Source organism: Panthera leo, chromosome A1, assembly GCF_018350215.1.
Source record: "Panthera leo isolate Ple1 chromosome A1, P.leo_Ple1_pat1.1, whole genome shotgun sequence".
Classification (NCBI taxonomy): domain Eukaryota; kingdom Metazoa; phylum Chordata; class Mammalia; order Carnivora; family Felidae; genus Panthera; species Panthera leo.
Genome location: NC_056679.1, coordinates 146,683,942 through 146,805,837, shown reverse-complemented (window position 1 = coordinate 146,805,837; position 121,896 = coordinate 146,683,942). Strand labels below are relative to the sequence as shown.

At 38.2% G+C, this 121,896-nt stretch overlaps 2 protein-coding genes across 3 annotated transcripts in view; one reads left to right on the top strand and one right to left on the bottom strand.

Annotated features, from left to right (window-relative positions):
• Window positions 1–1,098: 1,098 nt before the first annotated feature.
• On the top strand, window positions 1,099–73,793 carry HAPLN1 (hyaluronan and proteoglycan link protein 1). Of its 2 annotated transcripts, XM_042942898.1 has the most exons (5): window positions 1,099–1,156; window positions 38,681–38,809; window positions 59,179–59,550; window positions 67,749–68,051; window positions 70,263–73,793. In XM_042942898.1, the coding sequence occupies exons 2-5, from the start codon at window positions 38,707–38,709 to the stop codon at window positions 70,550–70,552; spliced, it is 1,068 nt and encodes a 355-aa protein (XP_042798832.1). In that variant the 5' UTR covers window positions 1,099–1,156; window positions 38,681–38,706; the 3' UTR covers window positions 70,553–73,793. The 2 variants fall into 2 exon arrangements, with proteins under 2 accessions (XP_042798832.1, XP_042798839.1); XM_042942905.1 differs by lacking the exon at window positions 1,099–1,156 and having other exon boundaries at window positions 38,665–38,809.
• A 39,837-nt stretch (window positions 73,794–113,630) lies between these two features.
• Window positions 113,631–121,896, bottom strand: part of VCAN (versican) — a 119,840-nt gene continuing 111,574 nt past the window's right edge. The window contains exon 15 of the mRNA XM_042942886.1: window positions 113,631–115,117. Within this exon, the coding sequence (XP_042798820.1) occupies window positions 115,098–115,117 (20 nt within the window). The 3' untranslated portion in view covers window positions 113,631–115,097. The remainder of the gene's footprint in view (window positions 115,118–121,896) is intronic.

Sequence of the window (121,896 nt, the reverse complement as noted above, 5' to 3'; positions counted from 1 at the left end):
TTTCCTCTCCAAAACCCTTGGTTACTCAAGGCGGGAATCAATGGACCTATATACTCTCCCAGGAGTTATAAATAAACGTCTGTTTGTTCAGGAGGCGTTTTCCCGCGTGTCCCAGCATCTTCCCCAGTGGTTATTTTAGGGGTGTGTGTGTGTGTTGCGCGCGCGCGCGCGCACCCTGTGCCCATCTGGTTCTAATCCTGGGTATGGATCCATAAGCCAACCCCACCCATCTCGTCTGCCCCTCGCATTCCTCACTCCATAAATAAATCCAGGTTCTTTGAGCTCTGTCATCCAAGGATACAATAGCAGTTGTTTGTTAAGGGAGAGTCAAACCCAGATTGATAACTGAGTCCAGTTAACAAGAAAATACACTTCTTGCAATTTGGGTGGACGGGTACCTCCAGTTTATGAAATTTTGTCTCCTGTTGTCATGATTGCCTCTCTACCTATTCACCCTAGATCTACTTTGGGGAGAGGGAGGTGGAAAAGCCAGGACCTTTTCTACCTTTGGATTTTTCTTTTAACCAAGGCAAACACACACACACACACACACACACACACACACACACACACACGCTAGCGCGCGCGAAAATGCACTGTCCTGGAGTTTCTGTCTCACACTGCTGCCCCATAGACCATCCTCCAGACCCCTTACCCCAGCCCCTCTGTACAGACCTAGGAGTGGTGAGAGTTCAGGAGGTGTGGTGTGGGTGGGGGCTGCGCCTGTAGCTGCTGCTTTCCCTGAACCCCTGAGCGGGATACTCAGGGATCTGAGCAGAGTGGAAAGTCATCTAAGAAGCTGCTGTTTCACAAGATCTGGGCACAGAGCTGCCCCTCCCTTCCTCCCTGAAGTTTGCATGAAGTGCACGTTAGGCTGTAATTAGGGGATCTGGGAGGAGAACTTTCCTGGTGACGCTTTGCTTTTCTTCTGCTCTTGGTGAGAAAGTGCCTCCTTCTTCCCAGGACCAGGACCTCTGCCATCCAGCGCCACAAAGACACATTCTGCGCGCGCACACACACACACACACACACACACACACACACTTGCCCAGAGACAAACTTAAGGTGAGGAGAAAGAGCGCTAGCTTCACTTGATCTCCAGGCTCCAACCTCAGCAGGACTTGAGAGCATCTGAACTTCTGGATTTCAGGACAAGGTAAAACTTCCATAAATTTTTCACTCTTCCTCTCAAACCTTGTGCCTTTAAGATTTCAGAGAGCAATACATATTATGATGTATATATACATTAAAACAATTTTTCTTATTTTCTTTAATTTTCTTTTGGGTTTAACATGACATCTCCACTTTTTTTTTTTTTTTTTTTTTTTTTGAAGAGTCATATTGTCAGACAAAATGCTGAAGTGCAATAAAAAAAGTTCAGTCTACTTTGGGGTAAGGATTAACTCTAGTATCCTGGGTTTTGCTAGTGCTACTATAAATCTGGTAGGCATGTGGTTTCCAACTCTTGGCTTTTCCATCTGTGTTTCAACAAGCATTTTTATAGCACCTGAAATTATAAAAAAAAAAAAAAAAAGATAGTATAGATTGAAGGAAATGCTGAGGAATGGGAATGACCATTCCAGACTTATGAGTTTTATTTTAGGGAATATATAAGTTTGTGTGGAAAAGAAAGATACGGCAATCATGTAGGTAATACCTGTTAGATTGATAATCTTTGAGGTGTTACCAGTTTTGTTCCCAGTTTCTCCGATTAATTGTGAAATGAAGATTATAGAATTATGTGTGTCATACATAGAATGATGTTGCTAGATAATTTTAAGGCACTGCAAAATATTTTAAAGTCATAGTTATTAAGATTACTTTTAAAAGTTGGTTAAACGATTCATGTATTGAGACTGTTCACCACCCTAAGCAAATCTGAACACTTTGGGGCTTAAATGAAGTTGTTTTCTTCCATTGAATTTGACTGTTGTGTTCAAAATGAGATGGTTTATTACTTTGAAAATAAGTTATTTTATTTTCATTTATCACTGGAAAAATACACAAAGTGGCTAGTACATTTGGGAATTTTTAGGGTGGAAAGTGTTCCTGTACATGTTCCAGCGTGATGTCATAAAATCAAACATACTGGCTGGCTTCTTGGAAGCTAACGGTTCTTAAGAAATAAAGCCTGTGAATTAATTTCTAAGTGAAATGTAATATTTATTCATTACAAATGTAGTTTCTGGTAATCATTCTATTTGATTATTTCAGTGTACTAAATTTTGCAGTAATTTTATACATACTCCAGTGACTTCAATATTTTAATGGAATCATAAAATAGGAATATTGTTGTACCACAAATATATCATACAAGTTCTTTTTGGATAACTTTTAGTGTGATAGTTCTTGATTCTTACATTAGTTTTTATCCTCATTTGCATTTATTTCTACTAATAAAAAAGTTTTCAATTCCATTCAGTAAAATACAATGTATGCCAGAGGTCTATTGAACATTTATTAGTCTTAGTCATTTGGGGGCTATCTGTTCTTAATAATTTAATTGTTTAAGCTAAGAGCTGACGTTACATTTTTGGTAACCTCTTCACAAAATTGGAAACAGCTTAAAAATGGGAGAAAATAGATAAGTAGGAGTAATTTTCTTTAAGCTTAATTAAATGAGCAAGAGAAAACCAACAAACTTAAAAGATCACTGGCCCCCTGGGAGAACATGCCCAGAAGCCAGTATTCCAAACAGAAGTGTCCAGTGGGCCTGGGCTTTCCATGAGAAAAGAAGAAAGAGGAGCGCATCATGTTCTTATAAAGTGAGCCATTTATTTATTGTCAGCAGGCCCTGTCTTTCAGAGGAATGACGGACACTGTAATTTAGAAGTACTGAAGAGACTTTCACAGAGAAGAATCAATTCATTATATCCCTAGTAGTTTCACTTCCTCTTCCTTCCTTTGGGAGCAAGTAACACATCCAGGATAAATACATTTGGCGGAATATGCAGAAAGATACTTTATGTGTAGATGGTTTACGGAACGGTCCTGCCTTTTAACATCTTGGTTGTGGAATGCTGGTATTTTCTGAAGAGTTGAAGAAGTCTTTGAATCTTAAGGTAACACTGTACTTTGTTTCAGGAAAAATGAACGCGAATCATGTTCAGAAAATAACTCTCATTTCCAGAAAATGCTAGTGCCAGCTTTCTTTTCATCTCCTTTTGCGTGTTTCCCATGCATGTTTTATTTTCCAGATTACATTTTTAAGGTAATGGTATTCCACCAATTAAAATTCCAACAAAATGCAAAGCAAATTTGAAAATAACTTTTACATCAGAGTCTTCTGTTGCCTTTAGTTGATTTTCCAACATCCTGGATTCATTATTAGTAACCATGGTACTTGGTTTGTGCTATTTAAATGTACTTAGTTTGTTATTTAAAGGTAACAAAATATTGTTGGAGGAAAATGGGGAGGGATGGAACCCTGAATATGCTTAGGATTTTAATCAATAGTGTTTAAGGAGAATTAGAGGAAACAGCTGGTTAAGCAAATATTAGGTGTAGAGTGGCCGTGATAGCATAAATTAATAATGCAGCTCTTTATTTACACCATGAAAGGTAGACTCTGTGATGGTTGTGTGTGAAGTACGGTCCCTGTGTGCCACCTAGTGGATGAGTCAAAGAAGGGTTTTTTTTCACCAGCCTCTCTCCCTAAAAAAAATCTGAGACTTCCATTGGGTTGACACTGAACACTAACTGTATGCCAGATGTTGGGGTAGGAGCTCAGAGTAGAAAATACAGTAAGTGACTTTCATATAATTTAAAAATCAAGGCACCACTTAACAGTTGATTAAATTCCCAGTGGTTGCATTTAAAATCAGCTTAATCTTTACTGGGTAATTTACCATCAACTTTCTGCCTCCATGAGGATATAGTTTAATAACTGTAACTCACTTCCAACACAGGATGTGTTTTGTAGAAGGATGTCATGACCTACCTAGCTCAAGAGAGGACTGGAGAGTTGGAATCTTGAATCACTCTTTCTCAAATGAAAATATATTTCTGTCTGGAATCACTGTTTCTCACATGGAAATATATTTCTGTAAAGTTCAGTGTTACTGAGTTTAAATGGGTAAATAAATACTAGATTAAAAGACTAGCACACATATACTAGCATATATTATTACATATTCTCTAGACATTTTTTCATTAAATGTAAAAGGATAGTAGTAAAATTTGTTTGGGGGTCCTGGAGGAATATTGTACAGAATATTGCCCTCAAACACTAATAATTCATGTAGAACAACATCTTCGATACCTGTTGCTCATATGCAGTTTTGAAGTAGGAACATTGTTTTCATTAAATTGACATAATAGAAAAAATCCTAAAAAAAGAACTATTGCCAGGAAAGCCAGTGTTTGAAAGGAGCATCAGGAAGGCATAGATTAATCCATCAGAATACTACATTGAGAATTTGGAAAACCTTTTCTCCAGGAGATACATGAATTATTATTCCAATTGGCTTTTTGCAAGCTCTATGACTTAATGGCAACAGTGTTCAGCACACTGACATTAATCAAGACAAGTTCTGAAATTCACATTAGAAGGTAAAATGCCTCAGTAAGAAAAAAATGATTAATTTGTTACTTGCTGAGCTCTAGAGGTGTCATCCACATATCGAGTTAGGGCATGCTGGTGTGGAATGGAAGTTCCCTATTCAGGGGACTTCGGTTTTGTGTATGGCAGTGAGACCTACACGGTGAAAGAAGGACAGCCTCTCATTAAGTCCTTTTTCATTAATTCCACAAAATTATAGCCTGAGTTGATCAGAAGTGGTGGCTGAAAACACTATCAATCATGTAAAATAAGACATATTATCTTAATTCTTATTTCCAATAAGCTGTTATCCACCAGAAACAAACCATTCTGTTAACAATTTCCTCTGACCATCCTCGTGATTTAGAATGAATCCCATACTTGTAGTTTAAGCACCTAAAAGTCAGAGGCCGTGAAAGAAGCAATTCAAACATGGATTACAAAATTGTCATTAATGATTTCAGATGACTTAAGGATACTAGAGTTTATGAGAAAGACCCAGTCAAGCTCTCTGAAATGCTCTGTTGCTACTGCATTCTCAGCTATATCATAAGTAGTAGGTCCACAGAATGGCTTCTCCTGGTGATGGAGATGAGAAGGCTCCTGGGATTGAAGGCTTCCTAGTCATGTTCAGATAAAGCCAGGATTTGTTTAAAATATCAAATGGTGCTGGACTATTTTGAGCTTCTATTCTATTTTATAGTCTAACGGGGGGGGGGGGTGGGAGAGTGACACCTGATATAGGGGTGGCAGGGGTTGCTAGAAGGCCCGGAGGCCATTTGCAAAACAAGGCAAGACAAAAACAAACAAAACAAACTCACAAAATAAAAGTGACAGAAAACTGACTACAGTTCAGGGGTTGGTTCTCAGTCTTGGAAGCCATAGAAATTTCCCTACAGGGAACACAAATCACTTGATTTGTTACTAAATTCCAATTACTATACTCCAGTTACATTTACTGTATTGAATAAAATCCAATTAAGTTAAATAAAATTCAAATTATTTTTATGGTGAATCTGGATTTTCCTAAACTTTTAAAGTTTCATGGATATCTTGGATCAGTCTCCACCTACACTGTCTGATTTTTTCTTATTTTGACTCTCTTATTTTGAATTGGGGATCACTTCATTTGATCATTCTTGCATTCATTTTGTTCATTCAATGAAAAGTTATCAAATACTTGCTATTTGCCCGGTACTATGCTAGCAATATGTGCTGGGACCCTTCCATGAAAATTCATTCTAAAAAAATCAGAAAGTCAAAATTAATGATAATGAATCTAAAATGCACAGGATCCTAAGGTATACTGAGAAACAGAAACAACTAAAAAATTCTAGCCTCATAGTTTTTATATTAAGAGAATTTGGGGCATACATCTTCAAAATCATTTTCCTTATTTGCTATCTAGCTGAGTGGATAAGAGCTTTGTTTTATTCGGTTGTGTGGGCACAGATGGGCCTGGGAGGGCAGCTCTGACACTCCAGAACTCCAGGAGGGCTAGGGTTCCAATAATCCGTCTGCTTGGATGGACAGGAAAAGCAAAAACTCATTTGCACACAGTTGCTGTCTGCCAGTTTGCAGCTAAATTCAGATTGAGCACAGGATGATGTAGTGCTTACCATTTGCACCAGGCACCATACTAGGGGTTGCACAGTAATTGGCTCAAGGAGTTCACAAGCTAGTGGAGAAGACAGATGGACGCACATCATGAATCACTAGTAAAATTTGCCACGTAGGTGAAGTTTGGCTTCATAGTCTCCTGGGTCTCTTTTCTTTGCCTTTATCCAAACTTTCCACCTCGCCTCTACCTCATAAAGTGAGACTCCTGCTCTCTACCCCAACTCCGGAAGATCTGATACTTCTCTGGTTTATTGATTTCTTGACTGACTGATTACACTTCAGTGTGAATGAGTTTCACTCATGCATTTACATTTCAAGCCTTTTATGTCCCTAAAGCAAATGTTTTGTTTTCTGTAAAAAGAATTTCAAACATTTGGGGGCCTTCCTATCCTTACACCAAAGGGTGTAATTAAGCTGATTTAGTCCTCCATGGTCTTCAATCTCTCAGTTACCCCATTCCGTGTGTGAGGCTAGAGGGACTCCCTCAAGGCCCATTTCTAGAAACTTGAAGGATGTTGGATTCTGTTAATGATTGGCTCCTTTCAGCTGAGCCGGATCAATCTGTCCTTTCATCCTCTTCCCAGAGCTTTGCCCAGACCAAGTTTCCCCTCTCCTACCTGGAGGGGTTTCCAAAGCCCATCCCTTTACTTTGCCAAAACCTGCCCTCACGTCCTCTGCAGCACTTGGGTCGCTGCCCCTGGACAAAGAGGGCACCTAGAGCTTCTTATGTTCTACTCTTTGAGCCCTTAGGTCACCCTGAATGTCCAGGTATAGAGGGAAAGAGCAACAGGAATCCACATACTTGGTCCAAGGACTCCTCTAAGTGAAGGGGCTGAGGGAAGAAGATGAAATACGTGTAGGGCAAGCATAGGAATGAGCCCTCATGTTGAAAAGATGGGTCAAAGTCAATATCTTTTAAATTATGCTCAGGTACCTAACTATGATTAGCTACAGAGAAATTTTGACATTGATGCTGATTCTAGATTCTGGAAAACTAACTACAGGAAAAAAATTGAACATTTGCTTTGGCTTTATATAAGAAGCACTAATCATAGTCATTTGTGTAAATTCTTTCCCGTTTTATGTTTAATTAACATACAGTATAACAATAGTCATATTTTATTGGTTGTTTCAGATTTATGTTCTCATTGATTACATTCCTTGGATTATGCTACCATAGTTTGCTAGTCCTGTTAGATACTATCTGTTCTTATATAAAGATATGCTCACCACTTTTTAAATTGCCAGGTCAGATAACCCAGATTTAGAAAGTCCCGTTTCCTTCCCTTTCTTCCCGGCAGCCTAGAGGAAAAGGAACATTTATCTGCATTATTCACCCAGCTAGAAGATATAGATGCTCACATTCAGTAGGTGCCCTATAAATGCTTACTGTTGTTGTCAATGCACAGTACAGTGCAGAACACGGGGCTTTCTTCATCTCCTGGCCTTTTATCTCAAATGCCTATGTTCCAGATGTCTGAACACTTCCCAACCTCAGGCCATTCCCTGACTCTTTGTTTCCTTTTTAGTCTTCTTCCCATCTTTCAGTGTTGTTAAGTGCATAAAATCTTCTCAGATTTAAATAATAATAATCGGTATAAAATGAATAATGTAAGTAGAAATAATTGATAATTTCAAAAAATCTCTAAATTTAAGAAAAGCAAGACTAAAGCCTGGAAATGAGTTTAGAGAGGCTTTGGAACAGTGTAGGCATGGTCTAAAAAGGATGCATTTATTGGATGAAAGAAAGAAGTCAAGGATAGTGTGACTTTTTCAAGGGCAGACGATAACATGAAGAGAAATGCAATAGACTAAGATTGAGAATAAAGGAAGAATAAAGGTTTCTTGAAGAATATTGTGAATCTAATTTCGGAAAGACTGACAGGACAGTGGAGAACCCATGTGAGTTGAATGTATATATTTTAAGCACAGGAGAGAACTCATGGCTGAAAATAGATTTGGAAGTCTTTAGTATTAAAATGGTAGTTGAAAATCATACAGAAGAGGGAAGGACATCATCCCAGGGAAGAACAAAGGGGAAAACAGCTGACCATGAACTGAAACCCAGGAAAAAATTGGTAAGAATGAGTTTTGCCATCGTGTGTGATTTTAACTCTTACTTTATTAATTATAAATGTCCACTGAGTTGGATAACATCAGTGTGTTATTAATCCTTATGTCTCAGAGTCTTAGTCAGTCCTCTGCGTATAGAAGGTGCCAGACATGTTTTAAATTAAATGAAATTAAAATGGTATTTCCGAGCCTTGATACTCTAATGACAGATTTTCATAATGATAACTCTGAACATGGGTAAGACCCCAAAATGTCTGAATTGTAGTTATTTATTCAATTTTGTCTGATACTGAGCTAGCTTTAAATATATGTTGTTGCATTTTGTTGTTTAAAGATCAGTAATCAATGTGTGGTGTAGATGGTAATTCACCAGAGTACTTGATTAACCTTAGCCCATGTTGTTTAGCTTAACATACAAATGAGTTCGCCACAGAATGCAGCCTAGTTCAGGTCCATTTATAATTATTTTCCTAGTTCCTTGATCTTGAAGACTTCCAAATCTTAGATCAGATTTGGAGCCCAGAATCCTGGATTTCTCTGGTTTTTCCAGCAATTTGCTCCCCCCCCCCCCCACGCCCCAGTTCTTCTCCCTCCCATTGTCCTCCCCACTAGGGCTGCCATATAAAAACCAAAGGATAACTGAATAATGTTTAGTAGAAGTATGTCTCAAAGATCTCATGGTACATACTTATGCTAATGAGATTATTTGTTGTTTATCTGAAGTTCAAATTTATCTGGGTGTCCTGTATTTTTCATTGACTAAATTGGATAACCCTACCCTACACTTGAAGTTCTTACTACTAGAATATGGCAAACAAGAGTTTCTCCATGAGACTTCTGAACACTTTCCCTCTAAAAGTCACCAAATGAAGTTACTGAATTTATTTTCACTAGTTAAATGTATTAAAAAGATCATCGAAATAAAATTGTCTAACTACAATATACCAATTGATGCAAATTTATAAAACATTTATAACTATGGTGTTTCATATATATAGCCTATACACCAACAGTTATAAAAATGACATAATGTATATTAGTAATGTGTTTTGGTCTATGTAAAATGTTATAAAATAATGTACATGTTAAAAACAAACTTTTTAATTTTCACTTTTGCAAGTCAGCAATAATGATAAAACAAGCAATTATTTTTAAATGAAAAAGCATACGTTCATACAAGCATGTACAATGGGTATAAACTCCCAAATATTCTAACTGCAGAAATAGATGAAAGGGATCTTTTCTCTTCTTAACTATGTCATTTTGTAGTTGTGCTGCCACCTTGTGATGTTTTGAGGTATGATTCAACTTAACTCAGTCCATTTACAATTTGGTCAATGTTAAAATTATTCCTCAGGTGATTAATGTTTTTCATTTTACCAAAAAATGTCATTTATTTTTATACCTCGAAAGGGCTTTCAAATTTTTAATGCAAATATTTTCTAGAAGTTTATTGTCTGCAAATTAGTATATCATTCTTAAGATAATAAATTAGAAGTCATTTAGTACTTTTATGTTTTATGATAGAATTTTGGTTGTATGTGCATGTAAAGTTTACTTGACCTTTCACCCTGAATTTCCCTTAAACTAGTTGAACTCAACATGTCCATACTTGAACTCATTATCTTCCTTCTACCAAGCCTGGTCCATTCCAATTCTACATAGATACCAAGGCCATATAATTTATTAGCCAACCGGGAACACTTTGAAGGTGAAATTAGTAAGGTGACTTATTAATTATTCCAGCAAAGTAATATAAATCAAGACTGCCTCAAGCAAACTGGTTTTCTTATACATAAGTCAAAAATTGTCATCATCCCAGTCATCCTAACAAGAATGTCTGGACTTTTGGACAACCGGTCCATCAAACTGACCTGAAACTTCCATCCCAGACTTCCTGTCTTTCTTCTACCTGTTTGCTCCCTCACCCTTTGCTTTCTCTTCTGTTGTCCATCAGCTTGCCAACATTCTCAGTGTCTTTGACCTGTTGTCTACAGAGGGACCCACCAGCCAGAAATGCTTTTTCAGGAAAATCTAACAGCCTACCTCTTCTATACTTGCTCCAAATTGCTGGGGACTGCTAGGAAAACCTCCTAACACCTTGCATAATGGGTCATCATATCTGGACCACAGATCATCATATCTGACCTCAGATGGATCTTTAATGCTATGTGGCAGTTCTATCAGATTTCTTAAAGGTTTTCTGTTTCTTGAACGCCCTGTAGCAGATATCTAAGCCTCCCTAATTCATACTAAAAATAGAAGCCATCTGGAAAGAATTTTGTCACTGTTCTGCCACCAAAAGTTGTTTTTGACTACCAGCACCTCCATAGATTCTCTTTTCCTTTCTATTAGGGAAAGAAGAAAAAAAAAAAGCTATGCTTTACCTCTAAGAGTCTAAGGCAGACATTGCACCCTGAGCTCAAGATCCCATATCCTCTTCTCAGAAACAGTCCCGATTAATTAAGGTTTTTCTCTCTTGTATCTTCAACCTCTCCACTCTGGTTATTTCTTCCTATTTATTGGCATTTAACCATGGTCATAACTTTTTGTCTTAAAAATATATAACTCTCCATAATCTCACATACATTCTATCTACCAATCTCTCTTCTTCCCATCAGAGCCAAGCTTCATGAATTAATTACATGTGGTCACTCTCTACCCTTTCACCGCATCCACTTTTCAACTCACAACAATGTGCTTTTTCCCTCAACTACTCCAGTGGAACGCTCCTCATCAGAGTCACTAATGATTTCTTTTGATACATTTTCTTTCTCTGAAATTTGAACTGCTCCCAGTTTTATCTAGTGTAGTAAATTATACTGTTTTCTCTCCATTCTATTTACAAAAACAGAGTCACCATGTTGATTCTATCCCATAAATATCTCCTTTTCTATCTCAATTAGCATAAACCCTACCTTCCATGACCATCCCCTCTTGTCTAAATTCCTGCAAACCTTACCCATTGGTGTCTGCCTCTTCAGTCTTGTTACTTTCTAATGCACTCTCCCACACAGAAGCTAGTGTTTCTCAAGTGTGAATCTGAAAAAAGTTGCCCGCTTAACCCCTTCAACACCTTTCTATTACTGTGAACATTAAGTTCAAATTATTTAATATCATTTGCAAGGTTCTCAGGGACCAGTGCTAGCTTACCTTTCTAGCTTCACCTCTTCTCATCTACAGTTACGCAGCATACCAGATGGCAGGCCCAAAGGACCAAAACAAACAAGCAAAGGGGCACCTGGGTGGCTCAGTGGGTTGAACATAGGACTTTGGCTCAGGTTGTGATCTCGTGGTCTGTGGGTTCGACCCCACATTGGGGTCTGTGCTGACAGCTCAGAGCCTGGAGCCTGCTAGAGATTCTGTGTGTGTGTGTGTGTGTGTGTGTCTCTCTGCTCCTGCTCCACTCACACTGTTGCTGTCTCCTTCTCTCTCTCTCTCTCTCTCTCTCTCTCTCTCCCTCTCTCTCAAAAATAAAAACATTAAAAAAAAGAAACAATCAAAAAAATCCAGGTAATAAAACAGAAAATAGAAACAGATCAATAAGAGATCTAAATATTAAAATTATCAGATACAGATTTTATGTGAGTAATATGTTTAAGAAATTAGACTCTGAGAGAATTTTGCCAAAGAACTGGAAACTACAACAACAAAAAAAGAGCATTCAAATGGAAATTCTAAAACTGGGAGAACAATTAATAATTAAATACTAATAACTAAAATTAAAAACTCAATCCAGGAGTTTCTGAAAAGTTGAGACACATTGAAGAGATAATTAGTAAATGGAAAATAGTTCTGAAAAGCAACAATGACAATAAGAAGCAGACTGAAACCTAAGAGAAGAAGGGGAAAAAGTACTGGGGCTTGGGAAGCTAGGTGTGTGGGGAAAGGAGAGCAAAACATCTCTGGGCATTGGGGACATTGCCATCCATCCCAGAAGGAGAAACAGCAAGTGGGGCAGAGACAATGTTTTAGAAATAAATGCTTGTGAGGCGCCTGGGTGGCTCAGTCTATTAAGCTCAGGTCATGATCTCTCAGTTGGTGGGTTTGAGCCCCACATTGGGCTCTGTGCTGACAGCTCAGAGTCTGGAGTCTGCTTCGGATTCTGTGTCTCCCTCTTTCTCTGCCCCTCCCTCCCTCACACTCTGTCTGTCTCTCTCTCTCTCTTAAAAATAAAAAAGTAAACATTTGAAAAAATAGCTTGTGACTGTCCATGTCACAAATTCAAGAAATACTACAAAGCCACAACAGAATAAATACAAAAAACAAAACAAAACAAAAACAAAAAACCAACAACCCACACCCAGGCACAGGACATAAAAAACTGCTGACAACAACAAAGACTGTTAATATGTTCTGGCAATAAAAGGCTTCAGGTAGACTAACAAATAGCAAAATTAGCCAGCTGGAAATTTTGCCTTTTTTTTTTTTCCACATTAGAAAATGCCCAAAGTCAGCAGGTTGGCTTGACTGGGTGGCTCTTATCTGCTGAGCCTACTTTCTCTGAGAGAGCAAAGTCTTTGAGCCCAGAGGGCTTGAAGGGTATCAGAGAGATATCAGTTCCCTGAAGGAGCTAAACTGAGATACTGAGACTTAGTGGTGACTCAGTTCCTGCAGTCTGTTTTCAGATGTCGTCCAGTCGTATTGCTGTTTAGGAAAAATTATGGACACGTTTGGGAGGTTCATATCCATCTGTAATATGATCGAATGTTATTTATGTATTTATTTTGGTTATCTGGGATACTTTGTTGTCAAAAAAGTAGAAAGTGCAAACATCAGATGCTCAGAAAAACATTCTAAAGAGAACAATTAAAAGATGAAACTCAATAAATAGAGTATGGCTAAAAATAAACTGCCACATGAATTTTACAGCTATTTGACCCGAAATTGGGACCCGATGGATCTTGTAAGCAGATCAGACTAGGTCTATGATTTAAAACATTATTTACTTTTTTTTTTCCTTCTGAGGGAAGAAGCTTCCTAACTTTGTAACTTTATCACTCTCCAATGTTATTTTACATTACAAAGAGGAAATCAATAGAATGATCGTAAAGTTTATGATTTATATAGGATAGTTTACAATATTGTAACTATTTAAGGCACCAAGAGGCAGATCTTGGTAGCTAAAGTAAATGCAAACTTATCACAAAGATGATGACAATGACAGTCTCCAGACTTCATTCTCCAGATCTTTCTTCCCAAACATTCATGCAGTTCTTTCACCCTTTGCTCCTTCACTTCTCTCAGGCAGGAATTGCTTACCCTTGATCCCTCCCTCCTGAACTATGGCTCCCAATAGGATCATTAACAGAACACTTCCTCCAGGCAACCTTACATTGTACCGCCTGCCCGCTGAAATTAGTCACTTTTGTCTCAGTTCCCTCTTAGTATTTTATTTGCATCACCATTACTCTACGTAGCACAGTTTTCTATGTATTTATGCTGTAATTAATTATTGACATGTCTGTCACTCATTTATAGCCTCCTTGTTAATGGACTGTTTTATCCACCTGATATTCTTAAGACTTTTGACCTGAAAGGTTAGATCAGATTCAAACCTGAAAGGTTTGAATCAGAGTTCAAAGAACCTGATCTGTTCCAGTGTTCCACCCACCACAGGAATCCCTTGTGTGATATAATTTGTTGATCTACTTCAACACCTGCAGCCTCGGAAAGCACTATGTATTTTGCAGGGCAATTCGTTTCACTTTGAGAGGACTTACCAAAAAGTTCTTGCTGACATTGTGCGAAATCAACTTTCCTCACTGTCATCCATTTGTTCTAGTTTTGTCCTGTGAAGCTACCTTGAATAAATTTATTATCTTCCTAGTTCGTATTTGGGCAATTTATTTCTAAATGCAAAACAGTACGTTTTGTTCTATAAAAGTTTATTATTTGGGGCACATCATTCCAAACTCTGCAGATCCTTTTATTTCTTCTAGCTTCTAAGCCACATTGCAATCACTCTTAGTATTAGCTTTATAGCCCACGTACAGGCTTTGAGCCTTGGAAGTCTATGACTGAAAGGAAAAACCCAATTTGTATTACCATGACTTGAAAGCAAACCTCCTGATTGATAGTGCTCACAGAATTATAGAAATGAGTAAGATAATGTCCTTGTCACTGGAAAGGTCTCCTTTTATTAAACAAATAGCTGGTGCACCAGAAAAATGGAAAATAAATGTCAATGCAGAGTTGAAAACCTTTATTTTCAAAATGGAAGGCATTGATCTTCTGTACTCCTTTATTGTGACTATCTCATTATGTATTATTACTATTTCAAATTAATCTTCAGATGGCAGAATGAGAAGAACAGTGCATCATCATTTAAACATCTGCATCCCATAAAAGGTTAGGTTATGTCAAAAATTGAAACCTAGCTTGGTCTCATAGTGAAATCATTCATGGTAATGCATTAATTGCCCAAACATAAAACAAAATAGTTCGAAGAGTTTGAGGTCTAAACAGTGAAGGAAAATACCAATTTACTATAATTGATATAGAGCAGGGCCACCTGGGTAGCTCAGTTGATTAAGCATCCAACTCCTGACTTTGGCTCGGGTGACGACCTCACGGTTCCTTAGTTCAAGCCGAGTCCCGGTTAAGGGCTCTGCACTGACAGCATAGAACTTGCTTGGGATTCTTTTCCCTCTCTCTCTGCTCCTCCCACACTCACACTCACACTCTCTCTCAAATTAAAAAAAAAAAAAAAATCAGTATAGAGCAAAACACGATCTTAATGTGTGTTACTATGCATTCTGTGAAAAAAAATGCACTGCCTCCCCTCATCCCTCTTTGTCTGCACCAGCATGAAAATGTCCGTGCTAAGGATCAGAAGTAAACAATCTATGACTCCTGGATAATAATTATTCCATGGCTTTGCTATAGGCCAGTAGCTGCCACCTCAGAAGGGGAGAAAGCCATTCAGATATGACATACCTACAATACCTAGAATGCCAGGGTGCCCTCTTTTTAAAAATCCTGGTTTCTATGCAGCATAGGAGTAGATAAGTGTAATTTTAAATAAAGCATGTGTTTTAACCAACCAACAGAAGGGATTCCAGTTGTTCCATTCTCCTAATGTTAAAGTAGAAGTATAGAAATTATGCTCCTGTTATTATCAACATTTTAAATTGGTTGTTAATTAAGCCTATTATCCTAAATTATGGAACAGGACTGGTTTACTATGAAATTTATCAGGAATCAGTTCTTTCTTTGTTTATGTATTTCATTTATGTATCAGAATGTTCTCATGAATTGCAAATCCAAATTTTTGGTGCATGGGTGAGCACTACAGGAAATTCAAGTTTGAATGGACTATATAAAAACATTTCCCCTCATCTGTGCCCTGCTATACAATTGAAAATTATCTAAGCGTACACAAAATGTCTTGCAGTGTATTGACTGCCTGTGAAGTTGAGATTTTGATATAATTGCATTCGTGCTCTGTGTAATGCTTAGGATCCTTCGATTAAAGAAGATTGTTCCAGAGCAGAGCAACTTTCTATATAGCCCATGGGATTTCTCTTGAAGTAAAACAAAGGCATTCTGGGCCTTGATAATTTACAATTTGAACTATTTTGCTCCTTAAGGACAACCAAAGTAGTGTTATTCAGCATGAGTAGGCTCTATGTAAGTTACCCTGATAGTAATCATATGAAGTCACCAAAAATATTTTGGACACACCTGATGAAAAAAATAATAATCTCCTTTAAGATTCTCTGCTCTTGGAGGATTATTAACTGGTTAAAGAGCAAATTGAAAAGTGGTGAATGGAGATAAAAACAAACTGTATCTTTATTTATAAAGCCAGATCTTTACGTTTAGATGCTGGAAAGCACGCTTGTTGGCTGAGATACAAAGTGTAATAGGGATTGGAAGCTTACTTCAAGGGACAGTATGGAAGGAGAGAGAGGACAGAAAGAATAAGTTCTACCAAAAAACCCAAATCCCAAAAAGCAAACAAACAAAAATGTTCCTTCAGTAGTTTATTGAAGGTAAGCTCATCACACTGGATATTTTACATTTGTTTGATTACTTCAAGGTTCTCTCTACACAGCCCATAGCTGAAGTAACCAAACAGATATAAAATATTCAGTGTGATGTACCTTATCATCATTATGCACTGAAAACAAAAAGAGCAGTATCCCTAATATGCAAAAAGTTCTTAAAAATCAATAGCATAGTTTCAACAGGAGTGCCAAGACAATTCAATGGAGAAACTATACTCTTTTCAACAAATGATGCTGGAAAAAGTAAACAGCCACATACAGAAGAATCAGTCTGGACCTCTACCTCATACTATACATAATATTCATTGAACATAGATCAAAGGCCTAAACATAAGAGCTAAAACTATAAAATTCTTAGAAGAAAACAGAGGAGTATATATTCATGACCGCGAATTAGGCAGTGGTCTCTTAGAGATGACATTAAAAGCACAAGCAACCAAAGAACAAATGGATAAACTGGGCTTCATCAAAATTAAAAAGCTTTGTGCTCCAAATGTCAATATCAAGAAAATGAAAGAACAATACACAGATTGGGAGAAATATTTGCAAATCATACATCTATTAAGTGTCTCATATCTAGAATATATAAAGAACACTTACAACTCAATGACAAAAAAACAACTCAATTTAAAAATGGGCAAAGAATTTGAATAGACATTTCTCCCAAGAAGATATACAAATGAGCAACAGACACATGAAAAGTTGTTCAACATCATTAGTCACTGGGGAAACACAAAAACCAAAATGAGGGCTGCCCGGGTGGCTCAGCAGGTTAAGTATCCAACTCTTGATTTTGCCTCAGGTCTTGATATTACAGTTTGTGAGATCGAACCCCACATTGGGCTCTGCACTGATGTGGAACCTGCCTGGGATTCTCTCTCCCTCTCTCTCTGCTTCTCTCTCTCTCTCTCTCTCTCTCTCTCTCTTAAAGTAAATAAATAAGCATAAAAAAAATGAGATGCCACTTCACACCCACTAGGATGGCTATAATTAAAAAGACAGACAATAATTTGTTTAATTAAAACCTATCCTGGTAAGGACGTAGAGAAATTGGAACCTTCATGCATTGTTTGTAGGAATGTAAAATAGTGAAGTGCAATCCCATTACTAGTCCACACAAAAACTTGTACATGGATGTTCATAGCAGCATTGTTCATCAGAGGCAAAAAGTGAAAATGTAAGCCTAATAGCCATCAACTTCTAAATGGATAAGCAAAATGTGATATATTCATGCAAAGAATTATTAAAAAGAATGAAGTACTTATATATGCTACAGATTGAAAACATGATGCCAAATGAAAGAAGCCAGTCATAAAAAAAAAAAACACATAGTGTATCATTCCATTTATATGAAATGTCCAGAATATGATAAATTGAAACAGACAGAAAGTGGATTTGTGGTTGTCAGAGAATGGAGAGTGACTATCACAGGTATAAGGTTTCTTTTAGGAGTAATGAAGTGTTCCAGAATTAGATAATGGTAATGGTTGCACAATTTTGTGAATATGTATCTTTAACTTACTAATCTCACTTTGTAGAATTGAGCCTAAGAAAATAAATTTAGATTGCTAAAATTTACCTATAGCTATGTGATGACAATGTTTTATTAGAAAAACAATAAAAACATACTTAAATATACAAAATGCATGATTGTTTAAAATATTTTTGGCATGTATATTTTATACACACATAAACATCCATATCCATGTAAAAGAAGATTTGATGAAATGGAAAGATGCCGATCATATATTCAATTTTAAAAATCAGTTTTAAAGACACTGTATAATTTGGTTTTATTTCGGTGAAAATAAAAATAGCACTTGTTATTGGCTAAAATGTTCAGATATGTATGCAATAAATATCTTGCTATTATAAAAATAAGGCTGCAATAAACATAGTGGTACATATATCATTTTGAATTTGTATTTTTGTTTTCTTTGGGTAAATATCCACCGGTGGAATTACTGGATCGTACGGTGGTTCTATTTTTAGTTTTTCAAGGAGACTCCATATTGTTTCCCACAGTGGATGCATCAATTTACATTCCCACCAAAAGTGCACAAGAGTTCCCTTTTCTCTACATCTTCACCAAAACTTATTTCTGGTCTTTTTGATACTAGCCATTCTGACTATTTTGAAGTGATAGCTTATTGTTGTTTTGGTTTGCATTTCCTTGATGATTAGTGATGTTGAACATCTGTATGTCCTCTTTGGAAAAATGTCTATTCAGATCATCTGCCTATGTTTAATCAGATTATTTGTTGTTTTATGGTGTTGCATTGTAGAAGTTCTTTATATATTTTGGCTACTAACCCTTATCAGAGATATCATTTGCAAATATCTTCTCCCATTCAGTAGGTTACCTTTCATTTTGTTGATAGTTCCTTTTGCTGTGCAAAAGCTTTTATTTTTGATGTAGTCCCAATAGTTTATTTTTGCTAGTGTTTTCCTTGACTGAGGAGACATATCCATAAATATGTTACGAAGGGGAATGTCCAAGAGATTATTGTCTATATTTTCTTTTAGGAGATTTAGGTTTTCGGGTCTCAGATTTAGGTCTTTAATTCATTTTGAGTTTATATTTGTGTATGCTATAAGAAAGTGATCCAGTTTCTTTCTTTTCTTTTTTTGCATGTAGCTGTCCAGTTTTCCAAACACCCTTTATTAAAAAAGACTGTCGTCTCCCCATTATATATTCTTGCTTCATTTGCATAGCTTAATTAACCACAGAAGTTTGGGTTTATTTCTTGCATCTCTATCCTGTTCCACTGATCCATGTATCCACCTGTCTTTTTGCAATTGATTTCTAACATAATTCTACTATGGTCAGAGAGTATATTGTGCATGACTTGGATCCTTCTACATTTATAAGAATTATTTTATGGCCCAGAATGTAGTATCTTGTAGAATCCTGGTAGATGCCTGGTATACACATGAAAGGAATGTATATTCTACTGTTATTGAATAGAATGTTGTAAAAATATAAATGAGATCAGGCTGATTTATAGTGTCCAAGTCTTCTTTGTGTTTACTGTTTTTTTGACTAGTTATTCTATAAATTACTGATAAAGAGATATTCTCTCCTTACAGTTGTATCAGGTTAAAACCTTCATGTATTTTGAAACTCTGTTATTAGGGGCTTCCTTTTTTTTTTAAGATTCTAATGTTTTACTAATGATTTTATCAACTTATCATTATGAAATTATCCTCTTCTCCTTGCTGATATTTTTTGGTTCTGAAATCTACTTTCTGATTTTAATATAGTCTCCCCATCTTTTTTTTTTATTAGTATTAGCATGTTATATACTTCTCCATCCTCTTACTTTTAATATATTTTTGTCTTTTTCATTTAAAGTGACTATCTTTTAGGAAATATACAGTTAAGTCTTTCTTTTCAACTAAACCTGACAATCTCTGAATTTTAATTGTTTTATTTGGATCACTTTCATTTAACATAAATATTGATATTGTTGGTTTTGAATCTATCATCTTGGTAATTTTTCTACTCGCTTCTTCTATTCTTCATTCCCTGCCCCCCTCCTTTTTCTTTTTTGGATTAATTTAACATTAAAAATTTTTCAGGGCATCTGGCTGGCTCAGTCAGTAGAGCATGACTCTTGATCTCAGAGTTGTGAATTCCAACCCCACATTGGGTGTATAGATTGCTTAAGTTCTTTCTTTGAGCCACTCTCTCCTCCCCACACCCCTTCCCTCTCTTCCCCTATCCTCACACCTCTCCTCTCGTCTCCTCTCTTCTTCTCTTTTCTCTCCTCTCCAACATTCTGCCCTGCGATGTCTGACTTCATTGGATTTCCAGAACTCTGGGCTCTATCCCCTCAACTCAAGTTTTCCAGTGGCATCGATGTAGACTCCATCATCCTGCACTGTAGCATGGAAACTTTCTTTTGGCAATAACCTTGGACAATCACACACAAAGCACATTTTGAGTGCTGTTTTTTTCTATATTTTGTCCATTTTCCTTTTAGTTATTTTAGACAAGAGGTTATAGATCCTGCCCCTCTTACTCCATCTTTATCAGAAGCAGAAGTTCTACATGGTTTTATTTTCATCTTTTGCTTTTCTTTATTTTTGTAGTTTTTCTAAAGTAATACACATATGCATAAATAGAAACGTATGATAATAAAAATATATGACTTATTTTAATAAAGTAGACAGGACAGTACTAAAGGATTTACTTAATTATTAATCATACTAACATGCTTGAATATCTAACAAATAGTTACATAAATGGTTTTCAAATTATATCAGGTACTTTTCCCTGAGTGGAGAAAAGGCAAACAAATATCATAATTTGAGAGAGGAAAATGGGGCAAAATCTTTAAAAAATGGACTTGTGGCTCTTGTCACAATATCAAACTCATATTAATAACCCTAAAATGCTACAATTGTACTGATGAAAATACCATTAACTTGGCTCTAAATAGAAGTTGCCCAACATTTTTCTTATTCTAGGTTCCAATGTGTTCCCTCAATATTTTTTCATAAACCTTTTAGTCCCCATTTGCAGATGTTTCTCTCATGACCAAATAGTTAATGAGAATTCCAAGGCCTAAATGCTCTACTTTGAATTACATCTTTCACTTTTCCCAAACTCAGATTCATCACACTACTAAAAACCTGTTTCTACATCTGTGACTTTGGCTTTTATGATCTCCTTGGGTGGCTCGTTTATTACTGGCATTTCTAAACCTCAAATTATGAAGGAATTTTTCTGAAAAAAAAAAGTATCAGAGATTCTTAACTATGAATGTCTTGGGCTTTTAAGGGCAAAAAGAAAAGACCACGGTATTTTCAAAATGACTGTCCTTTGCATTATATCCAAGTAGATATGACCAAGGACTAGTGCCAGGAATGTGTTCCATGCAGTCTTTCTTCTCAAGTAAGCTGAAGATTGCTTCCTCAATTAGTTCAAACTTCTGGGTGGTCTCTTAACAAATAGTTCTTTGAAGAAAATAGTGAACAAATAAAACTGCAAATGTAAAATAATATTAGTTATTTAACTTTGAAACTAAGGAAGGATGACTTTTAATGTTTTGTGTTTATTAATATAGAATTTCCTATCTCCGACTTTTAAGAGGGAAAACTATGTAAATCCAGTGGAAGAAAAAAAGTTTGAAGATGCATATATATTTGGACTTAGAATTAACTGAGTGTAATTGTGTGTGTGTGTGTGTGTGTGTGTGTGTGTGTGTGTGTGTAAACTACTTGGTTTTATTATTTTTATGTGGAAATAGATGCCTACATGCATACTACATTCTATATTAAAATCAGCATACAATAAATTTAGAATATCTAAGGATATTTGGCAAATAAATAACTTCCTCCATTTCTGAGAAAAATTGTCCATTACTTGGCCTTAGTTTGCATATTTGATTCTACTTTCAAGTCTGAAGTCACCCCATGTGTTCTACAGATACCATCCACCCTCTGTCCCCCCGATTACAGCCTGCCCTATGCAAAACACTAAAGTAGTTCAAGTAGGTTTTTGTCAGCACTTCATTCTTCCAAAGTCTCCTTTTTCCTTTTTACACTTCTTGGCTGGTCAGTGAAAAAAAAAATTGTATTTCCGTTTTGAGGACGTTTATTGCCCACAAAATAACCATTTGGGCAGCTGTTCCCTCCAGAGAAACATAAGACAGGCTGACAATATTAGTAATCGTCACTACTCAAATACCCATAACTGTGGTTTTCATTACTACACTGGCTTTGTCTACCTAACAGTTTGACAATGAAAAGAGTCACCATTTAGGCTCAGAATATTCAGTTAGAGACTTGGCTAAATCCAGTGACTCCAAACCCTCCCCACCATCCACCCCAAACAGAAAAGATGGCCAAATTAATTTTGTCATGAAAAAAGAAAATCTTATATAAATGGGGGCCTAATAATTAGAATGATTGGTTAATGGACTGAGAAAACTCCAATAAAGTAGACTTTATCTGTACCTGTTGTAGAATTTGCAAGTCCTCCAGGCAAGCTCATATTAAATGGCATTTTTTTCTGTACCAACACAATGTCTGTACTAAGAATTGTACATAAGCGTGAATAAGTTCCCCCATGGTGCTGATAGGCTTCATCTTCTATTGGCCAAATGGGCACCAGTGAGCAAATGAATATTGTCTGGTCTTCAGCTTAGTTTTCTTAGTTTAAGGCTTTATTCGTAGAATTATTAGTAGCTATTTCTCATTGTACATAAGCAGAAAGTGATAGAAGTTTTCTGCCTCTGTCCACTATTGCCCTGAATGCATCATCTTACAGCGTTATTGTCTCCTCAGTCTATACTAATGTCTCCCATTTAAATAACATTTCCTCAAATATCCATTTTCCAAAGTAAAAAAAAAAAAAAAAAAAAAAAAAAAAAAAAAAGATTCAAACCTGCCCGCATTTGGCAAATACTATCCCAGGAAATTATCCACAATCGTGGGCGCCCACAAAAGAGGTCAACAACCATTTGCTTTTCATGTGCATTTAATTATTGGAGAGAATTTGATTTGCCAATTATGGTAGTATTTTAAAGCAACTTCATTTTACAATTAAGAATGAAGACTTCTTAAAGTGGGGACTATGCCAGTGATTTCATGCCAGATCCATTGTGGATATTGAAAAGTTTAACTGGTGAAGAGAACCAAATAAAGAATGGCAGGAACTATTCTGCTATATAGAGATAAACATAGCCTGTGCCTCAGAAAAGGCAGCCAAGGTGGATGGTGTGATTCAGTGGTCATTGGGATGACTTCCTGAGCAAAATATTTCTCCCACTGCCCAAAATGTTCACTATGGAAGATAAAAATCAAAGGCATTGTTCAAGAAGCAAGAGACCAACAGAAGACTAAAGGCAAAGGAAATACTGGATTTAAGGGTAGAGAGGGTCAGAAAATAGCTATCACTTGGGTCAGGGATGGCAGGTCTGAGGAGAGAGCCTTGAAATGTAAATCCATGAATAGGTAAAATGTCTCAGACATCAGGGTATTCTAGAAAGAGGAAGAAGAAAGAAAAGAAACAAAGGAAGGAATTGAGGGATATGAGAACACATTTTCTTCATCCCATTTGGCTTATTTTGTGACTAGAAATTCTTGTCTATCCAGTATTTGTTTCTTAATGAAACCAAGGGGGTAAAAACAGCCTTTTGATGTGTCAGTTGAAGAGCAGTAACGGGGAATATTCTTATAAATGCACTTCCATAATTTAGACATTGTAACACCAAAGAACAAAAATACAAAGTTAATCAATTCTCCTGATACTTTCTTTTTTTTTTTTTCATTATCCATATTAAAGAGTAGGATGTCCTAAATATTAAAATTGACAGATAACTTACACAATAGTCTGAAGACATTCTTCCAGCCTGCATGCTGGAGATTCAAGGGCTGATAATACAATAAGGGCAATGGAGTTACATTCTAGTTGGGGAAACTGAGCATCTAATCACATTAGTGTCACATCCAATGCAATCCAATGGGATTTCAAGAGGTCATTGCTGGTTTGGATTCCATAATGGTAAGACATTTGGGGCTATGGATTGCATTTTATATGCTTACTTCTAAAACATTGTTGAATAAATGCTTTGAATACTATGCCAGGGAGTAGATATTTATTCTGTCATTCTGCAGGAGACTAAACAGAAATTTATGCTTTTGCTGAACAGGGTATTTTGCAAAGATGTGCCTACAGTATCACTAAAAATGCAAATTTTGGGCAAGGGTTCCTTAAATGAGGGGCAAGCCCTTCCTCTCAATGGGAGAAACAGCAGATGTATCCTTAGGCCATTCACTACATACTGAGAGAATATTTGCTAATTGTGCAGTTTTTAAAAAATTGATTTTGACTGGACTAGATCATTGAGGTTAATGATTCAGTGAGATCATTGACTTTCCCTCTTTTCCTCTGTGTGTGTGTATGTGGGTGTGGGTGTGTTTTGCTTTTTAATAACTAGTTGCCCTTGTTATACCTGTTATGTTGAAGTCCTTTCAGTATTTTCAAGTACATTTCCTCTTTTGCATATATTTTAAAATACCTGTCACATTAACTATCTTAACTTACAAACAGCCAACTTAACCTATTAGCTTTTTTTTCTCTAATGGAATTTTTACAGAATGAAATTCTCCCCTTGAAAATCAGGAATGAAAAAACAAAAACAACAACACACCCTCCCAGATGTGGAGAAAATAAACCTTATCCTGCTTTGAACTTCCTGAAATTTAATTGACCTTCTTTTGTTTTGTGTCACTTTGCACCCCACCTGTTTTACTCTCCTCTCCCACCCTTTGGCTTGGCAGTGTAGATTCAAGGTCTTTCCTGAGTTCACATGCTGAGTCTCTGAAATGGCTGGGATGGCATGAGGCGTGGGGCCTGTGCCTGTGTTGACACTGGATTTGCTGCACTACATTTTTAGTCAGCATCAGCAGAATGAAGAGGTGACATGGTTGCTTCGGAATTCATTGCTAGAAATTACCACCTGAAGTCCAACCACACTGAGCCTTTTTATTTCTTTGCTGCTCTTGCTATTACCAACTCAGATGAGAATTAAAGTACGTGGCTTTCACTATCTTTGCCTCTCATATAAGCCAAGGGAAGGTTCTAGAAGCTGTGCAGGAAGAGACCAGCAGAGTTCAGAACCCCTCACTAAGGTGATTATATTGGACAGACTGGTCTTGTTCCCTATGCTACCTTTTCACCACTCATAACCGCTGCTTCTTTGTTTTCCTGGTCATGTCTTTCCCTTTTTAACACAGAGGTCAGATAATCATGCAAGGAGTTGGCCAGAGGGCATGATTCTTAAGTAAATTTAAATGAGCAGGTAGGAGAAAATGAGATAGAAAATTTGGCCTCAAGTCCTGTTCTTTCCTTTCCTGTTCTTCCCCCTATTTGACTGCATTTTACATCCCTAATTTTTGTCTGACTCTGCCTTCACTGGAGGTACAACTTCAGACAATCTCCAAAGTACCAGTGTGAAGAAATAAAATGGGAAATACTGACGAAATATTGGCTCACTCACACTAAGCTTTCAGAGGCTTATGCTATGTTTATTTTCCACCAGTGTGAGAATACTCTATCAAGAAGATGGCTGAGGGATTGGTGACAGAGGTAGAGGAGGTGGGCAGTTAGCAACGAGAGCCTGTGTAAATGCTTCAGTAACTTTTATGCTCTATGTTCTTCCACAAACGGACTACAAAAACTTGTGTGGACATACTTGAGAAAAGGCATGGGAAGACGTAGGCCCTGGGTCAAAAGTGGTCTTTTAGGTTAGATTATGTGCTTCAAATGAGCAGCAAACATGCAAGATATGCCCATGGCAGGTTGAGATTGAGGTAAGCGAGAAAGGATCGTAGCAATCCACACAAGCAATGGAGTAACTGAGTTACTCCGGTAACTAGTTAACTCTGGATCACCCTTACATCAGCTGTAAGTACTGAATAATTCATTCATTATTATTCATGTACACTCAGAGGAAACTCACACGATGCTAGGAGTATCTTTATAAAATATCATAAAGTTCTGAAATCCAGTTTTTGTCCTCAGTGGGGCTTAAACTTCTGTAACATTAACATGGAATCACTTTGAGGTGGTTCATTAATCATTTGAAAATTTTATGATTGTTTCATTTGTATAAAATGTGATGATTGTTTCAACAGGTTAGTTGTGTGTATGTGTGCGTGTGTGTTATGTCTCATACCAAGAAGGCTAAAACATATGGTTGTGTAGGTTGTGTACTGTACAACACTGGGGGTTGCCCTCCATTCTGCAGTGCACAGTGCAACACCAATGCCCCTGAACTCCCAGTGGGTCCCAGGGGATATCATGGTAGATAGTTTCTACCCTTCTGGAGCTTTCATTCCAGTAGTTACACACCCATGCAATGGCGTATATTCTGCTCTTGAATCCCACACAATATTCAGAGAACTACTTTCAAGTATGTGGCTTGACACTCTTTTGATATAACCCAGTATGAAAATGTATAAAATTTTTGGTGTGCTCTGTGACTACACTGATGTTGAACATACAGTAACATCTGTGTGAATCTGGCATTTCGGAACAGTAAGTGAAACCCAGTACTAAAAGTTAGCCTAATAGGCTTTGAAATGTTTACATCATACTTTTGTAAAACACTAGAAATCTTTGGAAAGTGTGTTACGGATGCATCTTCCTTAGTCAATAGAACACGACACGTGTAAGAAAATCCCTGTTTGTGATGTGCTCTAGCAGTTATATGTTTAGGGTATTAATTTGAGGTATGTAAAGATAAACTAAGCCACTTGCAGTGGTGGTGAAGATTTGGTTAGAAAACCGGCTGGCATCAAGAAAAATGCAAATTAGTGTGCCGTGCAAGGCCTTCTTGCCCGTGCCCTGGATGCCTGTCCAACCACGCTCCAGCTTATCCACATCGCTATTCTGATTATCCTACTCTGCAGTCACGCGGGGCCTCGTGCAACCGTTCAGCGCCCCAAGGCCTCTCCCAGCTCATTTCCTTTGTGCGTGCTATTCTGACAGACAGCAACATCCTCTGCCCCCTTCTCTATCTCCTTGTCTTGCAGATCCAGCTGTGCCATCATCCTCTTTGCGAAACCACCCCTGTCCCCTCCCAGGCTGGCTTAGGTGCCTGCCAAGGCTGCTGCGTCCTACAACTCTAGAGGGTGCCCATCCCATTGCATTCTGGGGAGCCCTTCCTCTTTCTCCAACAGCATCCCGAGTCGTCTCTATGCACTTAGCATTCTGCTCCGTGCTACTTCTTTGCAGCCTCCCTGAAGGGTGACTTTGGGATCTGAAGCCTTATTTCTACTTGCCTGGCATAAAGTGGTGCTTAGTGGATAATTACGTGAATTGTGGCTTCGTATGGCACAATACATAATTTAGGGGCCCTTAAGCTATGTAAAGCTGGGTTTTCCCTCTCTGGATCTGCTCAGATTGTTGACTTAGCCTATCTGGTGGGTTTTTCTTGGTTGTGATTTCTGTGCTTCAAGTCATTTCTCCCATTTCCAGGGGCTGTTGCTGCCGGCCGCCTTTTTCAGGTGTCCATTAGCACTAAGGAGCACTGCTCCTTCTCTTCCAGCGGCTGGGTTTTTCCTCTCCTTCTCCTCCTCCTCCCCCCTCCTCTTTCTCTTTCTCCGCTTCCCCTTCTTCTCTCTCTCATCTCCCCAGTTCCCCATTCCCCTCTTGCTTCTCTTCTCTTCTGTTCTCTTCTCTTCTCCTGTTCTTTTCGTAGGCTTCTCATTGATAGGGGCTTTGGCACTTTAAACGACTGCTTACAAAAGCACACTTTTCTAGAACCCAATCTCTGAATCAGCCATGGACATTTTATTGCCCATGACATTTGTAGCTTTAGTGGTCCTCTCGGTATTTGCTCTGTAGCATGCACTACAAATTATTTTCAGGTGTGCAGTTATTACCAACATCTGAGCACAGTGACTGAGAGCTGTGTATGTGAGGTGTGTATGTGCTATTTTTGGACAGCAGTTTCTTTTTTGAAGAGTTGTGCAAATGTTACCATTTCTCTTGCTTTCTAGGTACTGTGTATTCTCAGGATCACATTTCATCACCTAGGTATAAATACATCTGCATACCTGCTAAAGTTAACAAGGTAAAAGAGATTACTCATAGGTCCTTAGTACACAAATAATTCTCAACTGTCATTTGCTCAACATTGATGAGAATTTGGGACTTTTATGTTTGTGGAATGAATGCTGCTTTCTATGAAAATTATGGAAGAGTAAAAAACATAGTTTTTATAGTTGTTCCTTTCCTCTGAACTTTGGCAAAACCCACCCAGGAACAAAGGCACCTCTCCTAGGCTCTCACTTGCAGGGACTTGAGACCCTCTATTAACATTTACAAAGCCACGGTCACATTTGAAATGGAAAAGACCCTGAGAAACTTAGCATTGGTAACTCTAGTGGTGGGAATTTGGAGCCAGGTTGAAAGGAAGAGTCTGTGGAAGGGGTGGGGGTGGTAATTTTATGGTGTTCAAGGACACTGAAAACCTTTGAGATTCAAGTGTACATGTTTTCCTTACTTCTTGCGAGAATACAACTCACTTTTATGTTTTATACTCATAGATGATTATTTGGTTCTAAGTCAAAGGCAAGCCTAATACATACTACAAAAGTTTTAACTGATATTGTTATTTATAAAAGAAAGTTATAAATTATGTAGATATCTTTACAGTCTAGAGTAGTCAGTTCTAAGTGACTAAGTCAGTGCTTCAGTGCCTATAAAGAAGATTATTTAAATGATTTTAGCTGCTTTCAGAATGAACAAATTCCTCAGCTAAAGAAGATGTAAATGAGGATAATTTTGTTTTAAAAGCTTAAAAAATACTTTCAAAGATTACTATAACTTAAAAACCTATCAAGGTGAATTCTTGGGCTGTATCTTGCATCATAAAATCAATTTGGAAACTTAATTTAATGAGCTTAACTGTCGATATTTGCCAAGTTAATTCAAGAATATCGTATTCTCCCTTTTTGTGCAGTGTAGACACAGCCTTTTGGGCTGGAACAAGCTTTGTTACTCATAAGCCAATGAACTGAATTCTGATGAGAATTGTGCTTTGACGTAGGATGTGAACCAATACTAAACCTGCCTCAGGGTCTTGGAAGAGACCTTAAAAGTGGCAGCCAAAAGAGGTGGGGACTGCACCAAGCAAGAAGGAGACAGAAGTTTCTGCTGCAAACGATCATTAATGGATTTTTTTGTTTTTATCATGACTTAGTACAATCAGATACCTCAGTAAATCATCGATCATAAAGTTCTTCCTTGTATTTAGTAAAAAATCAGAATTGACATACATTTAAAATCTTTCTACACCTTCTCAGAGTCTGATCACCGTAAAAAATATATGTGAGTTGCCTCATTCTTGTTGTTTGTCAACTATTTTAGAATTAGATGTGGGATGCCGTGGTGAGTTAAGAGTTGGGTTTTGCATTGTGTAGAAAACTTGTGACTGTTACATCTGTGATGCCACCAAAGCTGTCTTGTAGATGATGTGCAGTTGTATTTTTAGATCCAGTGTTAATATAATGTTTAACTGAGAGATGTTGAAATTTTTGAGCTTTTAAAGAAATGCTAAGATTTTAAATGAAACGGAGTCCTAAAATATTGTTTTGCTAGCTCAATTAGACATAGTTTCAAAGATAGTTTAATTGAAAGTGATGTTATGATGAGTTTTTTACCCATATAAACTCTGCTTCTAAATATTTTATTTAAAAATTTTTCTTTCAAATTCTAAGGCCTGTGGACGTTTGCATCCAATTACTAGTATTCATATGAGCTAGATTCTAAACTCGTTTTTATGTAACCTACACTTAAAAGCAGTTCTAGCATTTCTCAATTTTATTCATATTTGCACATTAAAATATTAAAAAGGGAGTTACTTTCCATGGTTTTAAAATGATGTAAATGGGTAATAAAAAATGGAAGTGGTTTTATTTTATTTGCTATTGTCTGTTTTTGGATTTGTTATTTGTTAGGACAAAATGAGGTAGCAATCTAAATTCTTAATCTTATATATATATTGATTCTTTTATAATGTTTAATAGTGTTTATATGTCTACATTGTTGGTTAAAGGCTCGTTTCAATCTCTTTTAAATGCTGTGTTTAATTAAGTTCTATTTGAATTGCCGTTCACTAGGGAATATGTCTACCTTTGTAGAGTTCTTAATTTAGTGCCAAATTCCTAGTTCCATGTTCAAAAATCATTTACTGTTACTGATAATGACAATAAGTCATTTGATTTTACACATTAAGAAAAAAATATTTTTGAAGTCTAATTTTCTATTACTCAACGTAAGTTGTTGATGCTACTGAGATTTTTGATCATGGAATCAAAGAGGAATGAATTATAAAATGAAGTCTTTCTTGCACAAGTGTGCCTAGCAAGAATACTCTTTAGAGCATGCTTATTCACTCTACAGAGAAAGCTTTTTTTTTCCCCCCCCAGAACGATGCTAACATAGGTACATGCTTTATTGTTTGGTTTTTGAAGAAATTACTCTAGGCTAGAAATGAAGAAAATTTTAGTGAAATTTTTATTTTCGTCAAAATTTAGCATGTGGACTTACTATTTCTGTAATATAATCATTACTATAATGTCAATATAATGCAGCATTTAGCCTAGTAAAGAATAAAGAAACTATAAGATGGCCTGAGAAGTGGCAGCAACATTAATTTATATTCTAACAAATTGAATTATCTTTTAAGAATTCTTCATGATGTGATTTGATTTTTGACCATTTTCTTTATGTGTAATGATAGGAAATGAATATTTTCCTCTGTATTCCATGAAGGATGCACTTTTAAGAACAAGCAATATAATATTCATATCAAATATACTCTGATTTTTAATGTTCTATGGTAAAATTATGGTTTTCAGGGCAGCAAAAGTAGGATCCATTCGCCAAAGATAAATAGAAGGGAAGATAAGAGATTTTCTTTTAGCATCGCCATCATCAAAATGTATTTTTGTTAATATGTTAACAATGTACTTATTGACTTCCTCTACTAAGAACTGTCTGGTTAAGAAACAAACTATTAATTATAGAAGACATGTTCCTGCCTGAACCTGAAAACTTAGAAACCTCATGTAAAGGAAAGCTTTTGAGTAGACAGTGAGAACACCTGCAGATAGTATGTAGCCAGAGCTGGCAAAAATACACTAAAGCTACTGTGCAATTTCTTCTACACTCTAGGGCTTTGAAACCATAAGTCTTCTTGTCCACCTATTTTTCTCCAACAAACTGTGAATTATATGCTAACAGTAGAACCAGAATATTGGAATATATTGACGGCATGTCTGTGATTTCCTTTGAATGACCAGAAAGGAGGGTCTTACTGACTATCCATATAAATGTGCAGAGAAACACATTTTTAAGTATGTAATTTCAGAATGAATAGGTGTGTCTGTGTCCACATGCCATCCCACCCATATGATGTGGCTACACATGCAAAAGTCACTAAGAACATACGATCACGAGAAAGTCATCTTTTACTATAGTTACAATGTACATTCTTTCCTTCCTGTCACGTGAGTGAACTTTGACAACTACCTGTCCTGTGGTATTAACCCACTTGGAGAGATTCTTGGGTGAAGAGGACACACTACAACATTGGAGAGCCATAGTTTACTCTGCTTACTCTTTTCATAGAAGAAAAATGAGTCAAATAAGATGTAAAATAAATATAAAATACTATATTATATCTATAAATCCATCTCCAACCTCAATATGAGCTGGGATAGATAACACAATTCCAAAGGAAGGTATTGCATGCCAATAAACTTTGAATGACATGTTTGCAACTTTTAAGTATTACTTTCAGTTTAGGGTTTTACATAGTTTATGACCTAGACATATCAGAATCCTGCTACATGTGCTTCATTCATTTATTCATCCAGCAATGCCAGACTGTTACTCAGAAACAAGTTCTTAAACTTATTAATTTGTGTATGCACTGCTTCCTCCACACCCCCTAGATATTCAACAAAAGCATCCCTTCACTTAATCAAAGTGCATTTGCTTTGTTTGTCCCAAACTCCATCAATATTCTCTCAGAGAGAGCTGGCAAAGAATAACCAGCCAAAAGCAGTAAGTGAATTGAATTGGCTATTTAAACAAGTATTATTGATATCATCCCTTTAAAAATCCATGAATTTGTTTGCTGAGGAGGACAGTCCTAAAATGCAATATAAGTAGATTGGAGGAGGGCCTGATCTCTCCAGTAGGAAAAAAATTACATAAAAACAATAATAAAAATGTGCATAGAGCATTGACATTTGTCATCAGCTGTTCCAATTGATGGATAAAAAACTTGACCCCTTCAAAGCATGACTTCTCTCAGGGTCACATAACTAGATAGTGGCAAAGCAAGGAATGAAACTAAATTCTGCCTTCCCTTTTTTACCCTTCTACCCTATCTCCCCATCTGCCTAGAAGAGCTCCAATTTACACGCTACTGTTTTTCCATGTAATTATAGTTTTCCTGTACATTCTATGCCCTGGTTTGTATGATAAATCAGATGATTGTGTCAAATATTGAATAATATGATAAATATAATAAAATATAGGAAGAAGAGAAGAGTGGAGAGGTAGGGTAAGATTTATATTCAATGAATAGAGAAATAGAAGTAGAGAGGAAAAACAAGAAGAGATAAAACAATGATGGAAAATGTAGAGAAAAATTGGAAATAAAGTAGGTGATTTCAAACTACAGAGGAAGAAAAAGAAGTAACTAATACATTTTAAGACGCAAGTTATTCTGAGAGTCATGAGGATCCTAGGAAGCAACAGACCGACCACCACCAGATTAGAAAGTGACCATGGCTGGCCGTCTAATTCAGGGCATCATAAATGCTCTTTAGCTTCTCCAACAGCTTGTGCTTTCATATAACAATGCAAGATGACAGGCGAAAATGCCACATTCACTTGAAGTTTATATAGACTCACTCCCTGAGGGGAGTTGTATCATTGAACAAAGATTTCTTTTTTTTTTTTTCAATTATGGCTTTTCTCTTGAGCAATGGGTATATTCCAAGCAGTTCTGCATTCTACTACCCCCATGTGTGCAATGAATCTCAGGGCTTAGGTAAAAATCCAAGTGTCCCTCTGCACACTGAACAAATCGAACGCATCATTAGGGTCAATTCATTAGCCATCATCTGGGTCAAAGGTCTGACTACTGGATTGCACCTATGTGTAGAGTCAAAACAGAAAACAAGGGCGCCTGGGTGGCTCAGTCGGTTAGGCATCTGACTTCGGCTCAGGTCATGATCTCATGGTTTTGTGAGTTTGAGCCCTGTGTCAGGCTCTGTGCTGACAGCTCAGAGCCTGGGGCCTGTCTCACTCTCTCTCTCTCTCTCTCTCTCTCTCTACCCCTCTCCCACTCATACTCTGTGTCTCTCTGTCTGTCAAAAATAAATAAACATTAAAAAAAATTTTAAAAAGCAGAAAACAAGGCCAACCAACAACAGTAAAACAACAGAGAAACTGACATAAGGTTATTTAAAAAAAAAAAATTGCTCAACACACAAAAAATAAACAATTTGAGAAGTCTACAACTCTTAATTCCATGAAATAAAGGCCATTCTAATAGCAAAAGGGTAAAAGAAAAAAAAAGGTTACTTCAAAAAAGAACTAATTTTTTAATGGATTAACGTTACCTAATGAAAAATTACACTTTTGGAGTCCCTTCTCTTTTGTTTTTCTTTCTTTCTTTTTTTTTTTTTCATTGCCCAAGTTTTACCACTGACCAAGTTTGAAGAAACACTGATCATAAACCCTCTTCTGCCTGTAACTAGATCAGACTTAAAAGATACCAAAGAGGAAAAGATTCCATCTATTTCGAAGTAATTCTGTCAAAGGAGATTCTTAGTCAATCTTTAGCAACCTTTGTATTGATTCTTGTAATTTCTAAACTAAGTTTCAAGTACTAACCTGAAACCTGGTTTACTTCATTAAGTTCTCAGTGGAGAAGAAGTAACTTTTACCATTCTTCATATAATAATAAGTGTAACTCTTTACACAGTATTAAGCTCTCCTCAGTCTCAGCTGCTTTAGTCCTCATAGCTATTTCTCCCAGATTCAATTTTCCATTCATTCTTCCTCTTGGCACAGGGAGGTTCTGGGTGCTGGGTGTGCAGTGAGAAAAGCATTCATACTGTGCACTCAAACATGTCTTGTGCAAACAGGGCTGTGATTAAGTGCTACTCCTATAACCCAGTGAGAAAGGGATGAAAGACAGCATTCCAACCTGTGTGAACTGTAAGAGATCTGGGAGACCTGACTGGGAGAGTTGAAGGTCTTTCTCAAGGCACAAAGGACAGACGCCGTGAGTGGTGCTGGAGAGTGCAAGCCAGAGCTGGGGGGGGGGGGGGGGGGGTTGGGTCAGACTGCCCAGATCCCCAGTTTCTCGTTTTATGTGCTTGGGACTCCACCACTCCGACTCTGGTTCTGTAACTGTAAAATGTGTATAATAACACAATTCTTCAATTGCATTGTTTTGAGAAGTAATAATTAAATGGGTTCAGGAAATGTGTGGCATAGGCCTCTAGGCACAGAAAACAGCACCCACGCCTTCCATTGAGTTTTATTAACCTACTACCTCATACAGTAATTTTATTTTTTGTTATTTTCTTAAACTGAAGTAGAGTTGACACACAGTGTTACATTAGCTTCAGGTGTACCAGAGTGATTTGACAAGCCTATATGTTACCTTGTGTCACAGTGTAGCCACCATCGTAACACAAATTTTAGCAGTGTTTAAGAAATAGCAATTGGCGGGGCGCCTGGGTGGCTCAGTTGGTTGGGCATCCGACTTCGGCTCAGGTCATGATCTCACGCTCCGTGAGTTCAAGCCCTGCGTCAGGCTCTCTGCTGACAGCTCAGAGCCTGGAGCCTGCTTCAGATTCTGTGTCTCCCTCTCTCTCTGACCCTCCCCCGTTCATGCTCTGTCTCTCTCTGTCTCAAAAATAAAAAAATTAAAAAAAGAAATAGCAATTGGCCACTTCGCTATTAGACTACTGGTATTGGTATATCTATACTTGTATCAAACTACTAGACTTCTATGTTGACCACACTATCTTACTTCCGAATAGCGGTTTAATTATCACCAAAGCAGCACTGGAAAATTACAGCCCTATCCTATGTCTTTGACGAAGAACACAGGCATTTCTGTTTGAACACATCTTGAAGATGGCTGCAGCATCAGGCAGCCAGGCTTGGTCGGCTATAAAAAGAGACGTCAATGGTGTGCACTGCAGGTGAACTGAGTGCTAATTCAAGGTTGGTAAATAGGTGGTGGTATAAAGGTTCCCTAGATTTCCTAAATTTTACTCATATCAAAAACTGAAACTTTTTACCTAACACGCCTGGATATTCAGAGAAAATGTTGTTACAAAATGCAAATAAGCAGGATTCAATTCATTCCCTCACATGACTGCCTGCTACCTCCGAGGCATCCTTCTCCACTGAGCACCAGCACGCAGGCCTCTGGCACAGCCCTTGTGCTCTAGGACCGCACCCTAGGACCTCACGTCGCAGTGCAGTTGGCTTCGACACCTGAACACTGTGGCCCTAAAGTTTGTTCTAGGGGAGCTTAGCATGTCATAGTCCCACGCTATCCTGCCTGGAGTGCGTTAACGCCAGTGAGGGTGCTTGAAAGTGTGCACCGACCCACACTTCTATTTGAATCACAAATCACTGATGATGTGCCATATCCTTGTTAAAATGAAGATGGTGTGTGTGTCAGTGTGTGTGTGTGTGTGTGTGTGTGTGTGTGTGTGTGTGTGTATGTGTGTGTGTATGTACACACGTGAGCACCAAGGCAGTGTTTGTGGCCCTAGGTTGGTATCACAAGTGAGGCAGGGCACAGTCATATTACAAAAACTGCCATCTGACTTCTCATCTATAAGCTGTGAAAAAAAAGTTTATATTCACATATAACACAGATTAAGGTTTTAAGAGCTTGGTAGGTTCAAGTTAAAGAGGCTAAATAAAAAAGGCAATAAAACAAATAACAAGTTTCACTTTCAGAGCAACAAGCGTAGCTCAGGGTAGGGGTTGCTTTTGCTTGAAAGCAAATACAACTTACTAGATGTGTGACCTTCAGCAAGGTAACTGTCCGTGTCAGGAAAAATGGAAATTTTGGTCTCACAGTCTCAAGGCATTGTAGGTACCGTGCTTAGCATAGCACTTGGCAAATAGTAGACATTCAAGTAAAAGGAACTGCTGTTGTTATTATTATTATTGTTATTATTATTTATACCCCTCACCCCACCTGGGATGTTTGCATTTTAAAATTGAGCTGTTGGACAATGAATATGTTAATTCAATGGAAAGAACCTCCAGTGATACAATTTCTAATTCTCTGGTATGGAATTAAAGGAGATGCACAAATTTGTGTGGAATATGCTTTAAGAAGAAGTGAATAGAAATGAGGATGACTGTAGGTCTAGGATGCACAACTGTAAGAGTGTGCATGTGTATGTGTGTGTGTGTGTGTGTGTGTGTATAAATTCTGCTGTAAATGACCACGCAAATGTGGAAATTAACATAGCAAATTCTCTGCTTCTGCTCATCTGATCCCTCAGAATTTTTCTGCTCTTTAAGTGATGAAATTATACATGCTTTCCTCCCACTCCCTCTTCAACATTTTCCTCTCCTTTAAAAAAAAAAAAACTTTTTAAATGTTTGTTTATTTTTGAAGGAGAGAGACAGAGTGTGAGTGAGGGGGAGGGGCAGAGAGAGAGGGAGACACAGTATGTGAAGCAGGCTCCAGGCTCTGAGCTGTCAGCACGGAGCCTAACGCGGGGCTTGAACTCTCGAACCTTGAGATCATGACCTGAACCAAAGTTGATGCTTAACCACCTGAGCCACCCAGGTGGCCCCACATTTCCCTCTCCTTTGATTCCTGTAGCAGGCAGAGAGCCCATGATACCTCTTGTGTTGGTTTCCCCACTGTCTTATGCTTGAGTATGGAATTGTCCCCATTATATTCCAAATTCGAAAAGATCACTTTTATTATGTGTATTCACCCAAAGTACAGTGTGGGCTGAAAAGAGGTAATATTTATTAATAATATTCCTATGGACAAAAGTCAGTATCTTCAAAAACGTAATCATTTCTGGGGCATCTGGGTGGCTCAGTTGGTTAAGTGTCCGACTTTGGCTCAGGTCATGATCTCACAGTTAATGGGTTCGTGCCCCACATCGGGCTCTGTGCCGACAGCTCAGAGCCTGGAGCCTGCTTCAGATTCAGTCTCCCTCTGTCTCTACCCCTGCCCCACGCATGCTCTGTGTGTGTCTCGCTCTCTCAAAAATTAATATTTTTAAAATTAAAAAAAACAACAACAAGCATTTCCAAAAAACCCTCAGAGACACAGTCAAGTGAACTTCAGAAAATAAGATGAGCAAATCAAATAACATTTTAAAAGTGATACCCTCAGTGTCCTGGAAAAGTAAGTTTCTTCATTTGCTCATCCACTGTCTTCTTTCTGTGTCATAAGGAAGAGAAAGAAAAGGGTTCAAGCTAACATGAAAGACTGAAGCCACAGGCACCACAGCAATGCCCAGTGTTAGGAGAACGCAGAGGGATTTCTGTCCCAGGAGAGACGGGGACGCCTGTGTCTCGTGTGTCTTCAGGCTCTGGAGTCAAGGCAGGCCTGCAAGGACCTCCAGGAACAGACTCAGCGCTCTGTAATGAGTATTCCAGGGAATCAGGCTTTCCTGGAAGAAACAAATTAGTGTGAGAAGCCAGTGCTGTGCAATTTCAGTTTTAAAAATAGCCAAGTGTTGTTAAGGCTGCGATGTGCATGGGAAAAAAAAGGAAGCCCTTGTTAATATTTGCCTCGGCTTTCACATGGAAACAGAGGAGCTACACTCAAATTCTTCCCTGGCAGCTATTGCCAAGGTCATAAGGTTTGTATCACTTGGAGTCACTTTTTGGCCCTTCCAATGACAACGTTTGGGGGCATTGTGTCCCCTTTGATCAAATTGGTCTCGCAGTAAAGAACAGCCAAGTGAGGGCTCTGCCTCTTTCACTTAGGACCAGGGCTGTGCTTAGCTGTCGTCTCAGCCCTTCATTTGCATAATTGCCCTGGGAGGCTGGCAGGGACGCTCCCTGCAGCCGTGCCTCTGCTGACTGCAGAGACCCCACCTGGCACTCTAAGTTGGTGCGTCAGCATTTTAGGGAGGAATGAATGAAAAATCAATCAGGATGACTGCAGTGGTACCATGCACAACTCTAACCTAGTTTGTCCATAATCTTCAACTCTTGACCATCGACCCAAGCAGTGTTTAAGATGGTAAGTGAATCTGTAATAAATGTGCTGCTTTTACTTAATCAGGGATTTTTGTTTGTTTCTCCTTCTTCTTCTTCTTCTTCTTCTTCTTCTTCTTCTTCTTCTTCTTTAGAACAAGCAAATCCAACTTGCTTAGGAATCCACATGTAAAATGAATGACGATGTCAAGTTTCATGCAAATATTTTTCATTCGCTCCGGTTTAAGATTCAGTTTCTAATTAGACCCGGTGATACTCACGTGCAGGGCAGCTATGTCAGATGGTGGTTTTGTTAAGTAATACTTCAAATTCAGAGATCAAAATAATTTTTTAAGTCTTTTTATATCCTTGCCATATCTTTTTGTAACTAACTGTAACTCTCTATATCAAAACAATACTGATTTACATCTCTAGATTTACAATTCTGCAAAGATAGAGTTAAACACTATTTGGACTCTGGCTGCATAAGGGAAACTGGAATTGTTCAAAGCTGCAGTCTTCAGCTCCCAAAGACAGCTACAGTAACTTTCTGAACAGATTGGGTTAAATATTTTTACAGACCCATTCTATGATGATAAGGCGGTAATAAGTTGTGCAGTGCAACACTCCAAAGGGTTCCAAATCTCACAAGCCTCTTTGTATGTGATGCTCTCACAGTGAAGAAGATTCTTTGGGTTATAAAGATGATGAAGAGTCTACTTCTCCTGGTGCTGATTTCAATCTGCTGGGCTGATCATCATTCAGACAACTATACTCTAGATCATGACAGAGTTATTCACATGCAAGGTAAGAAAACGCAGGTTCTCATATGAAAGTCAAATTAATTTCAAGTTACTTGGAGTTGGGGTGCTTGGTTGGTGTTTCTTAATTTTAGCTCTGCTGCATTGGCTTTTTTCTTTTCCTTTCTGTTAACTGGTGAACATGCTTTTCTGGTTTTTGAATGCTATTGCATTATAGTAAAGAATTGAGGACAATTAAAGCAGAATGGCTTAGGAATGTCCAACCGCAAGGGGCTGATGCAATTTGTTCAGGGCTTTTTACTACAGTTGGTGTCTTCCAAGTAGAATGAAGGGCATAAAGTTTATTTAAATGTAAGCAAAAGGAGGGAGAAATAGGAAGTAAAACTCACGATGGAAGGTCATTCTGTTCGAGTAATCATTAAGAAAAACCGTGTGAAAATGAAAGTGGGACAAGCTAAGGTTCAGGAAAGAGTAACTCACTTTACGACAATCTCCTCTGGCAAAGCTTTAGTTCCCATAGACCAATGTGTTGCCCCTGCATATTTTGCAGCTCAGCTGAATCCTAAGCTTGAGAGCTGTAGCAGGATTTAAGGCTGCAGTAGAATGCAGCTGTTTCCTCAGTCCCAGCTTCAGACGAGGGACATCCTGCACTAAGAAAGCCGACAGACTTATGCAATAAGAAAAAGATAGTTTGCAGCTTCTCTCTTTGCCCTTGTAGGCTGAATAATTAAAATAAGAATTATAGACTTTAACAGTTCAAACACACCAAGATATTCATTTTAGATGAGCTCGGTTTGAGGACCAGAGGTATTGTAAGTTTGCTAAGAGACATAAAACATTAAGTTACATCTTCAAGGTCGAAAGCGTAGCCTCCAAAAACCGCATCCACTGTTGGAAAGTATGGTTGGCGAAGGTCAAATGCTAGTCTGGCTAGAAGTATTTTCCTGTATGTATATTATGACCACACAAATCGAATTCTGAATTTGATGACGTCTAGCTATTTTAGACATCTCTCTTTCAGTTCTCTTTGCTTCCCGCAGCTTTAAGTTTTCCAATGTTGGACCATGAAAAGGAATTATATAATCATAAATTTTACTATGCAAGCTGCTGACTCAGCTGTTTCCTTGAATGTGTATAGTAGAATCCAGGCTGTCTCCCAAAGACTATACGGTGTTTACACATAGAGATTTTCTAATGAGGGATAACATCCTTTAACATCTAATCACAGAATTAAATGCAGCCAAAATAGGAATACCTAGTCATTAACAATAGCAGTTTGAAGCGCTCTATAAAATAAATTCTAGCTGTGGTTTCAAGTAATTATTAAATTCCTGTGACATTATGAACTATGTACAAACCATTTAGTCTAAAGTGCACCCAGAGTATGCAAATATTGTTTTTAAAACGTGTTAACATGTTAAAAATTACTCTGGGGAGTCTCTAAGACTCAAGTTATCTCAGCAAGGAAAACTTGGTTGGCTCCTGCCTTTCCAACCCATATATTCTGCTGAAATTTAGTGCAAAGGAATTTCTTACACAGGGATCAGAATTATCCAGATCATTTGCATACACTACCCAACTTTTTTAAGTGACCTGGTAGTCCACCTCATTTTAATTGTAAATTCCTATTCTTAGAAAGTTACTCACAGCTTTCAAGTAATAACACTCATAGGCCTATACTTTGCTTATGGAAGTTGTTACTGAAAGGTGATTTGGGACAGTATTGGGATGCTAGGTCCATAAGTCAGAATTTATTTTAAAATTGCTCTAAATATTCATCATCGTTACTTTTGTTTAATAAAAAGTTTTCTTTTTCCTTTATGATTGTACTCAGATGGAACTTTCATATTCTTCAATCCTTCAGAGAAACACTTCCAGTGGTCTGCCACAATTTCCATTGTCTTTTACAATACAAAAGTAAAGCAGACAGCAAAGTAGATAATCACTGAAGTAGGCAACCTTCATTATTTGCTGAAATACTACATTATTTTTTCACATTTGGAACTGTTATTAATCAAACTTGGCCCAGAAAGGATTCAAGGGAGCTGAAATCCTTGTGAATTTTCTATGAATTTTGCAGTCAGATGATTAAATTAGGAATCTAAATCTCAGATTCCTGAACTGGACTGAAGAGCAGTATATGCTTCTCTCAAGGATAGAAAATTGCTCAAGATTCATGTTACTGCAAAAATACTTCTTCTATCTCCCATTTTTCATTATATATCGATTTTTGTATTCTAAGTTCTCCAGGCCTAAATAACACCCAGAGGAATAATGCTCATCACCCTCAAATTCTCCTTGGCTGCAATGGTAAAGATGTTCAACACTTTAATACATCCTTGAATCTCATGCATAAGAGTTACCTAATTAATTTTCTGAAGGCTTCCTGCCAATTTTGTTTTAGAAGGTTCTTTGGAGATATAGGCACAAAAAAACTTAATCTGGGTTTTTTTTTTAAAAAAAGTCAGATTACCAGGAAAAAAAAAAAACAGCAAGGGTAGGTCCCTGTCCAAAGTGTTTCTAGTGAAAAGAATTTTCTGGTGATGAAAAGTCTCCCAGATTCCCATGGGGGGAAACACAGCTTTAAATAAAATTGCACGCATACTAATTTATTCTTTTTTTTTTTTTCTTGAATCAATTTGGTTACACAAGAAAGCAAATGTCACTTGTCCATAAAGTCTGCTAAAAATGAGCAGTCAAGATATTACATTGGCTGTCATACACTGCTCTCAATATAGGAGAGGGCCATTTTCTCAAGTACTTGTACAGAAAGAGACAGTTCTCATTAATGCCTTCTCCATAACCCTCTCAACTAATGGATTATATTCCTCATTTCATAATGTGCCTAGTCAAACAACTTCCAAATCCTTTGAAACTTGAGATCTTTGGGAAGGATTTTGTATGGAAATCCAAAATACACAGAAGTAAAATTTTTTAAATATTTGGGTCAGGCCCAAAAACTCTTTGTGTAGGCTTTCAATTACTAGTAGAAGTTCAGAGATGATGAATATGCTTTTTAAAGTACAAGTCTTAAGACAGAAGAGAAATGTTGTGGTCCTTTTCCCATTGACCAATGTGAAAAGCAAAGCAGGTACAGTTATCCTGAACATGTAACTGTTTGACCTTATCCAGGTCAGAGAGCCAGCACTTCCTGCCTCTGGTGTTCAAGAGAAGGTCTGATGGCAAGTTCAAGAGTTTTACCCATTATGCCACTTACTGGCTTTAGCACTTGGACAATTGATCTCTTCAAGTCTCAGTTATCACATCTAGGAAACTGGGCATGATCACTGATTCCAAAAAGTTTTGTGAGAATTAAATTAGGTAATACATGGAAAAGTGCTTAGTACTAAACCTGGCACACAATAAGCTCCCGCTAGATAATAGTTGTTGTCGTTGTGGTTATTACTTCCTAACCATCATGGAAAACTGGTTTTTATGGGTGGAGGGGATGGGCTAAATGGGTGATGGGGATTAAGGAAGGCACTTGTGATGAACATAAGGTGTTGTATGGAAGTGTTGAATCATTAAATTCTATACCTGAAACTAATATTGCAATGTATGATAATTAGCTGGAATTTAAATAAAAAGTTGAGGGCCGCCTGGATGGCTCACTCAGTTAAGCGCCTGACTTCAGCTCATGCCATGATCTTGCAGTTCGTTGAGTGTGAGCCCCGCATCAGGCTCTGTGCTGACAGCTCAGAGCCTGGAGCCTGCTTTGAATTCTGTGTCTCCCTGTATCTGTCCTTCCCCAGCTTGTGCTTTGTCTCTCACTGTCTCTCAAAAATAAACAAACATTTAAAATAAATAAATAAATAGTTGTGAAAAAAATAATAAAAATAATAACAGCAGCAGCAACAACAACAACAAAACCCTGACTTTTAAATAGAAAAAGGAGGGGCGCCTGGGTGGCTCAGTTGGTTGAGCATCCGACTTCGGCTTGGGTCATGATCTCACGGTTCGTGAGTTGGAGCCCCACGTCAGGCTCTGTGCTGACGGCTTGGAGCCTGGAGACAGCTTCAGATTCTGTGTCTCCCTCTCTCTTCCCCGCTCATGCTCTGTCTCTCAAAAATGAATAAACATTAAAAAAAATTTAAATAGATAGATAGATAGAGAGATAGATAGATAGATAGATAGAAAAAGGAGCACAAATACCAGTGGAAAACCAGTGGTTATCTTTTCAAATTCATTTGTTAACAGAACCATATCATTACCTTAGCTCTAAGGGAGTAAACATTTTATAAGTTGCCTCTTTGTCCTCCTTAATTTCACAATTTAAGATTTGTTCAACATTGTTAAACATCATCTTATAATTTTTACTTTCCTATGGAAACTGAAGCTTTCCAAACATAAGTAGTATTTCCCTTAACATACTTACTAGGTAAACACAGATAAACTACTTTAAATTTTTTGAAAGAATATTAAAAGGAAAAGATAATGTGTACCAGGAACCCTTGACAGAAATGGACATTCCCACTCACTGCGGTTGGTCCTTCCATTCGCTGTGTGTCCCAAACGACTCCTCTGTTCCAGTTTAATGTGCGTTCCTTTTTGCTAACTAACGTGCCTCCCTTGCCTCATCAGACCGTGAGCTTTGTAATACCCCAACTGTATAGTAGTGCTTGGCACCTGGTAGGTGCTTAACATACGTTTGTTGAAAAATGAGCGAGTGTAATGAGATACTTCCAAATTATTGCTATCACAATGAACATTTAAGTCCTGTGTCATTCACAGCATTTAGCATATGTGACACTTTACACTAGAGGATTGCTTCCATTCTGTAATGTTGGCATAAGTTAAATCATAGTTTATAGAATTTGAGAATTCAAAAGAACTAGTGTAGATCATCTAGATCAATAGTCCATTGTACAAATGAAGAAATCAAGACTCACAGCCTTTAGTTGCTTGTCCCAGGTTGCATGGCTGATGAGGGAATTGACTCTCAGCTAATGCCCTCCCTTTCTTCAAATCTGGGCTCATTTCTCACTTTCTTAATGAAATTTCTCTCTCAGCAGCATTCTGCCCCTCCTCGGACACCCCGATCTCTCTCACACCTTCTCTTCCTTTTCTCTGTAGTGCTGATTATCTACCCTACTTATTGTTTTTAATGTTTATTCATTTAATTTTGATACACACAACATGAGCAGGGGAGGGGCAGAGTGAGAGAGAGAGACAGAGAATCTGAAGAAGGCTCCAGGCTCTGAGCTGTCAGCACAGAGCCCAGTGCGGAGCTCGAACCATGAAGCAGGACATGATGCCCTGAGTCGAAGTCAGGTGCTTAAATGACTGAGCCATGCAGGCACCCCTCTACTCTACTTATTTTTATGTAATTGTATCCATCTCTGCTTCATGTGTCCATCCACTCCACAAGGGTAGATAGGGATCTTCGTCTGATATATCCAGTCACCTAAACCACTACCTGGCACATAGTAGGTGATCAATACATGTTTGTTGAATAAATGCAAGACCAGCATCCAGGTACTTTTTCTAATCCAGCCCTATTCAGTGTTACCAAAGCCATGAGGTGTCTTTCTAGTTCGTGGAATGACAGGCAGTCGAGGAGGAGGAGGATTGGGAGTGTGGTAGCAAATTTTGTTTGCTTGTATGCATGGCTCCCATACTGCACACAGCATGTTACGCTCCATGAGAGTCCACCAGAGGCAGGAGGCAGCAATCTTCCTGATGTGTGTAGGCAGCTTTGAAGAGTGTTCGATTTATGTTTGGTCACTGCAGTGCTATCCTGTTCCTTATGTAATATCTGCAGAGTTGGGATCTGGTGGTACAGAGTGGATCACAGTGGGTGGAATGAATTTAATAATGTATGATCACAAACCGTCTGCAGAGCCAAAGTTTAATGTGAGAACGAGATAAGTGTTATTCCAGCTTAATTTTCTCTCTTCCACTTAAAACTCATTTGGACTCTGAGTCTGTCTTGAAAAGTTAAATTAATTCATTTTTGTAGTTTTGAGGCAGAATAATGCTATTTGGCACAAATTTAAAATCCACAAAGATTAAGTGTATTTTCCAAGTCGCACTTACAGAAATATATATACTATTGATAATTCTATCTAGAAACTACTAGCTATAAAATATCAACAAAGTTAACCATAAAATTATAAAACTTAGCAACATCATGAGTATTGAACGAACTTTCTAAAATCTATTAGTTTACGATAGGACATAAAGCCAAATACGATAATAAGAACCAACTACATTAAACACAGGCCTATCATTTGGTCAAACTAAGAATATGAATATAATAAATGGCCATCAAAAGAAGGAAAATAATCATGTACTGCACACAAACGTACATGCACTTAGTGGGGCTGCTATAAGGGAATACCATAAATCGGGTGGCTTATAAATAACAGAAACTTATTTCTCACAGTTCTGGAGGCTGAGAAGTCCAAAATCATAGCACTGGAATATTTGGTGTCTGATGAGAGCTAGCTTCAGGATTCATAGAACAAGGTAGAAAAGAACAAGGTAGCCCTCCTGGCTCTTTTCTATAAGGGCACTAATCCCATTCATGAGGACTCATACTCATGACCTAATCACATACTAAAGGTTCTACCTCTACAAATCATTACTTGGGGATCAGTGTTCAACATATGAAAAAAAAATTTTTAAGTTTATTTATTTTGAGAGAGAGAAAGTATGAGTGGGGAGGGGCAGAGAGAGGGGGAAAGAGAGAGAATCCCAAGCAGGCTCCACACTATCAGTGTGGAGCTCGATGCAGAGCTCGAACTCATAAACTGTGAGATCATGACCTGAGCCAAAATCAAGAGTCAGATGCTTACTGACTGAGGCACCCAGCTCTCCTTAACATAGGAATTTTGAGAGCATACAGACATTCCGTCTGTGGCAAGCACCTACTCTTACAGGCATTGGGGACACAATGATGAACAGAACACACAGTCTTTGTCTTCATGCAGCTTTTCATCCAGTAAGAGGATGAAACAGACATTACTATGAATATAGAACTAAGGACTATGATAACTGATCGAAAAATTATGGAATGCTACAGAGAGAACACCATTACCTACTATTTCTTTTATTTAAACAGAAGCATTCAAAAAAGCAGTTTCTTTAAATTAGAAATAAAAGTCAAACATGGCAACACCTTTCTTCAACTATATAGTCCTGGATACACACACATTGTATAATTATACGTATATACATACATACTTAATGGTCATGAATAGAAAAGGCAAGGGATTAAGTGATTATAGATTAATATATAATTTCTATAAATTCCTTAATCTTGATTCAGAAATATGTATATTTTCATACCAACTTTGCATCTGCTAGCCCATGCCCAAGCGTTCCCTGCATTTGTGTGTCCTTTTGAGAAAATCTGCAGTCAGGCACTTGATGAACATTGGCCTCTTTCAAGCAAAGCACTGGGTTATTCTCTGAGGAAGGACAGACCATGTCCTCAGTGAGATTACCAACAAAATTATGGCAACAAAAAGTAACAAAAAAAGAACAAAGTAAGTGTTAAACAGAGGTGGAAACATGGAGAAAAGAGTAAACAGCTACTAAACAAAAAACTCTTATTGTTTAGAACTTTGTATCCATACTCACTAAAGTTTTTATCACTTAGTAGATTTAAACTCATAAAATACATCTTAAGAATATTTCTAAACTTGTTACTGAGTAACCTAGAATGCTGATTCTATGTTATTCTATAAAGCACATTAAAGCAACACATTTTATAATATTTCCAGGTATAAAAACCTACATTTAAAAATCTCTTGGGCCCGCCTGGATGGCCCAGTCGGTTAAGTGCCTGACTTTGGCTCAGGATGTGATCTCACAGTTCGTGGGTTTGAGCCCCATGTCCAGGCTTTGGGCTGACAGCTCAGAGCCTGGAGCCTGCTTCAGATTCAGTGTCTCCCTCTCACTCTGCCCCTCCCCAGTTCTCTCTGTCTCAAAAATAAATAAACATAAAAAAATGTTTTTAAATCTCTTCAGGTAGCAACAAATTCACACCAACAGCCATTGCTTTCTCTGTTCCATTCTGGGTGCTGATATGCGCAAATCATGCAGGAAACCAATAATTATTTGGAAACTTTCCCAAATAGTGAGAAAATCCATTTAATACAGAAACCTTTCCCTCTGGTTGCAGTTTTGCAAGAACCAATGTTGACTCAGCTAAAGCACTGACCTATAGCTTAATGGCTTAATGTTAAAGTAATTTCAACATGCTATGTTTCTTTGACTTTACTAGATATCAAGAAAAAATAGATTTAGATTTCTTTGTTGATTTGGCGCTTTATTTTAAATGTGAAGTAGAAAATTACTGTTTTAGGAGAGTCTTTTGGAATAGAAAAATCTACCAAAATGGTAAAAAGTTAAAATATTCAATTAGGGGTTATCAAACTGATAATATCCAGTGGGGATAAATCTTCGTTATGGAAATATTTTTATTTCAAAATGAAGACAATGAAAGAACAAGAAATGTAAAATTTCTATAAATCTTCAGAAATATTTTGTGTATATTGTAGTAGCACTAAACATATGTGCCCTCAAAAATGTAGTCAATACAAAGAGTAGGTATTTTAATCTTATTTAAATTACATATGTTGGTTACTTGACTTTTATGCTTACTCAGTGACTAGTTACCACATGTATGAGCTCTGAGTAGTATGTTCTCACACACTTATGGATTATTCTGTGAAGTATATTGAACAACTGAAGTTAAACAAGAATTCTCCAGAACTACCTTTTCCAACCCTGCCCACTCAGAAGGGTCAGGGACATTAAAGATAAAAACACATAAAGTCTACAGTCCATCACATATGAAATTAACAAGGCATGTTAGAACAGGGAGCATTCACTATAGTCAAGTGGGTCAGTTAGGTGAAGAAGGAAAAAAAGGAGTATCCTACCTTGTTTCTAAAGAGGGATCATAAACTTTAAATAAGAACACCACTGAAAATCTATCCTTGAAGTATGGAGATTCCCACTTCTAGATGATTCTATTTGTAATCATGCTTGCTTTTGCCTTATTCCTGGAAAGCATTGGAAATGATGTCTGTGTATTTGGCTCAGAGTTACAGAGTTATTCACTGAATTATAGTGAAAGCACAGGTGAACAAGAGATGTGGAGGTTGAAGATAGGTAGGTTTCCTTATAAGTCACGATAGGCATTATGTAAATTTCTTATGTTCTTAGTTACAGGACTCTATTTTTTCACTATGGATTTTTGATTATCTGTGGCTAATTATGTTGGTAAGAAAAAATAATTAACATCTTCACACAAGTTTATTTTTCCTGTTTTGTTTTTTTAAGAATAGATGGGTAAATTTTAAAGTTTTCTTCCCTAGTGTAATGTGGGTTATGAATAATTATTACTTTCTTTTGAAAAGTATCATAAGTTATACTGATAGGTTTTAAATCTCCAAAATCTGCATATAATTATTTTTAATTCTCACTTTGCTTTTTCTTTTATCACACAATCATTAACAAGGAGTCTTGTAGCGTAAAATAATGAAAAGCTGATTAGATGCTTAATACTGTACTTCCCTGAAATGTTTTCAAGGAAACAGAATACCTTATTTTAAAAGATGAATAAAGTAATGGGTTTTTGTAAACTGCCTACAGTGTACTAAGATTGTGAGGGGGGCCTCCAGGCGGGCATGGGATGAATTGCTGTAGAGGAGAGTCAAGCAGGGTTCTGTGAGCTGAGATCTGAATAGTAAGCAGGAACCAGTCACATCAAAAGCCAGGGACAGAGCACTCCAGGTAGAAAGAGTGAGAAATCCTAAAATTCTCTGTGATAGGACTAACATGGTGTCTTTAGGCTGGAAAGAAGCTGGAGGCACTGCAGCCTCACAGTGAAGAGGGTGTGACTTAAGATGAGTTGGAAGAGTAGGCAGGAGTGAGACCACATTGCTTTGTATTTGGTCTAGAGTTCAGACTTTATTCTAAAAGCATTTGAAAGTGGTTACAAGGTTTTGAGCAAGAGAGTAATGTCATATGGTTTACAAATACAAAAGTCCACATTAATACTGAATTATGACGTACCAAGTGGAAAGGTAAGATATTTAAGAAGGTCTTGTACTTTAGATGAGAAACTATGGTGGTGGAGATGAACCAATTAGAAAACAAAAGGAGTAGAGATAGATATAGAGATGAAGGGAAAGAGGCACATCAAGCTCAACTTCGAGATTTTGCCTTGAACAAATGAACGGATGGTAGAGGCATAAATAAATGGAGGAAAATTGGGGGAAGAACAGGTTTGGGCAGGGGAAGAGGGACTCTTCCCTCTATTCCCCGAATAGTTGTCTATTCGGCATCCAGTACATGCCCAGCAGAGAGTTGGATTTATTCATTTGGTGCTCAGGGAAAATTACACTGCTAGAAAGTTTTGGAATCATCAGCACACAGTGCTATTTATAGCCATGGATCAGCTGAGAACACCTAGAGAAGGAGGAAATGCAGGTAGAGATAAGGAAACAGCTCCGGTCTGAGCTTCAGAGGTGCTCAATACCAACAGGTAGGGGGAAGGAGGATGCAGATACCACATATTTGCTTCCCAGAGTCTGAATCCTGCTCACTGAAATGCGGTATTTTTTTTTTCATGTAACTTTTTTAAAAATCTAAATTAATTGCAAACATTTTAAAATTGGAGATATTTGCATGAAAATCTTCATTTCTAGCATCTGCTGAAAATTCCAAAGACCTGCTGTTTTTCAACCTGCATTCCCGTTGGACAACATCAGCAGGAATCGGTATCCTGCTCCCCTGCAGAATGGAGCATGCGCTCACCGCAATGGCATGGTCCGTTCCACTCCCTGTTGTTCTCAGCACCTTGGTGTTCCCATCACTTCCCTCAGCCTTGCCCACCTGGGCATTTGTGTTCAACTTACCTTTCATTTGTTTCAGCACTCAACTTAATACTTGAAACATTCTAGACTATCAATTTATGATTGTTTATTAACTAAAGAAGCAAAAGATCCCTTGTGCCTCCAGGGCTGACTCTGTGACAGTATTATCTTGATGTCCTGCATACTAAGTGAAGACTTTAACCATACTAGTGTATAAAACCAACAATGTCTTTTCTTCAAATTACGGATAATTTGACCTTACATTTCACCACAAAGTGGAAGTGGTCTGAGCAGAGACAAGTAGATTTGATCTCTACCCCTTTACCACATAAAGCCACATTTCCACTAATTAAAGAGTGTGTGGTTAATTACAGCCTAATGAAGATAAATGACTCATGCTAATGTTCTGGTTTCCCCATACCCTTTGAAAGAAACCTGTAGGACATTTAAAACCCTGAAAAGTATATTTTTATTAGGAATGTCATTCACCCTATTAGTGAAATATTCAAATTTTATTTTTTATTTTATTTTCCTGTAATGTATTCCCTAATCTCTCTATCACTATGATTTGGTTTAAAATAACAGTAATTAAATACTAGTTCATTATGCATAAAAGTCTTTGATAACATAAATTTAAAATCTGAAAATTGTTAACCAGAGTAGATAACGCTGAGTTGACAACGGTAGTAAGGTTATCTCTAGTCCTGGGGCCAGTTATATTGGATGAAGCAATGGCAATAATATAAGCTAATATTAACATTGAAAACCACTAACTATGTGTGATCCGCAACAGAAAATGCACTACCGTAGTCATCTCGTTTAGGACTCACCACAGCACTGAATGAAGGTGGTTATCCTCACTGAAGGTGAGAAAGGTTCAAAGCTTGCCCCTGGTCATATGGTTATTAAGGGGGAAGCTGAGATTCAGACTCAGGCAGGTTAATCCTCATGTTCCTAACCCAAAGGGGAACCAACTCTTGAAGACTGTTGAGCGAATTAATAGGTGAGAATGGCTCTCATTTTATTGTATTCCGTCGATACAACGATGTTTCAGAAGAAATCAAAACACTACAAAAAAACATTTGGTCTTGGACCCTGAAGAAACTATTCTTATGAACTATTCCTATTTCTTGGAGAAATCCTGCTACCATAGTGATTCTTAAGAGGAGTTAGAGGAGCGGGGTGGAGCAGGGGACAGCTGTCAATGAATACATGCCATCCCTGTCCCCAAGTGAAGACTGTCTGGAACCCCCAGGGAAATTGAGGAGGAGGCAGGAAGAAGTTAGATTCTATAGATGTAGATAGATTTGGGTTTTTCTGAAAAGGCTTCAAGGTGGTGGTCCCGGATGTACTCCTGTCCTGCTAAGAACTACTAGATTAGAAGAATCAAAGAAAGTTGATGAAATGTCAATTTCTCAGGAAGCAATACTTTCTAGGAACTGTCTTCTGAAAGAGCACAGGAAAGAAGCCAATGTGGAAGAGAGAAGCTGGTTTGCATACCTGGCACAATTTGGATCTCAGCAAATGTTGGTTAGTAAGAGTCACTGGGCACTTACGGTGTGTGAGGCACAAGGCTAAGTTCTAAGCGAATGACCTCATCTCACTCACACAAGAATCTAGGAAGAAGGTGGCTTGACTCCATTTTACTCAGGAGGAAACAGAATCACGGAAAGGTTAAGTAACACAATACAAGAGCCCATATGTTTAATCAAAGAATTATAACTACCAAAAACATACATGAACAAATCATGAACATGGAAAAACAAAGCCCACAAAGAACTTAGCAGACAGAGCTAAACACTCTCATCACAACTTACTTCTTCCTGCTAGAAAAACAGAGAAGAGACAGAGTATTTTTCAGGATATTAACACAGTTTCAGGTTTACCTCTGAGAACAAAGATTTTTACACTGTGTTCAATGGATGGATCCCTTAGAGCTACTTGGAGGCTCCTAATACCTATTTCAAGCAAAGAAGCTCACCTTTTATCAGATATATGTGGCAAAGGTTTGTCTAATATATCCTATGGGAAGAAAAAGTTCCACTGTCCCAAGGGAAAAAAAAAGGTTGTTTTTTTTTTTAATCAAATATTGCCATAGATCAACCTCTAGGCTCTAAAACAATGGTAACATTTATCCTTATTTTTTACTATGAAACTTGGATAAGACAATAACACAGTGCACATTCACGATAAACATCACTCAAAACAATACTATATTTTGGTGTGGGCAGTTTCCCATTACAGAATCCATTTAGCTCTAAGGCAAGGAAGGAAGATGGATATGGTCAATATCTAAGAGAATGCTCCATAGCACATCACATCAGATAATGCAGGTCTTGACAGAAAGGACACGTGCCGTTTAAGGACATAGGGAAGCCACAGTTCTAGGTAATTTGGTTCAGCTGCAGATTGATAGGAGCTAGCAGGGCACCGACTATACAGTAGTTGGAAACAAAGTGGGCCCTGGCAGGAGGTCAGGGCCAATGTGGGGAGAAGTGTATTCTTATAGTGTGTGAGTCCAAATGGCAGGGTCACAGATGGTCACAAACAGCTATAGTCACTTTACAGCAAAGAGTAGACCTCACTTCCCAGATTTCTCGCATTGGACTTACCCTTTATAGTCAAAACTAGACAACAATCAGGACCTCTGTCAATGGCTTGGGAATAGGGAAAACGAAGTAAAACGTTCACGCTTTGAAGACATATTTAAAGATAACATTTTTATTAACAGACGCATAGGTCTACAAAAATATACTCCTGCAATCACACAATATACTGTAGTTGTGGCTACCATCTTCTTGGGCATCTCTCCAGAGATAATTTTGGCAAAGCTTGGCGTTTACTTGTCAGTTAAATTTCCCCGACTGTTTTGTTTATTTTTGTATCATTCTATTTAGTGTGGGCATGGGTTATATATTTGCACAGTTCCAAATTTTTGAAATATATATAAGTGTACACAATGAAAATCTCTCAAGGTTTCTCTCCCAAATATCCACCTTACCTTCCCACAGGCTACCAAAGTTATTAACTGCTTGTGTTTCTTATAAATCCTTTCAGATACAGTTTAAGCAAATAGAACTATTTCTTTTGAATTTAAGTAAATGGCAAGAAACACACATACCTTTATGTATCTTCAGGTCAGACTTTATTTTTTTTTTAATGCTTATTTATTTTTGAGAGAGAGAGAGAGAGCAGGGGAGGGACAGAGAAAGAGGGAGACACAGAATACAAAGCAGGCTCCAGGCCCTGAGCTGTGAGCACAGAACCCGTCGTGGGGCTCAAACCCACAAACCATGAGATCATGACCTGAGCTGAAGTCAGACACTTAACCAACTGAGCCAGCCAGGTGCCCCAGGTCAGACTTTAAACTCCAGATGAAAGCAAAGATGGGCTACAGACAAATCCAAGAAGGTCTCAAACCCAGATCGGCTGGATGAGGACAGGGCAAGAATGGATCATTAGAGCCTGTCCTCTGGCCTTTTCAGGTTGGCTTTTCCTGAAATGCTGAGTCCCGGAGGAGAGGCTCAGCACCCTTTGCATTTAGGAATAGCTGGTGAAGAAACTGAAGCTCTGTCTCTGACAAATTAAAAGCAACCATCCCTCGGAAAGGACACTGAAGGCTGTCTGGGGACCGAGGGGGGCAGCCAAGACAGCAGAAAGGGCCCTCATAAAAGTTTTTGATGCACAGCTGACTAGACACAACAGAATCATAGCCAAACAATGGGAGGCTCTGACTCCTGGTGAGCAACTTCAGGAAAAAACTAGAGTCATTCCAGTTTGAAGGAAACAAAATATTCTCAGCTAAATGAGTAAGATGCTCCTTACTTTTTTCCGAAATTATGCATCCTACTCAAATGTAATGTGTGAGGTACAGTGAGAAACCAAGATCTCAATTATATATTCTGCTTAAATATTGGGCTCTTAACAGGTATCTTTAATTGTGTCTATAAAATGTGTTTATCTTGGAGCTACATCAGGATATAAGGCAAACCCCGTCACACCCACGTCTCACTGCCATAGCTGGCTGAGGCGCTAGGCAGCACCAGCCCGTGGCAGTCCTAGACCCTTGTTGCCGCCAGGCCCTACCTGATTCTGGAGGAACAATGTTAACAAGGCATGGCCTAGAGAGACAGAGCGGTCATTTGCAGCAGATTATGCTAAGCACAGCCATGAAGACAGAAACCCATCTCAGGTGCTCATTCTCCAACAGGTTTGGCTTATATATGGTATTTTCACCATAAGCATCTTCACCACAAGCATTTGTGCTGCAGATATTTTCATGGCCTAACTAACTGGCAGTAAGACCACTGTGCCATAAAAAACTACAAAATTTTTTTTAAAAGGCACATTCATTTAAAAGGGCATAATGAGGTGTGCCTGGGTAGCTCAGGTGGTTAAGCATCCAACTCTTGATTTCAGGTCAGGTCATGATCTCATGGTTGGTGAGTTCGAGCCCCACATCATGTTCTGAGCTGCCAGTGTGGAGTCTGCTTGGGATTCTCTCTGTTCCTACCCTGCGTGTGCTCTCGCTCTCTCTCTCTCTCTCTCTCTCTCTCAAAATAAAAAAAAATAAACTTTAAAAAAGGGGCATAATTAAATATGAATTAGGAATAGCAAAATTAAAAAGACTTTATTACGAAATACAAAATACTTGAATACATTTAAAATGTGTGCACAGTCATGGCAATACAAGCAAAGAATTGATTTTGTTTTGTGGATGGTTCCTAAGCACTTGTCTTCAAAGTCTTCATTCCCTGTTGATTCAACTCGTTGTTCAGCTCGCTTCTCCTTTCTTCTCTACAATCTCTTCCTTCATTAAGAGACTTAACAGTTTCCAAATATGAGGATTCACATCTGTAACTGAGCTTTGTATCGCAATAGAAAAGCCTGTTATGTTGTTGTTTGTTCTTGGCATATTGTCACCTGTCCCTTTGAGACATTCCAAAGTTCTATGGGAAACATGGGTTCAAACTCTGTGTCACTGTACGAAGGCTAAAATTTATGTAACATAAAATGGGAGTACTGCATCAACGAAGAAATAAAACCAAACTGTCAACCAGTTGATGAAACCAACAAACTACCAAACCAAAAGTGCAACCAGTTGTGTTTTTTTTAATCTTTTATGGCAAAATTGCCTTTACCATTTATTCATGCAGCTGAATATTTGTAGCAAAAATACTTGCAGCAAGGATGCTTATGGTGAAACTACCTAGAACCAGTCTGTGTGCCCTAAGGAAACTAACACCTTCCACAGTGTTAGTCTCACAGATCTAAACCAGCCAAGTGGTAACAAATGTCACAAAAATAAGGAACCATTTTTAAAACCTGTGCAATTTTCTCAAATGACTCAGCGTGGAGCTGACAATTGAATTTTTGCCTCCCAGTTTGGAATGCCAGGGAGGAATTAGCTTTTTCTTTGAAGTGATAAAAATTTTTAGGAATACTGGTGGTGGTGGTGGTTACACAACACTGTGAAAGTAATTGATGCCAATGAAATGTATACTTAAAAATGATTGAAGTGGCAAATTTCATGTACATTTTACCACAATAAAAAGAATTCAAATGATGCTGGTGGAGTTTTTTCTTGGGAGAAGAGTATTTTTAATGTCCTTGTTTAGCCATCTTAAATATGTTCCCCAGTTTTATTGTTTTATTTTATTTTTTTACATTTTATTAATCTAAGAAATCCTCAAGTCTTGAGGCTACTTCATCTGTGTACCCTATTGAGAAAGTGACCAATACTAACATTGGTTATTTGGCAGAATCTGCAATTCACTTTTAAAAGACAGACTTTAAGGGGTGCCTGGGCTCAGTAGGTTAAGCAGGCAACTTGGGCCTAGGTCATGATCTCAGGGTGAGTTCGAGCCCCACGTCGGGTTTTGTGCTGACAGCTCAGAGCCTGGAACCTGCTTCGGATTCTGTGTCTCCCTCTCTCTCTGCCCCTCCCCAGCTCACGCTGTGTTCTCTCTGTCTCTGAAAAATGAATCAACATGAAAAAAAATTTTTTACAAGGCAAACTTCGATTTGTAACACCTTCTCTTTTTTTCTGTTACATACATTTCTTTGGCAATGAACTGCTAAGTAATAATAATAATAGTAATGACACTTTTAAAGGAATGAAAAACAATGGGTAATAGTCCAATACCATATTTCTAAATTGTTTCTCTGCAACTAATTGCTTTTGTCCTATTGTTTAAAAGACTTCATATAAATTACACAGCAATGCAAAGATCTGTTGTTTGGTCATGCCGATGCTTTAATAATTTGGTGAAACTGAATGATGTCCTCTAGATTTCACAGCAGAATCTGTAAAATAATAATGAGGGCCTGCTGTTTCCCCTGGAGACAACTGTGGTCTTTGAAGGGCATCAAATCTGTCAAGTCACTGTCTTGGACACTAATAGAAATAGGAAATTTCTGTTACTTACAAATTAAACTTTAAAAAAAAAATCCAGTCCTTCCTAATGAGCATATGTATGTTGCCTAGTTTTATTCTTTCATACTTTTTATTAAAAAAAAAAAAAGGAAACCAAGCAATTCTCATTCTGATGATCAAAGTTGATTTTTATCCCTTGTTTTTTATTTGCTTTGCAACTGCCTACTTATCAAACAGGCTGATTTAAACATTAATTTCAAGGCACTTAGGTGTTTGCATCCAATGATGAGATTCAAGACTTACCCTAGACAAGATGGGTGCAAAATTTGTCATGCGCACACTTGATTCCCTTTTCTGTTCTTTGTATCTGCCTTCTCCCCTCTCTAGCTGATGTTTCCTGGCTGACCCCTAACATGATTGCCTGTCATGAGGAGCCTGGCAAGAATCTTAAACTGAATGTTCTCATGAGGCAGACCAGTCAGTCAAACACCCCGAGCTCCTGACTCACTGGCCAGTGCTCCTTCCTACATTTCACTTGTTCTGCAACAGATCACTCTCACCAACGATCCTCAGTGCTGTATCATGTGCAGTGTCAATCTTCTAAAAACAAGCAAACAAACAAAAAACCATTGTTCTCAATGCCAGGCTGGGGGTGTAGGCTAATGAACATTGATGGCCCTCAGTCACCCAATGTGTTACATATTGCACATCTTTCTTAGAGTTCTTTGAATTTCAGCCACAGACTTGTGGCATTGATTACCACAACACCCCAACCTCCCTTCCCAAAAAACAAGAATGGTAGAATTTTATACATTCTGACAGCCTTGTTAGAAAAATTATTTTGTGGGAAATCAGTGGATTTTTGGTGTCTGTTCAATTCTCAATATTTTACCACATAAATCATCACCTACTCACAATGTTGGATTATAAGCAAATAGTACCTAAAAAAAAAAATCAGAAACCTGTAATTCTAAAATACTACGAGATGATGTGCAGGTAACCACAGGAAAAAAAAATTAGAAGTCTCAGTCCCTTGTACAAGGGTTTTGATCTTTGCTTGAACTCTTTAATTTATGAAACACTCAGACCTTGTATTCATTCTGGAACACCTTATGATTATGTAAAACCACACAATAATTTCTACATCTCCTTTATGACACAAGTGGCATTTTATGTATTTGTCACCCCACATGGTTCATAACTTTATAAGTAGAACTGTGGAAGGTTAATATATGCCAAAATTAGGCTCAATATCAGGCAATACCATATTTGAGAAATACTGTGCAAAATCTATGCAGTAGGAAGAGTCAGCAGTGAGTGCACGCTTACTTTTGGTCAGACATAATTCTAAGTATAAGAATACTTAATAATATCCCCTATCCCTGTGTATTTGGACATTGGTTTTAACTTCAAAGTGAAAGCCTTCAAAGAATCATGAGACTGCAACCTCCTGGAGCAGGTGTCCTTCCAGGAACCAGGTAGGAGATGTTCCCTACACCCTTCAGGCTCTACTGAGCAGTCGACAGCACTTTCCTCCTCCCAGAAAGAAGATACTTGGATGCACTCATTAGGGATGTTGTAGGGGAAAAAAATTATACGTAGGGTAGAGTTGGGTAGATTTACCATTCATCCCTTATGATTCTATGATCCTAAATAAAAAGATAAAGAATAAAATCTAAAGGAAATGCTTAATGAGCTGGATTTATGATTCATTTTAATTAAGCCATTATCCTTATTTTATTATCTATTCCAAGTGGAGGCATTAATGGCTTAAACTTTTCCGTTTCTGAGCATTGGGCTGACTTCTAAATGAAATATATTCATTTTAAAATACTCATTGCTATATGATAAAAATAAAAGTACCATCTCTATTCCTCATGCTTTTTATTTTAAAATCTGAATCCTATGTATGCCATTAAATAAGTAAGGCATGGATCTGTCCAGAGGTGAGTGGGTACTCTTCCTGACCTGTATATGTTAAATGACTGATGGCCAAGGTTTATTCACTACATGCCTGCCGCAGGCAGGAAGAGTTGCAGAACTTCGTGAAAGGTAGCTTTTGGCAAGCTTCGAAAGCTGTGTGGAGATGAGAAGGCGTGTGTGTCCTAGAGGTTTTCAATTGCTTTCTCATTTTCAAATGTTGCACGTCCTCAAGAGACCTTGTCAAGGTCAAAAGCACAATGAGCTAACCAGGGGAAACCCCAGAGAAAGCCAAGATGTGAAAATAACAGCTGGCTCCCTAGAGAACAGGAGCCTTGCTGGTTTGGCAGGCTTGGACTCTTGCGGTGCTCTCTGGAAGGCTCTCTTGTTCTTGGGGGAGGGAGGAGGGAAACCAAAGGGCAAGAAGAAGAAAGGTGGGAGCAATAAGATAAACTATAAAACAAAATGTAGCAGAAAGCAAAGACAAGAAGTAGAAGGAGATTTTAAGGGTACAAAAGAACCAGTAATTTTTTGGTTAATCAGAAAATAACATGTAACTTTGGATATACTTTTAACATTCAAGTTTTAAGGGATATATTTCAAAACCTGAATCTCTTTAAAGCATTGGCTGAAAGTACCTTTCCGATGTCTAGTCTTCATATGAAAATAAAATATATACATACTGCTTGAAATGCTCCAGAATGTCATATTACAAGTGTATATTTGAATAAAAGCCACATATGTGAGGATATTCTAAGTTCTTTGCCCAGAACAGTGCAATGAAAACTGATCATGTAGTTTTATATTCTTCCCATAAATAAAATAGAGATTTATTATATTAGAAATCTTAGGTGTTGTGTTTGAAATCTTGAGATGTTTTGGTTTATATTGATGAAATTAGTCATGGAACTATGCCATTTCTCTTGGTCTTGTTTCTACATTTTCGATATTGAAATGTAGAAAAAAGTAAATGGAATTTGCTATTAAATTATCAAATTTTGATGACTGTGGAGTTTTCTACTCAATACTTCTCAATTAATATAATTAACACCCTTCTTTTTTTCAGTGGTTTCAAATGCATGACTCCCTTATAGATGCCCTCTAGGTATTAGAGGTAACTTTCTATGTGCTTCAAAAAAGATTGTGTTCAAGAATGCAGAGAAGCTTTGTCAGATACCCTGTATAGATATATAGATAGCATATTTCATTTTATTTTTTTAAAAAAGTCTACAAGCATCTTAATGGTTCTTTTCTTTTCTTTTCTTTCTTTCTTTTTTTTTTTAATAGCAGAAAATGGCCCCCGTCTACTCGTAGAAGCAGAACAAACCAAGGTGTTCTCACATAGAGGTGGCAATGTTACACTGCCATGTAAATTTTATCGAGACCCTACAGCATTTGGCTCAGGAACCCACAAAATCCGAATCAAGTGGACCAAGCTAACTTCAGATTACCTCAAGGAAGTGGACGTTTTTGTTTCCATGGGATATCACAAGAAAGCCTATGCAGGCTACCAGGGCAGAGTGTTTCTGAAGGGAGGCAGTGATAATGATGCTTCTCTGGTGATCGCAGACCTCACCCTGGAGGATTATGGGAGATATAAGTGTGAGGTGATTGAAGGATTAGAAGATGATACTGCTGTGGTAGCATTAGATTTGCAAGGTAGGTACCTATAAATCATGTTAAGCTTGGAAATGATAATTAATCATTTTTCATGATGAGTAATGTCTAGTGGTTACCACAGTGATAATGTGAGAACTCAAAAGTCCATGAATGGAATGCTTCTGCTCTTTTGTGTTTTGCAGTCTGTCACTGATTCCAGCTTTCATATTTGAAATGTACACACAATGGTTATACGTAAAAGTGAAGCTATTTGCAAGTAGGAGAAACGTGCAGTGGAACTGAATTAACAATACTTGGAAACTGCCTTATGCTATTCAAAATTTAAATCTCATTACATAGTTATTGAGAAATTCAGATTGAATGCATTTTTATTATGCTTCTAAAATTATCTCAGTTTCAAATAATGCCAACTTTTGTGAAGGACATCTGCTAGCTAAAATACATGTAATCGTATTCTATCAACTAACTGAAAACTTAATTTAACAAAAAAGTGCCCTCCAGATTTACTTAAATAAATAAGTAAAGAAGTAAACATTTTTAATGGTCCAGACTCTTTTAGACACTGAATACCACGTATTCAAGGCATTCTGGAGGAATTTTATTTCTTAAATAGGCAATCTTTTCAGTAGTTTTAAAAACCAAAGTGTGAAGAATGCTAAACAATAAAAAGTGCCCTCGCCATCCCACCTCCCCTCTGCCCAAAGCCCATCGTCTATATGCCCCACTAACAGGGAAACTCCTCTCTGTTTCTCATATCTCAAAATATCTCATATTCACGAATTTCAGTGTTTCTTTACACTGAAGGATGACTAATGGCTATATTGTTGGAATACTTTCCGTCCTTAGGCACATAAACTATAGGTATATGTTTGTTAGAAGCTCCTTTCACATCTAGGACAGACTTGTGCCTTTTCCACACGTGTGTTGGTTCATTAACACATCACTGAAGATGTGACCTTCTGAATCCTATAGAATCCCATCACACGTATGGAGATTTATTAGCTTTATGTATCTAATAAATTGCACAGTATCATAAAGTACATCTTTGTGACCTTCTCTTGTGTTTTAGTTGTACTTCTTGGCTCCTGATTATATGTCACCTTGTACTTTCAGTTTTTATTGATTTACATTAATATCCATAAACATTAGCATTATTCAAGATAAAAGAAGTGATTGGCTTAGAGAAGACTGTTAACCATCAAATATGAATTGACAGCCAATTTCCTTTATCAAAGGGGCATCAGACAGTGGACGGAGCCTTGAGCTAGTAGTCCCAAGACTCTTAGGTTAGTCCCAGCTCTGCCAGTATGAGTTTTATAACTGGGGAAAGTTATTTATACTTACTGTACCTGGCTTCCTTTTCTACGAATAATAGGTTGAACTGTTACTACCCATCGAGTTACTTTTTCTTCTAAAATTCTATTTCTATACCATGTATTTCCTAAACCCAAGTAATTCACATACCATATTTACTGTCTCTCCACATTTATTTTAAAATGAAATTTTAAGTGAATAGAAACCCATATAACTCACCAGAAATAGAAGGACACCATAAAAATAAATACAACTAATATAAGATACTTCTATCTTCCACCTGGATACCTGCGTGCTAATAGCTTTGAGCATGAAACCTGCTCTACCTTTGTTTGAAAAGGAGATTCATGTGTTAGAGGATGAGGCACTCTAAGGTCAAGCTGAGACTGTACTCAAGACATAATTAGAGGTGCTGAAAAGGAACTATAAGAAGAATAATTTTTTCCTGCCTAGGCCCTGCACCATCCCAAATCATCATGCTTTCCGCCCTACTGGAACACTTCCATACCATATAACCCATAAGCATACGAGCCAAGCAAATGTGTCCAAGAAACCAATTTAACTGATAAATATTTTTCCAAGGACTGTTTTGGTGCCAGGAGATATAAAGATTTCCAAGCCTTGGTTCTTTTAATTCAAAAGTCTTACAGGCCATTAAAGATCCTAATATACTTTACAAAGTAAGTATTTTAAAATAAGGCAGAAGTTATAATTTCGTAGGTCAACTACACTTCAATTAAAATAAATAAATGAAATCAGGTAGAATTTGGTAAAGTAAGTGGGTACAAACCAGTTGCTATAATCGTGCTCACTATGTATTTTGCCCACTTGCAGTAATCCCACTTGACAGATGAGACTTAGGGAAAACTCCTTTTCTAAGGTAACATGGCCAGTGGTAAGAGCTAGAATTAGAATTTGATACCAAGGCATTGGAAGAAGCCTATGCCTTTATCCACTATGATCCAGGGATTCACGGGAAGGAGAAATTCTCTGTTGGAGAGAAGACCAGAGGCTTCAAAAAGACAGCAGTCTTTGGCAGCTCCCCGCTTGAGAGGATTCCTAAAGGTCCCAGAGTTATTTGGGGGATAACCGACAAACTATCTTTCGGTCATACTGCATTAATTGGTGTACTCATGGTAGCTGTTAAAATTCCCCTCACTGCAGGTAGTGTTTTTCCATCTTTCTTGTGTGCTACAGAAAGGGTAGAAGCCATCAGTAACCAGTGGACCTGCCTTGAAAAAGCTAACATTTTAACATTTAACCTCATATACATGAATCCATTTCTAAACAAGTGAAGAAAATACAAATCTTCAGAGAATAAGATCAGAGTTCTATCTCGTACCTTCTGCCTCCTCTCCTAAGCTGTGATGTTTTCACAGCACCTTACACAGCTTTCCATTTAGCTCTCATCACATTTTGTCTTGTAAATATTTGTAAACTTGCTTGTCTCCACTTGCTAACTACAATCTACTTGAGGGCAGTCAAGTGCCAAGAATAAAATTAGTGCTCAGTAAATAGTTTACAAGTGATTGAATGTTAGATAAAAGGGGTTTAAACTTTTAAATACAGAAAACAAAATATGCCTGCCATGCAGGGGCCATGAAAAGTAGGAAGCAACACTTGATTTGGACCATGAAAGATGAAAGAGTCCTTCCAAAGGGTAGAGAGTGTGAAAAAGCAAGGGAGAGGGCATTGTGGGCATGAGAGAGAAACTCCTGAAAGGTAAACATGTGAACACCAGATGCCATAGACAGTCAGCATCCACCTGGACTGGGTTAGGGCTCTAAGCTCAGCAATAGGGTGGGATACAAATTTTTATTATAGCCAATTTCAAATATTTGGAAAAGTAGAAACACTGACCCCCCATATACTATTGTCCAGCTTCAGAAATTATGATGATGGCATCTCATTTTATCTTGCTTTATATAACCCTATTTCTACTGAATATTTTTCAAGAAAAACTCAGAAAGCATATTATTTTATCTACACCCGCTGCAAGAAGAGATAAGGACACATATTTTAAAATGCAATTGCACACAAAAAATTTAAGCTAACCCTTGGAGGATAAAATTTCAGGAGCTTGCTTGCTGCCTGAAAGTGACTTGATAGTTTCCACATAGTCTGGGATAGAGGAGCAAGGTGTGTTTTAAAGGCTCAAATAAACTGCATGTGCAAAAGCAAGCTTGCAGTTACCACTTACTAGCTCCACCCCAGTTTTTGACTTTTTTTCATCATTTACATTCTTAATGTCACCATCTACCAATCAGGCAGCTTTCACTCAAGCTCCTTGTCAATGTTCTCATGTGCATAAATAAGAGCACGAAAAACTAATATCATTTTAAATGTCATGACTATGCTGCCTTTTCAACTGTAATTGTAACAATGTCTTAAATTATATTGGGCCTTTATTAGAGACTAAATGCTATGTTCTCCAAAGAATTTTTCTAATTAGGAAAAAATCATTCTTCTTCAAGATGTCCAAATTATATGCTTTGTATTTATGTTCCAAGATTTTATTCTGTCTTGGATTCAAACTGCATATCAAATCATGAGCTGTCTTCAGTAACAGGCACACCCCAAACCTGTATCCTAGAGAACCGAGTACAGTGCCTTGCTCTTAGTTGTGACTTAGGAACTTTTTGAATCACACTGACAAAAAAAAATTATACATTTTTTTGAGAGACTGAACTACATGTAAATTGGAGTTAGCCGTGCAAACAATTTCTTCATATAGAATCTTGGGTAGGGTAACACCCTCTGATTACTCCCGATTACCCACTGTGCCCAAAACAGCACCCAACAAGAGAATAGCCTCATGTCAATATAATGAAGAAATTCATGTCACCAGAAATTAATGAATAACTGGGTCTGCAGAAATCATCTCAGCAATCAACACATATATAAATAAAGATACGAAAAAGACATTGATGTTTGTGCTTCCGACATTCCACCGTATTGGTTTTCCACTGGTGACAACAGCTCCAAATATACAAAAATATAGTATGAGAACTTTTACAAATAGAAAAATAATTTCAGATATATATGTGTACAGGATGTGTACAGAACTGATAGGCACTGAAGACAGTAAAATTATACTCCATGATTTCTGTCTTTTTGCTATTGAATATATTTACTTTATAAAGTTACTGAAATTTACATTAGCTTTCATATGGGCCATGGTATGAACATCTTATGTGTCTAACAAATTGTTATTTGCCAACAACTAGGGTGAATTGGACTGCGAAATTATAAATATTAAGGAATGTGTTTTCAAAACATACTTCAACTAACTGAACTTCTCACATCATTTGATATTATTCTTTTCCATACAATGTATCATTCTTATTAATCTCCTTTGTCGTGATACATACCAGCCCTTCATGGGAAAAGATATGGTTTTTGATAACATTTTGACATATAACTATAAAATAATCATACGTGGAAAATAATCACACACCCTTGGTGTCACCTGTGTAAGTGTAACCTTTCTTATTTTTGTAATGCTGGATGAAAGCAATAACCATTTGCTCCATAATTCAGCTGTAGGAATTACACATTTTTCCACAGAGCCAAGGTTTCTGCAATTATAGTCTTAGATATTAAAATATTAACTCGATGGAAGCAAAACAAGTAAATAAATAAAATGCTAACAAACATGTAGTTTCAGAAATGCCCCTGCTTGTAAGAATCAAGATTATTGAAATGTGTCCACCCAATGTGCTCAATACAGTGAAACTTCTACAACTTTGGCTAAGACATAGAAAATGACCCTGATTTGCCTGGAATGTATTATTTCCATAATCATCAAACATTAAAATTCAAGTAAATCTTTTGAGTTGGTATAACAATAAGTTGACCATTTATTCCTACAATTAAAAAATAATAAAGTTGTCATATAGGGTTTCACTTTGATTTTAAGAAGGGGTTGCATGAAGTTATGTTAAATTTGGAAAGAACTTAAATAAAAATACAGTACACTAAATTTGGAACTGAATCAATCGTGTTTCAGTAACATTCAATTGTTCATCAAGAATAACCACTAAAGAAAATTTTTTCCTAATGTCCATGATAGTCCACCAAATATACCACAGTGAGTTTAAACCAGAAAGGTTGTCTAGGTCTTTAAAATTATTACAAATTAAAATATCCTACATTCTCCACTATTTCCATCTTGAGACATCTGGGAAACAAAATCCAACCCAAATGGTTTCTTTCTCCAGATTGAAACACTTTGAGATTTTCCTTTCACTTGGGGTCTAGCTGCCAAGGAAATCTCTACTGGATAAATTAATTGTTTCTCTTTTCATTGGCATTGCTGGAGTTCTGAGCAAAGAGGACGAAAGGCATGAGGGGACAGGCAGGGCTACAGCAGATCCTTCCAGCACTAACTGGGGTTCTTAGCTGGATGCCTGGAAATAGGTCTTCTTAGATAGAACCATCTCAGGCTCCCCTCCACCCCCATCACTGCAGGGGGCAGTGGTAACTGACAGAGTCTTTTCCTCCTTCCTTTTGGCTCTGATTCAGCTTACAGATCCCTCAGCCAAGAACCTGAGAAGGCAGGATGAGATCAGGAAGCCTTCCTGGATCTCTGCCTCCAGTGAAGAGTGCCAGCTGGACTGCCCTAGAGGGACAAACGTGTCCTGCAGAGGCCCTGGGTGGACAGGACTTGATTTAGGCTATTGAAATTTCTTCTTGTAGAGTCTTCCAGGACAACTTATAAAAGAAAACATTTCCTGTGTCCTGGTTACACTATTAGTCAATTGTACATTCATCTTGAATAGGGTCTGCGGTCTCATAAAATAGCACTTGTGATATAACCTACCAATTACTGTGTCAGTGGGACAATTTTTCATATTCCACATGCTCAAGTATTAATCATTTCTAATTATAGTAAAAAATCCAAGGCAAGGCCTTGAATAACCACTCTAAATTAATAGTCTTTTATTTATTTATTTATTTATTTATTTATTTATTTATTTATTTATAATGTTTATTTTTGAAAGAGAGAGAGAATGAGTGGGGAAGGGGCAGAGAGAGGGGGACAGAGGGCTCTGTGCTTACAGCAATGAGCTTGATGTGGGGCTTGAACTCATGAACCATGAGATCATGACCTGAGCCAAAGTCCAATGCTCGACTGACTGAGCCACCCAGGTGTACCCCCTTTTTTTAATGTTTGTAAATTAACAGTCTTTTATGGGGAGACATTTTGATGCAGTGGTCTTTCTTAAAGTCCGGCAAATGATACAACTTTGCTTCCTTGTGATGTAATTATTATCCTTTAAGGAAATTGTACAGAAAGTTATGAGAGGGTTCAATGACCGCTAGTGATGATCTGACCAAAAAGAATGCTTTTGGAAAGTAATTGCATCTTCCCAGGCAAAGTCAAGTGCCGAAGTCACACTGTTCACATTTGTTAAGTGCTTTTGCATTCTCAAATATTTTACTTAATTCTTTGGCATTAACTCAAAAGATGTTTATTCTGTATCTACCTTGTATAGGACAAGTTTTGGGAAGGTTTTTCTATTTTTCAATTTGCAATAAAGAATGTTTTTAAAAGCTAGTTTCAAATTTCAATATACGAATATGAAAGCTGAAAAATAGTAATAGAAATATTTTTAAATGAAACCTTTCATTTTAGCTGCACCATTCAAGGACAGAAAAATTAAAATAAGATTAAGGGCTACACTAAAAGTTGAAATGGATAAGAGTCACAGGAAGCCTGGGTGGCTCAGATAGTTGAGCGTCTGACTTCAGCTCAGGTCCTGATTTCGCCGTTCAAGAGTTCGAGCCCCAGTTCGGGCTCTGTGCTGACAACTCACAATCTGAAGCCTGCTTCAGATTCTGCCTCTCTCTCTATCTCTGCCCCTCCCCCACGCGCGCTCTCTCTCTCTCTCTCTCTCTCAAAAATAAATAAGGGGCGCCTGGGTGGCTCAGTCAGTTAAGCGGCCGACTTCGGCTCAGGTCATGATCTCGCAGTCCGTGAGTTCGAGCCCCGCATCGGGCTCTGTGCTGACAGCACAGAGCCTGGAGCCTGTTTCAGATTCTGTGTCTCCTTCTCTCTGACCCTCCCCCATTCATGCTCTGACTCTCTCTGTCTCAAAAATAAATAAATAAATAAATAAAATTTTTTTTTTTTTTAAATAAATAAATAAATAAATAAATAAACAGAAAAAAAAGGATAAAGTCAGGATACTCTCTATGGAGGTTGTGCTACACTGGAAAGAATTATCTTATTAATATGAAGTATGGGTGCTTAATTAGGTTTTTGCTAGACATGTAAACTCACTTTAGAGTTTCTCCAAATAAGAAACCTCCTAAATGAAAATTTCTTCTCTGTAAGTTTTAGAAACATATGTAAAAGCAAGTATATACCTACATTTGAATCATTTGTTACCGTGTTTGTTCATACATTTAAAAGGCTATATTAAACAAATTACTAATTATATAAGAAAGATTACTAAGAAAAACATGGAAAAAACAAAATACCTTCTCTCTGAGCACTGTTTCTATACCCTCTACCACTATTAGTATTCAATATTGACTTTTTCCCAGCTGAAAAGGACTCAGTAGAAATCCCTTTTAAGATTAGTGACTAGTAGCAGAAGGTAAATTCTCAAGGGAGGCTATTTGAAAAACATAACCTGTGGATGAATCATTCCAGCAAAGAGAATTTTAAGGCTTGGATTGAGCTCTTAGCAAAAGGGTAAAATCACCGAAGTTATGAAAAAGCATAGCTGACTATGACATGCTCAGAGCTGAGACACTGTTGATGAGGAAAAGGGACCGTGAGAAACCATTTCAAGTTGACCAAAAACTGCAACTTCATTGGATGGAGATTCTGTTAGGTTTTCACCAATCAAGTGGCATTTGCTCAGAGTTGTTCCTTTTTGTACCACTAATCCCTTGGCCTCTCCTTTGGACAGGTGTGGTGTTCCCTTACTTCCCACGACTGGGGCGCTACAATCTCAATTTTCACGAGGCACAGCAGGCTTGTCTGGACCAGGATGCTGTGATTGCCTCCTTTGACCAGCTGTACGACGCCTGGCGGGGCGGGCTGGATTGGTGCAACGCCGGCTGGCTCAGTGACGGGTCTGTGCAATATCCCATCACAAAGCCCAGGGAACCCTGTGGAGGCCAGAACACGGTGCCCGGTGTCAGGAACTACGGGTTTTGGGACAAAGATAAAAGCAGATACGATGTTTTCTGTTTTACATCTAACTTCAATGGTAAGCTATTAACTGTACTGCCTTCTTTCCTATCCTGGGGACCAATGCATACTCTAATGCCACGCTCAACTTTTAATCTTACCAATTAGAAAAGAACATGGTTTTGATACACTGTTCCCGTTTGAACATGTAAAGTTCTTCACTGTCATAATTTTTTAAAATATCCACCCAGGGCAAGCAAAAATGCTTATTGCCACTATTCTTAGGTTTTATTGTATCAGATTATCATAAAATAGTTTAAACTGTAAGGGTTCTCTTTCTTATTGACAAAGATGCTGCTGCCCCTGTGCGCAATACAGATGCGTGCCCTGGGATACAGAGCTCTTAATGAAGTGAAGGTAGCTTCCGAGTCATACTCTCCTTCTCTAAATTACAAAGCCAGTTATGTTCAGGGTTGGTCAGCAAAGCGCACCATCAGGAGAGAGCTCAGAGTAAAGAGAACTTGGCAAGAAAAATTAAGTAGCAGTAACACTGGATGTGAAAGCAGAAGAAGAGAGATCAGGTTGCCTTGGTGTTGCTGATTGCCTTCCATGTAACCCCCAGCCCTGTCTTGCTCCATCCAGAGCCAGCTACGTAATTTGTGGGGCCCAGTGCAAAATGAAAATGAGGGCTCCTCATACAAAAATTAAGAATTTGGGGCACCTGGGTGGCTCAGTCGGTTAAGCGTCCGACTTCAGCTCAGGTCACGATCTCGCGGTCCATGAGTTCGAGCCCCACGTTGGGCTCTGGGCTGATGGCTCAGAGCCTGGAGCCTGCTTCCGGTTCTGTGTCCCCCTCTCTCTCTGACCCTCCTCCATTCATGCTCTGTCTCTCTCTGTCTCAAAAATAAACGTTAAAAAAAAATTTAAGAATTTTAAGATGGTGACAGCAGTAGGTTAAAGCAAGCATGAGGCCCTGTGTAACTGTACAGGTCACACATCCATAAAGCCAACACTGGCCCCATCATTTTATATTTTTGTTCCCTGATGACATGGTTTAGGAAAAATAGCAAGGGATCAGGGATCAACAAACTTTCTGTGAAGAGCCAGATAATAAATATTTTTGGTTTTGTGGGCCACAGGGTCTCTGTTGCAACCAGTCAATGTGGTTTTGTACACTGTAACACAAAACAGCCATAGACAATTCTACACGGATGGGTGTGGCTGTGTTCTAACAAAACTCCAGTGGACTCTTGTGCTCCAGTTTGGGGACCTCTGGTGTGGATGACAGAACGAACCTTGTAGCTAATGTTGCGGTGGCCTCTACCTTCCCTCCAAATCGCATTGTTTTAGTCACGGAAGAATTGGCAAGCATTAATTTATTCTTCAATAATCTGTAGGTAATGGAGGGCAAGAAGACATCACATTGCAAAGGGTAATCAGATAAAAGAGTGTGACTGTATGCTACCTGAAACTAAAAGTCTAAGATAATCTTCATTGTTTCACCACAGTCGGTGTCATACTTCACACATTGTATGCATATTTAATACACATTGAAGGCATCTCAGTAATGAACTTTACTCAGTAAGTGGTGGAGACTAACTTGCTCTTTCTTGTGAAATCAAGATATGGTTAGGTGTCAGGGCTCCCACGGAGAGAAGTTGAAAAAAAAAATTCATTCTCTTTGCTAGTAGGTGAACAGACTGGATTCGCATTCTGAGTCCGTATTATTTATGGCAAGTGACTTCCTGTATTTTTTGCATTTTCATACTGTAGTCTCTGAATAAGAATAATGTCTTATTGATACCTGTAATGAAAAGGACTTGAGGGCTTTTGAGTTTTTTTAAATGGACTTTTATGTCAGGAATGTGTTTTGATCTTTTCACATTCAAATTTTGCCTCTCCAGAAACTTGTGCTGGGGCTCAGTCTTGCTACAGCTAGAATTTAAATAGCTCTTGCTTTTAACATGGAATTCTCGCTCTAGTGCTACAGAAGGGCCCTTTGAGTCACTAATTAGCTAACAGAAACTGCAACTGTCATTTCCCTTTTCTGTTTTCAAGCTATAAAAGGGCATGTCTGAACACATACTAAGGGGCAAGGAATAAGTTAATTTAACAGCAAATGACTGAGGGGCACTACATTAAAGTGACAATCCTATGTTCCCAGAGCTTTATAGACATTGCTCTCTATCCCCCTCCCTCGAGAAACGCTTCCGTTTGGGCTCCTTCGGTCTCTGTACGGCGCAGTCGCAGACAGGCCTTTGACGCGCGCTCTCTCTCTCCTCCTCCACAGGCCGTTTTTACTACCTGATCCACCCCACCAAGCTGACCTATGATGAAGCGGTGCAGGCTTGTCTCAACGATGGTGCTCAGATTGCCAAAGTGGGCCAGATCTTCGCTGCCTGGAAACTTCTGGGATACGACCGCTGTGATGCGGGCTGGTTGGCGGATGGCAGTGTCCGCTACCCCATCTCTAGGCCAAGAAGGCGCTGCAGTCCTACTGAGGCTGCCGTGCGCTTTGTGGGTTTCCCAGACAAAAAGCATAAGCTGTATGGCGTCTACTGCTTCAGAGCATACAACTGAGGGTGCCCCTAGAGCACGCCAGTGTCAAGGTCATTGAGAACATGTGAAAGGTGTTTTTTTTTTTTTCAATACGAACTCATGCAAGTTTTACCAAAACTGTGATAACCCTTTTTTACTTACTGTAAAGAGTCATTTTCATAAAGACCAATTCATCAATTTGGTTTTTTTGTAAAGCTATCACTCAGTATATATTATAAATTAATACAATTTTAAGGGAAGCGCTACACAAGGAGGCTTTAGAGCCAAACTGTTTCGGCTACATCATCCCAGCGAAGTATCCTTTCATGAATGGGGCACACGATAGCTTGAGAATTGCTAGGATTAAATTAAGGGAAGCACGGCTACTCAGAGCAGCAGCTCCCACAAGCACAAATTTTACACATTTGTACAATTTTGAAATGTACTACAATCAGCAAATTAGAGCAACAGATTTGAAATACAGGCTTCTTTACATAAACTGAGATTCTGAGAGATTGCACAAAACTCAGTTACACATGGGACAATCTACACTTTTCTAAAAGATATTATTTCAAGTCTGCAATAGACACAATGTTTTACTCTTAAAAATCCTGCCTTTTGACCAATAAAAATTTAAAAAAATTCATATGGACTCCAATGCATATTAACAAGCACAGTTAAAACTCCTTAATAACCCCATTTATATGAAGTACGAAACGTAAATAAGCAGATAATATTTAACCAGTGAAAGACTCCTATCTTCTTTTAATTAAAATTACACATGCCTGAGAAGAATGGTTCTATCTTTTGAGTAGCTTTACTGAATTATATTTAAATTCTAAGGGCCGTTTGCTAAGCAGCATTAGCATCTACTCAGGGCAGTTATATAGATAAACTGCTGGACAGAAAAATTGTAAAATTTAGCAGCTTGATTTTATGTTAGCCTATGAAATATTATTGTCCTATAAAAATAACTTTAAACTATTTAATATTTCCTTATTTACCTTACATGAATAAAATTTAAATCACCAAAATAATGTATAACTATACACTTGCCTAAACAAATACGGACCCGACATTCAAAATTCTTACTATTCTTATTTGTATGTTTACTAGAAAGCCCAACTGGTGCCTGTGTGGGAGGAAAAAAGTGAACAAGTGGTTCTAAACCTTCCTCCATATAGAAAATGTGGTCAATGATATCACTTTCCTTGCTGGTCGTCATTAGGCTCAAATGAAATGTGGAAGCTCTCAGCAAAGAAAGAGTTTACACTAAAATCTTCAAGGCTGTAAATGAAAGGGTAAGACCAGCTTCAGAAAAACAACTTTAGACATTAGCAGCTCCAATATTAAATAAAGCTCTGTTTTCCTATATTTTTATGACTGTTGAGACCCCGCAGGGACCAATATTTGTATTCAAATTACATTTCATGGTTTCCCATTGTTTCGCAATGAGTTCTAATAAATGGGATTTAGTATAATAATCCAAGTATGACATAGCTGGTATGCTTTCATGAATGTTTTTATGTAGATTTTCCTCCCGTGAACATGAGTAAATAAATCTGTTTCCTGAATTGATTGTGGTTGCATTTAAAGCTCTGTAATAATTCTAATAAATTCACTCTATATAAATGTAGAGTTACATATGTGGAAGGTATAGAACAATCGGAAGTCCATGAAACCATAATTATATCCATACATTATTTAGACAAAATATTGTAAATAAAAGTAGGCCATTTCTTTTGTCGAAGTAGATCTGGGAAATTCCCGATGCTTTAATATTTAAAGAGGACAATGTATGCATGCACTTTTTACATTAGGTTGGATATGCAAATTGTACAAAAATATAAATCCAAAGAGATTGTGAAGTTCAACTCAAACACACTGCTGATATAACTAGAACTCAAACTTCAAAATTAAAAATACCTGAACGGTCTAGGAAAAGATGAATATATTATTTAAAGAGGGGTATCTCCAAAATAACAACTTTAACACCTCCAATACGGGGGTTAGCTTATTGGAGGAAGCCCATACTTGAATGATTATGACCCACATTACAAGAATTTTATTGGAAATCCAAGTGGGAACAAATTTCTGTTGAGGCAGATATATTATTTTCAGTTATTGCTGCAGAACTCTACCTTTATAATATTAAGCATAGTAGTGTTTCTTAACTTTTGAATACTTACTAGTATTGGAATTGGTGCTGATCAAAATCTCTGGAGTGACTGTTAGCTAAATAAAATCTATACTGATTGCACACCATTTTTCCATGCTTGTAAAAAAAGAAAAAAAAGAAAGAAAAAAAAACCTTAACAGAATGAATACTGCTGGGCAGAATTTTTATCTTCTGACTTCCCTCCAAGGATCAGAATCCTCTTATCCCTTTGGACTTCTACCTGAGTAAGGGTTTTTTTAATGTTCTTATTTTGCTGTTTTCCACCAATGTCTATTTTCCTACTTCATTCTCCAAGATATCTCATCAAGAATTTCTAAAAAAGAAAAGTTATCCAAATACAATTCCTAACAGAAAGTCAGCATAGCACTGACAAATTCAGAAATTACTCCTCAGACTAGGGTTCCAAGAGTATCAGAGGGATGAGATGGGAGTCTGGGTTAGGAAATCCTGTTTTGATCATTTTGTCCATAATTAACACTTGTGGCCCATATAAAGAACAAAGTTGATTTGAAAATTCCACTGAGTTACCTACATTTGAAAACACAAAAAGAAATGATTCATATGAAAAGAAGGAATGGAAATGAAAATAAGTCACATTAACACTGGAAACCATCTTTAAATGACTGCTGCCATATTTTATCACAGTAATTTTTAGTCAAATATGGTATTTGTAAATTCAAACTTTCTGTCATAGAAAGGGGGCCGGTACCTGTTAAAGCTTTATTGTATGCAATAATATAGTTGCTTATTATTTTGGCAATTAGAAGTAGACTCAAAAGAGATTCTGATTTGGTTGCTGGCAGCCATACTGGGTTTCTTGATTTCAGTGCTCCAAAGAATATGGTGGTCTCATGGAGTAGCTGACCACTAAGGAGGGGAGGATTAAAAGGGAATGACCTGTCAGTTTTCAGCATAGAATGCATCAAGAACAATCAATGGATAACTGACATAATTTTGTTGATAAGTGAACTGTATCATAGCTCACTACTGCCAGAGCAGCAACGATGTACAACAAAAGAAATGCAAAATTCAAAAGTCATTAAACCACCTGATTAAAAGAACAATCAGTACTTAAAGGCATTTAATACCTACTGAGTACAAATCTGAGGAGAAAAACCAATCTGTATTACCAAAAAAAAAAAAAAAAATGTTTTCATTTTCTGTAAGATACAATGAACTGGTAAACAAACATTAAAAGTCAATTTTGTGTTACTGCAGTATCTTTTGATTCTTCTGAGTTGTAGAATCTTAGCTATTATTCTTCGGTGAAACTCTGTAAGTTACATCATTTCAAGAAAAGACATTTAACCCATTCTTGTTTTCATGCATTTCAGTTCAAATTGTAAACACATAACATTTTCCATTTCCTATTATTTTTGCAAAGCTAAGGGGGGGGAAGGTACATATCTATAATAATGATAAATCAGCAATAGTATGTCCCAAATCTATTGGCTTTTTAAAAATATTTTTATATAACTCAAATATTTTAATTTATTTTCTTCACCAGGTTAGCAATTGCAGAAATCTGTGGTATTGATTAAATTAATGTACTTGAGACACTTTATGACTTCAATTATTAGTACTGAATTAAAAGAAACACCTTTATTTTCATAGTAAAGTTTCTATACTCTAGCAACAAGGAATGTACTTTTCAATGTTTCCATCCCTTCCCTGAATTTTCAACATGGAAAATAGTTTCTGGAGAGTGCTAGTATATAGAAATAGATTCTTGGATACAGAGGCTGTTGCTGGTACAATGAATGACTTGAATTCAAACACACCCAAAATAGTTTGAGGCATTGACATTCAAATAGAAAAGAGCCCTTTAAAATTTTACCCCTATTTATGTGGAATACAATGAACAACCTTGGAAAAGAAAGTTCAAGGGTAAATATCAAATTACATAATCTTTAAGTGTTTAACTTCTGGCAGAGATGAAGGATATCATCTTCAACTTTGCCAGCAAATTTCATGTATGACTACTGCCTGGTCAAACACAAAGCCTGGTTGGTACTAGCATCGAAGGGTCCCATGGAATTCCATCGTACTTACATTAAAAACAAGTTAAACTGTTCACATGTGATGTCCTTAGTCCCCTACCAAGTGTTAACACCTCATACTGAGACTATTCTGAAGTAAAAGGGACCCTGTCTACTATGGTCAGATATGTAAGGAGACTAAAAATAGTAAAAGATTATGGGGTAGTATGAGGGAGCTACGGATGCACTAAGAAGAAACTGATACCAAAAGTGTAAGAAAAGGATATTTCCTTTCCTGTCTCAATTTCTTGGGCTTTCTATTTAGAATTGCTTAGAGACACAGCTTAAGATGGCTCCGGAGTCTTTGCTTCTCTGTAAGGTGATATATTTGGGAAACTGACATCAGGCTATGCACACCAATCTTAGGGAGGAAATTCACTGCACACAGTTTTTTTCACTAAAGAAGCTAACAAAGCTTATTTATTTTCTCTATATTTCTTTCAGGCCAATAAATTTTGTCACCTCCATAGCCACTCATCATCTTAAACAACTTGGGTCAGCCCAGAAGGTGATTCCATGTCTTTCTTGAAATCAACCAATTTTCCTTCTCCGTTTATCTCTGTCCACTGGGGCTGTTCAGTATCACATGCTTCAGCTATTAAAAGATGGCTCTTTATTTAGTTGTTATCTGACTACAGGCTGAGCTCTATTTATCTAGGGGAGTATTCCCAAGGTGTAGGAAAAAGCTCAGATTCCTCATTTACCTAACAATGAAAAGCTAGTGGCTTTAACAACAAATGCAAGATTCTTGGATGGCAAGGAATTCTAAGAATGTTTTCGTCTCATATTTTTCTTTCTAAGGAAAGGGCCCCATTGCCAGTTCTTCGCCCTGCTTGAAATATCTGGCTTTTTTAAATTTGTTTGTTTTAAAATTTTTCTCCTTTTGATTTTGGTCAATGAAAATTCTACCTACCAAAACATATATATATATATATATATATATATATATATATATATATATATATATATATAGACAGAGAGCACAAGCGAGAGAGCAAGAGCGCAGAAAAAGATAAAAATCAAGTGAGTTTGAGGTTTTAGAGTCTTTGAATGGCTCTTCTTTGAAGATGCTGAGAATCTTGCATGTGAATCTAAAATGGAGCTTGCAGAATGAGTCTTTTACTGTTTTGATAAATAAGCACATTTGTGTATAATGATTGCTGTGAGCCCAGAGAAAAGATGAATTAAGTCCTTACTCCATTGGAAGGTACTTATTCCTGTGAGGAGAGTCAAATTTCAAGTGGCTGAGAAGCAAATTCTGTTGTTTTAATAGGAATAATGTTTTTAAAAGCCAACCTTTAAGTTCAATGTACATGAAAACTTAGTAATCTGTTAAAGTAGTTGTATTCAGCATATTGCAATTACCTAGGGAACTTTTGAAAAACACTAAGATCTGCATCTCTCCCCAACAGATTATGGTGAAGGGTGCGGTCTGGACTTTGGGAATTTTTATTTTTAAGATTTTAATGTTTTATTTTTATTTATTTTTTAGAGACAGAGAGAAAGCGTGTGAGTTGGGGAGGGGCAAAGAGAGAGGGAGACATAGAATCCCAAGTAGGCTCCTTACTGTCAGAGTAGAGCCAGATGTGGGGCTCAAACTCAAGAACCATGAGATCATGATCTGGGCAGAAATCAGATAATCTACTGAGCCACCTCGGTGTTCCTGGACTTTGGGAATTTTTAAACCACCCCCCCACCAAACCACAGTCAATTCTAATATGCAACCATGGTTGAGAACTACCAGTCTTAACCGATTAAGAAACTAAGCCATTCAAGTGATACATGGTTCAATTGATATTTATAACTCACAATTAAAAATTTTTAAACTAGTATAATTCAGTTCAATTTATTGAACTTAGAATATTCTTCAAATATAAATATTTTATTCATTAGATTTGCTCTTTGTCTTCCAGTGTTAATTCCAATTATATCAGCAAATGTGTATCTAGTAAGCTATTTATCTGTCTGCCTGCCTGCCCTATTATTGTCACTCCTTCTATAAAAACTAATTGAAGCCATTTATATGTCATCCTGAAATCAAACTCTATCCTATTTAAAGTACTGGGCTATAACAATAACTGTGTAGAATATTTTGGGGACAAGAATTCAAACTCTACCCTGAAATTGACAGCCTCTGAGATTTCAGTTGTATCTCAGGAAGAAAAAAAAAAAAAAAGATCTAAGCCCACTGTGAGCTTTACTTTACAAACATGGACACTTAGACAAAAAAAGAAAGAAAACAAAACAAAACAAAAGGAAAGAAAAAAGACAACACAATGCCAGTAAGAGAAAGAAGAGAATTGAGGGTACAGGGATGGAGGGGGCAGAGAATAAGTAAGATATAGGAAAGTAAGAAGATAAAGAATTCTACCCCTGCCCTAAGTAAGGACATAAGGTTCAATTACTTGATAGTTCAGTTATTTGATAAAGTACCAGAGATAACTGTCTACTTTTTTAAACTCTAAGGGTGCACATGGCATGCATTCCTTATCACATTACCACTAATTCACTTATCAAATGAAACATATTGGGCTACTTATAATTTGAAGACAGAGTTCAATACAGTGGTTAAAAGCACAGACACTAGAGCCAGGGTCCCTCAGTTAAATCTAGCTCTGCCACTACTGTTTCTCGGAAAATCATCTTGGCGTTGATTTCCCCCATCTAAAAGTACAGATATTAATGTTAATATTAATGATCTCATAAATGCCTGCCTCATAGGGTTATAGAATTTGATTGAGGGAATATATTTTGGTAATGGCTAACAAAATATACCACACTACATTGAAAGTATTTTACCTATACAATCTGTTTAATTCACTTAACCCTATAATGATACATGTATTATTACAACATTTTTACAAAGAGAAAATGGAGGTCCAGAGAGGTTAAATGACTTGCACAAAGTCACAGAGTTTCTTAGAACTAGCAAAAAAAGATTTAAATCAAGCAGATGGTCCAAAGAGTCACCCTCTTAACCACTGTATCATACGTAACCTCATGGAAAATGATGGAACAGCTCCTGGCACATTGTAAGCACTCTAAGTATTACGTATTATATTAGAATTCATACACAGACTCACAAATCAAATAGAAAAACAGGTCTCAGTTTCCTCATCTCAGAAAAAAGGTCACAATACCAGCATTACAACTTCTTTTTTCTCATAATTAAATGAGATTATCTAAAGGCATAAAGTTATTTATCACTCATCATTACATACTACCATGAAATATCTTTATTGTTCATTTTGTTACTATGGAAATTTTTAATATAAAATTATTTAAATTTTTATTTGCATAACTCTTGGACAATATGCTACATTATAAGCTTCCAAAAGCAAGGACAATATAATGCTGTTTTAATAATAGTTCACCTCAAAGGCTAGTATTAGGTGTAAATTGATAATTAATGTCTTTATCATAAACTAATATGTACTGATGGTAAAAATTCCAGAAAATACAGATAAGCATCCAAACAATGAAGATCACTCATCCAAATACCCAGAGGGAAAAAACAAAATCACTGTTAAATTTTGCCTTACAGTATCGTATTTTCCATTGTATATGTCAATAGGTCATAATTTTTAATAAAATTAAATTATAGATTTTATTCAAACACTTAATTGATTAATCAATTCTACAAATTATAAAACATATAAACTATGTCATTAATAAATCTATTAAGTGATTTCCTAATTTGCCTATGGCTCTGGTACAGCTACTTGAATCTGCTACAACATACTCCAAGGCAAATGTAAAACACGAACAATGCATAGCTTGAAATTCCGTTAGCCACCCTTCAGCCTCCTTAATTCTATGGCTTCTGCAGAGCACAGAGGCCAACCATCTGACCCTGGCAGAGTGGATAAAGGCCTGCCCCTTCATCCCTAGCTTTAGACAAAACAAAGGAAAGATTAATGGCTAAAGACATGAAGACTTCCTATCAGAATACTTCCTATATGAAAAAGAAAGAATAAACTTCTATTTTGTATCCTCTCCACTGGGAAGAATAACTAAATTTCCAAGAAAAGAATGATAACCAATTACTTGGATGGATTACAAATAACAAACGTTAATTAGAAAGTTGCACTAACCATATGACAACAGTTAGTTGCCACCAAAAAGATACAGGAAACCACCAAAGTATGACATTCATTGAGAGGTGACTCCGTATTAAAGGCTCGGTGGAGGAAATCCCAGGCATCGGTGTTTGGAGGGTTTGGCGGAACAACACTGTTCAGGATGGACTTTGGAAACAGAAACATTGAGCCAGCATATAGCTTCACAGCATCTATATGCTGTGTTTATATAAAACATATGTTTTATATGTTTTAAGAGTCCATGGAGGAAAGCTATCAGGTAACAATTGTTCTGCAGAAATACCCTCATCTCACAAGGTAAAGCTTTACTGCACAAGTCAGTTTTGATGTGTAATGTAAATAAACTCCCTCCTATCTATTTGAAATAACACAGAGATAAATAAAACAATGAAAATATAATTAAAGCTTACCTCTATCTATCTCTTCACATATAGAAACCTTCAAAAAACTCCAAAATTTACAAGCATACAGTATTGATCTGAGGCTATGAGAGTTCTTCACTTCTATGCAAGTAACAAAAATGTCGATTTAATAAAGTCTGTTGTCTTTATGATCTCAACTAGCTGCAATCAGTCAGTTCACATGCCTAGTAAAACTACTTCTAAAGTTTCCACAGCAAAGATATATTATTCAAAAATTATTTAACAAAGTGACGTGCCACAATTTTAGTGCATTGTCATTGGAGCCTAACAATTTCCCAAAAACCTGGAAAAACATTCAACATTTAATTCTACAAACCCCCCCCCACCGCATCATCCTCTATGCCAGTTTTGCCACTGTAAAGCCACAATAACCTGAATTACCTCCAGTATTTCTCAAGAAGGGCCATGGGCATTTTAGATAAAGTAATTCTTTACTGTATGGGATTATCTCACCTCTCAGGACACTTAACACCTCCCACTCTTTGAGGCACTCATTGCCAGGGATTACCCCCTTCCAATCATTGCAACAACTCAAAGCACACCACACATTTCCCTACATCCCCAAGGTAGGCTGTAGTTCCTTTTTAAAGAAATGCCTGCCTTTTTTATTGCAAGGTGGATGATCTGAGTAGAAGGGGGATTAAAGGAACTGTAATGCTCCCCAGTGGAGCTGTTCCATCTGCTAAACGACCACAACGAATATCCTGCCTTGATGTCCACCAGAGCTGGATGGGAGTGCTCCTCCCTCAACCAGCCACCTCTCTGTGGCTCCGTCAAGGTTGACTGTCTCCAGGAAGCCCCTGGATATTTTACCCAACCCTCATCTTTTATCTGGGCAATCCTTTTAGGAGTATCTTCCATTATGAAAGAAATGAACTCATCTCAGCATTTATCCCATCGGTTAAGATTATTTGTTAATTAAATGAGTTAATGTGTAAGCGCCTCTAAAAATGCCTGACACTACCAACTGTTCAATTCATGCTATTTTCATCGTCAATATCATCACCACCATTATCATCATTTGTGATTTCCTTTGCAGGCACAGTACATCAAGTAGCAATTTTTTCCCAAGGTCCAAGCCTTAAAGCTTAAAATGATTACCCTTCAGTCTACTATATGCCAAGCTGTGTACAAAGCAAGTTATTCCTTCTCCAATCTGGCAATGATCAGCTTAAGACCTAAACAGTTTTTGCTCAAAGGTCAAAATGTGAAACTTGCAAGTCGTACTCATATTTCTAATAGACCCAATGAATCTGGCTTTGGCAATATATTTTTCAAAAAAAGATTACCAAAATTCTTAATAAATACGTGTTTTTACCAACATGTATTGAATTGTGAAGCCAAATACAATGTCAAATTTGTATCAACCACGTGCTCTGAAAAATTTTCTCATGGTCTGACCTGGCTGAAGTTTCTTAAAATAAGAAACAAGTGACATTTGAACTGAAAGTATTTTTTTCCTGCTTTAGCAAATCCTCCTGTAGCAAATGAAGTTTTTTTTCATTGACTAAAGATCCTCTCTCTGGGGCTTAAAATTAGAATCAATGGTCTCAAAATTGTTTACTGTCAAAGACATTGCATGAAAAGTTTGAGATATCATTAAGTGATAATCCTGAGACATCTCTTGTCTCAGCCTGTGTTGGTCAAGACCTTAGAGGAGGTAAATGCAGTATAGGTAGTTAGTAGATTGATTTACAATGTATTTTACAGGTATGGTTTAATTTCAGGGAAAGAATTTTTCATCCAATTATTCACAAATGTTTGCATCCTTCTAGTTATCTCTGAAGAAAAGACAACATCACGGAGCATCGTGCTCACAACAGATTTATTCATTAGTCCTTGCTAAGTATCTGTGCATAGTCTGGGTTGCCACATTTTACGTCCCAATTTAAAAGTCATTCAAGTTCAAATTCTTTTCAGTGGCAAATATGGTCAGGATCCCTGGGGTGTTTGTGACTGAACCAGATGGCTGGCAAATATGCAGAGTTCCACCTAACCTAACTTTTTATCTTGAAATAATTGAGTTTCTCCTCTTGATGTAGCCTTTAATGAAAATGAAATTGTGTAAGGGGGAAAATGTTATTGATGCTTGTTCAAGTTTTGTTGGGTGATTTAATGTGAGTTAGTCTTGGTAAATAGGAGAAGAAATTAGGGTCATAAGATAAATTTCCAAGTCTGCAAGTGTTCCTCAGCTTGGTAAATACATGAGTGGAAGTGTATGTAACTTGTCCCAGCGGAACTTACAAAAGTCCACAAATTTTAAGAGCAGACCAATTTTTCCAACTTGACTGAAATGTTTCCTGAATGGTCCAGTCTGACAATGTTATGTATTTCAGCAGTTCTCAAACTATTTTCTGTTACCTCGCATACCACAAACAATCAAGAGTTTCGTGAAATGGTGCAATAAGATTTTGAAGTATCAGTTTGCATCTTTCTGCTGAAATACTCAATTTGTTCACTTACATCCCCCTAGTGCTTTCTCACCTGAGTGCTCGGAGGCAGACACGAGTCACCAATGCAGAGCCTGAAAAGAAAGCTAAGATACTCAACTCTCCAACAACACTCTGGCCAAATAGGAGCTGAGAGCTTCAGATGGATGCTTGCAGAGAGGTTGCTCCCCAGCATTAGAAAAATGATGGAAGACAACGGATGAAGAAAAACAGGAAGGCTCTGGTCTGGGCAGAACTGATGCCACCAATCTGCATCATTCAGCCCACTGCCTAGCCATCAACCATCCACTATGGTTTGCACCCCAAGACTTCCCAGCCCCCTAACCATCCCATCCAGAACAGAGGAGACGTGTTACACCTTGTGAAAGAGGGAAAGCCCCTTCCCAGAGCAAAGAGGGCTATCCAGAATGGGCTCTGAGGTGGAACACACAGCCCCCAACATACTCTCTTTCTCAGGACACACATGGTGAACAACAAGCCACCACCAACAAAAACAGCCTGTGAACCATATGCTAATAGGGACAACCCAGAATGTAATGCATAATTATGGACTGCCAATGACCTCTACCCTGGAATTCAAAGAATACAGCACAAGTTTGTTTTGCTTTTCTTCACAAATTCAACTAAGCCAGTGTTTTCTGCTCTTACGTGATATATCCACAGAGCACACTCACCTCTAGCTTGTATCTCGTCTTTTTCCACTATTGGTCTCAGCCGTTCTCACAGTTCTCCTTCACTCAGTGTGGGCCATTACTTCTTCCAAGCTTTTAAGAGCTGTCTTCAGAACGTGTTGGCACCATCCCCCAGGTCCGTGTCAGGGTGTTACTTCCTCTGTCACATACTGAAAAACTCTGCTTGTGCAACTTCACATTCTATTCCTGTGCTCCAGCACCCTCAGAATCTGGTCCAATCCATGGTCTCCCGACTTCTGGTGGTATGTGTTGGCTAAGTCCTATAGCTTCTTCAAAGTACAGTGTCTTTCCTGCCTTCTTTGGCCTGGCACTTGCTGGCCAGGTTATGTTGTGACTCAACTCTAGCAATTGATCTGGTTTTCACTAGCAGAGGTGGGGTTATATCCTAAATGAGGTGCTTGTTATCTTCCGAGGCAGACCCCTGTGTGTCATCTCCAAAACAAGGTCAGAGCACTAGCCTCTTACGGGGAGGGGTTGGTCACTTCCACAGGCTCAGAGGGTTCAGAGATTTAAGGTACTTCAGTGAACCAAATACAAGTCTCAGGGTCCGGTACTTTCCCTCTGGCAGCCCAGACCTTGACATACAGACTTGCTAGGGGTGGGATTTCCACATTCCTTCTCTGCAGCTTTGCTACTCTTCTAATTAAGTCCTGAGCCCAATCCTTCATGCTTCCAAAAACACCTTCTGACTCACACTTTGCCAATAAGTGGTGATTAATCACCCTCAGCTTTTCTTTGTCTTTCTCTAATGTATCAGTGGCCAGTAGCAACAGTGATCCCATTCCACAGCCCTTATAATTATCATTTCTCCCCAAATCTCTGGAACTTTCAAGATATTGCACCCACAAGTGCATTTCCTTCACCAAAGTCCATAATTCAACACCAGTGAAAGTCTTCCCAATTGCAACACCATAATAAGCCAAGGGCTCTACAAATTCTACCTGTAAGTGGAGGTTGGGTTTTAACTGCCAGCCAGCAGCCCAGGAAGGATTCAAGTCAAGCAATTCATTTTACAGTCCACTTCTGTGGATTAGTCCTGGCAGCAGCTGTCTCAGGTCTATTTCTCCTGGAACCATCCAGATTCTAAGATGCAAATTTGCACAGGAAATGGACAGAGCAGTGGTCTCAGAAATAACATTTATGAGGGAGCCACAGCAAGCAGAGCTGGACAGAAGGAGAAGCTGAACTGCCGGGTACTTGCAGCAGAGGCCTAGGCCAACCCCACAGACATTTAAGAGCTGGGATAGACCTTCCTGAATTAATGGCTTTCCCAAATTAAGAAAGGGGCAAGGTCAGGGGAGCCTAGGTGGCTCAGTTAGTTAAGCTTCCAACTTGGGTCAGGTCATAATTTTATGGTTTGTGAGCCTGCTCAGGATTTTCTCTCCCTCTCTCTCTGCCCCTCCCCTGAGTGCAAGTGCACACGCGTTCTCTCTCTCTCTCTCAAAAATAAATAAACATTAAAAAAAAAAAAAAAAAGGGGGCAAGGTCTTTGTGTCCTTGAGCTGACCAGTTTTTGGATGCAGGCTGCTCCAAGGAGAAGTCCCTTCAGGAGAGATCAACTCCAAGGGAGGAGCTCAGATGTGAGTCTTCTGCAGTCAACGTGCCCAGTAGCTGAGAGAATGAGTGCCTCCCCAAACCAGGTTCTTTCCTCCCTGTCTGCAGACCATTAGTATCAATCCCCTTGGCTTTCTGATTACAAGAATTGTGAAAGTCTTGCAAATCTTATGATGTCAGCTCTTTCCTCTCAAGTCACACTTTGGATCTGACCCTTAGGGTGTTCTGGGACCTGACGGTAATTACAGGTTTGGAAAAACAAGAAATGGAAAGTGTCCATGAGGGAGGCAGCTTCACCTTTGCAGGTTTCCAGGCAAGGCAGCACCAACTTCCCCAACAAGGAAGAAGGGGCTACTCTGCTGGCAGAGGAGACCCTGAGGGGACCAGGACGCTCAGCATCATTGAAACTGATACAGATGCTCCCTTTCCAGTCCCCTTGGTCTTCCTCCTTCCCAACCACAGACAAGAGATCCAGGGAGGCTGTAAATTCAACTTCTTCCATCATCGGCAAGTCTCAGGTCTTATTTTAGCTACGACAACCCTGTGGTAATGAAAGAAACATCAGTCTAAAATAATCCTGATCCTCTGACCGTGCCCCGAGCCAACAATTTAAAATTCTAGTTGATAATTTTTTTTCCTTGTGGCCTTGCCGAGCACTTAGAAGCAGCCGACCTGTATCCCCATTTCTGCCAGAAGGAATTCTGTGCAGTGTCATCAAGGGGCCGCATCTGCACCATCACTGTTCACCAGAAACAAGCTGGAGAAAAAAGGGTTTTTTGACCTCCAGAGTTAATTTACCTTCATATTTCATCTGATGGATCAAATGACTGATTTTCAAGATTCTGATACACTTTAGCCATGGTGATAAAATACGTTTTTAACAGCTCTTTTTTACATATTCTGTTTCAACAAAAAACTCAAGTTAAGGAATTGTGTCAATAGCATCAAAGAATGGTAATTACTTTAAAGAAATAAGCAGTTTAAGTAAACAACTTCCCTATAAGCATTGAAAAGGAACTTAATTTTTTTTCCACCTATATACATTTTTTAAGTGTTGAGAAGAGGGAAGCTTTGTGAATTCAGAATAAATTCTATATTAGCTTTGGTGACAACCTCATGATAATATAGGACTAGTGCTGATCAGAATGCTGGAGAAATGGGGTTAAGATTGGCAGAGATACAAAACAAACATGTTCAAGTAATTCAAGATTAGGCTAAGGAAGAAGAGAAAATTATACACACACACCAAGATGCATTGATTTATTTGCCTTTAAAAACATAACTCTTTGGGGGTGCCTGGGTGTCTCATTTGGTTCAGTGTCCAACTTCGCTCAGGTCATGATCTCATGGTTCATGAGTTCGACCCCAGCGTTGGGCTCTGTGCTGACAACTCAGAGCCTGGAGCCTGCTCCGGATCTTATGACCCGCACTCTCTGCTCCTCCTCCTTTCACACTCCATCTCTCTCTGTCTCTCTCAAAATTAAACATTAAAAAAATTTTTAAAACGACTATTTGGATTATTTTTATTTGTTAGACTCATGTCGTGTTTACGTAAAAAACATTTAAACATTGGAGCACCTGGGTGGCTCAGTCAGTTAAGCGTCTGACTTCAGCTCAGGTTATGATCTCATGGTTCATGGATTCAAACCCCACATTGGGCTCTGTGCTGACAGCTCAGAGCCTGGAGCCGGCTTCAGATTCTGTGTCTCCCTCTCTCTCTGCCCCTGCCCCACTCACACTCTGTCTCTCTTTCCTCAAAAATAAATAAACATTAATAAATAAATAAGTAAATAAATAAATAAAATAATTGTGTTTTTAGATAAATAGTCCCTAGAGAAAAGCGTAAGTTGTGATTTCACATTTAAACAAGAGAAACCTTCAGAAAGAATTAAATTGCTAACTGGTAACATTTCTGGACAATATGTTTTAGCTTACAATGTATACGCAAAAGATATGTAAAGCTTTAGAAGTCACCATAGATTTCCAGCACCCAAAGTTAACCGGTTATGACAATTTGTCAACTTAGAAAAATAAATTGCTTTTTAAATAATAACAATCATAACTTGCCATAAAAGAGGTAGGATAAAGATACTTTAAGCCCCCAGATAAAATTACTTTTTAAATAGTTCAGACAGAATTTCAAGCGGGTTACCAAAAAATGGAAATAAATATAAAAGCACAGTGGGAAACCACTTCTAACTATTGTTTAATTCTATAAAGGCCCTAGACATGCTGCATATATTAACATTCTGATTAACATTTTAACATTTTACAACTGTACTTAAAGGGGTGAAGACAGATGTCGGACATTGCACATATTTTTATTTTTACATTATTTGCATATGGCTCTGATGGCCAAAAAAAGAACTATCTTAGCAACTGCATAAAGCCTTGGAGTACCCAGCTGACTCCATTGACTGTCGTTATGAGCAAGGAAGAGACGTGTTGTGTGCAACATAAAATTTTAAATTGAATATTAGGAGAGCCTGTTCTTATATGTTATTTGTCATGTGTACCATACAACCATATCTCTGTTTCTCTTCCACTTATGTCTTCCTTCTCTCCAAATCCTAATGCACAGCCACTCCCCATCTCTTCATTCACCTCCACGCTCTCATCTTTCACCTGATCTATTACACAAATGATTTCCCTTTTCGAGGTACTTTTTCTTTAACAGAAATTCCACTATGGGTGATTAAAATCTTCTCTTCAAACCACTACCCAAGCAAAAATCTAGAACCCATAGACAGATCTACCTAAGTGAGGTTCAAACAAGTACACGTGCAAGAGATTACCGGTCTTCAAGGAGACAGGTTGGAGGAACGTTCTTCCCAGGGCTTCCTCTGTCCTGACTTTGTGATCTATCTTGTCTGCTTCTCCTCTTCTGTGTTCCAAATTGGCCAGCAATGAACGTATCACATCTTTGGGTTAGGGATAATATACCAACTATGGAGAAATATTTTTCGGCCATTATTAACACGGTTCAGTTTCTCTGGAAAGTGTCCGTATGCAATATGTCCAGAGTCCTGCAGAGCTGGACTCTGAGAGGTTCACTGTCTGCTAATTCCCATTTGCAAATGCACCCTGTAGGGAAGACTCAGGCAAGGATGCTTCTCTCCCTGTGGCTCTATTGGTCATGATTTCCATACACTGCTATAGACTTTGGTAAGAGGAGAGAAATTTTCAGGTGGATCCTTCTTCAGAAACCTCCCTTCACTTCCAGCAAATACTACACTCTGTACTATACCTGTAAAACATTATCATGCACCCTCCTGCTTGCAAACCCCTGGGGTTTCTTGATTTAAACCCATATCTTAGCAACATGCTTAGACAAGATCATCAAGGGTAACATTGGAAGAAACAGGCTTGTGTCATCAAGAAAGATAGCTAGTAGATACTCCTTGGTGAGAAAACAAAACAAAACAAAACAACAGCCTATAAATTTTCTATTTTTTTTCCCATGGAAAAGGGCCTAAGCCCTTTTGTCTAAATAAAAACCATTTTCAGAGCAAAAAGATCTTTCCAAGTTACTCTGCCCACTATATTTAATTCAAATATATTATCTCAGCACCTCCTCAAATATACTTAAATTCTGCAAACTAAAACAATGAATCAAATATGGCCCCTTTAATAGTGATAACAGCCAAATTTAGCTTCTTCCACAAGCCAATTCTCAGATACTTGCAACATTATCCTCAGGTTCTGATATATACAGTAAATTAAAAGCCCATTTAGTAACTTTATTTGACAGCTCAACTGTCTCTAAGCAGCCTTAGGCAAAGGATACAAATGTCTGGTTCTCTCACAGAGAGCCATAACTTACAAACAACCTTACAATGTTTAGTCTTACATTCTTTGGTCTATAGGCTCTGCCATTAGTAATGTGTTTATCAGTGAAAATATTATGTAGGCTTGGTTGCTAAGGCACTAAAGACATGTTCAGAATAAAATGTCCACGAACATGTTATTAAAATGCAAAAGAATTATGTGAAAGTCACCTTTTCAAAAATAGTCGTTTTACTTGTGACCTTTATAAGTGAATAATAGAGTTTCATTTGGAACATAATTGTGTGATCTAAACCATGTGCACTCTGTACAATGCTCTCCACAAAAAACCAAGATACTTCTTGATAAAGTAAGCTGTAAGTTCCTAGTTTAAATAGGCAAAATGAGAAGTGTTTAAGGATCTATAGTCATTGGTGCCTTTTAAGTGCTCTTAGAATTAAAATTTTTTTTAATGTTTATTTCTGAGAGAGAGAGACAGAGCATGAGCGGGGAAGGGGCAGAGAGAGAGGGAGACACAGAATCTGAAGCAGCCTCCAGGCTCCATCCGAACTGTCAGCACAGAGCCCGTCGCGGGGCTCAAACCCACAGACCGAGAGATCATGTTCTGAGCCAAAGTTGGACGCTCAACCGACTGAACCACCCAGGCGCCCCTAAAGTGCTCCTAGAATTAAATAGTGTTTATAGCAGCTTTGTCTTCTTTCCCTTGTGACAGATTTGAGTCCTTTATTCATGACTCAGGGAACTGTCTCCCTATCTCCACCTCAAACCTGAGCCTTTCTAGGGCTCAGATGCTGGACGACTCTGTTTCCAAATGGTCTCTGTCTGCTCACCCTCTACTTCCTTATCTCCCACACCCTGGAAGTTCTGGACAACTGAGCTGAAGTACATTTTCTCTAGATAGGCATGTATGTAAGGACATGCATACATGCACGTGGGCATACACACACATCTGTGATTTGACCTGAAATCCCATGTTGTTCACTTGAGATGGTTCACCTAACTCCAATGTCCCCTACCCACCAGTCACAGATCCTGCCATGCCTATTCACTCACCTCAGGCCCCAAGTATACCCAAACGAATCACTGTTCCCATTCCTGCAAAAATGCCCATGCCCACTTGTCCCTATAAAAACCCCCCAAAGACTTTCAAGATTCTTTTTTTTTTTTTTTTTTTAGATTTTATTTCTAAGTAATCTCTACACCTAGTGTAAGACTTGAATTTACAACCCCAAGAAGGAGAGTCACATTTTCTACTGAGCCAACCAGGCACCCCTCAAGATACATTTAAACATCACCTATTTCTACAGGTCTATCCTAACTCTCCCAGAAAGATTTTAAAACGTACTAGTTATTCTTCCCACAATTCCCCATAAGTAAGACTCCGTACTGCTGTGATTGGTGGTGCTTTTTTTCCCCAATATATCTGCCTTCCTGTTATATCATAAGCTCCTGGACAGCAAGAGCCAAACTGAATTATGTTTTGTGTCACCATGCATCCACATTGTTTGAAACCATCATTTTAATTGAAGTATCTATTATATAGGCCCAAACTGGGAGCCAATCCTCTGAAATAATAGTGGATAAGGGAGAAATATTTCTGCTTTGAGATCTGCAATGCCTAGAAAGAGTTATTAGTGTATAAAGAAAACATAAGTGCAATGAGAGAAGTGGAAACAAAACAGAAATAAATGGAAATAAGCATTTGAGGGGGCACCTGGGTGGCTCCATTGGTTAAGTGTCTGACTCTTGGTTTCGGCTCAGGTCATGGTCTCATGGTTTGTGAGATCGAGCCCTGCATTGGGCATCACACTGACAGCGTGGGGCCTCCTTGAGATTTCTCTCTCCCTCTCTCTCTCTGCCCCTCCCCTGCTTGCACTTTCTCTCTCAAAAACTAAAAAACATTTTTTAAAAATGGAATTAAGTTTTTAAATAAACCATTAAAGTCCTACAAATTTTGACTAATTTTGGATGGGTCTTTGGGATTTTACTAATAGATATGATCTTTGTCCCAGAAAATGCAACTGCTTGTGCACATGAACATATAAACACATACACACAGACAAACAGACAGGCAGATACACACACACACACACACACACACACACCTCTTGAAAATAGTTTAAAGGGTCTTTATACTTATAGGGTCATTTCCCCTTGAAATTATCCGTGGATTCCAGTGGTAAGCTTTTGTGCTAGAATCCTCAGCCCACAGATTAAGAACACTGAGCCTTTGAAAATGATGTGATTTGGCTCAGGTCATGATCCCGCGGTCTGTGAGTTGGAGCCCCACATCGGGCTCTGTGCTGACAGCTCAGGGCCTGGAATCTACTTCAGATTCTGTGTCTCCCTCTCTCTCTGCCCTTCCCCTGCTCATGCTCTGTCTCTCTCTGTGTCACTCAAAAATAAATAAACATTAAAAAAATTTTTTTAGAAGGAAAGAAAATGACATGAGAGGGCAGAGCCTTATAAGACAAGAAGGAAAGAGTGAGCTTTAGGAGAAAGTGGAAGAAAACCACAAGAGAGACAGGCAGTGTCCCTTTGGACCACTCTGGCTTAGAAAGCTTTTGTCTCAGTGTTTGTCTGAATTTTAAGTTGTATCCGCCTTATAATTGCAACTAGCTGTTGAAGGAGTGTAGTTCTTTTTTTTTTTTTTTTTTTTTTAATTTTTTTTTTTCAACATTTTTATTTATTTTGGGGACAGAGAGAGACAGAGCATGAACGGGGGAGGGGCAGAGAGAGAGGGAGACACAGAATCGGAAACAGGCTCCAGGCTCCGAGCCATCAGCCCAGAGCCCGACGCGGAGCTCGAACTCACGGACCGCGAGATCGTGACCTGGCTGAAGTCGGACGCTTAACCGACTGCGCCACCCAGGCGCCCCTGAAGGAGTGTAGTTCTGATGTTATTGTTGTTTCCTTATGAAACAAAAAGATACCACTGATTAAAGGCCTCTACCCTTTTCACCTATGGAGGTGAAAGCTGAGATCTTGAGGAGCAAGTCACTCTTGGGAGAAATGCCAAAGGCAAGGGTTAGGCTGCTGGAAGGAAGGAGGGCGATGGCTTGGAGAGAAGAGGGGTGGGTTGGTAAGCTTATTTTTGTCATTTGAATTCAAGTTTGGAGGAGTTTTGCAGTCCTCAAATCTTCTTTTTTTTCAACGTTTATTTTATTTTTGGGACAGAGAGAGACAGAGCATGAACGGGGGAGGGACAGAGAGAGAGGGAGACACAGAATCGGAAACAGGCTCCAGGCTCCGAGCCATCAGCCCAGAGCCCGACGCGGGGCTCGAACTCACGGACCGTGAGATCGTGGGCTGAAGTCGGACGCTTAACCGACTGCGCCACCCAGGCGCCCCAAGTCCTCAAATCTTCTTAATAGAAATAGGATTGAGTGGGAGCAAGCAAACAAGATGGAATATGGAAGAAAAAAGAAAAACAAAAAGGGGCGTCTGGGTGGCTCAGTGGGTTAAACATCTGACTTCGGCTCAGGTCATGATCTTGCGGTTTGTGAGTTCGAGCCCTGCGTGGGGCTCTGGGCTGACAGCTCGGAGCCTGGAGCCTGCTTCGGATTCTGTGTCTCCCTCTCTCTCTGCCCCTCCTCTGCTCATACTCTGTCTCTCAAAAATAAACAAATACTTTTTTTAATTAAAAAAAAAAGAAAAACAAACTTAAGCAAATAAGATGTAGAAAAATGTTAAAATTATATGAAAGGTTTACCGTATGAAACTACTACTTAGGGGAAGTATGACATGTTCGCAGTTAGCAATCAAAATATGTTGTGTCTACAGACTACAGGAATCACTGCAGAAGTAGAATGATTTGATTCTTGGCGCTGTACTTTCAGCAAGCCCCATGGTCTCTTCTTGGTCCCATCTAGCTTGCCAGGAAACCTAATTTCTTGCTGGAGACTTCCGAGGATTCTGTTTTATTTTCTCCATCTAGCAACATAATAACAGGATGTGATCATTTAGTCAGCACTCGCGCTAGGCCAAATACTGAGCAGAGAGCTTTCTATAAACATGATTTCACTTAATCCTTGCAACCGTTCCGTGAGGCAGGTGCTACTACGACCCTAGTTTGCAGATGAAAAATAAAAATGTAAGCTAAGAAAAGTGTTAACTCTCTCAAGGTCAAACAGCTAATAAATGCAAGGACAAAATTTCTTCTTCCAATACTCATTTTCCTGCAAGGCAGTTGCAGACCTTAATTAACTGGTCAGCTAGTTAGAACGAGACATGAAGTCTGGAGCATAAAATGACTTTTCTAACACTATGGCAGACAAAGCATAGTCCAACACCCAAAAGAAATTTCACAGTAACTCAGATTCTTTATTTGAACACTGCTTCTTAAAATCTCATTTCTTCCCTGTCTCTTTCCTTACCCACCCACAGCTTCTCTGGTCCTTTCTCCCACTAACCACCATACAAACCTCTTTTCCCAGTAGTAGACATTCTCTCTCTACCCCCTTTCCTTCTCTTTTTAATTTTTTTTTAACGTTTATTTATTTTTGATACAGAGAGAGACAGACCATGAACAGGGGAAGGGTCAGAGAGAGGGAGACACAGAATCCGAAACGGGCTCCAGTCTGAGCTGTCAGCACAGAGCCCGACGCAGGGCTTGAACTCACGGACCGCAAGATCATGACCTGACCTGAAGTCGGCCGCTTAACCGACTGAGCCACCCAGGCGCCCCTTTCCTTCTCTTGTCTTGCCCAGACGTCTTCTGTCCTCCCAACCGTAAATCACAAAACCCAACTCTGCAGGGCTTCTGCGCGTGTCAAACATGGCGCCAATGGCAAGCACATCTTGGGCGGCTGATTACGCGCTAAAGCTCAGGCCTGTCTCCACTGCCCCTGGTACCTTTGGGCAGCCGTCCAACTATGCCACCAGCTAGTGGCTGTGCACAGGACACTGGAAGAACTCTCCTCAAAAGGAAAAGGAAAAGGAAAAGAAAACTCTGAGCAGGGCAGAGCCAGACCACTCTTCAGTTGGCAGAGAGAAGAAAAGAAAATTTGAGAGTTCCCATATGTTAGTCATTTTGGTTCTGTGACATTTATTTGTATGTTTTTTTTCCCTTCAACTAACCTTAAATGTCATGAGATTTGGGTTTACTTTATAGTAATAGGAAACCACTGATGAGATTTGATGAAGCAAGTGGTTTAAACTTATCCATATATATACAAGATAGTCTGGCTAAAAGGTAAAGGATAGATTAAAGAAAAGAAGGGTGACATATGGCAAAAGAGAATTTTCTTTCCTTTTTGTCCTCTTCTCCTAATCCCCTGGAAGGAGTCTTTGCAAAGACTCATATAAATCAGAGACTTGTTATGAAACAATGCATAAAGTTGCATTGGGTGGGGAAGTCACTATTAGCAAGAGAAATGTGTGTGTTCGTTCTGCTCTGTTTGCAGTCATGGCTAAGACACTCTCTTGGAACTGTCAGACATACTTGGATGAGATTTCAGAGGTGCTAGCCCAGAGCCTGGCACATAGTAGTTAATATTTATTCATTGCATAAACAATTATTTATTACAGGATTGCATGCAGAAATACATGGGTGTGGCAGTCCTGAGTAGGCAAGTGGAGACATGGACTAGAGACATTTAAATTATTACTGTTACATGACTTGATCTATCCCAATAGGTTGGTGGTTCCAGGAAAAGTAAAGTTTTGAATTAATACTTGTGAAAAATTCGAAGAAAATCAAGTTTGAGGGAGATGATAATGACACTGATTTAGGATGTTGGTTGAGCTTTAGGGCTAGAAGACTATTATCTCTGTAATAACCTGCTGCTCCCACATGTAAATGAAGAACAGAATTACTGTCTTTTATTTGTTCAACTAAATATTATTGGTGACTACTTTGGCCAAGAATTATAATAGGGATCATACAGAGATGACAAAGAGGGAGCAAAAATCAGCCACACTTAAATTAGACATAGAGAACCCATGGTCTGGGGTAAACAGTATAATATGAGGTGATAGGTGCTATAATGAAGGTATATACTGAGTCAGATTAGGCCAAGGTGGAAAGGAGTGTATGAGATATAGAGAAGCACTCCTCATGGAAGGAAGGAAGGAATATTTTGTCAAACTGATGTTGTTTAGAGTTGCCAATGCATGGTGATAATAAAAAGCAGCTGACCTCTAGTCAGTTTTATTATTGTTTTTCAATTGTCCACAGACCGTGTATCCCCTCTATGCTTGCTCTCAGGGAAGATTTCTCTCCCTTCTCCCCCACCTACCATCCTTGGTATGACACTGATTCTAACTGCTGTGCCACCCAAGTGAAAGAAGAGACTGACTTTTTTATGAAGGACTTACAGAAAGAATAACAAGGCCAGTGACATTTTAACTGGACTTTGAAAAGGACGAAGAGTTCACCTAGTTATCTAGAATTAAATACCATAAAATACCAATTCCCTGCAGGATTTTTGAACCCACTGCTCTGTGTGGGGTACCGCTATTCATTTACAGTTGTAACCAGTATTATCTTCAGCTGTAATCAGCTGAGAAGTACCACTGCTATTCTTCAATAGAACAAGTCAATTACTTTGCTCACTCTCCCATCTCACTCTTGGGAGTACCTAGTTTTGCTCCAGGATGGGAAAGAAACCCTATTTCCCATGCACATTGATACAGGTTAGGTTCTCCAAGAAGCTGACTCTGAGGCAGAGGTTCATGTGTAGTATGTTTATTAGGAAGTGCCTGTAGAAAGAGGGAGAAAGAAGCAGGATTAGTTGAGGGAGAAGACAAGCTGAGATGCAGGCCTAATAAAAGCAGCTTCAGCTGATCCTATGGGAAATCCTGGAGTTAAAAGGGTCTTTCAGAGTTGTCCTACACTGCACTGAAATGACTGAGCCTTTCTATACTAGATGATCCTTGGATGTGAACCATCCCAGGAAAGTATGCCCTTGGGCAAGGTGGCCACACCTACCTGTAACCAGTACCAGCCCTGAAATGCTTAGTCATTTCCCACCTTCTCCATCATTCTAGAGAAAAGGACCATTTGACCTCATTGAACCACATTCTCGGCTCCTTAAACATTTGTTCCCAGTAAGAACCACACTAGATAAAGAGCCAGCCCACCTACCCCCACTCCCTCTGACTCCTTTGGTTTAGATATCTGACCATTGGACTGCTTGGTTTTTTTTCCCCCTCTTCCTGTGCTTTAAATTCTTTCTCTAATGTTTTGAAATTCATAAATACAAAGTGAGCTCTCAAAACCGTAGGCTTCAATCCTCTACCCCCAAAAAGCAGAAACAGAGGCCCATACTCATTCTCTCCATCCACAAACTCGTGGTGTACCAACCTTTTATAAAAAAAACTTCCTGATGGTTATTGCTGAAAGTATCTTGCAATCGTAATGAGAACCACAAGCGTGGGTCCAGCCACAACATTGGTTATTGATAGGCTGAGACTGGCACTGGTCAGTTCTTCCCAACTTGACCCAGAGTTTCAGAGCAATCCCAGTCAAAATCCCAACAAGTTATGATATGGACATTAACAAAATGAGTCTAAAGTTTTTATGGAGGGCAAAAGATCCAGAACAGCCAACACAGTATTGCAGGAGAAGAACAAAGTTAGACCAATGTCACCCAACTTCAAGACTTACTACGCAGCTAAAGTAATCAAGACAGTGTGGTGTTGGCAAAAGAATGGAAGTAAAGACCAATGAAACTGACTAGAGAGCCCAGAAATAGACATCTATAAAAATAGTCAACTGATCTTTGATAAAGGAGTAAGACAGTACAACAGTCCCCCCTTATCTATTAGGGATATATTCCAAGACCCTGGTGGATGCCTGAAACCACAGATAATACAAAACTCTATATATACTATGTTTTTTCCTGTATACACATACCTGTGACAAAGTTTAATTTATAAGTTAGGTAACAGTAAGAAATTAACAACAATAACAAATAATAAAATAGAAGAGTTATAACCATATACTGTAATAAAACTTATGTGAATGTAGTTTCTCTCTCTTTCTCAAAATACCATACCACACTTACTCATCTTCTTTTGGTGATAATGTGAGATAATAAAGAAACTTCATGATGAGATGAAGTGAGCTGAATGACATAGGCATTCTGACATGGAGTTAGGCTTCTAGGAAGTTAGACTTCAGAAGGAAGGTCATCTGTTTCTGGACTGTTTGATCACAGGATGACTAAAACCATACACTGTGAAACCAGATAAGGGGAAGGGAGGACTGCTGTACAGTATAGCAAAAGTAGTTTCTTCAACAAATGGTGCTGGAACCATTGGCCATCAATATGCAAAAAGTGAATTAGACACAGACATTACAGCCCTTCACAAAATGGATCACAGACCTAATGTAACATGCAAAACTGTAATACTTTTAGTAGATAATATAGGAGAAAATCTAGATGACCTTTGGGATGGTGATGCCTTTTTAGATACAAAACCAAAGACATGATCTATGAAAAAAATAATTGCTAAGCTGGACTTCATTACAACTTAAAACATAGATTCTGTGAAAGACAAATGTCAAGAGAATGAGAAGACAAGCCACAGACTGGAAAAATATTTACAAAAGATACATCTGATAAAAGACTTTTATTCAGAATATACAAAGAACACTTAAACTCAATAATGGGAAATCAGGGGCACCTGGGTGGCTCAGTTGGTTAAGGGTACAACTTCGGCTCATGTCATGATCTCACGGTTTGCGAATTTGAGCCCTGCATTGGGCTCTATGCTGACAGCTCAGAGCCTGGAGCCTGCTTCAGATTCTGTGTCTCCTTCTCTCTCTGCCCTTCCCTTGCTCATGCTCTGTCCCTCTCTCAAAAATAAATGGACATTAAAAAAAAAAAATAACCTGACTTAAAGTGGACCAAATTCCTTAACAGACTCCTTACCACAGAAGATATACAGATGGCAAATAAGCATAATGATGAATATACGTCACTATATATGTGTTCAAATCCATAGAATATACAACAACAGGAGTAAACCCTAATATAAACAATGGACCTTTGGTGATAATTATGTGTCGATGTGGGTTCATCCTTGGTAAAAAAAAAAAAATGTACCACTCTGGTAAGTGATGTTGATATTGGGAGAGCCTATGTATGTGTGGGCAAGAGGTATTTGGGAAACTCTGTACCTTTCTCTCAATTTTTCTATAAACTTAAAATTACTCTAAAAAAATAAATCTGTTCAAAATATTTTGTTTGGTTTTTACAGAAGGATAATAGTGAATCACCATCTCTCCTTGCAGGAGAAATCACAGAGCAGAGCAGAACACTTCCCCATGTGTGACATCTAGTGGCTCTGCATCTGAATGACAACCTCTTAGAGAAGGAAAATCTAGCCAAGTCAATAGTGGCTGTGCCTGGGTTTCGCCAGTTCCTAAAAAAACACTAAAGCATCCTAATTTCCCAGAAGAGCTCAGCAGTGTTCCAGTTTAATAGCCAAGTAGATTAAAATATAAGGCATTTGTCTGTCTGCTGACTATTTGGATTTAGGAAAGCACAAAAGACAAAATGCACCAGATCTAGAAAATAATATAGATAGGGAAGAATTGAAAACCTAGTTCCCATCCTCAAGCTATTCCGTAGCACAAGAAAAACGGGTAAGGAGCCAGCTACCCTCCGTAGCAGCAACTTACATAGCAGTGGGAGCCAATATGCAGAATGGATCTTCAGGCTGGATAGCTGGTGTCTTCACTGATGCTGGCTCCTTAGGAAAGAACTGGGAAATCAACCCGGACTTCAATTGTCTCTGTGACCACGTTGACTTGGCTAGTTGGTATCGTCTTTGTGTTTTACATACGTTATCTCATTAAATTTAGACCCCACAACAACTCTAGAAAGTAGGTACTTTGCTTCCTTATTTTGGTGACAATACAAAGTCTCAGAGAGACTACAACTGGCCCTAGTTACAGTTAGGAAGGAGCATTGTTGATATCCAATTCCATGTCTCTTTGGCTTCAGGAGTATGTTCTTCTATATCACATTCATCCAGATGGCAGTTTTCATAAACTAATATTCTTTGCTTTTCCACCAGTATTTTCCACTTTTCTTGTCCCCCCCTCCCCCCCGCCCCACGCATAACAAGTATTCTGGGTTTATTGACTCAGGGAAGGGACATGGCCAATGGCTGCAAAATATTTGGGTTTTGTATTCCATAAGTCTAAGTTAGGAAGTTGGAGGATTTGGGGCATAGAGAAAGAGTGTAGGAAGAGTGTCAATAATCAAGGTGGAGGGAACTGGATCTACTTCTTTTTCCACCACAGAGGTGGGATAAATTTGCAAGAAAATAGGTGTGTTTTGGGAAGAGAGGCCCGCAGAGCCCTCATGACAAAGAAGAACTCACTGTGGAATTGTCCTTAACACCGCAACTAGGTGTACATGCGTGTAAATTGCCTGTCTGGGAATCTCATCCCCTGTGGTAGGTTGGAAGCTGCTGGAGCCATCCGATCTCTAGAGGCCATGGGCACAGAAACAAGGCATCACCAGACAACTGGGTTGCACCGACATGCATACATCGTAGCTTAGACACAGCCCTGGGAGGTAGGGGAAGCTTAAATGGATTGGGCTTTACGTGCTTACCCCCTGGAAGTACTGAAGGACAAAATAAACCTCATGTTGAATTACACAAAAATAAAATTATATTTAATAACCACATTGTATTAGCTTCCAAGGACTGCTGCAATGGATTACCACGAAGTGGGTGGCTCAAAACAACAGAAATGTATTCTCTCAGTTCTGGAGGCTAGAAGCACAAAATGATGGTGGCAGCAGGGCTGTGCTCCCCCCTGAAAACTGTAGGGGAAACTCTCTTTTTGCTTCTTCCTAGCTTCTGGTGGTTGCCAGTATACAGGAGGAAAATAATTTTCCCTTTATCCTTCTAGGTTCTTTGCTAAGGTCCACCTATGATAGAAGACAGATTGATAGGAGAGAATCAAACAGAAGTCTAATAACACGTGTACATGGGAGATCCCCAGGAAAACTAACTTCCCGAAACGGTCCAAGTCACCACTTTAAATACCATCTTCAGAAAAAGACAAAAGATGATGCTGAGGGAGGGTAGTGATGGGATGTTACCAGGCAAAGCTCAACAAATGATGAGATCATGGCTGTGCAGGTTGAAGTCCTTGCTGCCTCCACTGGTCAGAGTTTCTAGAGATTTAGTCCTCTTCCTCTCCCTGGGAGAGAGGAAGACACCCTCAAATTGGAGATTTTCTTTATAAATGTAAATGTCTCTTACAAAAGGGTAACTTCTACTCAGTCTTCAAAGCATTCCTGTGCCTGCTACTTCTTAAACTTAATCGGCCTAAAATAATCCTTATGCCAAAGAGGTATATTTTGGGATGGTGTATTCTGCTCCCCTTCACCAACAATGCCTGAGGTCCTGCAACACTTCCGTCTCTGCCTCCATGTTCACACAGCCTTCTGCCCTGTGTGCATGTCCCTTTACGTCTTCTCTTCTTCTCATAAGGATACCAGTCATTGGATTTAGGGCCCACCCTAATCCAATATGACTTTATTTTGATTACATCTGAAAAGACCTGATTTTCATATTCACAGATTCTAAGAGTTAGGACTTGAATATATCTTTTTGGGGGGCACACTTCAGTACAGTGCACACCTGAATCTGTGGTCTGGGATTCATACCTGCTACACACATGAGTTTGGTGTGAAATAGGTGTGTCAGGAAGGCTGGTCCTGGTCAAGTGTCGAGGTAACATAGGATCCTGAGCAAAGCAGTTAGCCTCTACTGGCCTTGATTTCTTCATCTCCATGGTGGAGACTCTTTCTAGTGCTGACCACTAACACAGTGTGGTTTAAGAGGTACCGCAAGACTCTATTGGTCTGAAAACACTACCCTGCCACCATATGACCCTTCCTTCCTGCCCTGCTTTTCTCACCATTAGAGTGACAAGGGTATTAAATGACAAATAAACAAATACATTGTCACTTGGGGACCTCTGCAAGGATAATCTAGATTCTGGAAAACCAACAATTCTATTCACAGCAGGATTCAGTTTTGAAATGCTGAAGCTACAGGGAGACCTGCTTGGTGGGGGGTCAAGCTACATGGTTGCCAAGGGAAACGAGGACATAATTCAAAGAAAACACTGGGCTTAGGGGCTGCATGATTTCTTTGTTATAAATGCAAATGCATTCTAAAAAGAAAGCAATGACAGAAGAGAGCCAAAAGCCAAGGAACGAAGGCCAGCCCAGGCTGCACTACTCATCTCCAGGAGAGCTAGAGAGCTGTTCAAGTGGGCTGGAATCCAGCCTGCACCAGGAGGCAGTGGCGACGTCTCACTCTGTTATGAGACAATCTCAGGGATTTGCACAGCCAAGCTGCAGACGTTTTCAGAGGCAGAGGCCTGGCTGAAATCTGGGCTGCTTTTCAATGCGTAAAAGCTCTGTAAGTAAAATAATAAGCAGCCCTGAGAAAGAATGAGGTGTCTGAGAGCTTTGAATTCTGGAACCAGAGATGCTGCCTGGATGCCACGTTTACTAGCTGTGTAACTTCAGGCAAGTTATTCTCTTCTCTAAACCTCAGATAAAATAAAGATTATTGTCCCACAACCTATCTAGACACATCGTTGTGCAATGATGTAGGTCAAGTGCTTCGCAGAAGCACAAGGGAAGTATCCCGTTAGTGTTACCTATTATGTTACAGATACAGAACCAAAGCTAAGGGATACTAAAAATTAAGTGGTGCTAAGGCCACAAGGCTAGACAAACACCTCTGAGGTGAGAATCCAGGGTTGCTGACACCTTAGTTCTTCCACAAAATAATACAGAAATTAAAAAGGAAAAGCCAGGCATACTTTATTTAATTTATTTAACAGTTATCATCATGTTTACACTGTGCCAAGTGCCATTCTAGGCACTTTATAAATACAAAATCACTTGAACCTCATAACGACCAATGAGGCAGGCACTATTATCAATTTATAAATGAGGAAAGTAAAGACAGAGAAGGTAACTGACTTGCCTAAGGTCACCCAGGGTCAGTGGGTACTGTGCCATGTCTTGGGGTTCTGAAGCAAATTTTACAAAAATAAAGAGTATCAGTACGTTTAGACCATCTCATTAACTAAAGCATACTATTCTTTTTAAGAAGTATTTTAACTTTCTAAGACATTTAGTAGACTAGATGGCAGGCATAACTCTAAAACTGCCAATCATATATGAATAAAATGAGCCTAAAATTTCAACCTGTGGAACACAAATTCATAGTCCAACCAGCAAGTAGCTGCTATGAGATGATAACTATCTTCCTTGAGACAAGCCTTATAGAATTTACCTTATAATCCCTATCATTAGCTTCCAAATTTCTAAAGTCTCTCAGAAATTATTTAAACATTAATCACAAATGTTCTAAACATCTAAAACCGAGCATAGCAAACATAAATTAATCTGTATTCGATGGCTTTGGCCTTGCCTATGACCTTAGGTACCTGTCCTCTGCTGTGATTTCAAAGTTCACAGCCCCTATACTCTCAAATACCCTAACAAAAAAGACTCTGATGGGAACTGTGTACTTGACCCAGAGCAAAGAAAGTAAAGTCCTCAGCCAGCAACGAGATGAACTCTCACAAACTTGAAAAACTAAGGAAAAGATGAGCTACTGAAACCTGGTGTGTTGAAATGTGAGGGAAGAATCCAGGTTATTCCCAAGTGTCTGGCAAGGGTAACAGGCAGGGCAGGGAGGGTGTGGAGGATGATGATGTCCTTTACTGAGTAAAGAACTCGGGAAGAGGGGGAGGTCAGCATACAGCACAAAAGTAGTTCAGCTTTGGCACACTAAATTTGGAAATCCTTGTGAGTCATCCGAGTCGAGATCTCTGGTAGGCTATTAGATCCAAGTTGTGAAGCTTAGAAAAGGGCCCTGGTCTGGGAATATAAATCTGACAGTTTCCACCATAGTGTGGCAGTCATCAGATTTGAATGAGATCATCTATAAAGGGCTGTGGAGGCAGACGCAAAGAGCACCTATCAGAGAGCCTGTGAGGGGCCCCAACATTAAATGTTGGACAAAGGAGAGTTAAGTCTACAAAGAAGACTGAGGAAAAATGGTCACAGAGGTAGAAGGAATTCCAAGAGTGTGTGACATGAAAGCCAAAGACAGAAAGGGGTCAACTGTGTCAAATGCTACTAAGAGAGAGAGTAGAATAAGGCTTGAGAAGAATGCCCTGGAGCAGCACCATGGAAGTTAGTGGTGACCCCAGCAAGAGCAGTTTCACAGGAGGAGTGGGATGGAAATTACCTTCCAGTGAGTTGAAGAGTAAAGGGGAGCTAGTTCCAGCCATGGAGGAGCATCTTGTATTGGATTCATGCTATGACTGGAACTGCAGTAAGAACTGGATAAGACATGCAAAACAAATCCATGAGCCAGCCAGCAATACGGGTGCTGTAAGCCTTCAGAGGAGAAAGCACAGAAAGTGAGCCCCCATGTCCTCTGGCTTTTTCTCTAAGATGTTTTTCCACATTCAAGCATGAGGAAATAGGGCCCACATAGCAAGTGGCTGTCTTGCAGGGGTGAGGCACTCCAGAAGCAAATTTGTGGATAGTGAAAGAAATTCAGAAAAGGAGCCCAGAAACCCATGTACATATTCCCCACAAGCTGTTGGACAGTGTCTAAGCTGTGCATGAGTCGAGTGAGATTCTGCCAAATCAGATGAAAATAGCAGCTGGAGATCTAAAAATCTGATCACAGATTTCAGCAGCATGCCGTACTGAGAAAACAGAAGTTAGAATTTAAGCCTTACCAAAGAGGAGATGTATCAGTAAACACTATAAAATTTTAGTCAAGACTTCAGAAGGGGAATGCCTTAGTAGCAAGAGAAACCAACCAGAAATAAGGTCAAATAAGGTAAAAATTTAACAGTCTGGCCTTAAGAAAGCCTAAAATCACACCTCAGCAGGGTCTGTCTGCCTGCCAAAAACAGACAAACAAACAAACAAACAAACAAAAAACTAGCTCTTTTTGAAAGAAATCACAGAGCCTCTACCGTTTTTTTTTAACCCATAATATCCAAATTTATGAAGCATGATAATACATAGGACACACGAAGTTTGCTAACGACCAAGGGGAAAAAGAGATCCACAGATGATCCACATATTAGAAGAAGAAGTTGGTTGAATAGCAGAAAATATTGAGAATTAAGCAAAAAATAAAAGGAATAAATAAAAAATCAAAAGGACATTTTAGAATGGAAAAACACAATACTTGAAATTAAGAAATCATCGGGTAGGTTTTACAGCAGACTGAACACAATATAAGCCAGGGCTGAGGAATGGAAGACAGGTAAATAAAAATAGGCAAAACAGAGGCATAAAAACCAAATAGAGGAAACAAAACAGAAAGTAAGAGACATGTAAGGCATAATCAAAAGGTGTAAATCCGTGTAACTGGAGTACTGGGAGGACAGGACTGAGGGAAGGGGACAGAGGCAATATATAGAGAGAATAGTGAATCCAACAACATTTTCTCCCTTATTTCTGAAGTCATCATTGTATCCTGAAGTGACAATTTTTGCTGAAAGTCTGATAACTGGTAAACATTCTCTTGTATTTTTGAATGCCTGCTGTCTTAGTCAGCTTGGGCTGCTATAAAAAAATATCATGATTGAGTGGCTTACACAACACACATTTATTTCTCACAGTTGTGGAGGCTAGAAAATCCAAAATCATGGTGCCTGCAAATTCAGTTCCCACTAATGATCCTTTTCCTGGCTTGTAGATGTCTGTCTTCTTGCTGTGTCCTCCTATGGTAGAGAGAAAAAGAGAAAGCTCTGGTCTCTCTTTCTCTTCTCATAAGGACACTAATCCCATCATGGGGCCCCACCACCATGACCTCATCTAAACCTAATTACCTCCAAAAGGCCCCCACTTTCATAAACCATTGCATTGAGAGTTAGGACTTCAACATATGAATTTGAGCAGGGGGTAGGAGGAGGGCACAAACATTCAGCCCATAACACCTGCTATGTGCATAGTGCAAAGAGAAGAATTGAGCTTGAAGGACAGGTCTGTCCGATACCAGAGTTTTATGATTGCTCTTTGCAGGCACTGTGCTGCACCTCTCCTCACCCACTGGTCCCTACTCCAAAGCTAATATACCCTCTATATTCTATCGTAAAGGTAAGCAAACTACAGCCTGTGGCCCAAATTTAGCCTGGCACTCAGTTTTGTAAATAAATTTTTACTGGAACCAAGCTGTGTATCTTTGTTTACACTGTTATCTATTGCTGCTTTCACACCCCCATGGCAGTGCTGAGTATTTGCAACAGACACCATATATCAGAGAGGCTAAAAGTATTTACTCTCTGCCCCTTTACAGAAAAAAGAAAAACGCTTGTTGACTCATGTCCTAGCTCATGGTAAAAAGGAATTTGACTATGGTAATTTACAAAGCTATTACTGCTATTAATTTCTTTATTAACTGGCTAAGTACCATAAACTTATCACTCCTTAATATAAAGTAAGTGATGATGTTGATGCTCTGGGAGACAAGGTAGAGGTCAGTGCTCGGGATGGGAAGAAGTACAGCTTCAGCCATAATGACCAAAGTAGATAATTAATTTTAGACATATAGAGCAAAAAATGTCTCCTCTTTTAAGAATGGGGAGGTGATTCGAGTGACGCAGTGGATCCCCATATCTCTCAGAGTAAAACCCAAAAATCTAGCTCTGTATTACCTATGATCTTTTTCCCAATACCCTACCCCCATCCCCATCCCCAACCCCACCCCTGGCTTGTTCATTCTACTCTGTGCATGCTAGCCTTCTTGCTGTTACCCACTGTCTTTCAAGGAATCTCCCATCTTAGAGCCTTTGCACTGACCACTCCCTCAGCTTGGAACACTATTTCTTCTGATATTATTTAGCTAAGTACCTCATCTCCTTCAAGTTTTTAATCAAAACATACTTTTTGTATGAGATATACCCAGACATCATTGACACCGCAGCCAGCTTGCCTGCCCCTACTTCACTTTCTATTATTTTCTCCAAAGTTATCACTTTCTCTACTTGGTAATATACTCAGCTATTATGTTTATGTTTATTGTGTGTTTGTCCTCTAATAGGACTTAAGCTCTATCAGGGCAGGAATTGTAGGCATTTTTGTTTTTGTCTACTGATGTTCCCAAAATACCTAGGACAGTGACTGAAACATAGTTTGTGCCTATCATATATATATATATATATATATATATATATATATTGAATGAATGAATGTACATTCACATTTTGTTCCACTGTCCCAGAAAAACTTTTAGGTCAATTTAGAACTACCATTTTGGGATTTGTCCCTGTAATTTTGATTGAGAAAATCATTTTTTTCCTTTTGTTCCTTGTCATAATTCTCCTATTGTATCCTACCCAATAATAGCAAGTGTCTCCTAGAGATTTCTGATGAACGAGATTTTCACAAGTCAGGTCTTCTAGGCAACTTAATAACCAAAATACTTTAATGAAGCCTTTAACCCAAGTTAGCACCTAAAAGCTAGACACTGATGTCAGGCCACTATGGTTAACCTAGTAGTATGGAACAGGAAATTTCAATATTCTTTTACATCTAAAATTCAAACTACATTATAAAAAACTCACTAGTTGATATTCTCCATTTGTATTAGAACTAATTGTTCAGTGTAAATTAGTGTTTTCCCCTCCTTCCAGGGGATCATTATATGTAGGGTATATACAACTTCTTGGAGCCAGACTAGGTCTCCATACAGCAACTGGCATCACACATCAGAACAATTACCAACAGAAGGTCTTTATCAAAGTTCTTTATGTATTTCCTTTTGATTACACAAAGAACTAAATATCAAACAGTTTTCAGTGCTGTAATAAAATTACCCATTTTCAGCCTTTTAACTGATGGAGAAAACTAGTTTCGTTCTGAATGAAAATAGAAAGTATAAGTGTTAGTGGTTGAATTCATGTCTAATTATCCACTTCTTAGTTTGTAGAAAGGCAATTCCAGGATATTTAAGTTGAAATATTTTGCCTCGAAATCAATGCAATAGAAGCATGATTTTCTATAGAAATATTTTTTTTTGTTTTGAACCATATTTCAAATTCCAAGTATAGATCTATTGAATAAGTCTATTTAATTTTAGCATTTAAATATTTTTCCAGGGTGGGAGGTGGGGGCATGCTTCTTACAACAAAAACTTTGTGTTGACTCTCAAAACAATTAAATTCTTGAAGGTATTACCTCAGTGTGTTCCCTTTTCTAGCACTGTGTTTAGAAACAGTCTATCTGGTTTAGGGAAAAATCAGCAAGAATTGTTCAAAGCACCACATAGGGTCCAGTCACATGTTGGATTGTGGGTCTGCAGCATCTAATCTTGGATCTACCATGGTTCTTCAACACACAAGATCTGAAATAACAGAGATGAGTCCTAGGAAAAGAGCAAGGAAATGCTAAATAGACCCTTCTAAGTTTGTATTCATACATCTCCCAGTGACATGCATGGTATCCCAAGATAGTAGTGTATTGACTTAAGTATCAAGGACCTGGGATACAATCGAAAGGAAACACAATACTATACATGAATTGCTTTTATTGAGATACTCTCCATTTGTTAAAGTCCATACAAAGTACATCCATTTGGAGTCATGAAAATCATATATGTGGAAGTGTTTAGTTTCCACCAAGACAGAGAAATGGGAATCAGATTTATTCTTTGTTTTTAAACAACAATAACAGCAACAATGACAAAACAAATAAAACGTATAAAACAATGGTTTTCAGATACTGAATGACAGGCAGTACCAGACAACAATCCCTGAGAGAGAAGAAACAAATGAGACAGCTAAAAACATGCCTTCCCATCTGCGCAGCTGAAAAGTGGAAATAATTCACAACCTCCAGGAAAATATCTTCAATCATTCTTCTTTCATTTTTCAGAATATGTAAAAGAATCCATTTATTTAACAAATAGGTATTGAGTCCCTAGTATATAATAGTTATAGGCTCTCACAACTAGTAAAGAAGACATGTAAACAATGAAATAATTAATGTAACTTCAGCTGAGAAAGAGTCTAAAGTAAAAAATAAAACAGTAAATGATTCACAGGGATGGAGGACAAAGTATCTTGCTGTTTATTTGTTTAATTAAAAAAGGTTTTATTTTAGAGAGAGAGAGAGACAGTGGGGGAGGGGCAGAGGGAAAGAGAGAAAGAGAGAGAGAGAATCTTAAGCAGGCACCATGCTCAATGCAGAGCCTGGCTTGGGGCTCCATCCCACAACCTTGGCTGGGGTCATGACCTAAGCGGAAATCAAGAGTCAGATGCTCAACTGACTGAGCCCTCCATGTGCCCCAGTATGTGCCTGTTTAGATGCAACAATCCTGAAAGTCATTTTTAAGAGGTTATTTGAGCAGAGAGGTGAAAAGTGAGGAGTGGAGAGCTAGAGAATGTACCCGCTGGACATGGAAAACGTGACACTGAAAGTCTAGGAGATGAAAATAAGATTGAGACAGAAAAACATAGTGAGTGAAGGGAACCTGGTAGAAAATGAGTGCAGAAGGGTAGGCAAAAGCCAGGTCATGGAGGGCCTTAAGGCCCATGGAAAAAAGCCTGGTATTTTATTCTAAGTTGATTTACTTTAAATCTAGGAATGTTTTGAGCAGATGAGTGGTATGATTAAATTTCAATAAAAAACAATTCTCCCTGATTTCTGTGTGGAGTACGGATTATACTGGCTTGTGAATACAAAGAGCCAAAATAGAAAGCAGCTTTTTAGGAATAGGGCAAGAAATGGTGGTGGACCAGAGTAGACGCTGCACATGTGGTGAGAAGAAATTGAATTCAGAATATATGTTGAAATTTATATTAAAATATATACTACATGGCAAATACTGTTCTAAGTACTTTCATGTAATGGCTCATTTGATAACCCAACAACTATATGAAGTGGGCACTAAAAATATGCCCATTTTACAGATGAGGAAACTAAGGCACAGAGTAGTTAAGTAACTTGTCAAATATGACAAGCCAAATAAAAGGCGAAGCCTGGATGTGACCTCCAATCTCTTTACGATTACATGACACTGTAGAACCTACAGGAACTGTCAATCTCTCACTTCAAACACATTGGCTTTCTTTTGGTTTCTCAAAGATGTCGTGGGTTTTTTTTTTTCTTTTGTTTGTAATTCCCTTGGGTCCTTCATATGGGTTTGTTTGCTTTCCCTGAAATGCACCCCCTCCAGACTGTATGGGGTCTGCTTTACTTGTTCCTTCTCATCCTTTACACCTTCACTCAGCTCTAATGTCACTATAGTACTGTTTCTGCCCTCATAATCCTTTACTACCATTTATAGCTTAAATGTATTTGTGTTATTTAGCCAGTGTCTTTCTCCAGCTACCGTATGACAGGCTCCATGATAGCATGGATGTTTGTTTCATTACAGTATTTTTCAGCACCGAACACAGGGTCTGATACACAGCAGTCCCTCAGTAAGCAATGAACAAGAAAGCAAGAAAGAAAGTGGAAATCTAGCTTTTTGAACAGATAAGTAACAAGGAATAGGGAGAAAGAGTATATTAAGAAACAGTTCTGGGGGCACCTGGGTGGCTCAGTTAAGTATCTGACTCTTGATTTCTGCTCAGGCCATGATCTCACGGTTTGTGAGTGTGAGCCCCATGTCAGGCTCCAGGCTGATACTGTGGATCCTGCTTGGGATTTTGTCTCTCTTCCTCTCTTTCTAACTCTCCCCTGTTCATGCTCTCTCTCTCCCTCTCTCTCTCTCTCTCATAAATAAATTAATTAATTAAAAAAAAAAGAAACAGTTCTGTAAAACAGGCCACACATTGCTCAAATGTTCAATAAACGAATAATAGGCTAAAAGTAAAAAATAAATCAAAGAAGGAGGGCAAGAAGTGTTGAACAAGAGAGTTATAATTTTAAAGAGATGTTCAGGGAAGTCTTCACTGAAAAAGTAACATTTTTTTTTAATTTTTTTTTAACGTTTATTTATTTTTGAGACAGAGACAGAGCATGAACGGGGGAGGGCAGAGAGAGAGGGAGACACAGAATCGGAAGCAGGTTCCGGGCTCTGAGCCATCAGCCCAGAGCCCGACGCGGGGCTCGAACTCGCGGACTGCGAGATGGTGACCGGAGCTGAAGTCGGACGCCTAACCGACTGAGCCACCCAGGCGCCCCAGAAAAGGTAACATTTTAATAAAAATCGGAAAGAAGTGAGGGAACAAGGCAAGCAGGTATCTGGAGCCAGAGTGATCCAGGCAGACAAAAAAGCAAGTGGAAAGCATTTAGGTGGGAGTGAGTGTTAAGTATGCTTTAAGGAACAGCAAGGAGACCCCTATGGCTGGAGCAGATTGAGCATGAGGCCGAGCAGTAGAAAAAACAATTAGAGAGGTACTATGGAGCCAGGTGCACAAAGACCCCACACAATTTTGGGCCATTCGTGGCTTCCACTCTGAGAGAGACAGGGAGCCACTGGAGAATATTCAATAGTGGAATGACATGTTCTGGCTTAGGTTTTAACAGGGTCCCTCTAGCTGCTCTCATAAGAGTAAACCAAAGTGGAGCCAGGATGGACCTGTGAGTCTAGATAATAGGCTATTTCTTCATCCAGGTAAAAGATAACAGTGGCTTGGATCAGAGTGGTAGCAATGGATGTATTAAGATAGGAAAGACAATAGAGTGAGGAGGGAGGAGGGAAGAGCAGGAGTTTGTATTGGGACATGTTAAGTGTGAAATGCTTACTAACATTCAAGCGAAGATGTAGGGTAGGCGATTGGCTATGTGAGTTCAGAGTTCAAGGAAGACATCCAGGCTGTGTCATAAACATACATATGACATTTACAGTCACAAGAGACTGGATGAAATCAACAAGAGAGAGTATATAAACAGAAAAGATGTGGATGAACTAACAAGGAAGGGAGATGCCCAAAGAGTAAAACAAAAACAGGAGAATGTGATTCCTGGAAGCCAAATGCAAGACTGTTTACAGGGGAAGTTTAATTGAATGATCAACTAGGTCAAATGCTACCGACATAAAACATGGCCGTTGTGCCCTCCTTGGCTAGGGTTCCTTTGGACAACCTTGTCTTTCTCAATTTCTTGTTTGTTTTAAAATACTAGACTACAAAGATTATTTATCTATCATCTATCTATCTATCTATCTATTGATTTAGGATAGCCAACAAGAAGTATCAAAGATCAGAAAGATATATTGTTTCTACCCATATTAATAGCTACAAATCTTTACAACTATGGTAAGTTTGTTTTCATTACAACTGTAATTAGCCTTATAGATTGCTGCTCTTGTAGGAAACTAAATACTAGAGGTTAGGGTTCTAAAGGCCCCATAAAGATGTTAATGGTCCAGAATTGGTTTTTGCTACCAATCCCCCAATGCAGAGAGATGTCAGAGGAAGTTAGAGCTCTAATTTTCACAGCACAATGGCATATTTGTACTGGAGAAGCGCACACTACAGAATTCTGGAGTCTTTTCTATAACTCACAGATCTAAGTTTAGCACTAGCGATTACTTGGACTACACTTTTAGAAATCTACACATTTTTGTGCTCCTGTATAAGATGCATCATTAACAGTGATGCTACTGTAGGATCCAAGTTGTCAGATGGACAATTTCAGAAGCAAAAAAACCCAGGAAGGATATTATATAGATACAGCTATAGATATAGATAGATAAGTTTATGTATATACTATATATTATTTGTAGTTACATATTTGTAGTTACATATATATAGTATACATATTTACTATATATATTTGTAGTTACAGTGTGTACATGTATAAACAATTGGTGATATGTATTCTAATTAGACATTTTTCCATTTAGAAAACAAGTGAGTGATCAAATTTTATAAGATAATATTCCATCTTAAACTAAAATCTGCTTTCATATTCTTTTAAAAGAGTCACTGTTTCCGCTGAGGTTTGTGTTGGCAACATCAGAGTGTTAATTCAGCAAAGAAGATTAAATATTAATACACGCATAGGATAGATCACTTTCATTATTTCTTGGATTCAGAGCTTTGTTCTGCTTTTCATTCTGATTAAATGAGGTGAGTGCAGATAAAATAAAATTAAACATAATTTTAAATAAAGTTAATTTAAAATAAATGAAAATAGACATATTATCGTGCCATAATTAATACCAAATGACAAAAAATAATTTTTTCAGGCTAACTTGAAATGAGCTTTTTTGGACCCATGTTAATTATCTGTAGTCTCAATTTTATTTTTAACCACTAACTGCTGGGGCTGACTTCAACTGGCTTCATTTGTGTTTTAAATAATTAGTATTTAATAATGTATTATGCATTACAGTGACATTCATAGAGAACCCACGTTTCAATTACCTGTCACTTCAAATTACAGGCTCCCAGTAATTAGCTTCTGCCACATAACCCATAATGAAACAGACTCAAGTTAATAGAAAGTGGGAGCAAAAATATATAGCCACTTTGGCATGAGTAGATTTCAAAACTAACCAATTTGTGTACCTTTTAATATATTTCTCTGCAGAAATTAACAAGTTGTCTGGCTAACCTGAGTCTCCTTCACTTGTAATAAAAGAGATAATAATGAAGACGGTAGCTGCCTCATAGGGATTATTTATTCACCTATCTAGATAAAGGTATAGTTTAGTTGTCAGGATTTCATCAGGTCTAGTACATCATATTATATTTCAAATAACATCTGAAGTCCTCATGTGACCTATGAGGCCTTTTATCGATGGTTCACAAGGCTTACTGAGCAATAGGATCGGCCAGGAGGGTTTAGATCAGATTCTGTAAGAACAGAGTATGGGGAGGTGGGAAGGCTAGACAGCGGGGAGGTGCCTAGCCTGAGTATGCTTTATAAGTGTGCCAGGTTTGGGCAGGTTTGAGAACCACTGTCCTCCATGATCGTGTCCCGAGCTACATTGCCTGCAAACTTATTAGAAAGAAACGCAAATTATCAGAACTGCACTAGACCTACTGGATCAGAAGCTAAGAGTGGGGCACAAATAATCTGTGTTTTAATAGACACTCCAGAAGATCATGATATGCATGAAACGATGAGAACCAGCACTCCAAGATCTTGCTATTCAAAGTGTGCTTTACCTTCCAGCAACATCAGCACCACCTGGGAGCTTGTGAGACATGCAGAATCTCAGACCTATCCCAGACATCCCAAAGCAGAATCTGCATTTTAACTAAATCCCCGGGTGATCAGTAGGCGCATTAAAGATCCAGAAGCACTACTTTCTCTAAGACAATGGTTCTCAATGTTGGCTGCAAACTGGAAGCGTTTTGAGGAGCTGTAAAAATGGCACATGCCTGGGAGGCCGAGCAGGGAGCTCCTGGTTCTCCTTTTTCAAGAGAGAGTTCTAGTTTTGTCATTTTGGAACAAGCTCTCATTGTAAGAAGGGTTCTATTACAGCTAAATGCTTTGGGCCTCATCTATCCCCTTTTCACTAGGACAGCCTCAAAGTGAATTACAATGGCTGAAATAGCTAAAGTAGTCCAACGCTTGACTCTGTCTATACTCGAAGGGCCTCACAGTATCCCCAGCTCCTAAAGCAGCTTCTGTTTTGTTGTTGTTGTTGTTGTTGTTGTTTGGTAGGGGGGTGGTGTCTGGACATTCCCAGTAATGCCATGGTGTATTTCCTGAAGCCCACACTGTGTCCGAGGCACTTAATTTGCCCCACCCTTCTCCACCTACCTATAGGTCACATTCTGTCCCTTTTAGCCTAAAGCAACAGCACTGCATAAACCTTGGTTTCAGAGTCTCTCATAAAAATAGTTCCTTCAGCTTCAGTGGTAGACTTAGATGGGTAGGTCTCTGCCTTCTCACTGCCTCACCAGGAACAAAAAGGAAAAATACCTTTCCCTTTAGTTTTCAGTGAAATGAAAATTCTTGATTTCCAAGAATTATCCCTTCCTGGGGCATCAGACACCATCAGATCCTAAACATAAGTTTAGGTCCTGGTAGGAGCCAGCTATGTTATGGGAGCAAACTGAACCTCATAGGAACCGAGGCTCAAGAAGCCCCTTACATAATGGATGGAGATGTTGGGGGCCAAGATCTACACGTGCTGATTTCACCCACGTCTGCTTTCTGCCACTATTGCCTGTGGTCTGACAACCTCCCAATGCACCCTCTGCAGAATTAATTTAGGATCTTTCGGTGGTATTCCGGCTACACAGGGGATTTTCTCACACGCTTGGATCATAAGTACATGCTTTCCAACTCCCAAGCAAGGAACCGGCAGACATAAGTACAGAAAGTTGGGCCAAAACGTTATTTGGAACCGTGTCAGTACTTTGTAAATCTACTTGCAAGATGGCAGAAGACATGACTTTAAAAGAAACCTTTGAGGCAGTGTTTTCAAGAAGGTCCTTATTTACCACAAAATTATTACAAACTACTTGTTGCTTGAATACAAATCTTCCTTCCTCCCCTCAAATATTTGATTTCATTCTGGACTCACAGGCTATTTCTAGTTCCCAGCAAAATTTTGTTTTGTTCCAAAATATCTTTAATCCTGAAGGAGACAATATATATTTTTACTATGTCAGTATAGGTGTAGGATGTTCTGAAATCATTTCCGGGAAGTTGAAAACTTCCAAACTTTTCAGGAGCAACTACTGAAAACCAGAAGTACCTTGTTCTGTTGTTGTAATAAAGTCTGAAATGAATTGAAGAACTGAAATAGAATAGTTCCTGGGGTATAGTTCCTGCTCAAAAAATATTTATTGAATGCATGAAAAAAAATAGTGCATAAATGAATCAATTTGTGCTTTTACATTTATAGTCTAAACCTAAAGAAATTTCTAAAGGTTGTGAAAACTTGGAGCACATCATTTTCATAATTATTTTTGCTAAATTTTCTTTGAAAGAAAGAAGTTGGATTTTTTTTAATCTCTGTTTTTACTTAAAAAATTCACATATTCACATACTTACACCAACATTCTCAGGCTGCATGGTAAAAGTATAACAGTAATTCACTACTGTGATGTGGGCTGTATTTGCAAATTTCCTGCAATACTTTCTTGAGATCTTGGATCAAATTAAATGGCTGTATAGAGATTTGCCCAGATCTTCCTGGAAAGCAACTTCTGGTTCTGTTCTAATGGCAAATCTTTACCTCGGTTAAATAGGCAAGAGTTAAAGTCACAATGTACTGACAACCAGCATAAAATAACACTAATATTCACTCTGACAACGTAGGCATATATAAACATAAATTGCACCTGTATCTTTCTAAGCACTCACTTGTGTGATATTCTAGAAATCCCAGTAGTTCGTATAATTCTCACCTCCTAAACCATTCAACTACTACCTTAGGTGGCAGACAACTGTGGATGGCATATTTCTGGAGCAGAATATTGAGAGACAGAGACAAACAACTTCACATTTTTCTTTCTTTCTCTTTCTTTCGTTCTTTCTTTCTTCTTTCTTTTCTTTTCTTTTTTTCTTTTCTTTAAAAAATTTTTTTTTTTTGTCCTCAGCTTCTGAAGCTGCTGGTTAATAGAACTGCTCAGTGAATAAAACTTAAGTCTTTGATGGCACCTGTGGCAAGGAGGTAAGGGTCTTCTGTCTTAGTTTCAGTATGGTGTTACTAACATCATCCTACTGACCTTAATTTCAACAGGCTCCCCCTCTACCTAAGGAGTAAAAACCAAGTGTATTAATGAGCTCCAGAGTCAGACTTTCTGGGTGTACATCCTAGCTCATGCGCTAAGTGACTTGGGGCTGTCACTGTAACCTCCCTGTGCCTCTGTTTCTCCATCAGTAAGTAGGAATGACAGTAAAATTGATGTGAATATTGAGGGAGGTGGTTAGTCATTCATTTAACAAATATTTATTGAGTGCCCGCTGCATGCCAGACACTATTGCAGGTGTTTGAAACATAGTGATGATCAAGACAGAAAAGAAAGCCCCTGCCCTCATGTTCTTGTGAGAAGAAACAGATGGAAATACACTTAGGAGAGTGAGTGGCACCCAATAAATAGTGCCTTCTGCAGTTAGTTATTGAACACTCTTTGGGGCCATGTGCATTAAAAATAGTAACCTCAAGCAAATATTCTCTTGAACACTTTCTTTGTTATTTATGTTTTTCTGTATTTTCCCAACACATTTACAATGAGCACTGATTACATAGGTAGTAAATTAACAACAAAAGAGCAAAGACATATTTTAACAAATACCTCATGGTGTTTGCTGGAGAGAGTTAGGATTCTGGTAATGATTCCATGCATGTTCATTGCCCAGGCTCTTTGCAGCCCAGATGTAATTTCCAGCCCATTCCTTCTGTTACTTCAGCATCTGTCATCCTTTGGTCTAGTCTCTATCCTGAATCTCCTCCTTTGCAGATGGATAGGACTGTTATTTTTGTGTTTTCAAACCTGCGTTTAATTAAAAAAAAAAAAAAATCACTCCAAATTTTTTTTGTCCTTACACAACCAGAAACTCCCAAGCAACTATTTGTCCCATTGCTAGTAAGCTTCAACTATAGCTTGTTTTTTCAGGGCAATTGTCTTCTCTTTTTAGTCCAAATGCTTGATAGTATTTTTCTTTTCCCTAACTGTGGATGCTAAATGCTATAATTAATAATTTTTCTTCTTTCTATCTTTCATCATCAGGGCCTCACCAGATTCCAATGCCTACTTGTTAATGACATGTTTTGGCCCTACCTAAAGTAGTACAACCTCTAAAATCTCAGCAAATAGTCTTTCTTTGCTAAATCCTTTTACAAAACCATGATATTGTTGTCTTACCCTCATTCTTCAGAAATTTTGCTGGATTACCTTTTTACCTTGCTTCTGATGTTCATTTTTAAATTCCCAAATTACACTTTTGCCTTACATACCCTTATACAAAATAAAAGTATCTGTTAATTTATGTCATATTTGAATGAGAAAAGACTCAAAAGTCCGAAGTATTGCCAAAAGTAAGCATTGAAAATACTACTTATAAGAAAGCCTATGTAAAATAGATGCTCCTAAGCTTAGTTTTAAAAAATTGCACTTCCTTTTGGTGCTAATACAATATTCCTAAGACCACATGGTACTTGAAAAAAAATCTATATCTATATCTATACCTATATCTATATCATCTATATCTATATCTATATCATCTATATCTATATAAATTTTAGCAGAATCCTTTCTCCAAACATTCCTGGCACACTGGCCTGTTTCATAAATCTACTCTGTGTGTCACTGTGCCCCCAGCAAGTCTGGTACCAAGCATATGGCGCTAGAGCACATCACACTATCTTTATGTGACCAACTAGGACTACAGCTGATCTTTCCCCATCCCTCCCCAGTGAGGATAAGGTCCATCCTTTGCTTCTGAAAAGGTCCCTTAAGCCTTAACAAAACTATCCTGAAGACTTGAGAACACGTAAAGAATTCTCACATAGTCAAGAAACCAAACTGTGTACTTTATTGGACTACTTCCATTGTTTATAGGCTCCTCCACCGATCTCTACTACAGGTTCCCTTAATTTCAGTACATCTGCCACCAGATTGCTGAAACCAACTTCCCTCTTCAACAGAGGAAGCCCTTCTGCCAATAATTTTCCACTCCTTGGAATCAGTACCCCAGAGAAAATAAACAGAATATTTCTTAATGTAAAAGTTTGCTCTAAAAATAGAACATTTTACAGAAGAAGAAAATAACATCATTTTTTTTAATGCAGAGCAGCTCAGCTCCTCCTTTTTACCAATTCATTCCAAAGTAGGAGCTTGTCCTGAACTCCTAGAACTCAAAGACCCACTGGAATGGGTCCTCCTAAATCAAAGGGGGAAAATAGTCTTCACTGAAAGATAAAGGTGTGCCTTTATCCAAGAAATAAAATGGGCTGGCAGCTTTAAAATAACCTCCCTTCCCTACTCTTTCCACTTTCCCCATATATGGCCATAAGGCTTCAAAAATACTGGGGTGTAGTCTCAGAGAAAATTGTTATGCACATTGATAATGTGACTCCTATTCTATTCTTCACTCCCAACTATAAGACAAGCATTGAAAACCATACCTGATTGTGATTTCAAGCTGAGGAGTATCAGTCTGCATTTTGGAAATTTAAGGCAGAGAATACAACCTCAGGACCAATCAATTGCCGTGTGCCAATTTTTATGCACAGCTGAGGCACAAAAACGACTGGCAGTTGCGACAATCACGTGGTTAGTGTTTAGTGGTTCTAAGGAAGGAACTAAAGCTATAATCTCATAAAAGCATCTAATGAGATGTTACAGAAGAAACCCAAAGAAACCATCATATAGGTTTCCAGACTGTAATGTAGCATGCCCATCCTATGATTGCTGTGAACTGGGTCACTTACATAATTTCCCTAAAGAGATACATCTAAAACACTCTGTCAGTCAGAAATCCAGTAGGAAACAGATGACACAATCAAATTGGATAAGTTATAGACAGTTGAATAAAGGGACTATTTCTAAAGGTGGGCAGCTTAAAGAAATCACAATTTATAGGGCAATATCCCTGGGCCAATAATAGTGGGGAGGTCTTACTCCTCTAGTCCTGACGGGTCAAGATGAGAGAACAGCTGGGAACAAGGAGGCAGAGAAGGGATGTGGAGATGGAGCCTGGTAGAAGCAAGTGACTTTATTGTAGGAATAGAGGCAGCCTATGGCAATCCTACAGGGTTTAGAAGAAGCCAAGAGGAAACACACACTGAGGTCACCCTTCTGTTTCCCTCTGATCTCCTAACACTGCTCCTCATGGCTGAACCCAATGGGAGCAGTGTGTATAGTCAATTTCATAGGGCACAAAGCAGGAAGAGAAGGGTGGAGAGTGTATCTGGAGGGGCAAACCTATGTCCCACTAAGTCAGATAGCATTTTTAGTCTTCCATTCCTGCCTTGTGCACAACTAGTACAAGGGAAATCTGACTTTTTATCAGAGACTAAACAGGAGGCAAAACTGATGTAATAAAAAAAAATAAAACTTAAATTTAATGATTGATTTACTTAAGATAAATATCAATTTTTCCATTCTTCTTAAGCACATAATACCTAGAACAGGGTTTTTTGTTTTGTTTTGTTTTGTTTTCCCAAAGCATTTTTCTATGCATATAAATTTGATTTTATTTTATTGGTCATAGGTTCTGAAGAATTTTGAGCTGGAGAATGCCAAGCTCTTATTTGCATACTTGAAAGAATATCATAGTTTAAAAGATGATTTTGAAAGAAATATATCTAGAGACAATAATATATGAGGTATTGAGGACAGTTGGGGAAAAGAGGTGATGGATGTGAGAAACTTTCAGAGGTAACATTAATAGAACTCAATCCTTGAGTGAATATGAGCATTAGATTATGAGTGCAGAGTGACTCTTAGACTCCTAGTTTAAAACAACAACAATGTGCAGATGGTTAGTGGGAGGTGTGGACACTGGTTCAATTTGGGACATGTGGACATTACTGTACCTACAAAATCCAGCCAACTGGATACATACCCATCACACAAAAGAAAGAGGTATGGAATTTACCATAATGTAGGAAGTAGTTAAGATCGTGGTTATGAGTAGAATCAGGTAAAGATGGAGGGCAGAGCAAAGAGATGGCCATGAATGGAGGCTTTGGCAACAGCATTTTGAGGAATCAGACCTCTTCCTGTTTTAATGCTATTGGTAATCTTTCCCATGACTGTAAGGTCTATAAAGGACAGAGACTTGACCTGTCTTGTTCCCAATATCTAGCATACTGCGTGGAACATGGGAAGGGCTTACTACGTATTATTGAATGACTGGTGGGTTCAATTTTGCTAAAGGGCAGGGGAGGGGTGATCTGATTTAGGAACTGGAGTTATTCAGAGATCAATTCAATCCCAATGATTGTCCCACGTATGCCTCTTTTAGGGCTCCCCAGTGAATCTGAATTTCCTTTTCATGAATGACTGTTGCTGAGAAGTTACAATATATCTTCTTTGCTTCTATTTCTCAGTTTTTAAATCTGCCATCAGAATGATTCATTGAATAATGTAGTTTTTAATTCCTGCCTTTCAGGTTTTGTTTTAGGTCTATCCTTTAAGGAATGAATGTTTTAAATTATGCTGCTTTATTCAGGTTTTTTTTTTTTTTTTCTTTTTCTTCAGAGAAAGGTTGTCTCACTTTTTCTTGTAAAACCAGAGGTCCATTCAAAGTTTGCATAGTAATCATCACCAGACTGGTAAGACATATATGCTCATAAATATGGATAAATAATGTACTAAAAATCTTCAAGTACTTGAAGGACTGTGTATCTTAAAGCAGTAGTCTCCAAACCAGGGTTGCTTACCCCAAGACTTCCCAAAGGGTACATGGGCACATAAAGGGAAGCAATTTCCAGAACTTGAATTATGATTTGGCCTCTTTCCTAAAATTCATCTGCCTAAGAAGGTGTCTGTGGTGGAGGCTGCTGGGTCTACTTTTGCATCTCCTTGATCTGTTCTCATAAATTTTAGAATGGATCAGAATCATCTGGTGTGCTTGTGAAATCCTACGTTGCTCTCCCCATTACCAAAATTTCTAATTCAGTAGGACAGGGCCTGAGGATTTGCATTTCTTAAAAGTTTTTATGTGGTGCTAAAGGTGTTGTTTCAGGGACAAGCTTTGAGAATCAAAGGCTTCAGACAATTTACTTTTTCCCACATTATAGAAAACAACCACCACATCAAACTCAATTCTAATCCATCTTGAGTCTTAGGATGCATTTCCACGGAATGTAAAAACTATGAGCAAACAGAAGGTCAAATCAGAATAAATTATTCTGATGATAATGTATAAATCAAATCATGTTTAAGTCTGGTGCTTACAAAAAAAATAAATAATAAATAAGACGAGCACCTGGGTGGCTCAGTTGGTTAAGCATCCAACTTCCACTCAGGTCATGATCTCGTGGTCCATGGGATCAAGCCCCATGTCAGGCTCTGTGCTGATAGCTCATAGCCTGGAGCCTGCTTCTGATTCTGCGTCTCCCTCTCTCTCTCTGACATCCCCCAACTCATGCTCTGTCTTTATCTCTCTCTCAAAAATAAATAAACGCTAAAAAAAAAAAAGAAAAGAAAAAGAAAGACTTCATTGAGATGTCAGCTGAAGGGCAATTGAAAATAATTTTGATAGACCACTATGTGATTTTTGGCATATAATTCAGAAAGAGGTAAAAAAATAGTAGCATTGCATAATAAAATTATGATTTCTATCATTTCCTTCTATGACAACAAGTTTCTCAATGTTTAAATCTATAAAAAATAAAATAGGAATAGAATTGATGCTAAGCCATGGCACATTCTAATTTTTAAGAATATTTACTCACAGAATTGTGAACTGGGAAAAACAGCTCTGATCATCTCATTGAGATATATTTCTAATAAAATTCTACAACTTGTATAATTATCTTTTAAGTTTTGTAAGAGCGTAATATTGTTTTGATCAATTGTATATAAGAAAATTATAATGATAATACAAGAGAAGATTTTAAACTTTTATACCTTTATGTTCACAAGAAAAATTAATTAACTTTTAAATATAAATTTTGATGTATATATGTTTGATAGCTAAGTCAGTAGAAGATTACCAAGCACATAAATATATATTTGGATAAAATTCCAAGGGGGAAACTGAAATAAGAAAACAAGTCCAAAAACAAGAAAAGAAAAATATAAAATGCCTGATTGTTAAAAGCAATCTTCAAGCATGTTTTAAATGGATAATCATAGGTATGAAACCACTATGGTATTTAGATTCCACTAAATATATTTAAAAGAGTAATGTTACTTGTTTATTTTAGAATGGCAATATTTAAAATATGCCAAATATAACATCCTTTACGACTATTTGACTTTATGATGAAAATGTTTTTGTTGACAACTTAAAATGTGATGGGCATGTAAGTTTTAAATTTTTATTTTAAACACTATCAAAAATCATTTAAGATTTCCTGCTTTAAGGCAGTAAACTTTAATCTTCAGCAGGGATCATGTGATAGGCTCAGACAGGACTCTGCATTAAATTTTAACGAAAGCACAAGCTTTGCTTGTTCTGTAAACACCTCAACAAAACCCATTTCTGTTCTTGTTTGGCATTTGCTCTTTCTTGTCCAGCTGGGATCCAAACATACAGAAATGAGTGATAATGGGAAAAAAGATTATACAATCTTGAGTGACTCACTCAACAACCTTTAACAACTTTCTATTTAGACTTGTTTTACAATTTTTTTAACGTTTATTTATTTTGAGACAGAGTATAAGCAGGGGAGAGGCAGAGAGAGGGAGACACAGAATCTGAAGCAGGCTCCAGGCTCTGAGCTGTCAGCACAGAGCCTGACGTGGGGCTCGAACCCATGAACTGTGAGATCATGACCTGAGCCGATTTTAGAAGCCCAACAGACTGAGCCACCCAGGTGCCCCAGACTTGTTTTAGAACAGAATCATTTTGGTGAATTCTGTTTTGTTTAGCAAATGGAAATTGCAGCATAAGAAAGAAAGAAAGAAACAAAGAAAGAAAGAAAGAAGTACAAATATCAGCATAAAACATTGCTGTGGGCATTTCTCTTCAAAAATGATTTCATTGCATTTATATTAGGAAACACAAAAAAGAAACACATTACAAAACATTGACATCGTTGAGTCTTTAGCCACTTGATAATGACATATTTGCCTTCTTCTAAAATATATACCCTGTTTAGATCATTTTCTTGGGAGACATTCATGGTCAGGTTATGCATAAAATCTACTCAGAACCTATTACATTTGTTTTTCTATTTCCAAACTCCATAACTTTATTTTACATGATATATGGCTTTTGGACATTAGCTCAAGGCTAACCCAGTTCCTATTTCCTGTACTGTATTGAAAATTCACTTAAGATCAGAAAAGGTCTACTTTGTATCACATTAAAATGATATATCCCTCCCTATATAATCTCTTACTTCTTTTCCATTTCAGCTACTCTGGAAGATTACCTATTCTTAATAGCCCCCAGAGGTAGGGGCATATTCTTCCTCCTGATATGTAACCTAGACTTTAGAAACAGAAAACCACCTCTAGCTGACTTTGAGTGGTACAAATATCCTCAAACTTCCATCCAAATATTCTGGGTAATTGAACATCCTACAGACCCCATTATTTGCACCTAGATCAATAAAAATATACCCGATGGGCTTATAAACATCTAATAAGGG

Bases quoted from the DNA above. Each gene is read 5' to 3' on its own strand.
- HAPLN1 (XM_042942898.1), top strand. From the start codon at position 38,707: ATGATGAAGAGTCTACTTCTCCTGGTGCTGATTTCAATCTGCTGGGCT. The intron at 59,551-67,748 runs GTAGGTACCTAT...TCCTTTGGACAG, and splicing joins GGTAGCATTAGATTTGCAAG to GTGTGGTGTTCCCTTACTTC. The intron at 68,052-70,262 runs GTAAGCTATTAA...CCTCCTCCACAG, and splicing joins TTTTACATCTAACTTCAATG to GCCGTTTTTACTACCTGATC.